Below are 135081 nucleotides of genomic sequence, written 5' to 3' on the forward strand. Positions count from 1 at the left end.
GCCCTCTTGATCGAACCCTCCCTCCTCCCCTTGCTTGGACCTGCCTGATTGTCCCCGGTGAGCCCTGACCCCACATGCCTGCACTCCGAACCTCCTTGATGGCTGCAGCAGTCCCAGCAGTGGCCACTGCTCTCGGTGGTGCAGCTGAGACTGAAAAGCTGCCAGACATCCGATTGGCCAGCCGCTTTTGGAGCAGGGACATCTTGCCTCAGAAGGGCGTAAGCCACGACTGCGGGTAAATAATTGCCCGAGGATTCTAAAATCCAGACATGGCTTCCAGGGCCGGCGGAGGCAGACTTGCCTTTGACTTTCTGGCTGGTGGACAGGATCACCGCTTCCATGTAAAATCCTGGCCCTACACTATTCTCTTTCCTTGTTTATTTTCAAACTATTATCCGTTCTACTGTCTCCACCTGAGCACTCCTCCATTTATTAAAGTCTTTGTGACTGTCCTATTTATGCTTCCCTAGTTAGCCAGTTTGGATTACTTTTTCCATGAAGTTTTTATTCCTTAGGTTAAGAGAATAACGAATGAATAGTGAGTTTTAAAAAATATCCCTTTCCTTCCTAACAGCACTGTGGGTGTACCTACATGAGATGGATTGCAGTGGTTCAAGAAGGCAGCTCACCACTACTTCTGAAGGGCAATTGGGATGATCATTGACTGGCCTAACCAATGATGCTCACATCCCAAGAAAGAATTTTTTAAAAATCTCGATTGCCAGGTATAAAATTACCTTTCCACATCTAACTAAAAATAAGCAGGATTAACAATATGAACTTATTTCAATCCATTCATTTTGAAGTCATCACAAATTAAGCTTTTATAAACAAAGACTCCATGGACTAAACATTTTGGTCCCAACGCGCAAATCTTCCAGTGAATGGGTCTAAATTTGTGCTCGGGGAACAATTCTGCTTCTCCCCTCCTCCATTAGGTGGTTTAGGAAGGCCAGGGGGTGTACAAACAGAAATGAAAATGATGGAGTCACAGCCTCAGTCATTTGCCTGTTTCAGCTCTGAACACATTGCCTGTTAAGCCCAAGGATGCAGCTTTTAAACATCAGCTGAAGGTGTCTTGAGACGGAAGCAGGTGAAATTCTGCAAAAATAAAATACACTTTCAGCAGCTTGGAGCCTGTCTTGTCCTCCCTTCTGAGACCTCCTGCAGTTAGTTTCTGTCCCCAGCACATGTGACTTCCTTAGGAGAGGCTGGGAAGCCACTCCACGGTCAGAAAATTAAGGTTAGGAAAACTGGGATTACCCTTTGCATGGGGAAGGCCTCGCCAGGCCACACATGCTCCAATCAGTGGGAAAGCCCAGGCTAATCTCTTTACTTTAAGGCTTGTGTGAATTAGAGATGGCAAAGTATTGCAGCAATGCAATTTTGTCTTCTAAACTAAATTATGCAGAAGGGCTGATTTCACTGAAAGCTTCATAGCGTCATAGAGGTCTACAGCACAAAAAAAGGCCCTTCAGCCCATCAAGTCTGTGCCGGTCAAACAAGTACCTAACTATTCTAATCCCATTTTACAGCACTAGGCCCATAGCCTTGTATGCCATGGCATCGCAAGTGCACATCCAAATACTTCTTAAATGTTAGGAGGGTTTCTGCCTCTACCACCCTTTCAAGCAGTGAGTTCCAGATTCCCACCACCCTCTGGGTGAAAAAATTCTTCCTCACATCCCCTCTAAACCTCCTGCCCCTTATCTTAAATCTATGCCCCCTGGTGATTGATCCCTCCACCAAGGGGAAAAGTTCCTTCCTGTCTACCCTATCTATGCCCCTCATAATTTTATACACCTCAATCATGTCCCCCCTCAATCTCCTCTGCTCCAGAGAAAATAACCCCAGTATATCCAATCTCTCCTCATAACTAAAACTCTCCAGCCCAGGCAACATCCTGGTAAATCTCCTCTGCACTCTCTCTAGTGCAATCACATCCTTCCTATAATGCGGATTCCAGAACTGCATGCAATACTTTAGCTGTGGCCTAACCAGCGTTTTATACAGTTCCAGCATAACCTCTCTGCTCTTATATTCTATGCCTCAGCTAATACAGGCAAGTATCCCATATGCCTTCTTAACCATCTTATCTACCTGTCCCACTACCTTAAGGGACCGGTGGACATGTACACCAAGGTCCCTCTGATCCTCGGTACTTCCCAGGGTCCTACCATTCATCGTGTATTCCCATGCCTTGTTTGTCCTGCCCAAGTGCATCACCTCACACTTATCCGGATTAAATTTCATTTGTCACTGATCAGCCCATCTGACCTGCCTGTCTATATCCTGCTGTAATCTAAGGCTATCCTCCTCACTATTTTGCACCCCACCAATTTTCGTGTCATTCGCGAACTTACCGATCAACCTTCCTACACTCAAGTCTAAATAATTTTTGACTTAAGGATTCCATTGAGGATAAAGTGGGCCAAATTCCATGAAGAAGTGTTAGGCTAACATATGGTTTTTATGCTTCCAATTAAACAACACAGTGAAGTGTAGTAGGTTTTTGGTTACCTGTCCTATTATCTCTTTATGTGGTGACAAATTTGGTCACAAAAACATGATAGTCTATAATAAACAAATTTAGCCTCTGTTTATCACCTCTATTACAATACAGTACATACACATTGCTAAATCTAAGCCTATATGTACATTTGGATAAGCATGGTGAAATGATCCAAAACTTACCTGAAAGTCATCCTGTATATTGTAAAAGACCATCTCCATAATATCACCTGTCTCCATCCTTTCCTCATCCCATCCGCTGCTGAAGGGCAGAATCATCATAGATTTGCACTAAATGTGGTAGCGGGCGGGATAAAGGACGTTTTACCCGCCAGCCGCAATGGTGGGTTTTCACACCGTATCGTTCCAATCCTGCCTCATCAATTATGCCTTACTGGGAAACATGCCATTTTGCTGGAAGGCGGCCTCCGATTCGCCCACCACGCCGTCACCACGCCGTTTCCTCACGCTGGGCGCCTTATTTAAAGTGCAGCCACGTGCACAACTCTCAGTGCTTCCAGACCAGGAGGACAGTGAAGACATGGCCCCAAAAGCCAAGAAGAATGCAGCCTCCCTGATTCAGTGACGCATCCCTGGGATTCCTTTTGGACACTGTTGGAGTCCGTCACGGTGTCCTCTACCCCAGCTCTGGCCACAGGAGGCCCATCAGTCTCACCACTCTGGCTAGCGAGGTGGTGGCAGAGGTGGTCAGTGCTAATTCTGCATAGAAGAGGTTTGCTATCCAGTGCAGAAAAAGGATGATTGATCTCATCCATGCCACCAGGGTAAGGCAACCATCTCATCACTCTAAACTCAAACTCACAAGCCCAGCACACATCCACTGGCATCTCACTCACTGCCAGCTCAAGGAGCATCACAACACACTCTGTTACACACACCCTCAAGTCTCCATCCGGTCTCATCTCCTCTGGAGACTGCCTCCTCAGCCCTCACCCTCTTGAGGCCACTTGCGCAGATTAACATGTGTCCACACACACCCTGGGATACTGCCCTTCCCCAGTAATGCCATAGCCCTGCAGCCTCTTTCCTTGCCTGAAGCCATTTCTCCTCCCCCAAGCAAGCCATAGCCCTGCAGTCATTGAAAGTCGTTAGTAGAGACCTGCCCATGAGCCCCACTAATATTGATGTGGTGCTGCCTGCGAAGCCTGGTTCTGGTGACCGTGAACCCTGCCCAAAGCAAGGTAGGCAAATAAGCCTCAAAGTCCCAAGTGAAGTACAGCTCGCCAGGTGCATGTCGCGTTGTGAAACACCGCCGGTGTGCTCGGATGATCCAGTGTGGGGGCATGATTCTGGCGAACTGAACTTATAAAGATGTGCAGATGTATTACAAGGAGGTTCCCGATGTCCGATGGCGGGAAACACATCTTGCCATTGACGGGCAGAGCAGACGATTGCAAACTGGTTTCACGACATCCTGAAACCTATTTTTGGCCTTCTTGCCATATTGTTCACTTACGCCATCAAACATACCCGACGCCAGTGAGCGCAGAAAATTCCGCCTGAAGTCTTAATCATGCCCACAACACCTCCAGATACGACACTTGGTCACCAATATCCTGATCACTGATGCTAAACTTGCTTTCTGCCTGCCCACTGAAGACCAGTCCTCATGACAGCCTTAGTCTGAACTTGGGCAAAAGAGCTGAGTTACTGAGGTGAAGCGAGAGTGACTGCCTGTGACATCAAGGCGGCATGGGAATACTCAATAAATGGGAGGATACTGAGAGGGGTTGAGGAAGTGAGAGACCTTGGAATGCATGTCCACAGGTCCCTGAAGGTGGCAGGACAGGTGGATAAGGTGGTAAAAAAAGAATATGGGATGAGGTATTGAATACAAAAGCAGAGATGTAATGCTGGAACTGTATAAAACGTTGGTTAGGCCACAGCTTGAATTTTGTGTACATTTCCGTCACCACATTACAGGAAGGACATCATTGCTCTGGAGAGAGTACAGAGGAGATTTACAAGAATGTTGCCTGGCTTGAGAATTGCAGCCATGAAGAAAGATTGGATAGGCTAGGGTTGATTTCCTTAGAATAGAGGAGGCTGCTAATTGAGGTGTACGAAAGTATGAGGGGCCTAGGTAGAGTAGACAGGAAAGACCTGTTTTCCACAGCAGAAAGGTCAATTACCAGGGGCATAGGTTTAAGGTGATTGGTAGAAGGATTAGAGTGAATATGAGGGAAAACGTTTTCACCCAGAGGGTGGTGGGTGTCTGGAATTCACTGCCTTAATTGGTGGTTGAGGCTGAAACGCTCAACTCATTTAAAAGGTACCTGGATCTGCATCTGAAGTGCTGTAACCTGCAAGGCTACAGATCAGGTGCTGGAAAATGGGATTAAAAATGAGCGGTTAGCTTCTTTTGCTCTTTTCACGGCCAGCACAGATAAGATGGGCTGAATGGCCTCTTTCTGTGCTGTAACCTTTCTGTGGTTCTACTGAACTACACCCAATGCCTTACAACATGGTGGCGGCGAATGTAACAGCTCAAAACCTCACAGAGGTTGCAGCAGAAAATAAAATCCTGAAAAACTGAAGAAAAAGATTTAAAAAGACGTTAAGAAAACCTCAAGATGTGAAGGTGCAGAAGGAAATCGTCAGAAAAAAAGTTCCAAAGTGAAGGCAGAAATTAAATTCCTCACCGCAGCAGGAGACTCAATTGACCCCCGTGGAAGGCCACCTTCAATACCCAGAGTGTGCAGAGTCAGCAGACCTCATAGGGGTGAGCTAAACATTTAAAATTCCTGGACAACATATGTCCTGAATTAAGTTAAATGCTTAGAAATTGTTAGAAATTGCTATTTAAATCGCACTCCAAGAAACCTGATTCCCGAGTCGGCACCTGAACACGTGGTGGCCGAGCTCACTGCAAACACCGAAAAATATAATAATGAATTTAAAATTAATTGGGACTGAGTAGGCAGCTTTAAAAGCCCAGCTAGAGCTGGGATTCGACGCTTCCAAGAACATTGCGCTAAAGCGGGGAAGATTCTAACCAGTCAATCCAGGCAGGCATTGTTGAAAAAAATTTAAATGTTGAGATCATGAATGTCATTACTGCGGGAGCTCACCAAAAATGGTCAAGCACAGGAAAGCCCTGTGTGAAGCAGCATACGATGGTGCCGTTTTGGATTTTTGGAAACCTCTTAACGCTGAATCTACAATGTAAAAATTTTAACCATGGATCAGAAATCCACTCTTCCAGATCAATTTGGACTCACCCAAGGCCCAAATCAATCACAAAATTGGGGACGCTGGAGAAAGAGATTCCTTAGAAACATGATTGCTTCAAGTCTGGATAAAAAGACAGAAGCTGAACAACTGCTTTATTTGGTAGGCCTGATAGCTGGCGATATAATAGCTAAGCAAGGAATCACCTGCAAAATTTGATGAAGTTTTCAAATCATTCAATGCTTATTTTAATCCTCAGAAGTAATCTCAGAAACCTTGAACAGGGTTAATTTAATAAACTTAAATCTTAAGGAGAACCTGTCAACTCCTTCATTAATGACGTGTACAGAAAGACTGAAGGCCTGAAATCTGAGCTAATCAGGGGTGAAAGTAGTTGTAGGAGTAGTGGGCGATGCACTCTCAGGCACGCTTCAAACGAAGGTCGATCTAATCCCATCTAATCCAGGAGCAGAAGCAAACCATGGTACAAAGTAAACCCCACTGTCCAGTTGGTGAAATAGCACAGAAACAGGGACACTCCAGACCATGGGAAGCAATTCCCTAACTAACCAGTAGGGTGACCATGCCAGCGCTGTGCAGCAAAGCGCCCCCACAAGCATGATCAATGTCCAGCAATTTCAGCCCAATGCTTTCAATGTGACTGAATAGAACATTTTGGGAAGCTGTGCAAAGCCAAAACATCAAAACGTATGGAAGACCCCAGGAGGATTCACGAGGTTGAAACAGCACACCAAGAGGACACACAAACATGCTTCTTGGGCGAGGTCAACGATCCTGGATTTTCGTTCAGGAATGCAGACATCTCGGTTAATGGCTATCTCAAAAACTTTAAATTGGACATGGGAGCCAGTGTTACAGTCCTGTTGGACAAAGAACTGTGGCTGAGAGACCTTTGGTTACAAACAACAGGCACACCACTTTATGGGCCCAGAGGAATCCGACTTCCAGCCACAGGCATAATTCTGGAACCATTAAGGTATTGAGGAAAACAAATCTTCAAGCTGATGTTTGTCATCCACAATCAGTCTTTTTCTCTCTTGAGCAGGGATGCCTGTGTAGCACTGAATCTCCTCAAAAAGGCAGAAGATGTCAAGACAACTACTGTCATAAATTATAGAGAACTGCAGGTTCCTGAGAGCTCCAACAAGGGAGATTTTTTTGACTGGGACTTCAGCTCTGAATTGTCTTCTCTCTTTGCAAAGCAGGTTTGTCCACTTTCATTAAAGGTGCCAGAAGCCACTCATTGGTCAGACCAGCCAACCACTCAGATGGATACCATGACACCTCGAGTAGATGACAGGCAAGAGAGGAACCGTCAATGAGAACAGCCTCAAACTCCGGCTCTGCCGCCAGTTAGAGAGATAAGCCCTGAGAGCACAGGGCAGGCACTGCAATTCCCAGCTAGCATGACAGTGCCACAAACATTGCTGGAACTGAGTAGCAGTCATTAATTGACAACAGCCACGCACAAAGGTGAGTTTACTACCAAGTCACACCCTCACAACAGGAAGAGCCATCTTCCATCCTGGCGTGCGTCACGGTGAGCTGCACGAAGGAAGAAGCAAGAAACATGATAGAGACAAGCCCAGAGTTTGTCCACCCTGTAAAGAGCAGGATAAACCAATCACCATCTATCACTACAATTGGGGGAATCGTCAAAGAGCGATTCAAATCCAAAGAATGGAAGAAGAGGATGAAAAGACACCCAAATGCCAGAACAACTGCCAATCTAACAAAGTTTACCTTCAGTGACACAGCCTACCACGCCTCCAACAGTAGTGTGAACAAGGTATGGAAGGGTTTAAAGGCCTCCAGACCACCTGAACCTATGAACTCAGAATCTTGAGTGGGGGAGATGGGGTAGTAGTAATGGTGTAATACATGGGGTAAACCAGGATACTTTGTAAATGCGTTGGATAAAGACTTGGGGGAGGCGTAGTTAAGGTTCTGGGACATAAAGGGTTAATGTAGGACTGAGTACTGTACCGCCCACAGTGATGTAAGAGAACACATGACCTACACTTAGGGGATCAATGTAGTGTTGGACAGCTCTTAGCTTGGACCTTTATTGTGCCTATGTACATAGTTTCTAGTAGTTAACAAATACTTACTGTTGAACTACCTGAGTGTGAATACCTTAATAAGACCTACCGAACTATGCCCAACACTTTACAATAAGTTGCCTTTTTAAACTGCAGCAATCATAACCTGTGTCATGAAGGTACGCCCACAGTGCTGTTAGGGAGGGAGTTCCAGGATTTTGACCCAGTGACAATGTGGAAACAGCAATATATTTCCAAGTCAGGATAATGTGGAACTTGCAGATACTTGCGGCCCTTCTCCTTTCTAGGTGGCAGAGGTCACAAGCTTGAAAAGTGTTGTAGAAGGAGCCTTGGCTAGGCAAGTTGCTGTCTCTTGTAGATGGTACACACTGCAAGCATGGTGCACGGGGAGGGGGGATGTGGTCAATGTTGAAGGTAGTGGATAGGGTGCCAATCAAGTAGGCTGCTTTGCCTTGGATGATGTGGAATTTCTTCAGTGTTGTTGGAATTGCACTCATTCAGGCAAAAGAGTATTCTATCAATACTTTCCTGACTCGTGCCTTGTAGATGGTGGATAGGCTTTGGAGAATCAGGAGGTGAGTTACTCTCCACAGAATTCCCAGCCTCTGACCTGCTCTTGCAGTATTTATTTGGCTGTTCCAGCTCAGTTTCTGGTCAATGGTCACCCCCCAGGATGTTGATGGTGGGAGGGAATTCAGAGATTATTTCTGAAATGATCAGTTCTGACGATAGCTCGTTAACTTCGTTTTCCCTCTGCACACAGGTGCCCATTACAAACAGCCTCTCTCCCTGAGCATCACCCAAGCGACCATACGGCAGGAAGGGGCGGGGTTCATGTGTGGTGCCGGCATTGCCCATGCGCGGTGCCGGCATTGCCCATGCGCAATGCCGCCTTTTCCGTCCTAAACGACAGCCTTGAAAGAATAAAAAAAACATTTATTTGAAAGAAAAAGCACGCAGAATCTCTGTAGGAATACACGGTTCAGCATCGAACAGGGAAAAGGCATTTAAAACGGTTTATGTTTTAATCCCTTCCCCCCCCCTTTCCTCCCAGCAGCCACCGCCGGTTGCTAGGGAGCGGGGCTTGGACTGGGCCCGGGGACAATCTTAAGGCCGAAACTATCTCCTCTATCACTCGCGCCGGTGTCACCATGAGTACTATGTGCGCTGACACTATCCTGATCGTCTTTATCTCGGTCTGCACTGCCCTGTTAGCCGAAGGTGAGTACATTTCCTGCTGGGCCTGGAGCCCCGGAGCTCAGTTACTCACGCTCCCCCCCCCCCGCCCCAAACGCACTCCAGACTCGAGGGATCGGGTTTATAACCCACCCAGAGTTCGGGATGAGCATTATTGGCAAAATAAAGCACCTTACTCAGTACTTTACTTGCCTTGTTCGTCGAGCTGCTCGGGATTTAACGGATTTTTTTTTTTGTAAAGAAAGATTTGCCCTTGTCCAGCATCTTTTCACAACTTTGGGACGTCCCAAAGCCCTTAACAGCCTTGTAAGTGGAGTCAGAGAGTACAAGAACTGTTGTAGGAACGTGGGGGCCAATTTACGGATAGTAGGCTCCTGCAAACAGCAATGTGATAATAAACAGATTTAGTGACCAGAGAATCATACTTTAGTGAATTTGGCTAGCGGGTTCTATATTGGTCAGATCACAGGTCCTGGAATAGTACCACGTCCATCTCGGAGGGCGGACGAGTGTCAGCCTAAAGACACTGGAGTGGGACTTGAACCCATAACCTTCTGATTCAGGTGAGCGGGCTACCCACTGAGATCAGCCTTTTTATAATGCCCTGGTTAGGCACAACTGGAATATTGTGCACAGTTCTGGTCTTCACCTTTTTGGAAAGAGGTGAAGGTCCTTCAGAGGATGCAGAGGAGATTTAGCAGAATCATTCCAGGAATGAGGGAATATAACTGCAAGGTTAGGTTGGAGAGGCTGGGGTTGTTCTCCCCTCCAACGCACCAAAGGAGGTCGGGAAGAGATCTGTTGGAGGTGTACAAAGTTATGGCAGACAAAGAAAAGGTTCCTCCATTAGCTGATGCTACATGGACTAGGAGACACAGATTTAAGGTTTTGGGCAAGTGATGGAGGGGGCTGTGAGGAAGAACTCTTGGCACAGTGAGTGTTAATGGCCTGGAACTCATTGTCTAGGAGGGTGATGGATTTCAAAAGGAAATTGGATGGGCAGTAGAGGGAAATAAACTTGCAGGGCAAGGAGAATAGAATGGGCAAATGGACCTGACTGGATTGCTCTACAGAGAGCCAACGTGGACTCGATGGGATGAATGGCTGCCCCCTGTACTGTCATGCCTCTATGACCTTGGTGTAATTGTTACTGTAAATAGAATGGGACCCTGCTATAATGCATTCCATGGGGTTCTCTGAGACTGTGTTATAATGCAGCCCTTTCAAAAGTGCTAAGTGTTGTTACTTGCCACTGGTGTCTTCTGTAGTAGTACAGGGCTGTCTTGTCACAGTTATAGACTTTTTGGTGCACCCTCCTTCCTGTGAAATCTTTAACTCAGTGGGAATGGTGCTGCAGTTAGCTCATCTGTGGGCTGATGTTCTCTTATATCTTGCAAAATGCTATGCCAGTCTTAAATTTTGTTAACCATTTTTTGTTTTATCCAACCTCTACTGCGGTGTTGGTATTTTCATTGATTTGGTGACACGTGAGTACCTTGTTTTTTGGGCAATAGTTTTAGGTTCTTTTTCATAATCAGTGCACATGATTTTGCATTGATCAATATATGGGTATCAGTGCAAGTTTAACCTGTATTTATACAGAGAAAATGGTGCCTTTAATTATTCATGAGGCTGTCATTTCATCAATAGGTCCTAAATCATTTGTGAATTTATACTTAACAATGCGTTCAAATACATTCTGAAATGATAAATATGGAGTTCGAGACAGCCCTGCATTATACTGAGTTTCACACTATAGCAGGGTCCCAGTGTATGGTCTGGGAAAAGTGCTTTGCTATCTGGTGTTAAGAATTTGTTGACATTCATCACAAGTTTATTTCTTGGATTTAGTTCTTCCTACTGTCACCATAGGAGTAGGCACTTGCCTTTTGAGTAAATATACTTATGGGTTGTTTATATTGTTTGCCTCCATTCTCTGGAATGAGCTTTCAAAATGGACACATGGCCAGAATTTGTATTCTTCTTGTTGTCACCTAAGAAAATCCATGTGACTTCGTGTGAGTCTGCATATGGAACACTTAGTTTTCATAAGGTTTGGTTTCATAGAGGCTGTGTGCGCTGGACCAGAATTTTGTTCAATTATGAGCAAAATTGGACAAGTCTGTGGTCCAGGATATTTCTGAAAACATGGAGCAGTTGGAAACTTTGATAATTTGAATGGAAACCAAATGCCAGTATAAGATGCAGCTACTTAGCTGGGCAGGCAACTGGTGGTAAATGGAGTGGAGAAAATGAAGCTGTATGCTTGACTAAGTGGTGGTTAGTACTGATTTTTTTTTTAAAAATTAATTCACGGCATGTGGGCTTCTCTGGCTGGGCCAGCATTTATTGCCCATCCCTAGTTGCCCTTGAGAAGGTGGTGGTGAGCTGCGTTCTTGAACTGCTGCGGTCTATGTGGTGTAGGTGCACCCACAGTGCTGTTAGGGAGGGAGTTCCAAGATTTTGACCCAGCAACAGTGAAGGAACAGTGATATATTTCCAAGTCAGGATGGTGAGTTGGAGGGGAACTTCCAGGTGGTGGTGTTCCCATGTATCTGCTACCCTTATCCTTCTAGATGGTAGCAGTTGTGGATCTGGAAGGTGTTGTCTAAAGAGCCTTGGTGAGTTCCTGCAGTGCATCTTGTAGATGGTACACACTGCTGCCACTGTGCGTCGGTGTTGGAGGGAGTGGAATGTTTGTGGATGGGGTGCCAATCAAACGGGCTGCTTTGTCCTAGACGGTGTCAAGTTTCTTGAGTGTTGTGGGAGCTGCACTCATGCTGGCAACTGGGGAGTATCCCATCACACTTCTGACTTGTGCCTTATAGATGGTGGACAGGCTATGGCAAGTCAGGAAGTGAGTTACTCATCGCACGATTCCTAGCCTCTGACTTGGTCATGTGGCCACAGTATTTATATGGCTAGTTCAGTTCAGTTTCTGAATGGTAACCCCCAGGATGTTGATGGTGGGGGATTCAGTGATGGTATTGCCATTGAAAATCAAGGAGCAATGGTTATATTCTTTCTTGTTGGAGATGGTCATTGCCTGGCACTTGTGAGGCACAAATGTTACATGCCACTTGTCAGCACAAGCATGCATATTGTCCAGGTCTTACTGCATTTGGACATGGACTGCTTCAGTAACTGAGGAGTGCTGAACATTGTGCAATCATTAGCGAACACCCCCACTTCTGACCTTGTGACGGAAGGAAGATCATTGATGAAGCAGCTGAAGATGATTGGGCCGAAGACACTACCCTGAGGAACCCCTGCAGTGATGTCCTGGAGCTGAGACGACTGACTTCCAACAACCACAACCATCTTCCTTTATGCTAGGTATGACGCCAACCAGTGGAGAGTTTTCCCCCTGATTCCCATTGACTCCAGTTTTGCTAGGGCTCCTTGATACCACACTCGGTCAAATGTAGCCTTGATGTCAAGGGCAGTCACTCTCACATCACCTTGGGAGTTCAACTCTTTTTTGTCCATGCTTGAACCAAAGCTGTAATGAGGCCAGGAGCTGAGTGGCCCTGACAGAACCCAAACTGGGCATCAGTGAACAGGTTATTGCTAAGCAAGTGCCGCTTGATAGCACTGTTGATGAGCCTTTCCATTATTTTACTGATGATGGAGAGTAGACTGATGGGGCAGTAATTGGCCGGGTTGGATTTGTCCTGCTTTTTGTATACAGGACATACCCAGGCAATTTTCCACATAGCCGGGTAGATGCCAGTGTTGTAGCTATACTGGAACAGCTTGGCCAGGGGCGTGGCAAGTTCTGGAGCACAAGTCTTCAGTACTATTGCCAAAATTTTGTCAGGGCCCATAGCCTTTGCACTGATTGGAATACCAGAAGTGAGATCACGAAGATGGTCTGCATTGTTCAATGGTTGAACAGCCTAACACTTGGTGTCAGGCTTGTGCTTGAAGTAAAAACCGACCTGGCAGCACCTGTGGGGAGTTAATGCTTCAGTTTGATGACCTTTTAGCAGAACTGGGAAAAGTTAGAAATCTGATAGATTTTAAGCAAGTGAGAGAGGCACGTGGGAAAAGGAACAAAGTAAAAGGGGCAGACAGAAACTCTTTCGGAGAGAGGAGCAGAACTTCAAGGTGGGCATTGCTGGAATGGAAGTGGCAGTGAATTAAGCACAAATCCAAAAGTGAAAATATTATGGATGCTGGAAATCTGAATTCAAATCAAAATGCTGGAAATACTCAGCAAGTCAGCAGAATCTTTGGAGAGAGAAAGAGAGTTAACATTTCATGTTGTTTTACCAAATGTTAACTCTTTTTCTCTCTCCACAGCTGCTGCCTGACCTGCTGAGTATTCCCAGCATTATATATTTTTATTTCAGATTTCCAGCATCCGCACTGTTTTGTTTTTGCATTAGTGATTGACCCATTGCTTGTTGGTTCAGTTTTCAGAGTAATGTTAGCATATGATTTTTGATATCAGCACCTATGCAAACATGGTGTGCAAACGGTCATATGATGTTAGACTGGAGTATTTTGGAGATTGTGGTGAAGGATTAGCCCTGATATTTCTGTAAAAGTGAAATACTTTAAATGGAGTGAGGACATTATCATTTTTTTTTGTACAAACAGAATAAGAGCTAAATATCCAGGATGTAAAATTCAAAATTAGTATCACTGAATTAAGCTTTATGCCCCTCAGTTGTCAACGAAACCAGCAAAAATAGCCATTTTTTTCAGGTGTTACAATGGGATCTCTGTTTAAAGTATGTGACTGATTTGAGTTTGATTATGCAAGTGGAGTGGATTGCTGCCCAACTGCCATAGGAAAAAAGCCAATGTCTATTGAATTCCTAAGGCTAAACTCCATACTCCACTGTAGATTATGGAGTTTAGCCTTAGAAATTCAATCATGAAGCAAATTGGCTTAAAATAAAATGAGCAGTTAAATTGTGAGCAGTTATACTTGAAGTTAAACTTCTGAGGACCATACCATTGCATGTCGGAGGGACCAAATCACCAAAGCCAATGGTGTAGGGTACCTGTGCCATATTGGAGGTCCTTGATGCTTCATGACCTAGATGTGCAGGAAATGTATTTTGACTGTGGTGCTTAAGATCTAGTTCAGAGGTTTCTGAGCTTATGGAGCAATTGGGGATATTTTGTCACAAAATAGCTGAAAGGGCCCTGGATTGTACATCCCAGTAATTTTCCAGTGGAGGCAGAACAAGTTCCTGAGGACTTTTGAAACAGTGCATAGATCTCCTGAGTGTGGAATTGACAGAAGGACAGCCACAAGCAATGCCATTGCACAGGTGGAAGTTGAATCTATAATTATTTTTTTAAAAGGTAACAAAATAAGTAATTGAAAAATATTTAAAAGGATATCCAAAAATTGGGAATTGAAGCCATTGTGCCCGTGCTGGATTTCTCAAATGCTATTCACTTGAGTCTTCATTTCAGAAAACCAGAATGGACCAATTAGCTGCCTTCAGTGCTGCAAAGTTCAATGATTTTGTATATTATCTTAGACAAAGAGATCATTAAATTTGGAGAGGCAAGAATGCATAACACCAATATAATATTTGGTTGTTTATTGTGTTAAATTGTTTTGGAAGGATTATAGAGGGGAAACATTTTTTTTTGTATTTTCAGGTATCACATGGGTACTGGTGTACAGAACTGACAAGTACAAACGACTGAAGGCAGAAGTAGAGAAACAGAGTAAGAAATGTGAGTATTAAACTGGGAAGTGAATTAATGTGCTCTAGAAATCATCTGGATATGAATGATTTTTTTTTTAAATTGCCTACAAGATCCATTTTTCTTGTAAGTTTTTAAAAGTATATTTGTTCCCAAGCTTCCTGTGATATCCAACATGATGTTGGACATTTTCTGCTGAGACTCTTTATGAAAAATCTCTGCTCTGTACAACCTGTATGGTTGAGGATTTTGCACTTAATACAGATGGAATTTTACAGATGTAAGTAAATCCCGCTCTTGCACTTAGCAACATATAAGATAAAATAAGACTACTCCTTCCTTGTCCCTTTTCTGCACTGTTGCCACAGGTTTGTCTTATTTATGACATTTTACAGACTTGCTGTGTGATACTCAAGCGGCAAAAGTGACCTTTCTTTCTGAAAGGTTATCAGGGTAGGCGGGAGGTTACAGATCAGCCATGATCTCATTGAATGATGGAGCAGGCTTGAAGGGCCGAATGGCCTACTATTGCTCCTAGCTTGTATGTTCTGCAATTCATAATGACTTATTCTTGAGCATCTAACACTCCATTAGTTACTTGAATCTGTAAAGTTGGCAAGAGGATGAGTCACCACTTTGCTTTTAGCTCAGACAGACAGCAATTTAAAAAATATATAATTGTGTCATGTGAACAGCACTGGAAAGGCCACATTCATGGTTTACTCCTAGTTTCTTTGAGAAGGTGACAATGGGCTGCTTTGAACCACTGCTGTCCATATGTTGGGTAGGGAATGCTAGAATGTCAATGAAGGAGTGGTGATGTATGTCTGTCAGGAAGGTTTGTGACTTTAGAGGCACTTGGAGTTGCTGGTATTCCCACACCATTGTTGTTCCAGCCCTTCTCATATGATAGTGTTCATAGGAGGGAGATGCTGTTCAAGCAACCTTGGTGAATTGCTGTGGTGCATATTGTAGAGCATACATAACTGCAGTCACTGTGCTGGTGATGAAGGGCCTAGGTATTGTATTCACTGACAGGGAAACTCATCAAAGCAAACGGCTGTAAATACTGGATGGTGTTGAACTTCTTGGCTAGCGGTGTGGCTGTGCCCCTCCACATGAGTAGTGAGTCTAGCATCTAACTAGAATCATGTAGATGGTGGAGAGGTTTTGAGGGTTGAGGAGGTTAGTCACTTGTCAGAATTTTCAGCCTCTGCACTGCTTTTGTTCAGTTTTTGGTCAGTGGTGACCCCAAAAGTTAATGAGGGAGATGATCATGGAAATAACTAGTTTTCCCTTGGAGGTTGTAATAATCTGGCACTTGTACAATGTGAATATTACCTGTCACTTCTCGACCCTATCTGGGTATCATGCATGTCCTGCTGTAGGGTGTCACGAGCTGCTTCATTATTAGAAGAGTTGTGAATGAAACTGAACAGTGGAATAGTCATTGAATGACTTCACTCCTGACCTACGCCCAAGAGAAGGGCTGATCCTAATGGGGATAGGTGGCTAGTTACTTTAGTGCCCACTTAATTCAGCTTTGACTAATTTTGATTTCTCTTTTTTTCCAACAGTAGAAAAAAAGAAAGAGGCTATAACAGAATCTGCTGGGAGGCAACAAAAGAAGAAAATAGGTAATGATCAGAGTGTAATGTGATGAAATTATTGACTTCAAGAGCATGTTTTTGTTATAGCTTGTGTACAAATAGTGCCTTTCACATGAACCCAAGACCACTTATCAGCTGGGTTTTAATATTGAGCTCTTTATTAGTTAGATATTCAAGTTGTAGTGCCAAATGAACCTTGCAGTTTGAAATGGTGGGGGCGGAGGATTGGCACATGCTGAGCCTTGCTGCTTTGGTCCAGCTTTCATATCCTTTCACTTCTGTAGTCTTTGTTTTCACTGGATATCTGCTTTCACCACCCCCCAATCCTAGCCCATCCTCCTTTCTCCCTTGGTAACAAATCCAGAATTTGACACTGTCACAGTTTTGTGTTTTGGAAATGACCCTGTCAGAATTAATACTGTATCACCTCAAGATAGCCACCATGGCTTTAGTGAGAGAATGGAAAGTTGTACTTTCCCAAGAATTAGTCAAGATGAAGATTTTCTTTGATCCAGGGTGATTGGGGACAGTGAGATTTAAAATGCTGAATTTTGTATTATGCTAAAATAGCATCATAGCAGTTTTCCAGATGGAATTGCTTTTGAAGTGAGTTTCTTGCTCAAATCATTGTTTGATTTTCTGGATTTGTGGCCATGTTTCAGCTCCTTGTTTCACTGTCTTTGTCAATTGTGAGTGGTCTACAGTCTCCTCAAAGCTGGTTAATAAGAAAAATACCGCAAAGAAGATAAAAAGGAAAAGAAATGAAAGTGAAGGTTCCACAGTAGGGAGAGCCCCTGGGAGTCTTAACTATTCAGTAGAAATTCTTTATCAAAGCATTGTGTCGGAATCGGCTAGGGTTGGGGGAGTGGGAGTAGGATATTGAAGCACTGGAGAATATTAATCATTCTGCACTAAGTTAACAATGTTACCTGAATTGAGAGGATGTGGCTATCAGGAAAGATCTGGAAAAGAGAAGACCTGAAAGAGGTCTTTAAAACTATAAAAGAGATTGAGGTGGCTGTGGTGCAACTGTTTCCATTTGGGCTGACTATGGAACAAGGTGACATGAATATTAAAATATCCAAAGTAATTTCTTTGTGCGGTAAAAATTTTGAACTCATTGCTAGATATATGTTGTAGCAGATAGCATTGGTGCATTTAAGGGGAGGCTTAAAGTGTACCTGAGGGAGAAGGAAATAGAGTAATATGGGGGCAGGGCTGAAAGAGGTAAGTGGGAGGAGCCTTGTGCATGGTCTGTTTCTGTGCTTTAGATTGTGATGTGTAATAAAGGGCAAATTAGCAAAATGTGGATCATTTCTAGATTGCTTATGCGGTTATTAGCTGTATAGGTATTTATGTTTCAGTAAAATGCTTAACTGTAAGTAAGCTTGGTGTTTTTAGCCTGTACCAACCTGATCCTGACCATCACCTTTGCTCTTGTGTCCAGAAAACCTTTTGTTCTTTCCCATTTTGGTTGATTTTCCTATTATGGCTCCCATCTTTGCTCCCTGAAGTTCAAGCGGTGCAGGTTTGATTATGTCTGGTACATAGCTGGTATAGCCATCTATTATGAGATCTGGCAGGACTGCAACAAGCACTACTGAGCCTCGCTCTCGTCTGCCAAACTGTCCAGTAATCCTGAATCATCCTGGAGAGCAAAGCTAACCCCAGGCTGCTTTTTATGGACTAGCAACAGTGTCCTTAAACCTCTCACCACCTTCAATAAGAAATATGAGGAGCCAATGGAATTCTTTGTCACTAAGATTAAGACCATATGTTCAACTGTCTTTGTTCTTCTGCCAACTCTGGCTTCTTGTACATTCTTCCCTCACCACCACCACTCACCCCCATCCAACCATTGACAGTTAATATCAAGCTGTTGAATGTGGTATTTTCAGCTTTTGGGAGACCTATTTGGAATCTACACAAGTTCCAGAATGTAGTCTTGCTGCCAGATAGGACAATGATTACCTAGGACTTGCCTTTGTTATGACTTGGACTACTTATCACAAAAGGCAAAGCTTGCTTGTGGGGAATCGGATATAACTTTTAAAGAAAAACTGTGGTTTTAAAAATCTTCAACTCTAGCACTTTTCTCTTACCTCCTGTTCCCAATCTCTTGTTCTAGACAGATGTCTCCTGCTAGTTATGATTTCCTGTGACTAAGTGTATAAGCAGAGGCTGAAGAGAGATTTAGTTTGTCATCTTATTTGAAAGTTTTTTCCAGTATACCAAATGTTGTGCATTTCCACTATTAAAATTCATAATATGCTATTATGGGCTCTTGTGTCAATTCTTATGTTAATACCATTCTTTTTTAACCATACCTTGCACCACAACAACCTAGAGAATATTCTGTTTTTCTTGGTGCAGTGCTCAGAAATGATTCTTATACACTGGAACAATTAAAGTTTCTTTAAAGATGGGCAAAGAATGTAATTCATATTAATAGAAGTCAGCAATTGACAAATTTATTTTTTGATTTTTCAGGCTGTTTGGATAATGATCTCTGTTTGTTGCATCAATGGAATAACCAGTCCAAAGTTGAACTGCAGTATTCATTGACTGTGTTGGTTCCAGAGTCCCATTTTTTTTTAAAGAGAGCTCATTTCAAGCTAAGTGGGGGATTGACTTTTTAAGTTCATGTAGGCATCCAGATGAGCTGTTTGGGATTTATCCCTATACTTCTGCCATGTGTTCCCAGTATAAAGGCAGTTTCCATACACAGGATGAATCTCTATCTGTACACCTGCCTATATGTGTCATGCTAGGACATAGTGTGCTTGGGATTAACAGCTACTCTCTTTTTGTAATGTCAGCAACTAGAGATATTGTGTTGCTTTTCACATACTCTTGTGTTTCCAAAAGTAATAAACCTAATTTTTATCTGACCATCAGACCAGTATTTGTAGGATAAAACTAATATATTAATACACAGAGCTGTAATATTTACAATGAAAATGGAATCTGTCTGCAAAATGTTAAACTATTTTTTTTAGTGCATATTTCTTTAAAATTCCTGGTTAGTGACAGGACTCTTGGATGAAAGTCTTTTGTGGTTCTGCAAGGTCTTAAGTCGTATGTGGATGGTGCAGATGTCAGTGATGCAGATGATCAAGTATGTGTTTGCATACACTGTGTTTGCCCAGGAGCTATTGGTGCTGAGAGAAAGTAAACTAAAGATAAAACCTTTTGTATGGTGACTAATTTTGGATCAAACAAACCGACTTGTTCCCATGTCAATTTACCTCCACTGCTCTATTTTGAAATTGGGAGCAAGATAGATTTGAACTGTTGTTATTTCATGATTGTGTCATTTAAAATATTGTTATCTCCCTGTTCTCACAGTATTATTATAAATATAGGGTATTTTCCAGTAATTTTATGTCCAACCTTTAATGGTTTTAAAAAAAAACTGACCCATAGGGGACACAATTGAATTAATTACTAAGGGTTGTTTATTTGTTATGCTGCCAATTGGGATGCAGTTTGAATGTACTGCTGAGTCTATTCCATTCCATGTGTGCTGTGCCTAAAGGCAGGTTCTTGGCTCATTGTCTGCAAATGCTTCATCGTGCACTATCTTCTTTGTGGTTTTTGTCATTGCTTTCTATACTTGGGGGCAGGGAGGCAGGTCTGAAGTCTACCTTAGCAGGGGCAGGAATCAAACCTGTGCTGTTGGTGATATTTTGAACCACACGTTAGCCATCTAGCCAACTGAACTAACCAGCCGCCATACGGCGGATAAGCTATAATAAATCTATGCTTTCAAGTTACTATTGCACTGAGGTGGGTGCCATCTTTCAGCAACTTGTACTCTATGCACAGTCAATCGCATGGTTCCTATCACATTGCAGCGAGTAGCAGTTATGATAACATTGATATGTTGCAAGGTCTCTTCTAAAATCAACTCTTTAAACATTGATAACTTCACCACATTTTGCCCTGTTTTTATACGTGAGTAGCTCTTGAGTAGCATTTTTTTCCCCTGAAAACTGTCCTCCTGGCAGATGTGGATTTGTGAAGGTGCATGTTCTAAAACAGGATACAAAGTGATGGAATATAAAAAATGTATTTGCTCCATTATGAAGAGGTAAATTTAACTTTATTAATATTATTTTCAGAAAGACAAGAGGAAAAATTGAAAAATAATAATCGGGACCTCTCAATGGTAAGTAAAACTTGTTTCCAAGATCCAGGATTTTATTAATGCTGTTCAACAAAAAATGCAGTGATTTCCTTTGAAGAAAATTAATTCAGTACTTTTTTTACTTGGTTACTTCCACTTTATTGATATTTGCAAATATGGCATGAGTCATTGAGGGAAGCAAATGTCAGTGGAATTGCATTTTGTGGCATCTTCTCTTGAGGTAGTAGCTATATTTAATGTGTAGCATCCCCTGTATAAAATCATCGTATGATTGAGGTATAATGTTCCTATATGGGAGAAACCTCCCTTTTACACTCCTACTCCATTCTTTGACAACATGGAATCTATTTCCAAACTGAGCAATATGAAGTTGTCCATTAGGAATTAATTTGTTAATTTTCATCAATTTCCTTTTTAGGTGCGAATGAAGTCTATGTTTGCTATTGGATTTTGCTTCACAGCTTTGATGGGCATGTTTAATTCCATGTGAGTACACCTGAAACAATATCCTGCTTTTATGGGCTTTTATAATTTGTAATTATGTACAGAATTTTTCTTTAAATCTGTACATGAATATTGGAACTCTGATTGTCATAAGTTATCCCCAATGTGTGACTAGCTATTTTTCACAACTGTTTTCCTGGATTTTGCCTAACAATACCCTATGCAGCATGATTTTTAGCATTCATTCTATAATTTTGATGACCATATAAAGATATATGGTATTTGCAAAAATGTATGTAGATAAAGGAGGCCACTTAATCCAATTAACTTGTTCTTCCATCAAAAGAAACTTGAATTAAACAGATTAATGATGCTTTTGCCTCTTTTAGTAATGTTGCTATTGACATCAGCACTGAGTTAAATGAAACTGTGCTGCTTTTTCTGGCACCATGACACGTCCAGAGTAGCTATCGTTTGCTGCCATTTTTCTCTCCCCCTGACCATAAGATGTACAAGCAGAAGTAGGCCATTCAGCCTACCGAGTCTGCTTCATTCAATGAGATTATGGCTGATCTGATGATCCTCAACTCCTTACTGATTAAAAATCTGTCTTTCTCAGCCTTGAATAAACTTAACAACTCAGCCTCTACAGCCTTATGCAGTAAAGAATTCCACAGATTCACTACCCTCAGAGAAAAAATTCCTCCTCATCTCTGTCTTAAAAAGGCGACCCCTTACTCTGAGATTATGCCTTCTGGTCCTAGCACCTACTCTGTCAAGCCCTTTAAGAATCCTTCATGTTTCAAAATGGTAGCCTCATTCTTCTAATAAACTCCAATGAGTACAGGCCCAACCTACTCAACCTCTCTTCATAAGAAAATCCCTCCATACTTGGGATAAACCTAGTGAACCTTCTCTGGACTGCCTCCAATGCCAGTATATCTTTCCTTAGATAAGGGGACCAAAATTGTTCACAGTATTCTAGGTGTGGTCTAACTAGTGCCTTGTATAGTTTTAGCAAGACTTCCCTATTTTATACTCCATTCCCTTTGAAATAAAGGCCAACATTCCATTTGCCTTCCCTATCACCTGCTGAACTTGTGTGCTAGCTTTTTGGGATTCAAGCATGAGGACCCCCAAATCCCTCTATGCTGCAGCTTTCTTCAGTCTTTCTCCATTTAAATAATATTCAGCTCCTATTATTCCCGCCAAAGTGCATAACCTCTCATTTTCCCACATTATGTTCCATCTGCAAAGTTTTTGCCCACTCACATAACCTATCTATATCCCTCTGTAGACTGTGTCATCCCCACCACTTGCCTTCCCACCTATTTTTGTGTCATCCGCAAACTTGGTGATAGTGCATACACTTCCCTCATCCCCTCATCCAAGTCATTAATATATCGTAAATAATTGTGGCCCCAGCACTGATCCCTGTGGTACTCCCTAGTTACAGGTTGCTATCCTGAAAATGCCCCTCTTATCCCAACTCTCTCTCTCCTATTAGTTAGCCAAACCTCTATCCATGCTAATATACTAGCAGCACCATAGGCCCTTATTAAGTAGCCTTATGTGCGGTACCTTATCGAATTCCTGTTGGAAATCCAAGTATATTACATCTACTGGTTCCCCTTTATCTATCCTGCTTGTTACCACCTCAAATAACTCTAATAAATTTGTCAGGCATGATTTCCCCTTCATTGAGCCATGCTGACTCGGCTTGATTATATCTTGCATTTCTAAATGCTTTGCTACTACATCCTTTATAACATTTTCCCAATAACAGATGTTAAACTAACTGGCTGATAGTTACCTGTTTTTTTTTTGTGTGTCTCTCTCTTTCCCCCTCCCTTTTTGAATAAGGATGTTACTTTGGCAGTTTTCCAATCTTCTGGAACTTCTCCAGAATCTTAAGGATTCTTGGAAGATTACTATCAGTGCATCCATTATCTCTGTAGCTACTTCCTTTAATATCCCTGGCAGCAGGCATCCTGAGTGTACAACCCAGTGATGCCGTTTTTTCCAGCTTTAGGTCCATGTGGATCTTTCCCAACCACATGGTTATGCCTGGCACCCAGAATATAAGTTGCAAATAAGTAACTTCCAAACACTTTCATGACGAATTTGCAAATATGTAATTCAAACAGCTACTGAAGTGGTAAATGCAGTATAATTAATGCATAGAAGCTGTTCAGTCTCTGCTGTTGAGTCAGCCTGAATGGTGTGTTTTCATCTAGTCATTTGCATTGCATTACACAGGAAATTGGAGGGAGGGTAGTTTGGAGTTGATGGTGCTCATCAGTTTCACCATGTCAGCATGGGATGAGCTGGATTGACCATTTGGCATTTTTCTGCCCTTTTTTAATGTTCTGATACCTACCACTCCTGTATCCCAGTGACAGCAGTTTCGAGAAACAAGAAATAATATGCTAGATCTTTGAGAATTGATTCATAGAATCTTGAATTTGACTTGACATAAGCATATTGTGGCTTAATTCCAATGCCACACCATGCCAAACAGTCAAATCTCCTAAAACATGATGCAAGGACATAAAAATAAGTGGTGTCAGCTATGACAAAGCATAAGGAAGTGAGTTTCTCTATGGTCAACCTGCTTGGCTAATTATTATTGCATATGAAGATGTTGCTTTAATTCTCTGTTCTTTGTGGGGGTTTGTGGGTTAGGAAAGCAAAATGTACGTCTTGAGATTTCAGGACGAACTGGTAACCGATAAACCTGGAGTTGATTATTCTATGATTTGGGGCATGGGGCTTCTGAAGAAACCACTATTTATATATTTGTTTTATCAAAAGATCGATATCTTATTCTATATAATGTCTTATGATTAAATTCTGACATTAATAAAGTAGGACATTTGGAGAATAAAGTTTTGTTTCTGATGAAATGGAGATTGCACTTGAACACACAGGTGCTGCAGAACCCTTGTGTTTTGGAAAATATGTTTTTAAGAATTTTGCCATGCAGCTTGGAACCTAACTTTTACTGAACTATACACTGAGCAACTGCGTACTCCCTGTTACAGAGGAAGTATTTTACAATTGGCAAGTATCTGAAAACAAGAAATACCATTTATAGACCTGGAAATTAGTTGGTGAGAAAGTTGTATCAACAACCACTTCCAGTCAAACCTTCTGGCACCATGAACAAGCAGCTGTTGAGCGGGATTACTTGGTAATTGTAATATGCCTTTTTGTGTTCATTAAAGTGCAGTGACCTAAATCTAAAAAGGCAGTGATGTTAATGCACGCATTGATAATGCCAATTGCTATAAAGCTTTTCAAGCTGTTTTTATTTTTCATGCTCAAAAACTGCAGGAACCTGGTACAATGAGCTACATGCTCTTCTTTCCCACTTTTAGTCAGACAACACAGAGGTCATTTGAGCTTGTGCTCATCCATTGATAAAGTTATCCAATTAGTCCCACTATTTCCTCTCCCTGCTCCCCCGCCTTTCCCCATAGCCCTGCAATACAAAAGTTACAGCACGGAAAGAGGCCATTCAGCCCATCATGTCTGTGCTGGCCCCCCCCCAAAAAGAAAATATTTTTAAAAAGCTGCCCATTTTGATCCCACCTTCCAGCACCTGGTCTATAGCCTTGCTGGTTGCAGCACTTTAGGTGCAAATCCTGGTACTTTTTTATATGAATTGAGGGTTTCTGCCTCCACCACCAAACCAGACAGTGAATTCAAAACACCCACCACCCTCTGGGTGAAGAAGTTTTCCCTCATGTCCCCTCTAATCCTTCTACCAATCACCTTAACTCTATGCCCCCTGTTAATTGACATCTCTGCTAAGGGAAACAGGGCATCCCTGTCTACTCTATTGAGGCCCCTCATAATCTTGTACACCTCAATCAGGTCACCCTTTAGCCTCCTCCGTTCCAAGGAAAACAACCCCAGCCTATCCACTCTTCCCTAGTCATAGCTGCAATTTTCAAGCCCTGTCAACATTCTTGTAAATCTCCTCTGTACTCTCTCCAGAGCAATTATGTCCTTCCATGAACAGAACTGTACACAAAATTCCAGCTGTGGCCTAACTAGTGTTTTATACAGTTCTATCATTGTCTCTGCTTTTGTATTCTATACCTCACCCAATAAAGGAAAGCATTCCTTATGCTTTCTTTACCACCCTATCCATCTGTCCTGCCACCTTCAGGGACCTGAGGACATGCACACCAAGGTATCTCACTTCCTGTACCCCTCCCAATATCCTCCCATTTATTGTGTATTCCCTAGCTTTGTTTGCATTACTTCACACTTCTCTGGATTGAATTCCATCTGCCACTTTTCTGCCCACTCAAACAAACCATTGATATCAATCTGAAGATAACAGCTATTTTTTCATTATCGACTACACGGGAAATCTTTGTGTCATCTGCAAATTTCCAGGTTCCCATCCCCTGCCAATCTAGTTTAAACCCTCCCCAAAGACTCTAGCAAATCTACCTGCAAGGACGTTCGTTCTGGTCCTTTTCAGATGTATAGAACCTTACAAAGCTAAGAAGTGATCTGGCAAAAGCGGACTGGTTATAGCTACTTGAAAGGAAATCAGTGACAGTCCAGTGGGAGGCATCCAAAAGTGAGTTTCTACAGGTACAGTGTAGACATGTCCCCACAAAGAAAAAGGGCAGTACTGCCAAATCTAGAGCCCCTTGGTTATCTAGAAGTATACAAGGTAAGATAAAGCAGAAAAAGGAGGCTTATGACAGTCACAAAAAACTTAATACTATAGAAAGCTTAGAGGAGTTTAGAAAGTACAGGGGCGAAGTAAAGGTAATTAGGAAAGCAAAATGAGGATATGATAAAATATTGGCAGGTAAAATCAAAGAAAATCCAAAGATGTTTTACCAGTACATTAAGGGCAAGCGAATAAATAAGGAAAGGGTAGGGCCGATCAGAGATGTATATGGCAACTTGTGCTCTGATGCTGAAGCTGTGGTCAGGGTTCTCAACGAGTACTTTGTCTTAGCTAAGGAGAGAGATTAAGCAGATATTCTAGTTAAAGAGGAGGACTGTGAAATATTAGATACAAAAAAATAGAGAATATGTACTGGAGGGACTGAGATCCTTGAAGATGGATATGTCACCAGAGACAGATGGATTGTATCCCAGGCTGTTAAAGGAAGCCAGGAAGGAAATAGCAGATGCTCTGAGGATCATTTTCCAATCCTCACTAGGTACAGGCAAGGTACCAGAGGTCTACATTATTTTAAAAAGGGTGCGAGAGATAGACCAAATAATTATAGGCCTGTCAGCCTGACTTCTGTGGTGGGAAAATTATTAGGATGATTTCTGAGACGCCAGATAAACTGTCACTTGGAAGGGAACGGATTAATCAGAGATAGTCAGTGTGGTTTTGTTAGGGGAAGGTCGAGTCTTACTAATTTAATCAAACTTTTTGAGGAAGTAACGAGGAGGATTGATGAAGGTCGTGCAGTGGATGTTGGCTACATGGGCTTTAGTAAGGCATTTGACAAGGTCCCACATGGCAGACTGATCAGGTTAATGAGACCTCATGGGATACAGGGGAATGTGGTGAGTTGGATTCAAAATTGGCTCAGTCACAGGAACAAAGGGTAATGGTTGATAGATGCTTTTTTTTCAGGTATTTATCCAGTTCCCTTTTGAAAGTGTCTGTTGCATTACTTCCGCCACCACTCTTTCGACCACTGCATTTCAGATCATAGCAACTCATTGCGTTCACAAAAAAAATCTCATCTTCTCTCTGGTCTTTATCCAATTATCTTAAATCTATGTCCCCTTTAAAACCTATGCAATGCATGCTGACTGCAAACCTAACATTCTGTGCACACACAAACCTGATGAGTCTGTTTGTGCATTCAATGCAGATGACATGAGCAACAGATGGATTCATCTGCTGATGGCTGTACAGCCAATATGTTATAATGTTATGAACATCCAGTTTGGATCAGCACATTTCCAGAACACCAAACACCAGTGGTAGCTGCAAAGGTCATTTTTTCTTTTTTTAAAGAAAAAGTCCTATCGCCTGATGGCCTTGCCAAATCTGATTATTTTTGGTTGCTGCTCACTTCATGAGACCTGCATTGTAGGATCTGGTGGTTTCTGATCAATATAAGTACAACTTAAGTTTCAAATTTACACATGTAGAATATTTGAGTGGTCCACATGACTCCCTCTTAGATATTCTCTCTTTCTCATTGCCACACCTACTAGGCCAGCGAGTTAGAGGATACAAATTTAAGGCAATTGGCAGAAGAGCCAGAGGCAAAGTGAGGAGAATTTTTTTTTTACACAGTGCATTGTGATGTGAATGCACTGCTTGATAGGGTAGTGGAAGCAAATTCAATAGTATCAAAAGGGAATCAGCTAAATACTTGAAAAGGAGGGAAAGGCAGGGCCTTGGGGAAGAGCTGGAATAATGGGCTTGAAAGGCCTCCTGTGTTGTCTGATTCTATGTGTGTGATCAAATTGCAGATGCACTATAGTATCACAGTGACAAAATACATTAAGACCCAAAAGTGCAGTAGTACCAACTCCATTAATCTTAGTAACACTGAATCCCATTAAAATTTAAAAAAGGACATTTGGTCCATTGTACCTCGTCCTTGCTCGTCAGTGCTGCCCACACTTTGATTTGATGGCCAAATGTGCACCTTGAGACTTGGAAACCAGTCCATGAAGCTGGGGCAAATGAGTTCAATTGGTGCTTACCTTCATTTCTGGTCCGTTTGTCGTAGATGAGTTTTGTTGCCTGGGGAAAAGGCCTGCCTGATTACTGTTTCCTCACTGGTATATAAATCCTAAATGATGATACCAAGGTGTATTGGTATCAGTCAACAGAGATGTACACAAATTGTGTGAATGTGAGGTTCCAAATTGGCTCACAAAAGCTGAGGCTTGTGTACTTCGGGCCTACTAAAATCACAGTTAAACCAGAAGTGGAAAATGGTAGAAATTTTAAATGAAATCTTAGTCAGCCCCATAGGGTTTATTAATAATAATAGGCTAGCCTGCTATTGTTATATGCCTGTCCTTATAAATGAGCCACAAATATCCTTCTGGATGTGATTTGAAAATCTCTCTTTTAAGCATGCTTATAGTAGCTGTGCTGCTGTTGTGATGTCCGATTTGTAAAGTTTGAGTTCATATAGCAGAAAGATTAAAATCTTATATTTGCTAGAAACTAATTGTGTAGGAAAGCATTGTGGGAGGTATCCACACAATGGCATTGGCCTGTTAAGGGAAATAGCACTGTATGTGGCAGAAAAAGCCTGTGAAGTATTAAATGCTATTTAATGTCCACATGAGATTTGGTTCCTGTGAAGTTAGAAATTTAGAAAGATTTTGTTTAAGCTTATTCTTTCATGGGATGTTGGTGTCGCTGGTAGGTCCAGCATTTGTTGCACATTTCTAATTGACCTTGAAATGAGTGGCTTGCTAGGCCATTTCAGAGGGCAGTTAAGAGTCAACCACATTGCTGTGGGTCTGGAGTCACATGTAGGCCAGACTAGCTAAGATGGCAGATTTCCTTCCCTAAAGGACATTAGTGAACCAGTTGGGTTTTTACAACAATCTATGATGGTTGTCATGGTTACTATTACTGAGACTAGCATTATATTCCAGATTTAGTAATTGAATTTAAATTCCACCAACTGCTATGGTGGGATTGGAACCCTTTTCCCCAGAACGTTCACCTGGGCCTTTGGATTACAGTGACATTACCACTACGCCACCATCTCCCGCTAAGTGTTGAAAGTTTGAGATGGGATTCGCTTAAAATTACTTGGGTGTCTATTTTAGATATGCAATCTTCACAGAATTTTAGAACCGTAGAACAGTACAGCACAGGAGGAGATCATTTGGCCCATCAAGTCTGTGTTGGCTCTTTCAAGAGCAATCCAGTTTATTTCACTCCTGTTATTTCCCCATATCCCTGTAATTTTTCTCTTTCAAGTATTTTTTTCCAATTCCTTTTTGAAGGTTACTATTGAATCTGTATCTAGATATCTTATTGGGCAGTGCATTTCAAACCCCAGCAGCTTGTTGCATTAATAAAAGCATTCTTTTGCAAATTAGTTTAAATCTGTCCATCATGCTATTGAACCTTCCGTCATTGGAAACGGCTCCTCTCTATTTACTCTATCTAAATTCTCCATGATCCTAAACATCTCTATCAAATGTTCTCGAGGTATTCAGAATTCACCTTCATAGGCATTATGTTATCCCTGTTATAAAATCCTTTTCTTGCTTTCAAAATTGCTGATTTTTGTGCATTTCATGTGCTGCACATGACTGACATTCACTGTTTTTTCCCTTCCCACTGTTTCTACTCCTTCCTTCTCCCACACCTTATTCTGATTTTATAATGGCCAGGGCATAAGAGCAGAAGGCAATAGTGTGTATAAAGAAAGAATCTAAAATTCATAAAGCCTTTCTTTTTTTGTGACGTCAGGAAACCACTTATTTTTCGAAAAAACTTTTGTTTAACATCATCCCTTATCTTGGGCCTGATTCTAGCTGTAGTACAGTATCACTAATATTTATTTTTATCATGGAGGTTCCCACATCTAAACCAGCTGATCCTGCTTAACCACATACATGCAATTTCTCGCAACAGTCGCTGGATAGTCTGGAAACACTGACTCAATTTTCTCCCCACCTGTCACATTTCTGAGCCCAAGGCCACTAAGTGCAAACTGACATCAGTTAACTCGTTATAAACTGGTATCAAGAAAATGCTTAGCTGTACCACTTAGTTACACAACAAGAAGTACCTTTATGAACAGCAGTCAGAAAGCAGTTCAAAGCTTTATTTCGAACCATATAATGTCAGCCTTGCCACGTTGCTTTACTATGTAAGGTTCACTATCTATCACTGTCTGTAGATTTTTCTGCAAGAGTAACTCGGCTAGTCCCACTCCTGCACCTATTCCCCTTAACCCTGCAAATTTTTTTTCTTAGGTATTTACCCAATTCCTTTGGTTCTTTTGCCAATCACCTTAAATCAGTGTCCTCTGGATTTTGACCTTTCCATGGTGGGAAAAGTTTTTCCATCTACTCTGTCTAGACACCTCATGATTTTGAAAACCTCAATCAAATCGCCTATTAACCTTTAAGGAAAACAACCCCAGCTTCTCCAATTTATCCATGTAACTGAAGTTCCTCTTCCCTGGAACCATTTTCGTAAATTCTATTTCCCTCCGCATCCTCAGATGCATCCCATCCATTCCTGGTGATTTATCGACTTTAAATACAGCCAGCCTTTCTAATCAATTTTTAGACCATCCAGTGTCTCACCTACTTCATCTTTCAATATAATTTGGGCAGCATCTTCTTCCTTGATAAAGACAGATGCAAAGTACTGTTTTGGTACCTCAGCCATGCCCTCTGCCATCATGTATAGATCCCACTTTTGGTCTCATCAGCCCCACTCTCCCCTTATTACACTTTTTATATTACATGTCTTTGTTCAGGTATAGCCCTCTGATTTTTTTTTTAATTGCACAACTGAACACTCCTATGAGTTATAGCCTCTAAATGCCAGTACATTGGGAAACAATGGCCACTTGCTTGTGAAAACTGCATTTTTGCCTAGTTTACTCTCAGAATGGTAAATACTTCAGGACACGTGACTCGAGAACTGTTAATTACGACTGCCAATCTTAAGATTTTATTTTATTGCCTGTTTGAGATTTTTAGAATATATTGAGCAACTGTGTATACAGTGGTGCTGTTTTAAAAACTAGAGCACACTTTCTGCCCCCCACCCGCCTTCCCCACAAACACGCCAGTGTTTGAGATATCACCATTATTCAAGTAGTACAACTTTCAAACATTTTTAAATACTTTTTACTTTAAAAAAAACTTCTGAGAACATTTGGCAATTTGTTTTGCTTTGCTCATGGACCTCAATTCACAAATTTTTGTTCAGCAGCCCTAGTATACAATATTTCTCTGTTTTTATGATATCATTATGTTTTGACAAAATCTTTTACCCGGTATCATGGACTGGAGCAGCAAAATAATTCCCTTGTATCTTCGTAAACACGTGTTCTTTTTATTCTCTGGCCATTTTGTTTTTAATGCAACTTGTTTTCATTTTATTAAGTCTGTAATAGATCATGTTCAAGAAGGAATGATGACGAAACTATATTAATCTGAGCTTAAAAGTCCGCAAACCCTTTGCTTTGCTTTCATGGTTCAAGGGGTCATCTGAGCTCCCTTAAAATTCACTTCCTCTCCATAGTTTTGCTTTTTAAAAATGGGCCCTGACCATTGCATTATACAATAGAAGCTTGTGATTTCGTGATCACTCCAGGTGCATTATCTTGCACATTCCTGCCATGAACTGTTTTGTGTAATTTACGGTTGCTTTCTCCTTCTAGATTTGATGGAAGAGTGGTAGCTAAGCTCCCATTTGTGCCTTTGTCGTACATCCAGGGATTGTCCCACCGCAACCTTCTTGGTGAAGATTATACTGACTGTTCTTTCATTTTCTTGTACATTTTATGTACCATGTCCATTCGACAGGTAAGCACATATCTCTCTACTTAAGAAATTGTTGTGTACAGACATGAAGAGTAGAGAGGAGGAGGAATGGAAAGAAATGTAGATATTAAACACAATATTCAGACAGAACATCGGACTGCCAGCAGAGGCTTGGTGTGCAAATAAAATCAAACTCGCTATTAATCTCTAAATTTTATAAGTTTAAAGGGCAAAAACTAATCTTTCTTCAGCTGACTTCAAGTTTGAGAGCCTCTACTAACAATAATTAACCTCAGCTGATAATCTATGTGGAAAAAAAGTAATGGCAAGCAATAGTACATTGTGATATGGATCAAGGCCAATGTCATCCAGTTCAAATCAACACATTGAATTTTGTATTGCTATTGCTCAGTACATTCCTGTGTAAACTATTTCATGCGTGGTATCTGATAATACCTGTTTTAAACTAACTGCAAATGTCTTAGAAGTTATTTCCCTTCATAATGCATCTTCCTGATTTACCTATGCATTCTCAACCTGAACAGTTTCACTCGAGTGTAGTTGGTGCTGGATTTCGTACTGTGGTAAATTTTCTGTATTTTCAAATTCAAACTGAAAATAATTAACACCCCAGAGTACAATAGATTTTTTAAGCTTGCCTTCTATTCATTTTCGGCTCCGTGATTTTGAGTAGAAATTGTTTGTGTGTGCTTGATTGTGAGTCTGATTAGATTTACTGAGTTTTATTTTACTTTTAAAATCTTGAGGTCACAGGAGTGCTCTTTACTCACCACCATGGAAAGGAAGGAAGAATTTTAAAATATTACTTCATATTTCCTGTGTTTAGGGGTGTGTGGGTGTATCTGCAAGTGCACATTTTTGTTTTAGGTCTACAGCATAGAAAAAGGCCCTTTGGCCTATCGAGTCTGCGCCGGTCAAACAAGTACCTAACTATTCTAATCCCATTTTACAGCACTAGGCCCATAGCCTTGTATGCCATGGCATTCGCAAGTGCACATCCAAATACTTCTTAAATGTTAGGAAGGTTTCTGCCTCTACCACCCTTTCAGGCAGTGAGTTCCAGATTCCCACCACCCTCTGGGTGAAAAAATTCTTCCTCACATCCCCTCTAAACCTCCTGCCCCTGACTTTAAATCTATTTACCTAGTTATTGATCCCTCCACCAAGGGGAAAAGTTCCTTCCTATCTATGCCCCTCATAACTTTATACACCTCAACCTCCTCTGCTCCAGGGAAAATAACCCCAGTCTATCCAATCTCTCTTCATAACTAAAATTCTCCAGCCCAGGCAACATCCTGGTAAATCTCTCCTGCACTCTCTCTAGTGCAATCACATCCTTCCTATAATGCGGATTCCAGAACTGCACACAATAATCTAGCTTAGGCCTAACCAGCGTTTTATACAGTTCCAGCATAACCTCCCTGCTCTTATATTCCATGCCTCGGCTAATAAAGGCAAGTATCCCATATGCCTTCTTAGCCACCTTATCTGCCTGTCCCGCTACCTTAAGGGACCAGTGGACATGCACACCAAGGTCCCTCTGATCCTCGGTGCTTCCTAGGGTCCTACCATTCATCGTGTATTCCTGTGCCTTGTTTGTCCTGCCCAAGTGCATCACCTCACGTTTATATGCAAGCAAGCATGCTTGTGACTTGTTTCTTGGTGTAGAAATCTTTGTCATCCATTTTGAATAATGTGAAATGAAGCTTTCCACATTTTGATATTCAGTGATTCAAATCAGACTTTCTTGATGCTTACATTAAGAAAAAGATGACCCTTGTTTGCAGTCCATATTGAATTTAGTAATTATTTAACTGAAAAACATTTTTTTAACTGAATACTAGTTAATTTACAGATATTTGCAGGAACTTCTGTTATGCCCCATAAGCACAGCACAATGTTAAAAAAAAAATTCTACATCTAACAGAATATTGTGAAGCCAATAGTACTGGAAGTACACTCAAATATTTTTGTTGCATTTATATTAAAGTTAATGCTGCCTGACATTATTGATTTCATTATTCAAATTTGTGTGATCTTATTACTGAACTTGATATCAATCAATATTTTTTTTAAAATTCTCTTTCTTGTTCATATAGAATATTCAGAAACTACTGGGTCTGGCTCCTTCACGTGCAGCTACCAAACAGGCTGGAGGATTCCTGGGACCTCCACCTCAAGCAAGCAAATTCTCATGATGTGACAGTTGTGTAGTATTGCACATCAAATATCTGCCTATTCTATGTGGCAGTATAATTTGTACTTTTCACAGCTAAAAAGACAATTTGAACTTTCTTTGTATCTAGCAATGATTGAAATGTTGAAATATTTACATGATATTAAACTGCCATTTTTGGGATATAACATCAGATGCCAGGTAAATAATTTGTTGCCTGGTTGTGGTTTGTGTCATAATTTATTATTGAATAAATAATGTCATTAGGCTTAAGATGGTGAAATATTAAAACAAGTCCTGAATAGCAGAAGTTACTTATTTATGGTTATATTGGGTTTGATTAAATGTTCAATTTCAACATGACCATGTACGCTCTGAAGCAGTTTTTTGTTTTGAAGTGTTGGCCCACAAAAAGGAAGATTAATTTGTGTAATGCAGCTGATATCTGAAAAGAATAAAAACTTTAATCTTTCAAGATCCAAATCTGATATTTTGAATGCAGCAAAAGATAAATATGAATTTGATTCCACTTCATAATTCACAGTTGAAGCAAATTCATGTCCTGCGTTACTTCAGTCTTTTTTAAAATGTGTCTGTTTAGTCTCTCCTGTAGATAGATGCTTTGAGGACCTGAAAATGGGAGAAGGAAACTACACTGGGTAATAGCTAGATACAAGTATTTTGCCAGGAATATTGGTGCTTACAAAGGTGATGGACATTTGTTCTAATGAAAAGAATACTTTCCCTCTTTCTACAACCAATACTTCTGCATGAATTTTTGAGGTTAGGTGTATCATAGGTCACAGGTGAAGCTCCTTTTGCTCTTCCTCAACAATATGACAGGAGTCAGATGTCCAGAAGAGATCAAGCAGAGCATGTACTTTTCAATTTGATAGAGATGGAGTACTGTACTGTTAGAAGTGCCATCATTTGGATATGATGTTAAGCTGAGATCATGTTTTTGTGTGCTGTGGGAGTAAACCATCTTGAGGCACCATTCGATGGAAAAGAGGGAGTTTTAATTTTCGATAATAAATAAAAACAAAATGCTGGAAACACTCAGCAAGTCTGTCAGTGCCTGTGGAGAGAGAAAAAGTTGATATTTCAGGTATGTCACTTCTGGCTCTAATTTTCAGATGAGCCGTTCAGTAAGATCATGGCTGATCTGAATGTGGCCTTAACTCCACGTTCCTACCTGTCCGCCTAACTTTTTCAATGAAAAATCTATCTAACTCAGCCTTGTACATAATTAGTGACCTAACCTCCTCTGCTCTATGTGGAAGAGAATTCCAAAGACTAATGACCCATCTTAAGTAGGAGACCCCTTATTTTTAAACTAATTCTACATTTCCCCCATAAGAGGAAACATCCTCTCAGCATCTACCCTTTAAAAGCCCCTCAGAATCTCATTTTCCAATGAGATCACCTCTCATTCTTTTAAACTCCAATAAACATAGGCATCCTTTCCTAATACAACAACCCTTTCATCCTCAGAATCAGCCTAGTGAACATTCTCTAAACAACTTCCAAATCAAATATATTGAAAGGAAGACCAAAAACTTGCTGTACCTGCAAGCTAACTTTTTTGATGCATGTATGAGGACTCCCAGATCGCTCTGTACTGCAGCATTCTGCAGTGTGTCTCCATTTTAAATGATATTCTGCTTTTCTGTTCTTCCTGCCAAAGCGGACAACCTCACATTTTCCCATGGAATTTCAAGGCCAATCAGAATCTGATTGCCTCTCCGCTCCTAGTTTCTTACCTTAAAATATAGCCGCTCCTTTTTTTGTCCAACCTTCTGACTCAGGCTGGGCGAGAACTGTCTAATGCAGTGGGTTCCTGCGGCCTCATCTTGAGGGCAGCAGAATCGAAGGTAAGGAAGTCACGCCTTTTTTTTAACAGCACTAGCTGCCGTAAAGCAGGTAAGTTTGAAGGTTCAGCCACTTTGAGAAACCAGGGAGAAGGTAAGTTTTAAGTTAGGGGTGGGGGGGGTGGGATTTGGGTCAGTACTACAGTTGCCCAGGAATTACAAATGGTTTTAATTCTAACTTTTTCTGGGTAACTATTTTGGTAAGACAGTCAGAATCATTCAGTTTGCAATTTATATCGTACTTTTGGATGGTTCTGATTTATAGGGCAATTGCCCAACAGAAGTTTGAACTTTTCAGGCAATTGTCATTCAATCCTTACCCCAGGGCGGGGCGGGGGGTGTAGTTTCCCGACGTATCTTTTGGGCACCTCTCAGTTACGCCGCCCTGGAGCTTGGAAGTTACGGGTCGTTATATTCCTGCCAAATTTTTGCCCACTTGCTTGACCTATCTATATCCCTTTGCAGACTATCCTCCTCACAACTTGCTTTCCTACCTATCTGTATCAAAAACATATTTGGTTACAACACAGTCAGTCTCTTCATCTAAGTCATTAAAGTAGATTGTAAATAGTTGAGGCCCAGCACTGATTCCTGCAGCACTCCATTAATTATAGTTTGCCAACCTGAAAATAACCCTTTAATCCTGCCTCCTGTTAGCGAATCCTCCATCCATGCAAATGTATCACCCCCAACACCATGAGCTTTTATCTTCTGCCGTAATGTTTTACATGGCACCTCATTGAATGCCTTTTGAAAATTCAATACACTACATCTACTGGTTCCCCTATTCTGAAATACATGAGAATATTTCAGGCCTTGCTTTTGTCTGGTGTAACCACATGTGCAAAAGCAGAAGCTTGTTTTGCTTTATGGATACTGTGTGGTCTTTTTCTAACAAGAAATTTACAGCTCTGATCGCACGAGTGCCTAGTACTTATTAATCTGCAAACATTAAGGTATAGTTTGTAATGCAACTACTAGGGAAGCAGTAGGGATTTATGCTACCAGGATCCTGTTTTTATATATAAGAAACAGCCTTATTGGTACCTCCATCTCTTGTCTTACTAATTTATTTCAATGATCCCTTTGAATTTGAAAGAGTTACTAAGACTAGTTGTTAGAGAGCCACATCAATTCAGAAATCTGTTGAAACTGGCTTGATTCAGCAACTACTGTGCATATGTTGGTCTTCCTTACAATGTCGTGCTCAATAATGCTTCCTAATCTGTTGGTGTGATTAGCATTTGATGGTCAGACAAAAGAATTCAAATTGAGTAGGCGCACTGAACAGAAGAGAAAGATATTAATTCTTTGACAGTCGTGAAAGGTAATGAATAAATGATGATCATTCCTTTTCAAAAAAAAAATGCAGATGGTGCTGATGGAAATGATGTTACGATGTGTAACAATGCTAGCATGCTCCAGCCATTAAAGTTCTAAAAATCTGGAAGGATTTTGTTTTTCAGTATAAAACTAGTTGAATTTTCATGTACTAAAACAAAAGCAAAATACTATGGATGCTGGAAATCTGAAATAAACAGAAAAAGCCGGAAGTACTCCGCAGGTCTGGTAGCATCTGTGGAGAGGAAAACAGAACTTTTTCTCTCTTTGCACAGATGCTGCTGACCTGAGTATTTTCAGTGTTTTTTTTTATTTTGGATTTTTATGTATTTGTATTTTACAACTAGCTTGCCAGGAGAAATGTGGTAACACTTTCCAAGTCTCGGTACAGGTGTAGGTCCCAGAATAATTGACTCATTGTTATGACCGATGCAGTTGGTACAGCTGAGTTATTTAAAAATCCCAGAGGGAAACTTTAAACAACACTTAAAATTATAGATTATGACAGTTATGTTTGAGATGCGACTCTAAATTCAGGAATCAGACCACCAGTTCTCTAGGTTTTACATGAAACTAAATGAAACATTTTATTAATTTACACAGGTTAAAATATATATACACATGGCTACAAAGTACTACTATCATAACTTTTAATAAATTCATAAACTAATCTCCAATAAGCCAACAACAACCCATAGACTTAACCAGACACCAGGCAAAGCATTTTCACCTTATGAATTCAAAATGAGGATCTTTTCACTTTGGTTCCTGTGGAGACAGTTGGAGGCTTGCAGCTGCTCTTGATCTCACATTGCCTCTGCTCTACACACAACACTGCTGAAGTTATACCTAGCACCGCTCATTGAATGTAAATTCTCATTGTATCACCAACCTCTGAACTAAATCTCTCTAACAATAAAACCCCTTTCATAGTACCAATTTTATCAGTAATATAAACATATTGCTTGGTATCTGCTAGATAGGTGTCAGTTTTCACCCCACTTCTTGAATGCTCTATTCAAAAAATGCAAATGCACGCTACCTCTTACATCTCAAAATTAGTACACATCAAAGCAATTGATTTAATCCAATTAAGACACACCCACAGACTAAACCTCTATTTTAAAGGAAAAATATTTTCCAATAATATTACATTTAATAGCTTCATGGCACACATGCAGCAGGAAGAGAAGAAATGTGGAGAAGTCCAGTAATGTTTCTTTTACAGTATCTAACATAAATAAGATCTCAATGTAAATTTAAATGCTCAAACTACTTGGAAAGCACTATTGAAATAAAAGTCTCTCCCAACTTTGTGTTGTGCTTTTCTCTTTCAGCAAATCATTTCTCTTTTTAAAATAAAATTTTTGATAGACAGCAATCCAATCATAATACACTAACCTTAGAATGCTGAGAAAATAAATTTCTTAAGCATGGATAACTTCCTGACTTTGTTTTCTCCTGAAATTGTATAAACTATAGCATATTTCAGTACTTCCTTGGTTGGAAAACTCTGGGATATCCTGAGGTCATGAAAGCATTATTTAAATGCAAGTTTGTTCTTTTATTGTGGCCCATGCTTCTGTTCTTATGGTTATCTGTTCAACTTGGAGACTCTCCTCACAAGCTTTTACCATTCAAAATAGGCAAACATTTTAAAGTATTGCATATCATTTTATCTTGTTACTTTCACAGAATCTTTATTTGGCAGGCTCCCTCCTCCTCCACCCCTGTACTAAATAATGATGCCCTCTTTAGTGTGTGCTAGCTGAATCAGTTACTGTTGAGTCATGGGACTCATTTGTAAGTATGATGGATTTGAAATGGCGTTGTTGCTGTCAACCTTCTACATGTGCAGCTTTCTTACATACGACTTGATGTGGGACTTGAACCCTCAGCACCAACAGAAAACTAGTGATGGCAACTTGCGCTGTTAATTTGAATAAAAGTTGAAGTTTCCACAGTGATATATTTTGACAGGTTCACCTTTTGAAAATGGCTTTGTAGATTTGCAATCCATGCTACACACTTCTGAATTGTACATGACATGTTTCCTAACTGATTTTAAAAGCTGAAAGATAACCTGGCCAACTGAACACTACTTCCCCTGGTGTGACATGTGAATTGATGCTTAATGAAATGGGTTTTTCTTGCAATTAAACAGTGTCATTAACAAAAAAAAAGTCTAAACCTTCTGAGAGCTGCATCTAAGCCTGAATTACACAGGGTTACACTAACTGCTATAAATAGGATTTGAACCCAAGCCATTTGTGATGGGAGACTTAATCAACACCTTTGATTTTTCACCAAATATATTTAATCCAGATATATATGCATCTGAAAACATTTTCATAATCTTTACTGGATAAATATTTAGCTTTATTTAGAAAGATGTCACACCTGGATTAAATGAGTTAAACTAGAACCACACACTAAGGTGTCAGTGTTTTTCTTTGCAACATTTGTAGTTGTTGGTTGGTTTCTCAGTGTTTTTCTTTGCAACATTTGTAGTTGTTGGTTGGTTTCTCTCTGAGTACGGAGTTAACAAACATCTATCTTTGCATTAATTGCCTGTTAGGGCCACCCATGCAGCAAGGTCAGAGTGAGGTGCCAAACAAAATGTGGCCCAAAAGGGAGAACAGGGAAGGAAGACAGTGTGTCTCACCAGCTGCGAAGGCCGAAGAAAGCTGCAGCAGCAAGGAGATCCTAGTCATTGTGGTTCAACCCGCCACTGAAATCGGAACACCAACCCATCAAGTTTGTGTGGACAATGACGGTGCCCAAGCATCCCTACGTTAAAGTCATGCACAAACTTCTGCCAGAGTCCATGCCAAGTCCTGTGGAGACAGGGTTGTGAACCTGAGAGTCCCTAGTCAAGAATCTGCACACATGACAGATGTGTGAAGGTCATTGGATGACTGTGTTGGAACAGAAGTCTTTGGGCAGCAGCATTTGTGACTGAGCAGTCCATTTCAGGATACTCCATTCACGAGATGTGGGCATTGCTGGCTAGGCTCGTATTTACTGCCCATCCCTAATTGCCCTTGAGAAGGTAATGGTGAGCCGCCTTCTTGAACCACTGCAGTCCATGTGGCATAGGCACATCAACAGTGCTTGCAGGATTTTGACCCAGCAACAATAAAGGAACAACAATAAAGTTCCAAGTCAGGATGATGTGTAGCTTGGAGGGGAACTTGTTGGTGGTGGTGTTCCCATGGATCTGCTGCCCTTGTCCTTCTAGGTGGTAGCGGCCGTAGGTTTGGAAGGTGCTGTTGAAAGAGCCCTGGTGAGTTCCTGCAGTGCATCTTGTAGTTAATTTAAAAAAATATATTTCATGCAGTGTTGGCGTTTCTGGCTAGGCCAGCATTTATTGCCCATCCCTAATTGCCCTTGAGAAGGTGGTAGTGAGCTGCCTTCTTGAACTGCTGCAGGCCATTTGATGTAGGTACATCCACAGTGCCGTTAGGGAGATGATATATTTCCAAGTCAGGATGGTGTGTGACTTAAAAGGGAACTTCCTCCACCCTCCAATTTCAGGAATGTGACAATTGTAACTATCATCAAGAAGGGAGATGGATTTCACTGTGGAAACTATCGAGGTATTTCCTGTTGTCCATAACAGGGAAATTCCTGATATGTATTCTCCTGAATCACCACCTTCCTGTGGCTGAGGAAATCCTCCCAGAGACACAGTGTGGCTCTAGACCTTCCAGAGGAACCTCTGACATGGTCTTTGTTGCCAGAAAAGTCCAAGAAAAATGTCAAGGACATCACCAGGAACTCTTCATTGTATTCATCAATATGACCAAAGATTCTGACTCAGTAAATCTTGAGGCTCTGTGGACTGTGCTCCAAAGATTTGGATGTCCAAAGAATGTCATCACCATCCTGGAATTGCTTCATGATGATATGATTGCAACTGTCTTGAATGGGAGATCTGAAACAGACACCTTCAAAATCTGGACAAGGGTCAAACAAGGCTGTGTGATAACCCCCATACTATTTACAATCTACCTGACAGTGGCTATTCATCTCGTCAAAGATCAACTTCCCTCTGGTGTCAGTATATTAAATACTGTCTAGACGGAAAACTCTAACCTCAGTGGCCTTCAGGCCACATGATCTACAGTTTGTGGATGACTGCAGTGTCATTGCCCACTCTGCACCAGATTTGCAAGCCACTCTCGATCTCCTCAATTCTGCACACCAAGAAACTCGACCTGTCCTCAAATGTTGCCAGAATGGTCAGCCAAATATTCAACCACCCACATATGCCGAAGGAGAGATTCTGGAATATGTTGAGCACTTCCCATAGCTTGGCAGTCATTTCTCTCAAAAGGCCATAATTGATGAGGAGATCCAACACTGGATTGGCTGCTCCAACTCAGCCTTCTACAAACTACAGCAGCAAGTGTTTGACAACTCAAGTCAACTAAAGTCCTTGTGTACAGAGCTGATGTCGTTACACTCCTGTACTGCAGTAGATCTGGAGAAATTCCATTGGCAATCCCTCTGCCACATCCTCCAGATTCAATGGGAGGACCATCGAACAAACGCTAGTGTCCTCTTTGAAGCCAACTCTACAAGTATTCAAGCAAAACCCCTGCAATGGGCTGGTCTCTGTGTCCAGATGGCCAAAAAGTATCTCCTCCGCCAGATCCTGTTTTCTCAACTCTCAAATGACCAACGTTGCAGGGGAGAACAAAGAATAAAAGGAAAATACATTCTGAAGCTGTCCTTGAAGCAAGGCAGCATTGACATTAATGACTGGGAGGAGATTGCTACCAATTGTTCAAAATGGTGTCACCTTGCGCATCAAGCTGCTTCACAATTTGAGTCACAATGTCTTAACGATGAGACAGAGTGGTGCAAGAGAAGGAAAGTAAAGGAAGCAATCCTGAACTCTGGATCCTACTACCTCGTGGAACGTCCTGCCCCTTGCGCCCAAAGATATGCGGTTTGAGAATCGGCCTGTTCAGCCACATGAAGACTCATGGCTGAAACTCATGACCCTGAGTAATCGTCATCCTTGAATCAAGGGACAACCGCCACCAACAATATGCTTGTGAAAAGGCTTTTTCATTTCCACACATTGATATTACCCCTGAAGGACTTCAGCTCAACGAGTTGCTTATGGTAAGTCAGAAGATATACTGTTTTATAAGGACAGAAGTATTGCATGATGTATTTTTTTTGTTACTAAGCTGAAACTGGTGGATCCCTTCAAGGTTACAAAACCTATTTGATGCATAGATGCTCCACCCTTTCTTAATAGAAAGGATTTTTGAGGGGAGGTGGAAAGAGTTGCTTTTAAATGTGTGAACAAAGTGTGCTTTAAAACCAAGTATTTTTTTTTTAAAAAGCACTGCTACAATAGGTGATTTAAACACTAATAAACTAAGCTTTGATCTTGATTTCCCCTCAACTACATAATCAATTTGTAGCCTTCCTTGCGTTGGGTCGTCTTTGGTCTCCTCAGGTTGATCTAAATGATCCTGATCTTAACTGTTGCTTTGTAAGTTCAATTTCTGTGAAGAGGAACATCATAACCATTCACATCTGGCTTTGTTTCTTCAAGTTTTCCTTTGCCTGTCTTGGAAAAGATTGAAGCACATGTATAAAGGACATGAATATCCAGTTCAGACTGCAAGGTGATACCATCATTGTACCCCTGGTTTACGCTAATTAGATATGGGACAGTACAGACACATAAGGTGCGTAGAAGTGATTAACGCTGCTGTACTCAAGAATCTCTAAGGCAAGACCTTAATATTTATAACAGACATGTTGTGAGATCATATGTCAACTGCTAATATATATTTTTCTATGGGCATAATGAAATAACAACTTTTCTGACAAGTTCTTGAATGTTCATTCCTCCTTGTCATGTTGGAAATGGGAAGAATGCTTCTTTCTTCAAGAATGACTTTTCGGAAATTTGATGTATTCTGGCCTTCAGAATAATTAATATGATACCAACATCCTTGTGGGCAGTTGGGAGAACAGAATTGGTACTTATGGCTTGGAAATGATTTTTCATAAGCTCCCAGCAAGTTAGCGGTGTGTAGTGAGCCCATGTACATGAATCCCATAACGCATTTAAGGGAAAGCTAGATAAACATGAGGGAGAATGGAATAGAAGGTAAATGCTGATAGAATTAGAGGAGGAGGAGGAGGCTTGTGTGGAAACACTAGAAAGAATCAGTTGGGCTGAATAGCCTGTTTCCGTGCTATAAATTCTATATGTAATCAGTTCAGCTACATCTTAGCATAAACAGAAGAACAAGGAAACTTAAAATATGAAAATGGACAATGCAGTCTGTCCAGAAATGATGCTGCATATTTGCTCCAATAGTTTGCATGCTACCATTGAACCTTCTTCAGACAATACTGGATCTATTCTGTTATAGAGTTATTGCTTACAGTTCAATAGAAAGTTTTGAGTAACTTTGTCCGAGCCAAATATTAAAACTTACAATAGTCTCACCAGTGCTCAAAAAGGATGGAGACCATGATTTACCACTTGGCCAGACATTAGAGATGACATAAGATCACAAAAAGTGAAGAGGAAGTTGTTAAGATCAGGGATTCAACTTGAACATTGTTGACAAACATGGCAAAGTAGGACATAGGAACATAGGAGCAGGAGTAGGCCATTTGGCCCATCAAGTCTGCTCCGACATTCAAGCCGATCATTTATCTCTTATGTCATTTTTTCCCGCACTATCCCATGTCCTTTGATGTCATTAGTAGCCAGAAATCCATTAATTTCTATCTTGAACATGCTCAATGGCTGAGCTTCCACAGCCCCCTGGGGTAGAGAATTCCAAAGATTCACCATCCTCTGAGTGAAGAAATTCCTCCTCATCTCAGTCCTAAATGGCCTACCTCTTATTCTGAGTCTATGTCCCCTGGTTTTAGACTCACCAGTCATGGGAAACATCCTATCCATTTTTGTCACAACCTGTAAGAATTTAGTAAGTTTAAATGACATCACCTCTCATTCTTTGAAATTCTAGAACATACGGGCCCAGTTTCCTTAATCTCCTCTTAAACAATCCTGCCATCCAGGGATCAATCTGGTGAATCTCCATTGCACTCCCTCTATGACAAGTATGCTTTTCCTTAGATTGTTATAAATACATATTTCTAAGAACTACATATTTTTAAAATTGGAAGGACATTGAATTATTTGGACATTTTCTTGGGAACTGAACTGTTTTTTTTGAAGGTTATAAGTTCACTTTGGACTGTGAGCAAACGGCCTTTTCTAAGAAGTCACATGACCAGCAAGGCACTTGAGGGAGAAGAGAACTATTTGCTTACTTGAACTTTAATTGCTGGAGAAAAATGAACTACTGTTTTCAGGCTGTGAGGCCCTGGTGATTTTCTGAAAACCGCCTGACTGAGATGAGTTTTTGTTTTGAACTTGTTTTTTGGACTCAGTTTTGGGAATAAACCAAAAGGGGAAGATTGCCCAAATCACTCTCCCCCTGCCATGACTGAAATTCTGTGTAGTTATTAGTATCTTGCTAGAAATCCTCATCTCAGTATGACTTGCCTGTATTTGGAAACCTGAGAAATTGAGACGAGTGACTGATCCCAAGGACTTGATTCCGCTCTGTCCTCCTCTACTCTGAAGCTCCTTTGGAAAGAACCTCCAGACAACTTCTGTGACCAGTGATCCGTCTTCACATGCAAGAGCACAAGATTGACAGTGTTAAAACCCTTCAAACGTTATCCTTTTTCATTGATTTTCACATTGGCGAGAAGGTTTCTCCCCCTCAAATGCCACCCTCTGCAGAGACTCTGTTTGTTTTGTCCTTTGTGTGTTTGTGTGTGTTGGGATTTAAAGGGGTATATAGTTACACTTCCGGATTACAAATTGTATGTTAACCAGTTTTGCAACTTGTTTTTTTAAAAAAAGAAGTTTCATTGTATAATAAATCAATCATTCTGAGTTTATTGAAAGAAGCCTGGTTAAAGTCTCTTTTATTCTCTGTCTAACAATAGCGAAAGTAAACAAGTGGCCATTTTGATGGGTGAATTAAACATTTACACTTATGGTGCAACCTGTGGAATAGTCGGGGTAGAGAAACCATGCACTCCTCCCGCCCCGGTCGTAACAAGGTAAGGAGACCAAGACTAAATATTTTGAGAATGTATTTTAATTGAGAAACAATGATAAAGGGCCATGCTCTGTAGTGCGGGGCCATACTTAGCTTTATGTCACAGCAGCAATAGAAGACAGGCTCTGCCGGCTCCCATCTCCTGTAACAAAAGAGAAATGCTGTACTGTATTGGGTTTTCACTCTGATGTAATTACAGCTGGATACATTGAGTGCCTATATGTACATCATGTTCATTTAATCATTTACTCTGCTTTGGGTGCAAGGCAATTTGTAATCCGGAAGTATAACTATATACCCCTTTAAATCCCAACACACACATACACACAAAGGACAAACAGTTTTTACAAGGTACTGTAAAGGTAATGCCTGGAATCTCATGGTATTTGACTTTTTGAACACGCTTCTGTCCAGCCTCCCAACCTCTATATAAATATCAGCGCATCCACAATACTCTGCCCATTTCCCATGCTGTAGTGATTGTAAGTAAAACCTTTCATACTGTTTTGGGGATCATGTGACTGTACAGACAAATCAGCTCTAAGCACGGGTAATCTTAGGGGCGGAGTTTTCTAGTCGTGGATCAGGTTCAAGTATGTAGCTTCATCAGGAGCTCTGTAAATAAAGTTTACTGTTTCTAACAAGAAATCTGTCCAGTACACCAAGCTCATTACAATTGGCGATGAGGATAAATAGCTCCGACGCTATACTTCGCCTCCTGAATGTAAGTATATTGATTTTTAAGGGAAGAAAAGTATACTCACCAGTCATGCCACTCTTTGGCAGAATCTACCTGTGTGACTCGTCCATGGGTGGAGTTGGTGCATAGAGCGCCTAGGTTTCTACTTTGTGGTGAATTAAATAACAGCGGAGGAGAAGCAGAAATCAATTCTTCTAAGTGTTTGCGGAAGCAAGACATATAACCTCATCGGTAGTCTGACAGCCACGACCACGCCCAATTCCAAGTCTTTTAATGAGCTAGTAGACCTCGTGAAGAAACATTTTTAGCCTAAGGCATTGGTGATTATGCAAAGATTCAAATTCAGCTCTGGAGTAAGGGCCCCAGGTGAGTCAATCACAACGTATATCAGTAAATTAAACAGTTGACTGAGCACTGCAACTTCAAATATTCTCTCAATGACATGTTGTGAGATCGTTTGGTTTACGGCGTACATGACGATGCCATTCAGCGCCGTTTACTTGCAGTAGTTAATATTGATCTGAAGCGCACCATGGAAATAGCGCCAGTAATGGAGAGTGCTGAGAGGTACTTGCAGGCTTTGCAAAGTGTGCAACATGGATTCGTTCTTCAGTGGGGGCAGGAACTTACTGCCGGGCATGGCGCAAAACCCAGGGAGACAACCATGAAGCTGGAAACAGTCTCTACCGCCCAAAATACAATAAGGAATACTGGAAGCATCTTGCCAGTGATGTGGGGGCAACCATGTACTGGAAACCTGCAGATTTAAAGAGGCAGAATGCCACTACTGTCACAAAAAAGGGCAGGTTATAAAGCAATACAGGGTGAAATCAAGACAGCCAATCAGACAGCATGCCAAGGTGATTGAAGTGCACAATAGAAATGAACCAAAAGCTGCTGATACTGATATCTATTCCCTATACAGCCTCAAGGCAGTGAAGACTGAACCAATCACCGTCACCCTTCAAGTAAATGGAAAGCCTCTAGTCATGGAGGTAGACAGAGGAGCATCGACCACAGCGGTGGGAGAACACATCTTTAAGTACCTAAGTGAAGGTACCCAGCTACTGAATCTGGAAGAAACCGTGGCTCAGCTGAAGACGTACACTGGAGAGGCAATACAGGTGAAAGGCATTGGCACTGTACCTGTATCCTACAGAAAACAGACAGCTCAGCTGCCAGTGATTGTTGTAACAGGTGAAGGACCCTGCCTTCTGGGTTGCGATTGGTTGAAAGAAATTAAGCTCAGCTGATCAGAAATTTTTCAGGTTAGAATAGGGGGAATTCCCGAGCTGTTAAAAAAGTATGACAGCGAATTCTGTGATGAATTGGGAAAGATAAAAGGCCTACAAGCAAAAATATATGTAGATTCGGAGGTTCTTTAAGGCCAGTGCCTTATGCCCTAAAGGAGAAGGTGAATGCAGAATTGTGATGCTCAGAGAAGCTAGGCATCGTCCAGCCAGTTCAATTTTCGGAATAGGCAGCGCCCATTGTCCCTGTGATGAAACCAGATCAAACTATTCACATTTGCGGAGACTACAAATGAACTGTGAACAAGGCTGATAAATTAGACAAATATCCAATTCCAAGGATTGAAGATTTGTACTCTAAGCTAGCTGTAGGAAAATCCTAGACCAAACTGGACATGAGCCATGCACACCAACAGCTAGAGCTAGACAGCACATCCAAATGGTATGTAACCATCAACACGCACAAGAGCCTGTACTAATATACACGCCTACCCTCTGGTGTATCATCTGCTTGTGCGATTTTCCAAAAAACCATGGAAAGCCTATTAAAAGGACTTCCTCGAGCTGTAGTGTACCTGGATCACAGGATCAACGTAAGTCAAACATTTGGCCAACCTAGAAGAGGTTTTAAGGAGATTTTTGGAGGCTGGTGTATGATTGAAAAAAAGAGGTGTATTTTCCAAGTGACTGAAGTCATTTTTTTGGGTCATCAGGTGGATGCCCAAGGGTTACATCCAGTAGAGGAGAAAGTCAGGGAGGCACCCTCTCCTACCAGTGTCACTGAACTCAAGTCTTTTTTGGGCATGATAAATTTGTCTACAGTGTTAACCTCTTTACATTTATTATTTAAGAAGAACCACCGCTGGTCTGGAAGGCACAATAAGAAGAAGCCTTCATTAAAGTCAAGAAGCTTTTACACTCATCATGTCTGCTAGTGCATTATGACCCATCAAAACAATTAATATTAACCCATGATGCACCTCTCTATGGAGCGGGAGTAGTGTTGTCACACCAGATGGGAGACAGTTCCAAAAGGCCAACAGGATATGTCTCCAGAACCCTCTCTGCAGCCAAGAAGATGTTACTCACAACTTGAAAAAGAAGGCTTATCTGTCATATTTAATATAAAGCAATTCCATCAATATTTGCATGGTCGACATTTCACCATCGTGTCAGATAACAAGCCACTAATGAGTTTATTTAGTGAAGATAAAGCAATTCTGCCGATAGCCTCTGCTAGAATTCAAAGATAGGCTTTGATTTTGGCGGCATATGAGTACACCTTTAAGCACTGTCCAGATGTGCATATAGCAAATGCAGACATCCTCAGTCGTCTTCCTTTGCCAGATAGAATTACACATGCTCCAGTGCCTCCAGAGGTTGTACTTGTGTTGAATTTCCTGGACTCCTCGCCAGTCTGTGCAAAGCAGATAAAGAATTGGACAAACCGGGATCCAAGTTTATCAAGAGTCCGAGAACAGGTATTGCAAGGATGGTCGAATGCACAAGTCTCCGAAGAATTAAAACCATTCTATGCTCGTAAAACTGAATTAAGTTGTCAAGGTGGAATCTTGTTGTGAGGAGCAAGAGTCGTCAATCCGTCACAAGGAAGAGAACCACTCTTGACAGTGCTTTACAGTGCACATTCAGGCATTTCGAAAATGAAGATGCTTGCGTAAAGCTATATCTGGTGGCCAGGTATAGACAGTGATATAGAAAAAAATGGTTAAACACTGTCTCCAGTTTCAGCAACAACAGAAGTTGCCCTGCAACTCCACTGCATCCATGAGAGTGGCTTGGTCGACACTGGGTTAGACTACATATAGATTATGCAGGTCTATTTTTAGGTACCGTGTTTTTAGTGATCACTGACATGCATTCTAAGTGGATGGATGTGTATGAAGTTAGATCACCTACATCGTGTGCAACTATTGAAAAGCTGTGCCAATGTTTTAGCCTACATGGCCTGCCAGAAGTCATTGTTTCAGATAATGGTGCTGCTTTCACTAGATGTAATTCCAGAGATTCATGCGGCAGAATTTTGCCTTTGGTTGGGGAGCGGGCCCCACCGGCTCGGCGGCAGACGGGCAGCTGAACTCCGCCACCGAAACGGGGCCCGCCGCCATTTTGAGTGGGCGGGCCAATTAAGGCCCGCTCAGCGGCCTGCCCAACAGTAAGCGCTATGCGCTTCCTGTGCGGGGGCAAGGGAGGGATTCCCCAGCTGTCAAAGTGCACTCTTTCACGCGACTGCTCCCTGAGACTAAGTGCTGTCTCAGGGAGATTACTGACATTCTAAAAAACTTTAAAAATAGAAAAATATAAAAATTATTAACATATTCCCCTCATGTGACAATGTCACACGAGATGGGACATCTTAATAAGAAGCACATAAACTTTATTAAAGTTTTTAAAAACGGACATGAAACCTCATCCCACCAGTGGATGAGGTTTTATGTATTATCAGAAGCCCACTGGGGCTCCTGGCTTTCCCTCCAGCCTTAAGGCTGGACAGGCAGGGCATTTAACTACTTGAATTATCCTGTCAATGGCCTTAATTGGCCATTGACAGGTCGGCGGGCAGACAGCTGATTTCGCTGTCCGCCTGCTTTCCTCAATATCTAAATGGACCGGGATGACGTCGGGGGTTCCTCCCGACATCATCCCGCGTCATTTTCCCGTTGGCGAGCGGGCCCCGCCCCCAAATCGCCAACGGGAAAATTCAGGCCATGAACTTAAATGGGATTAAACGTATTAAAACAGCGCCGCATCATCCCTCATCCAATGGGTTAGTAGAAAGAGCAGTACAAACTTTTAAAACAGGAATGAAGAAATTATCCGAAGGAACATTAAAAACACAAATTTCATGATTTCTTCTAAACTATCGCATGGCTCCTCATGCAACTACGGGTTCAACACTGCCCAAATTACTGATGAAACACCGCCGTTGTACATGGTCGCGTCTGGTGTTCCCTAACTTAGAGGGGAAGGTAGGGAAGAACCAGGGTAGTCAGAAAGTGAATCACAATATTCACAGTAAAGATGGAAAATTTACTGTGGGAGAGATAGTCTTCATGTGAAATTTTGGATCTAGATGGGTTCCTGGTATAATTGTCTCTGAATCAGGACCTTTATCATACCAAGTGGAAGTGGAAAACCAGATTGTTCTGAAAGTAGAGAGACATTCCACCAACCAGTTACTCCACCTGCAGTTGAAGGCGAACCTTTGGTCCCTGAGGTACTAGACTGACATAGAATAAACATACCTGATATCTCTGTTGAAGTGAATAATTCTGAACTGCCATTGTCTAAGGATGTCCCTGATGCTGCAGTTCCTGATCAAGTTGATCCAGTGGTAGAATCTCAAATCTTAGAACTGCGTTGCTCTAACCGAATCAGAAAATCACCTCAGAGACTTAATCCATAATTGCATGAACTGTATATATTTGTATATGTTATGGATTAAGATATTCTTGTAAATAACGGAGGTAAAACAAAATTAAAGGGGGAGGTCTGTAGTGGTTGTAAGTCGAACCTTTCATACTGGGGATCATGTGACTGTATAGTTGGATCAGCCCTAAGTGCTGGTAGTCTTAGGGGCGGAGCTTTCTAGTTGTGGACCTGGTTCAAGCATGTAGCTTCATCAGGAGCTCTGTAAATAAAGTTTACTGTTTCAAACAAGAAACCTGTCCAGTACACCAAGTTTATTACACATGCCCTCATCAAGTCCTGCTCACCCCAACACCCTTGTCATAAGGACATAAAATATCGGAGCACCAGTAGGCTATTTGGTCCCTTGAGCCTGCTCTGCCATCCAATAACAGCATGGCTGATCTGATGGCGGCCTTAAATCCACTTTCCTGCCTGGCCCCCAAAAACCCCCTAGACTTCCTTCTTCCTGGTGATATCCTGTCCCCCACATACCTCCAATTTAAAATTTCCATCCTCATGTTTAAATTGCCACATGGCTTTGCCCCTCCATGTCTGGTTACGTGTCTCCTGCACCACAAATGCTAAGAACTGTTATGCCTTCTCCCCTCCCTGCATGCCACCTTGTCTGGGCTCACTCTGCACAATTCCCTCCCTGGACCTGGACACCCTTTGGTAACTCCACCTCCATCTACCCCGCCTCTCCCGTAGCTCAGCGTCCCTTCGTCATCTCGCCTCCGTGCAACTGCTGACAGGGGTGGTTTTTGACACAGGGGGAGTGATGCAAATAGTAATAGATATTTTTAAGTAGAGGTCCCCTTCAGAAGCAAGGAAAAAAAAAGATCATTTTGTGCAGCAAAATGTTGTCAAACATTTAAAACCAATTCTTTTTCCCAATAGTGCAAAGTAATAAAAGAGAATTTAACAAAATGCCGAAGTGCATTGCATGCAAGATAAAAAACCCCTCTCTCCAATCACAGAGAGGGGGAGGTCCGGCTGGAGAGGAAAGACAAAGTCCATCCCATGGTTACAGTGCAGGCAGCTTCATTCAGAGTTTGCAGTTTGAATGGTTTGCACAGCCCAATGTTTGGAAATGTTTGCAGAAGTTGTTGTGACTGCAGAGGTTTTGTTTGAGTTGTAACCCCTCTCTCTCTCTCTCTCTCCCTCTCCCTCCCAGTGTTAACCAGGCCTGCCCTCCACTCTCTATGGAGATCCTTCGCACTCGGCTGATTTCCACCTCCGTGCTCCGCGCCGCCTCCACCGGCGCTTTCCAGCTCAAGGAGCCGCTGAACTACCGGCACGGGGGCCGGGTACAGCCGGCCAGAGGGGATGGGGACAGCAGGATTGAGAAGGTGCATGAACCTGCCTCAGGTAACGCGTCTGCGGAGGGCATGTTTGCTCTCTTACTGATAGTTCCACCCCCAGTGTTACAATGAATGCACCCTGTGAAATAATTTGAAAACATATGGTCTTTTTTTTTTGCAAAGAGTTCAAAATGTTGGTCTGAGCACATAACCAAACTGCATTTAACAAGAACATTGATGCTGTGCACCTGCAGTGGTGTGAATATAACAACAATCAGTACAAGTATCTCCCACTCCTTGGTATCTGGAAGCACTTTGCCATAGGGCACTGGTACTGCCTGGTGGGGGTGGCTTCATCTGCATTATAATCCCAGGCAAATGGGCATGAGTTTTTGGATCTTTGGCTAAAGGCCTCAGACTGGCTCAAGGTTTCTTTGCACCGTTTTGGCTTTTATGCCATGGTAGAATTGCAATTGGCACAACGTCAAAAGGGGTTCTAAGTGCTCAGCTTTATCACCTTTGTGTTTCCGATAGTGGCACGTCAAGTTAGCTATTGCTAATATGCTTCCAACCTTTTATTCATATCATCACTAAGACGGCCTATTTCCATCTCCGTAACATTGCCTGACTGCTCCTGTCTCAGCTCATTTACCGGAACCTTCATTCATGCTTTTGCTACCTTTAAACTTGATTATTCCCCATGGTCTCCCACTTTCTACCCTCTGTAAACTTGAGCTCATCCAAAACCCTGCCTGTGCCTTAACTGAGCAAGTTCCATTCCCCTATCACCACGGTGCCCATTGATCTGCATTGGCTCCCAATCAAACAACAACTTGATTTTAAAATTCTCATCCTTGTTTTCAAATTCCTCCATGGCCTCACCTCTCCCTCTCTCTCTCTCTCTAATCTCATCCAGCCCCACAATCCTTCACGATATCTGTGTTCATCTACTTCTGGCTTCTTGTGCAACACTGATTTTAATTGCCCCGTCATTGGTGGCTTTCAGTTTGCCTAGGCCAGGGTTCGGTAATCTTAATAACAAGAAGAGCCATTTTAAAAATTTAGTCAAAAATGCAATATCTTAAGAGCCGCAAAACTGTTATTGGAATGTCAGTAATGCTGAAAAACAAGATGGAGACATTCTTGCAACGTTTTAAGGGCTTTTACAAAAAAGTTGTTATTTGAATGCTACTTTCTGTAAGTGCAATGTTAATAAACATTTTAAAAAATGAAACAAGCCATTTAATAACCATGCAAACGAGTTTGGACGATTAAAGTCAGGAGCCACATGAGTCCATAATGAGCCACAGGCCCTAAGCTCTGGAATTCCCTCCCTGCACCTCTTCCCCTCTCTACCTTCTTTAAGATATTCCTTAAAACGTACCTCTTTGAGCAAGCTTTTGGCCATTTGACCTAGTGGCTCCTTATGTGGCTCTTTCTTTGTTTTATAATGCTCCTGTGACATGCCTTTTATATTATAAATATAAGCACGCTGTTCTGTGATTGTGTTTTAAGCATTTGTTTTAAATCTCTGTCTGTGCAGCTGTGGGATTCCCCTGCCTACAGCACAGTGACACTGGTATAACCAGATGCTTCTAACTTGCTCTGATAACGGGTATTGCTTCTAACAGTATCTGACATATAACTGTGACATTAAATAAGTCACGCTGCCTTTGGTGTGGAGTTTCTGAGCAGATCTAGTTCCTGCAAGAACAAAAACAAAAAATGCTGGAAAAACTCAGCAGGTCTGACAGCATCTGTGGAGAGAAAGACAGAGTTAATGTTTCGAGTCCATATGACTCTTTAAAGCTAAAGGGAAGTAGAAATGTGGTGAAATATATAGTGTTTAAGGGGGTTGGAATCGGTGAAGCTGGATAGAAGGTCAGCGATAGGTGGAGGCAAAGGAGAGATTGCAAAAGATGTCATTAACAAAAGGTCAAAGGGTTGTTAATAGAGGTGGTACTGGCTAAAGGAGGCGTTAATGGTGACATTAAGAGTGGAAAGCAGAATGTGATAATGGCTGGACCAGGGTAAGCGCTCTGGAAAGTGACAGGTGGCCCTAGTGGAGGTGAGGTGGGGTGGGGTGGGAGGGTGGTGGGGAAAAAAAGATCAAAAATAGGCTAAAAGCTGGGGATAAAGCAATGAATAAAAATGGAAAGAAATTTAAATAATAATGAAAATAAGTGGGGGAAAAAAATAACAATGAATATAGAAAAAAGGGGGATCGAAAAGGGGTGGGGATGGAGGAGAGAGTTCATGGTCTGAAGTTGAACTCAATGTTAAGTCCAGAAGGCTGTAAAGTGCCCAATCGGAAGATGAGGTGCTGTGCCTCTAGTTTGCTTTCCTAGTTCCTGCAGGAGTTGGTGCAGAAAACTGTTGCACCCGCACTTATAGTTGTGAAAATTCTGTTACTGAACCACTGAATCAAAAGTCTGAGACCCCCACCATTACACTGGGGGTGAAGTGGCAGAACAGATTAACGTTGCCTCCAGTATAACACATGTTTCAAAATGCGATAGCAAAACATTGTGTGGATAGTCTCACAACTGGAGCTAACTGACTTGAGGCTAACCACAGTAGCATGCTTTAATGTGTCATAACAGTACACTGTATTGTAACAAAACACCAGGAGGGTACCTTGAAACAGCCCCACACCTGGGGCCAATGGATGCAAGCCTGGGCAGTTGAGACTTGTGAACATAGAAAAATGAGATACCTTGTGCATCAGATCAAGAGACTATCCCCTAGATGCCAGGTAGTGGCCTGGGAGAGATAAAAAAAACAGATCAAAAAGCCAAGGTCAAATTATGGGGGAGAGAATTGTCTGGAAAGCTCCTCTCCGATTCCTCAAGGGGATCAAACCAAGTCCAGGAGATCCCATTGACTGTGTCTTATATTAATTAATGCCTACCTTTTGTAGAGTATAAACGGTTCCAGGAACAGGTCCAGCTCCTGCTTGGAGGTGCACAGTGCATCCTTCTCACCCAAGGGCATAGCCCCTGACTGTCTAACCAGCCGCCAAAAGAGAGGACAAGGTGCTCGCCAAGCACGTGTACCATCTTGTTAAAATCCACCTGGCCCAATGCAGCCCAGTCTATTTTAAGGTTTTAATTCTAATTAAGATGATAACCATTTACTTTAACAGTTACAATTTGACTAAAGACTGGTGCAAAGTAATCCATTCATACCTCTGTCTGAGAGTCCATTTGGATCTCTCCCTGGGATCTTTTCATTTGACACATACGGCCTTTAACACAACCTCTAAATTCTAATGTAGCTTAAAATGATTTTGCCATTCCTGCTGCAACTGTTTACTATATTCTTCTCCAGTGACCTTTTAGCTGCTTAAATAGCAGCTTTTGTTTCCTTTAATTTTAGATGATATACATTTTTGTTTTCTGGAAAATTACATTCTTCTAATCTACGAAAATATTTTTTGCTTTATTCTCATTTGCCTTCGTACATGACCAATTGGATATCTTGGCTTTGCCTTGCCATGCGCTCCAATTTTGACTTTAGGGATATGCTTGTCTGCTTTGTACTTTAACAAACTCTTAAAGATTTGCTGTTTATCTCAAGTATTGGTAACATCCCCAGTGAATTGAGTTAAGCAGCTGACTCCATTTAAGTAAAATTAACACTGAGCCAGAGGTGGAGACAATGGTTGCAGCGATTAATAGCTTGGTCCAAGAAGCAGATTTTAAGGACCATCATAAAGGAGGAGAGGGTCAGAATGGTTTAGGAATGGAATTCTGGAACTTAGGTCCTAGAAGCCTGAAGACATGGCTGCATATGCTGAAGCAAAGAGAATGAGGAATGCATAAGAGGCCAGCGTTGGAAGAAGACAGTTTTTGGGGGTTGTAGTGCTAAAGGAAGTTACAGAGAGAGGGTTGGGCAAGGCAAAGGGAGAATTGATACATAAGGATGAGTTTTAAATTTGAGGCATTGGTGGACCAGGTGCCAGGGTAGGTCAGCAGGCACAGGGATGAATGGGACTTGGCAGACATTAGGGTATAGGCAACAGCGTTTTGCCTGAGCTGAAGTTTGTGGAAGATAGGAGGCCAACAAGAAGAGATTTTGAATAATTGCGTCTGAAAGTAAGAAATGCATGGTTGAGCATTTCAGCAGCAGATAGTGTTGTGAAAATCAAGTTCTTGGTTTATATCTTTTAGAATATGACTTTTAGTTTTAGGGATATCATTTTTAGGTTAGGAATTAAAATGTTAAATGTAAGTTAAGTAGAAAATCTTGATTGAGAAACTGGCAATAGCCCTGAAGTGAATGCAATTCAAACAACCTGGGAATTAATTACAGCTAAAAGCTACCTTATGTTTATCTTTAAGGTCAGGGCTAAAAGTATGAACAAATGAATGACCCATTTCTGGACCTTTTGGTAGAGCGATGGTGTCTATCGTTATCTCCAAAGAGGTTAAAAACTAGTAATTCTGGGAAAGAGGGCAATTACATCCATTAGAAATATAAATTAATCATTTGGGTTTACATTTCTGTTTGAGAATATTGCAAAGCATGCCACATTGTCATAGAGGTGGGTAATGGGAGTAGTAAGTTATTTTGTTTAATTTGGCTGGGTGTTTGCTGAGAAAGCAGGCAGTTGCAGTTTTGCTTTGGTGTAGACCACATCTCGCTGGATTGAGAGAGCCAATGGGAGATGATTGATGGTCAGGACTGCACTTAAAGCAGAGAAAATACTAACTTCATCGTTCACCACATGGAATGTAAGTGGGGCCCAATCTCAGTTTGGATTTTGTGAGGGGAAAAAGCAGCTGGATGATTTGTTGCAGCTTGCAGCTAGTGGAAGAAACCTACAGTGATCCTCACAGAGCCATGGGGTAGAAAGCAGTCAGCAGAGTTAGCTTGGAAAGCTGTCAGAAGGCAGTTGGGTATCTGCTGGCAACCCGAACAAGGAGTTGAGGCATCCACAGTTGTGAGGCCTGTTTTAAAAAAAAAGGTGGTGTCGCGTAGCCAAAAAAGCCAGTGTCAGGATCCCATAAGAGATTTACCTCGGAGAATAGCTGGAACACTGAGGGGAATTAAAATGAATTCTGGAGGGCTATGGCATAGCTTTTGGGTTGGTCCCTACAAAAGTGAATATACCTTCAAGACTGTAGTATTGTATAAGGGAATTCTTGGAGGGGGTCGTGGAAGTAAAAAGTAGAATTGAGTTCATAACATAAGTAATTAAAAATGATAGTGTTAAGTTAATAGCACTTTGTATATAAGAAGAATTAAACAATAACTTTTTTTGTTTAAGAATGTAAAATCTTGTGGCATAGTTCTGTCAGTTAATTGGATTTCTCTTTAAACACTAATGGTCCCTAACGATGTAACAGTAGGCCGAGGCTAGGGCGGAGGCAGGCGATTTCAGAGGTGGAAGTCTGATCTTGGCAATGGACAGAATATGAGGTTGGAAACTCAGTGCAGGTAGGATGATGAGGTTGCAAACATACGGGTTCAATCTGAGACAGTGGCCAGTGAGATGGAAGAAATTGATACCAAGGGAATGAATTTTTTGGCGAGGAGACAGACAATAGATTTAAATGTTTCTAGGGTTTAACTGGAGGAAATTGTGGCTCATCCAAGACTGATTGCTAGGCAAACATCCTGATAACACACTGAGTGGAAGGGTCGAGCAAGGTCATCATGAGGTTGAACTGGCTGAGGTGGAACCTGATAAAAGTTGTTAGTGCATGTCATTTGTAACTTTGATTACGACTATTTCAGTACTATGTCAGGAGTGGAAAACCTGATTGGACAGGTTCAAAGGTATAGTTTCAGGAAAGATGGACATGAATTTGGGAGGCAACTGTTCAAGGATGTTGGAGATGTAACAGCGCAGAGGGCTAGGGTTGAGTTAATGAAGTGGGGGAGGGGTGGTGATTACAGAGGAACTGAAAAGAAGGGAGACAGCATCTGAAGAGAGGGAACTGTTTATAATATTAGCTGGCATAGGGGCCAGGAAGTGAAGTTCCCAAATGTAGTTTCATTTCATTTTGTTTCATTCACACTGCAGTTAGATCATTTTAATGTAAAATTTTTAGTTTATGGAAGTTGGAATGGCACAAGAAGAGTAGAGTAAGCACTAATGAACTCACCACAGCAGTTTAATAGATCTCCTTATATTTGCACTGCAACATACGAACATAGGAATTAAGAGCAGGAGTAGGCCATTCGGCCCTTTGAGCCTGCTTCACCATTCGATAAGATCATGGCTGATCTTTGTGGCCTCAAAGCCACTATCCTGCCTAGTCCTGATACCTTTTGATTCCCTTGTTAGTCAAGAATCCATCTGCCTCTGCCTTAAAAATAATCAATGACCCTGTTTCTACCACTCTGGCGAAGAGAATTCCACAGACTCGTAACCCTCTGACAGAAAAAAAATTATCTCCATCTTAAACGGGAGACTTTTTATTTTTAAACTGTGTTTACTTGTTCTGGTCTCTCCCACCAGGGGAAACATCCTTTCAGTATCCACTCTGTCAAGTCCCCTCAGGATTTTGTATGTTTCAATAAGATCACCTTTCATTCTTCTAAACTCGAATGGATACAGGCCCAACCTGTCTAACCTTTCCTCCTAAGATAACACCCCACCATCCCAGGAATCAGTTGTGAACTTTTGCTGAACTGCTTCTAATGTAATTATGTCCTTTCTTAAATAAGGAGACCTAAACTATATATAGTACTCCAGATATGGTCTTGTCAATGCCCTGTACAGCTGTAACAAAACATCCCTACTTTTATATTTGAGCTCCCTTGCAATAAACACCAACATTCCACTTGCCTTCCTAATCACTTGTTGTACCTGCATACTAACTTTTTGTGATTCATGTACCAGGGCACCCAGGTTCCTCTGTACCTCAGAGTTCTGCGTCTTTTTATTTAGATTATATTGCTGGTTCCTTATTCTTCCTGCCAAAGTGGACAAGTTCACATTTTCCCACGTTATGCTCCATCTGCCAAATTTTTGCTCACTCACTTCACCTATCCATATCCCTTTGCACACCCCTGATGTCCTCTTCACAACTTTACTTCCCTGCTTACATGTGTGTCATCAACAAATTTACCAATGATACATTCGGTCCCTTCGTTCAATTCATTGATATAAATTATAAATGGTTGAGGCCCCAGCACTGATCCCTGTGGCACTCCACTCATCACATCTTGCCAACCTGAAAATGACCCGTTTATGCCTCAAACAATAAGGATTGATAGCTAACCAATCCTCTATACATGCCAACATGTTATCTCCTACACCATGAGTTCTTATTTTGTGCAGTAACCTTTGATGTGGCACCTTGTTAAATGCCTCCTGGAAAGGCATTCATAGATTCCCCTTTGTCCATGTTGTTAGATACTTCCTCAAAGAACTCTAATTTAGGCAGACTTGATTTCCCTTTCACAAAACCATGTTTACTCTGCCTGATTGCATTGAGATTTTCTAGGTGCCCCACTGCAACCTCATTAATAACAGAATCCAGCATTTTCCCTATGACAGATGTTAAACTAACTGGCCTGTAGTTTCCTGCTTTCTGTCTCCTTTCTTGAATAGAGAAGTTATATTTGCTATTTTCCAATCTGACGTGACCTTTCTAGAATCTTGGAAAATTAAAACCAATGCATCTACTATCTCAGCAGCCACTTCTTTTAAGACCGTGGGATGAAGTTCATCAGAACCTGGGGACTTGTCAGCACGAACACCTTGCTGGTAGATCCAATCATGATGGCTATGGGAGAAAGTGGATATTGCAAGGAACAGATTGAGAAAGTGACAGTGACTGGAGCAGTTTGGGAAGGAGAGCAACAGCAAGATAGCTGCCTGTAGTAATTGTAACTGTTCCACAGGAAGACTGTTGGGGAAGAGGGTGCAGGTCCCATATGTGAGGTAAATGTGGATGGAAGAGAAGTTTTGCATTGTGCGTGGCGCAATGTAAGTCACATAATTTCTCACATTCCATCAGTTGACTGCACTTCAAAAAGCACTTAATTGACTGTAAAGTGCTTTGGAGTGTCCTGAGGTTGTGTAAGGCACTGTATAAATAGGAGTTCTTCATTCCTTTCAGGCTGCCTGTTTATATTTTTGTTTCCCTCAACAGTATCCCTTTCTCTTATGAAAGGACTGACTGCCATATGCCAGGATATAGGTAATACAATTTGGGCACAGTTAGTCACAGGAAAGTCTAAGGTCAAAAGAATCTAGGATAGCTGGTGGCAGGTGAAGCAAGAGCCCCTTTTATTGATGAGGCGCATACTGGAAATAATATGAATTGGCACCTTAAGCTCCTTATGTCCTGACTGTCAGACTAATAACACTGACATGTCATATATTTCAGTCTACAAATCAATTCACTAAGAAATTAAATGAGCAAAAGTAAGAGTCAAACAACAACAGATAGATAAATTACAGTGTTACAGAAGTCCAAAACTAGGTCATGTTATAAGATAGTCAATAATAAATCCATTAAGGAATTCAGGAGAATCTTCTTCAGTGGTTAGAATATGGAACTTACTACCACATGGTGTGGTTCAGGCAAGTAGCATAGCTGCATTTAAATTGAAGTGAGATAAACATGAGAGAGAGAGGAGTAGAAGGGCATGGATCAGAGGAAACAGGGTGGGAGCACGCGTGTGTGAAGCATAAACACTGGCATAGATCAGTTTGTCCTCGCTCCTCCCTTTTTCCCTCCCATATCAGTGGGCTGGCCAGCACCATTAATGTTGATTATTTGAAATTACAACAATGCATGATCTTCCTGTAATAGAGGTACTGTCCTTCCAGGGAGTAAAGGAGTTATTTTCAACTATACTGCCAAGCTATGAATTTTCCACAAGATAATATCGGAATGACAGTCTTTTATGATTTGTAACAGGACTTGCTTCTGATTCAACAAAATGATTCAAGTAAATGGGAGTACGATAACCCAGTGTGGTTCAGAGTTAATGTTTCAGGTCGATGATCTTTCATCAAAATCTGTTTGAATATAAAGTCATCAACCTGAGACATTGACTCTGTTTCCAGCTCTATATTACAACAGTGACTAAAGTTCAAAAAGCAGTCCATTGGCTGTAAAGTGCTTTGGAATGTCCTGAGGTTGTGAAAGGCACTAGATAAATTCAAGTCTGCCTGTCTTTCCACAGATGCTGCCTGACCTGCTGAGTGTTTTTCAACATTTTCTGTTTTTATTTTCGATTTCTAGCATCTGCAGTATTTTTGGTTTGGTTGCCAAAATAATTTAGTTTTGTGGACCGTGTAGTGCCCTAATTAGATCAGTTAATAGTATGTGAGAATTTCCTAGACCTCAGTTCCACACTACCCGAAGTATTTTGATAAAGCAAATTCTAAAAATGGAACTATTTCACTGTGCCCATTTGACGGCTCTCTTCCTGTGCTTTAGGACTTAACCTTTTCCTTTTTTTTCATAGGTCGTGTGATATGTGACTTCGTTTGTTCAGGCCAACAGGAAGTAGAGCTTGCTGTGCAGAATGCTAAGACAGCATATAGCACCTGGAGTCAACTGTCTGGGCTGGAAAGAAGCCGCATCTTACTTGAGGCTGCAAGACTCATTAGAGTAAGAGGGATATATCTAGATTTATAACTGCCTGCTGAAATAACAACTTAACATTTACACATATCCGTTAACATAGTAAAATGTCACAGGATATTTTATCAGATGAGGTTTGACACCAAGCCACATAGTGAGATATTAGGACAGGTGACTAAAAGCTTGATCAAAGAGCTAGGTTTTAAGGAGTGTCTTCAAGGTGAGAGAGCAGTATATGTGCAGAAAGGTTTAAAGTGGGAATGCCAGAGTTTATGAGCTAGATAGATAATGTTATGGCCTCCAATGGAGGGGTGAATGAACTTGGGCATGCACTAGAGTTCAAACTTGAAGGAAACGCAAAGTTGTCAGAAGGTTGTAGAGCTGGAGGAGTTTGGATGGAGAGGGGTGAGCCCTTGGAAGGATTTGAATATCAGGGTAAAATTAGTATTTTAAATTTGATACATTGCCGGGTCAGGAGCCAATGTAGGTCAGCAAACACTGGGGCAATGGGTGAACAGGAGTTAGGGTGCTTTAGAATACGGATAACAGCATTTTGGATGAGCTAAAGTTTACAAAGGGAGGAAGATGGGAGGTCAGGCAGGAGAGCATTGGAATAGCCAAGTCTGAAGGTAACAAAAGAATGGATAAGGGAAGATAACTTAACTGATAAGACTGCGAATAGATAACATAAGTGTTGGAAAGATATTTTTCAAATCGTAATTCTAATTAGTACTTCTTATGTAAAACTATATGTAAAAGGGTTTGCGCTTTTGCTTGGAATTTCTAGTTGGAAATCAAGCACATTAGAAAGAATGAGTGCTGTTTACATTACATGAAAGTTATCACATAAATTAGATGCAGGAGCCCAGCTGAATGTCAAGCATGAGCATGGATATATGTTTTCAAAAAGCAAAGTACAGGTTAAGCTGCTGCGCAATGTTAGCAGTAGGAAGATTGGAATTGGCATGAGAAATGGATGTTTAGCTGTTGGCATGTTTAGGTGTTTTTTTTTGGCTGTTAGTTAACTTTCACTTTGGTTCCCTTAACTTATTGCCACTTCATGAAGGTGCTGACGCTTGGCTAAAGTTCCATTAATAACCTGCAGCTTGATACCATCGTCATCGGCTGTCCTTCGATTCAAGGATGATGTCCACTCAGGGTCGCGAGTTTCAGCCACGGCTCTTCATGCGACTGAACAGGCCGATTTTCGACCCACAGATCCTTGGTCACATGGGTCAGGATGTCCCATGCAGCAGTGGGATCCGGAGTTCAGGATTGCTTCCTTTTCTTTCCTTCTCTGTCACTGCTCTGCCTCATCATCAAAGCATTGTGACTCAAAACACGATGCAGCTTGATGGACAGGTTGTCGCCATTCTGAACAACTGGTAGCAAGCTCCTCCCAGTCATTAATGTCAATGGGGCCGTACATCCCGGAGAGCTTCAGAGTGTTTTTGAAGCATTTTCTTTGCCCTCTCCTGGCATGTTGGCCATTTGAGAGTTGAGAGAACAGGACCTGGCTGGGGAGATGCTTTTTGACTATCTGGGCACAGTGTCCAGTCCATTGAAGTTGCTTTTGCTGGATTGTTGACTGAACGCTTGTGGAGCTGCCTTCAAGCTGTGTTTGTTCAATGGTGCTCCCATTGAATCCGGAGGATGTAGCAGAGGCATTGCTGATGGAATTTCTCTAGCGTTCTCATGTGTCACTGATACACAGTCCAGGTCTCACTGCAGTACAGGAGTGTGGTGATGACAGCTGCTCTGTACTCTAAGACTTCTGTTGACTTGGGGAGGTCTTTGTTGTCAAACACTTGTTATCGTAGTTTGCAGAAGGCTGAGCTGGTGTTGGATCTCCTTGTCAGTGTGGCCTTTTGAGAGAGGTGACTGCCAAGGTATGGGATGTGCTCAACATGCTCCAGGGTCTCCCCTTCAACATATTTGGGAAGTGGAATATCTGGCTGACCAGGTCTGGGTCGATATGAGTTTTATTTTGGCAATGTTCAAGAACAGGCTGGTTTCTTATCTGCAGAATTGAGGACATTGAGAATGACTTTCAAATGTGGTGCAGAGTGGGCAAAGATCCTGCAGCCGCCCACAATCTATAGATCATGTATGTCTATTGTGGTCAATTTAGTTCTGGCACGGAGACATCTGGGGTTAAAGGGTTTTCCCTCTAGGTGGTATTTAATACTCACACCAGCGGGCAGTTTATCTTCGAGGTGAATAACCACATTCAGGTAGATTGTAATAGTTTGGGGGTAATCACACAGCCTTGCCTGACCCTGGTCTGGATTTGAAAGGCGTCTGTTTTGGATCTCCCACTCATGATAGTTGCAGTCGTATCATCATGAGGCAGTTGCAGGATTGTGATGAAGTTTCTTGGACATACAAATCTTCGGAGCACAATCCACAGGGCCTTATGATTTGCTGAGTCATATGCCTCGGTCAGGTTGATGAATGCAATGAAGAGTTTCTCAGCATTTATCATCCTTCTCGACAGTTACAATCATCACATTGTTGAAATTGGGGATGGGGGAGTTTTTCCTTCCGGATGTGTAGGATGAGTGCATAGAGCCTTGAGGTGAGGAACAGGCCTCCAGCTTTGAAGACCTTACCTGAAATACCATGGGGGCCACAGGCTTTGTTGCTTTTTATATGTTTGATTGCTTGTTGCATCTCTCACATTGATGGTGGTTCACCCATGGATTTTACCATAGCGCACTGGGGGAGAGCCTGGAGAGAATCAGTTGCCACTGTGGATTCACGGTTGAGGAGTTATTGAAAATGTTCTTTCCAGCATTGGCGGCTGGCACTGTCATTTTTAAGACTGCTTGGCTACAAATACATTTAAGGAGAAGCCTGTTAAATACAGGAGCGGACAAAAGGACTAGAAGGAAATGCTGATGAGGTGAAGATGAAGTAGGGTCTGAGGAGGCTTGTGTGGGGTGTAAACCCCCACTATTAACATCCTGGAGGTTACCATTGACCAGAAACTGAACTGGATTAGCCATATAAATACTGTGGCTATAACAGCAGGTCAGAGACTAGGAATCCTGCAGTGAGTAACTCACCACCTGACTCCCCAAAGCCTGTCCACCATCTACAAGGCACAAGTCAAGAGTGTGATGGAATACTCTCCACTTGCCTGGATGAGTACAGCTCCAACAACACTCAAGGAGCTTGGCACCATCGAGGACAAAGCAGCCCGCTTGATTGGCACCCCATCCACAAAAATTCACTCCCTCCAACACTGACGTATAGTGGCAGCAGTGTGTACCATCTACAAGATGCACTGCAGAAACTCACCAAGACTCCTTAGGCAACACCTTCCAAACCCACAACTGCTACCATCTAGAAGGACAAGGGCAGCAGATTGAGGGGAACACCGTAACCTGAAAGTTCCCCTCCAAGCCACTCACCATCCTGACTTGGAAATATATCGACATTCCTTCACTGTTGCAGGGTCAAAATCCTGGAATCCCCTCCCTAACAGCAGTGAGGGTGCACCTACACCACATGGACTGCAGAGGTTCAGAAGGCAGCTCACCGCCACCTTTTCAAAGGGAAATTAGGGATGGGCAATAAGTGCTGGCCCAGCCAGTAACATCCACATCCCCTGAATGAATAAAAAAAGTTAACATGTTTCAGTTGGGCCGAATGGCCTACTTTTGTGCTGTATAATTCTATATAATACTGAGCTGCTGCATATTGTAGATTAATGTAATTCTATCATTCTAGCTGTGCATATGCAATTTCCAGCAGCCAGGAGTGGTAACACTGGTGGGTTTTACTTTTCTTAATGTAGAGCAGTTATAGTCTGCCTATTTGTGCCCACACTAGGATTACCCAGCTCAGTGTAAATCCTCAGGCCTCCATATCACATTGGGCAGTGTACCTGTGCACAGAGCCACTAGGTGGCGCTTTCATTTATTTCCCTTTCAGCAACAACAGCTTTCATTTACATAGCACCTTTAATGTAGTAAAACACCTGAAGGTTCTTCACAGTAGCTTTATCGAACAAATTTTGACACCAAGACACATCAGGGCAGCTAACCAAAAGATTGGTCCAAGAGGTAGATTTTAAGGAGCGTCATAAAGGGGTAGAGAAGTGTGGGGAGGAAATTCCAGAGCTTCAAGCCTTACTGAGTGAAAGGTGCTATATAAATGCAAATTGTTGACGAATGGGCAATTAATGCCAGCCTTCATTGCTTAGAATCAACTGAAGTGCCCCCTGGTGGCACAGTTGAAGGCACAGCTGCCAATGGTTGCTGGGCGGGGGGGAGGAATCAAAATCAGGGTGTACAAGAGGCTGGAATCAGAGGAGCACAGATATCCCAGCTGGGTTGGAGGGGGGTGGTGGTTGGGGTGGGGGGTGCTGGAGGAGATTACATAGATATGGGGGAGTCTGGTGGTGCAGTCATTTGAAAATGAGGATGAGAATTTTAAAATTGAGGTGTTGCTTAGGCAGGAGCCAATGTAGGTTAGCGACCACAGGGATAATGTTCCAGTTTCTTCGTGAAGCTGGGGCTGATCTACATGAACCACGGGTAGCATAGAACATTTTTGGAGTTCAGCTAAGAACATAGGCTGGAGTTGCATATAGGCCAGACTATGTTAGGATGGCAGGTTTCCTTCCCGAAGGTAATTGTGACCTTGTTTTTGTTTTTACACAAATGGTTATTTTTACTGATACCATCATTTTAATTTCCCGATTAATTTTACACTGAGGTTAAATTCTCAAACAGCCGTGGTTGGATTTGAACTCTCGCGCTCTGGATTAATGGTCCAGGCCTCTGGATTACTAGCCCAGTAACATAACCACTACACTACAGAATTCATGTCTCACTGCAGCCCTGGCTAAAATCAGCGGACTCAGAGCAGAAAGAGAGATGGCCCCATGACCATATTCTAATGTATGGCTCAGTGTCACGCTACACAGTGTCTTTTCCCACTGAGCCATTCATACAAATCCTGCTTGTTAGAGTTGCTACAGTGCATTTGATGCTGCTGAGTTATGATTAAACTTTGATTCCAGATTGCTTTACTTGCAATTCAGTATCTGTCCACTTTATTTATGAAAAATCGGCACTTTACATGCAAAAATAGTTAAACCAAGTCCCTTCTCCCTGCCTGTGAGGGAAGGGTAGGGACAGGATTAAGGGGATGGAAAGTAAATAAAACCAACCTAATCCTCAGAATAAAACTCTATAGAATCAGAATATTATCACTAAATTATATGTTGTAAATAGCTGAGAAGGAACAGGGGAGCGGAGAGCTGAATTTTTGCCAGATTTATTGCTCTATTCTACTGACTAATCTGCTCACCCCAGGCTTTGTCTCCTTTCCGGGCTCCAAGAATTGTGGTCATCTAGCCCTCAGTGAGATGCCAGGTGTTGTAAGATATTTTGCCATCAAGGGCACTGCAGCTGAACTCCATTCTGGTATTGACCAACATCCACACACCGAGATTTCCCAGCTGAAGTCTGGCTTGAACTCTCCCTGTCCCGGCAATGACTGAGTTGATTAAGCCCGTTGGTTTCCCCCACAGCCTGCGATCAGCTGGTGCATGTGGTAATCAAACCTTGAAGCCTGCAGCTTACGCATTTAGATCCTGAGCAATCAGAGGAAACTGAACTGGCTTCATATTGGATGGTTGGGGAGCAGAGGACCTAGCACAGGGCTGTGGAGTTACAGCTGTGTGATTTTCTGACTAGTTGCACTGTCCGACAGGCACCAGCTGCTGGTTGCGAAATATAAACTTTGGACCAGCTGCTGTGTTTTGGTCTAGCTCTGGGGCCAGGCTCTGGCGACCTTGCTGTCGCTGCCTAGGAGCCAGCCATTTTATCAGTCCTCTTTAGCCGGGAGAGCGCTATGTGAATACTTGAGGGAGGGAAGGGTATTAATTTTTTAGGCAGGGGAATAAAGTTGAAAACGAATACAAATTACTTCATCTAACAGCTTGTGAGCTTGTTTTTTCTGGCCGTACTCATGTGTTAGACATGGGCTTGGGTTTGGACTGATATGGAAATAACCCTTTTGGTACACATCATTCACTTCCAAGCAAGGCAACCATGGTTACAGAAATGTTTTGCGAATAATTAACTCTTCTTAAATCTAGTTCTCTTCTATCAGATTTATGCTGTTTTGTGGAATCACTGATATATTCCTGTAGTTGTACTCCTGTGCTATTTGAATTTCTTAACCCCACAGCCGCATAAGTATCGCGACTGCACTCTTGGGTGTAGTTGATTTGTAAAATTACTACGTTTCCACTATTTAATTGTTGAACTGCGCCATATCAGATGCTATTTGCTATCATTTGTTTAAAATCAAAATTCCATCCACCCTACACTCCTTGCCCAGAGGGCAGAACAGTTTAGCAAAGGTTATCGTGTAGACAAATGTCTGTCAGAACTGGACAAGATCGGCTCAACATGGTTACTTCCTGTAACTAAAACAAAACCAAGCTGGAAGTAAACAGCAGAACTATCATTGGCAGAGAGAAGGAACAGGTTGATGTCTCTGGCCCCTCCCCGAAACGTTGACTGACTGTCTTCCCTGTGGGTGTTGTTTGACCTGCTGTGTGTTTCCAGCTTTTCCCCTTTATACCACGGGTATCTTACATTTTCAGTATTTTTGCTTTTTATGGGGATACTCCCTGTGGTTGACATCTTCTGATATTGCAGACAATATTAGGGACTTAACAGCATGGAGGAACGTTTGTACGAGCTCCTTTACTGTGACTCGATGACGTAACATAATTACTTTAAATAATCGTGTACCATTTTAATAATAAACCGGGCATTTTCTTCCTGCTGTCCTGGTCAATACTTATCCGTCAAACAACATTGCTAATTATCCAGTCATTATTTTGTCACTGTTTATGGACTCTTCCTGCGTTCAATTTGTCTGTTGCATTTTCCTACATCACAACTGTTACTGAACTTCAAAGAAAGTACTTCCTTGGCTGGGAAGTGCTTTGGGCATCCTGAGGCCATGAAAGGTGCTATGAAATGCATGTCTCTCTCTCTTTTATGATGTTATCTTGTTGGGGAATATTTTTGAAGGCTTGAATGAAACTCTGTCATGGGCATTTATCGGGTATGAAAGCATTGTGGTTATGTTACTGGTCTGTATGAATAATCCAGAGACATGAGTTCAGATCTCCCCACGAGAGCTAGGGGAGTTGAATTTAGGTAAGCTAAAATCTGGAGTGAAAAGCTCGTGTCAGTGATGGTGACTATAAAACCACTGATTGTTGTGAAAACCCATCTGGTTCACTAAAGTCCTTCAGGGAGGGAAATCTGCCGTCCTTACCTGGTCTGGTCTACATGTGACACCAGACGCACGGCAATGTAATTCAATCTTATTAAAAGCTGCCCTCTGCAATGGCCTAAGGAGCTACTCGGTTGCACCAAATAGTTACAAGAGCAACTTTTCAGGGGTAGTTAAAGACGGGCAATAAACGCTGGCCTTGCCAGCACTGTCCACAGCCCGTGAATGAATTGAAAACGAGTAAGTCATTGGGGCACGTTTGGAGTTTGCGCAGGTTAGGGATGTGAGTCATGCTCACCACGTGGAGGTGTGCCGCAAAGAGCTCGCCTAATCTGTGCTTGGTCTCCCCAAGGTAGAAGGGGCTGCATCGTGAGCACTGAGTACAGTATGCTAACTTGAAAAAAGTATAAGTATATCACTGTTTCATCTAGAAGGAGAGTTTGTGGCCTTGGACAGTGAGAACTGAGGAGATAAAAGGACAGGCGTTACATTCTCTGCACTTGCGTAGAGAAGTGCATAGGAAGGGGAGGGGTGTTGGGGATGACTGAGGAGTGGACCAGGGTATCACGGAGGGAGCGGTCCCTTAGGAATGTTGATAGGGGAGGGGAGGGGAAGAAATGTTTGATGGTGGCTTCACAATGGTGGTGGAGGAAATGATAGAGGAATTGTGTAGCGAGGCTGGTGTTGTGGATGGTGAGGATAAGGGATATTGTGGTTTTGGAAGGGAGGGGAAGGTTGAGAACAGGAGTGCAGGAAATGGAACAGACATGGCTAAGGGCCCTTTCAACCATGTTGAGGGGAATCCTCGGTTGAGGGAAAAGGAAGACTGGGTACTATCTAAGGTACTGGGCATTGTTGGTCAAGGCCGGATGGCAGCTTAATATAAGTTGAAGGGAAGGGAGAGAAATATCAGTACATGTAGTGAAAGAAAAGTTGTCTTGTCCTGTCATTAGTTGAACAAATAATTAAACTGTTTGTCTTTTACAAAACAGGAACAGAGAGAAGACATTGCAGTTGTAGAATCCATTAATACTGGAAAGCCTATCACTGAGTCAAGAGTTGATGTGGATACAGCATGGCAGGCTGTGGAATACTACGCTGGCATTGCTGGAACTCTGGCTGGTAAGAACAAGCTTGCAAAACGGAACAGAAATAATCCTGAACAGTGTGCTGATTAGTAAAAATTAAGGAAACTTCACATAAAGCCTTGTAGGAGCTTAGCTGAATTCCTGATTTTCGTCGCTCCAACATTAACAGCCAACCTTTCAACTGCCAAGGCCCTAACCTCTGGAATTATCTCCCTAACCCTGTCTGAGTCTCCCACCTCATTAAAGACATTCATTAAAACATACCTCTGTATGGCTTGGTATTAAATTCTGTTTCTTCATGAACCTGTGAACCATTGGGAGGCTTTACTAAAGGTGCTATATAAATACAAGTTGTTGTCAATCTCTTTGATTCTGCTCATTAATGACTTTTCTTGAGGAATTTTCCCCTGGTGTCGATACAGCATCTGACCACAACGTGGCACCAAACTAATAATTCCTCTGACACACCTGAAAATTCGTTCAGAAATTCCCCTTTAGACGTGGCTGAAACTGGCAGGTGTTTCTGCAAACTTCATTCTAATAAACTGAGTGCCGTTTCCGTTTTAATTCTTGTTGCTGACCCGAAATGTTTAAGCTCCAGTTCTCTCCCTGGGAGAATTAATGTTTTCTTTGTAAATTATTGAGAAATAATATACCAAAGCCAGGATACAGTTCCACAGACGCAACAGCTGCTCCCTGGCACTTTGCCTGAAACTTAAACTTTGCAAGTGACTGACGACTTTGAGTTTGAACCAACCAGTTTGGAAGTGTGAGCTTTCAAGGCCAAACTAATTTTCGACTAGCTTTACTGGTTAGCAACCTGAGAGTAAAACTTAAAATGATTCTCGTTTTTTTCACTTCATCCAAGAGACATACTATACCGATATTTCCCCACTGCCATCTCATGTGGTGCATATCTCAAGTGGGACATTTATGCTGATCTTGTGTTTTAGAGAATCAACATTCAACACTGGAGATTTTTTCAGCCAATTTTTGCTATTATGATTTTCCCACCAGCAACCTGCCAGTTAAGGTGATATATGAATGGACAATGGGCTGTTTTTGTTGAGCTAAGGTGTTAAGACATGTGGAACATAGGAAGATGACTGGGCTATTTAGCTCCTTGAGCCTGTTCTGTCAACTGATGAGATCGTGGCAGACCTGCTACCTAAGTCCATATTACCTCCCTTTACCCCATATCCCTTAATACTTTTGGCTAACAAAGATCCATCAATCTCTGTTCTAAGGCGAGTGAAGAGGACATTCCATAGAGCGCATATCTCCATCACCTTATGATAACTGAACGTTATTGCAATTACACAGTTCTTCCTTGAGGCTTTCCCTTGGCTGGTTGATGCCCTGTAACTACAAAGCTGGAAAAAGAAATCTTTTTATTAAGAGCTTCCATCTCACTGAGTTGGCTTCTGACCAATCCGCATCCAACAACCTGCTCTGAAAACTCAGCTCACATTTTGACAGCTGTGACAAATGCCACCATAGCAGCCAAGACAATCACAACATTCTAAAACAATCAACAACATTCTAAATCAAACAACTCACAACATTCTAAAAGGAAAAGTCAATTTGCCCTGTCTCCCAATATCAATGGATACTTTTTTAAAAAAAAATTCCAGGATCCGGATCCACATCTTTGCTAAAAATTAATCAGTTCTTCTTTGAGCCATATCCTATCTGTGTAGCAACTTTTATTGAAATCCATCCATTAATTTTTGAGGTATATTGTTTACAAGCGACAGGGGTGAAAACATTACCTCCACCCACCTTCCGTAATAAAGAATTGACCTAACATCAATTGCCATTTGCAGAAGAGAGTTCAAAACTTCTACCACCCTTTCTGTGTGAAAATGTTTCCTAATTTCACTCAAAGGTCTGGATTTAATTTTTTGACTATGCCTCAACATCCTAGACTTCCCAACCAGCGGAAATCCTTTCTATCTATCTACCCTTTCTGTTCCCGACGGTAGATGGAGTTCAGATGTAGATCAGCCATGATCTAACTGAATGGCAACGGATCAAGCTCGAGAGGATGAATAGCCTACTCCTGTTTCTATGTTGCTGTGTCCTGGCTCCATCCACAGACGTGCAAGCACTTGTGAATTTATCACGAGAGACCTAATTTCTCATTTAAAAATTAAGTCGTTCTTGCGAAAGGCGCTCTGAAGTCTCAGGATTTTGCTGCGGCGGCCAGAGGCCTAAGCACCAATTGGTGATTGTCTCTCTCAGCGAGTGATGCCCAAGGCATTGTTGGCCCAGGGAACACATTGAAGCTGTTTACTATTTGCTAAATCCTTGTTCTGTTTGGCTGATTACAGTGCAATCTCTGCACCTTTACACAGAGTTAGAATTGAAAGGAAAACAAGCTGGGAGCTGCTTACTCTGCGTTTCCAGTGTTTTCCTTTTCTATCGATGTTCCAGAAGCCCAGTCGGAACCAGGTTGTTGTCTCTCTATCTACTGATCGCAGACTTGGGCACAGAGAGAAGCTCTGCAAGGCTCTGAAGCTGTCACTGGCTCTATGCACTGAGCCCCGCCTGCTTCTACAAAGCGGCACTCATCACTTTTAATGGGAAGTATCCTGCTACTGTTAAAGACACGGAAAATACTGATTGTATAAACAATTAAAGCATTACTGAATAGTTTCGAAATCTTCCAATACTCAACTTCTGCGTAAAATATGAGTCACATGACAGCACATTACATTCACATTAAGTAAAAGGGCATATAATGATCGATTCATGATGAAGTTCATTTAATTTCACTTCTGCAATTAAGAATCATTAAATACCGACTGCTTTTGCTGCCAGAAGTAAACGTCTAAATGCAAGAAAAATAATTATTTTAGTGTCCAGATGATTAGCTGATGAAGCATGCTTAAGCCGTTGCTGTTTTTCTCTGCTTATATGGACTTTTGTTATTAGGATTTTTAAAAAGTTTATTCGTTCATGGGATTTGGGTGTCTTTGGCAGGGGCAGCATTTGTTGCCCATCCCTAATTGCCCTTGAGCTGAGTGGCTTGCTAGGCAGTTAAAAATCAACTACATCGCTGTGCGTCTGAGTCACATGTAGGCCAGATTTCCTTCCCTAAAGGACATTAGTGAACCAGATGGGTTTTTACGACTATCAACAACGGTTTCATGATCACTATTGCTGACACTAGCTTTTAGTTCCATATTTCATTAATTGAACTTAAATTCCACCAAGCTGCTGTGGTGGAATTTGAATCCACATCCCCAGAGCATTTGCCTAGGCCTCTGGATTACTAGTCCAGTGACAATACCACTACGCCACTGTCTCCCCCTGGATGGTTTATATTGATGAGAAGGAAGTAATATTGATGGTATTTTCATATTAAGTGACTCATAGTCTGGAGACCCGATAACACTGGAGACCGACTGAATCTTTTATATTTGGTGCGTTTGTAGTTTTTGTGATGGGAGAGTGACACCTCTATCTTGGCTGCCTGTGTTTACATTGTGTAATCTACTGCTGTATCCCATCAATAGAATCTTGGCCCATGTACGAATGAGCTGACAGGATGGGGGAGAGAATTTTTGCAATGTTAATCAGTCTTACTTTGGAATGGAAGTAGGAAGAAAACTAAGTGGGGAGAGGGCTGGATGGAGATCAAGGATCTTAGAGAGCACCACACTCTGGGTCTGCTTCTATTACCACAGATAAATTACAGGACTAAGTGTAGCGTCATATGGCTGTTGGAGATTAAATAAGCCTTTAATGTGGATTATAAACCAACTATCAATCTATATTGGCTTATGTCTGAAAAAAGCAACTCATTATTTTTATACTGAACTTCCTTGATTTTTCAGAGTTTGTCTCCTGATTTGAGATAGTGAGGTTGGCATTACTGAATTCCCCCTCATGTTGAGTTCAAGAACTCCATTATGTTGCCATAACGAGGGGCCAAGCAATCAGAAGTTATTTCTGAAGGTTTTTTTGCATAAAGGAAGAGATCTTGAGCATTACAGAGCAAAGAGCAGGCAAGGAAGAGTCATATGGACTCGAAACGTTAACTCTGTCTCTCTCTCTCTCTTCACAGATGCTGCCTGACTTGCTGAGTTTTTCCAGCATTTTCTGCTTTTGTTTCAGATTTCCAGCATCCGCAGTATTTTGGGGAAAGGGGAAATCTGGGGCTTCGTGGTCCCAGCGCCACATTTCAAGAGACATGTTGCCTTGACCTCCCTTTAGGGTAGAGGTTATATGTGACCCAAGGGAAAAAAATGGAGCAATTATTTTTTGACACATCTCGCATGACCCGTCCATTTTTCCTTGTCACACAAATATTGTGTCCAATCTAGAAAAAAGTGAAAACTAAGAGCACGTTTATTATATCATTAGAGGGGAACATACTGAAATTCTGTTTCATGCCATACTATTCCAACAAATGGACTTAATATAATAATGTAATCATGAGTTTTATATTATTAGGTTGGTTCTGTTTGCAAGATTAATAACCCTACAGAGTAGGACTTGAACATTTTTTTTCTCTTCATAACCTCAATGAACTGTTCAAAATTAATAAAAAAGCAATTAAACTGGAGGAACCTCCAAAGTGGGGTTAAAGTAGCAGTAATCAATACCTCCCAGACCATCTAACCAGTTGAAGACAAGTTGAATGCTTAACTCTAGGGATGATTGTCCATCTAGTCCATTGGCAGAGCTATGCACACATTTATTGATAATCACCGATCTCGTTCTTACAAGCTGATACTCAGCGCTGAAGGACTGACTGGATTGTCACCCTGGGGAGTTCCTGACCTGAATGGCATTGTTATGTCATTTCTTCAGTCTTTGTTGTTTGATTTTCCTTTGGTGGATCAATTGCACATTTTCCGAATCCCATGTTTAAGAGTCTTCCCTTTATTTCTGTGCACAGGCCAACATATTCAACTCTCTGGAGGATCCTTTGCTTATACAAGGAGGGAGCCCCTTGGCGTGTGTGTGGGGATTGGAGCCTGGAACTACCCGTTCCAGATAGCCTGCTGGAAGTCTGCCCCAGCCCTGGCTTGTGGTGAGAGCGCGTATTGTCTTTTCATCCCGCGTCGGAACTATATGTTTTTAAACGTCATTTTGATTAGCAAACCTGCACGTAGCCCACGTGATCGCTCGGACTGTTCCCGATCACCTTGAGGAGGTTGGAGAGGAATTTTCCAGATCCGTTTCCCCTTACTGGCATTGCATTTGTCTGCTTTATTGCCTCATGCAGGAGATTACATCCTGTTGGGTAGTGCTGGGGGGCTGGTCGAGCAGGTGGGTATGTAAACAATGTCTAGACTTGATGCTGCAGGCATCATGAGTGTGGGATCAGCTTGATGGTCTTTCCTGCCTGTTATTTCACATATTCATATGATTGCTTACTCCCTGGCACAACCCTTGGCCAAAATAGCTTTGCTACTGATTGTGGAAAACTAATCAAGCAGTTAACATGTAATTTAATTTCCAGCTGTTTCCGGGAAAAAACCTTTTTGGTTGACAGGCGACCCAAGCTTTATTGCTAGGAGGCAAAATTCTTCAGGCCAAACTTTATTTCTCACTGAATCTGTCTTCTTTACAGCGTGCTGCGGGGCGAGAAAGAAAATGGATGTTTGCGCTTGGTGGAAAACCCGTTTCAGGTTGTGGACTGACTTGTGCACTGCAGCACAGTGTACAGAGCAATCCCTTTAGCTGAGGGTTGTGCCTGTGTGCAGTCCGCCGATACCATCCGACCACGGCTTTGCCACATGCAGCTGTGGTAGTTTCAAAGCTCTGCACTGCAGAGAAACTGCTGTTTCTTTAACCCAAGCAAAGCACATGTGTAAAATAATTGTCAGAACTCAACCACGTGGCTGAATGGAATGAAGTGTGAATTTCAATGGAGCTTTTGTAGTGGTGACCATATTAAGTGGAAGGAAGCTTTGCTTTATTAGGATTATAAATATATTAATATTAATTATTATAATCACATTATGTTAATTATTTTATGTAACAAGCTTTCTATCGGTCTGAATTTTGCAGGGGGAGCAGGGTGTTGGGGAGGGACTTGATGGTGAACTGTCAGCGTTCACTGTTAACCCTCCGAAACTGCCTGCAGTTTTAGGATGTTGGCGTTTGCAGGTTAGTGTGAAAATTCTGATTTTGCGGTATGTCACACAGGACTCCAACATCCCGGAGCCGGTAAGCACTGAAATCAGTGAGAATTTCAACCTACCCATTCCCACATCACTGTTAGAAAACCCCTTTTAAAAAAAAAACTACATCTTTTTCAGTCAGGAGTAACTGGCTTTATAATGACGAGGCGATTAATAAAATTTGATGAACAATGGAACCCGGCTCTGAAAAAAATCAACCCCACTACCCCCTGCAAAATTCAACCCAATATATGGCTTGTTATACGATACAGTGCACCCCAACCTTATAAAGTGAAGTTTCATTCTACTTTTCATGGACATCACGACAAAATATTCCACTGAGACTACTTTTTAAGTTCACCCCATTCCTTTCAGCAATATGTTTGATTTTTGACCATTTATTTTACACAGCGCTGTTTAAATGATTAATTAGGAATATTTTTAAAGCAAAATCTGAGCCATTATCCTGACAAGGTGCGACTACCATTTCAGTGGCCTTTCCCTTTAAGGCCACCAAATCGAGCGTTCCAAGTAAATGCAATCTCTGGTCAAGCCGAGGTTAATTGTTGCCTGGTCAGGGAGCTCTGTGGGTTGGAATGCGCCTACCAGTATAAAATAATGCTTGTGCTGTAATGGTTCTGAATTTTGCGTCTTTTTCTGCTGAGGGTGCTGTTCATGTCTTTGTAACTTATAATTTAGTTGCATTCCCTTCACAGTTAACCAATCTTGTGCTGTAATATCACACTGTAGCAGATGAGTGTATCCTATTTGGTTCAAGTGTGATTGAGCATCCCAGCTGATGCTGACAAGTGAGGATTTTTCACCATGTTAGCACCTTGTGCCTTGGTTTTATCTCTGGGTGTTACGAACCAAGAGGGAGTAATGTCAGTCTTTATCTTCAGAGAAGGAAAGATATCTTAAAGTATTCTGAAAATCCTATCTCCTCTCCCAAACAGGCAATGCGATGATTTTCAAGCCTTCACCTCTGACCCCTCTGACTGCGGTGATGCTCGCCGAGATCTACACACAAGCCGGGGCACCAGATGGGTTGTTCAATGTGGTTCAAGGGGCAGTAGAGACAGGGAATCTTCTCTGTCGACACACGGGTGTGGCAAAGGTTTCTTTCACTGGTAGCGTACCTACTGGAATCAAGGTAAATGCTGGTTGGACCTACCAGTGCAAATCGTTTTGAAATATTAAAGCTGTGGAGAAGAAGCTATGGAGCTGCTTTTAATTTAAACGAACTATCACTCAGACTAGGATTAAGTTTGTGTCGTCTGGGGCCATGTGTTGAGATGGTGAGGCACAACGTCATTGAATGATGGGATGCAAGGCTTGTGCCAATGATTTTCTTCATACTGATGTCCTAATTCCAAGTGTGCAGTGGTGGGGAGGTATTTAACAGATGTCAACTACTTACCTAAAGAGAGGAAGAGGTGCACTGGCTGTTCTAGGTGCAGCTTTTAGTGATCAGCTCAAGAGCGGCATTGATAATTAATTAGCCTGCGAGGTGGGGTGTTGGTGGTTAGGATTGACTCCATGAAATTCCAAATTCCTTTTCTCCTTTGGGAACCTTCCTACGCATTCAGTGCCTGAGGGGACAGGCTGGACGCCTTGTCACCAACTTTGCTGCTAGATATTGGGAAGTAATGGAATCTAATCCCGACTGGGAATCTGACATTCTCAATATCCACCCTTCCCCCACATGGCGCAGTGGTAATGTCACTGGACCAGTAAATCCAGAGGCTCGGGCTAATGCTCTGGGGACTACAGCAGCTGATGGAATTTAAATTCAATTAATAAAATTCGGAATTGTAAACTAATCTGAGGTTCATGGTCACGGTTACTATCATTGTAAAAACCCATCTGGTTCTCTAATGTCCTTTAGAGAAGGAAATCTGCCAACCTTACCCGGTCTGGCCTACATGTGACTCCAGACCCATAGCAATGTGGGTTGACTCTTAACTACACTCTGAAATGGCTCAGAAAGCAAGCCACTCAGTTCAAGGGCAATTAGAGATGGGCAACAAATGCTGAACTTTCCAGTGATGCTCACATCCCATGAAAGCTTCAGCACACGCAGTGGAATTGAAGTGATTTGTATTTTTATTTCTATTCATGTTAGAAATGGTCTAATGTATTTTTAAAAATATTCACTGTCCTTTTCCCTCTCAAAGGCACTTGCGTGTGCTGGGGTACTTCACACAGATGTGGTTACCTGTTTTGATTTGCCATTTTTGCCAGTGAGAGTCTAGATGTTTGTCGTCCACATGGTTCTCAACCATGGAGGGAGTATCATAACTGACTTCGAACTTCTCCTCTGCCTGATGTCCACATTCTTCTTTTGTGTACCTTGCCATCCAATATCACAAAATAATAACTGAGAGTTGATTTTTAATAAAGTATTCTTATTCCACCCCGCCCACCCAATCCCACAACTCAGTGACATTGGGCGGTATTTAAGGGAGGCGACAGGGGTCACACCACCAGTGGAAGCCCCTGTGTTGCCTCTGTCCAGGAAGATCCATCCTACTAAGTACCGCTCAGGCACTTAACTGGACAGCTGGGGGCGGAAGTCCTGCCCACCGAGAACTGCTGGAGCTCTTGGCCATTCAGAGGCCAGCAGCTCTGTTGAGCAGCAGTGTTGCTGGGGAGAGAGTGACCGCTGCCAACGCGACACGCATCCAAGGCCTAGTATCATCTCTGGATCCCAGGCCACGGGTGAGTGGTGGCGGGAGGGGATCGTAGGTTGTGGTCAAGCAGGCAGTGGGGGAGGCAGCAAGGGCAGAGGGGACTCACGGTGGGCTCTCCCCTCCTTCCTGAACGAGGTCACACAACCTGTGTTTGGTCTCCTCATATGACCTGGCCATTTTATGTTTCTTTGTGGGATCCTGCTTGGAGCCGTTTCATTTGCCTAATTAAACACAGTGACTATATTTCAAAGCAATTCATTGCGCATCATTACTTTGAAACATTCCTTAGAGATACGATAAGCCACCATATAAATACAGGTGGTTCTCTTCAATTATTTAACACAAAAGTAACATTAGTGGAGTTAGCTGTTACTCTTGGTTTAATAGATGTCCCATTCAGAATTCCTGAAAGCCCCAGTTCTGAAAGTACACGGTATTGAATATTCTGTCTCTGCTCTAACTCGCTAGATCATGGAAGCAGCAGCAAAAAGTGTCAAACATGTCACCCTGGAACTAGGAGGGAAATCTCCACTTGTTATTTTCTCCGACTGTCATTTGGAAAATGCTGTGAAAGGTGCAATGCTGGCGAACTTCCTGAGTCAGGGAGAGGTTTGTAATCAAAGTCGCTTTGTGATCTTGGATTAACCAATCGGTATTTTTATAACATTTTTAACCATGTAATGCATCCAAACCACCTGCGCTGTTGGCAGGATGATCAGCAAACCCTCCAGTGAGTTGCTTAGTTGGACTCCAAGTAAAACACCTCACCTTTTGTTTCCAGCGTACTTCTAGAAAATTCTGTGCTCCTATATGTGATCTTCTAATTTGATTATAGTATTTTGTTTCAGACATCGAACGCCAAGGCCTGGATTTATGTCTTTGGAAATTTCCTGACTCTCCAGACCTGCCTTGGTAGAAAATGTCCCATCAGACCCAGTTTTTTACCTCAGAGGGAGCACATTTGGAAGCTGTTGGAACATAATTTGCTGCTGTTAGTGAGGACTCCATATCTCACTCATGACTGTTCTGGGCTTCAGACTGGCCTGTCCAGAATGCGGAACAGACAGAGGCTGACTTCTGACCCCCCCCCCCTCCTTCAGCTCTCTGTGTCAAGCATCGGCTTGTCAACAGCTAATTACACCATGACCTTCTGTGAGAGACCCTTTCCCTTGGTGTAGGAGCTATGGCAACTTCATTGTTTGACGCCCCTGCTGAGTACAATGAATGAAAGCCATTCTTATGTTAGTGGTGCAAGTAGCCCTGGATTATGTTCAGTGACCCCCTACCCCTCAGTTGTCACAAAATTGATGTGGAAGTCATTCAAGATTGGCAATTAAAGCACAGCTTTGGTTTAAGATCTCCTCCGAAAGATGGAACTTGTGACTATTCAGAACTCCCCCAGTATTGTATTGAAGTGTCAAGCTAGATTATAGAATCATAGAATGGTTACAGCACAGAAGGAGTCCTACTTCCAAGCCTTTTCCCCGTAGCCCTGCAAAATGCTACCTTCAGGTAATTATCCAATTATCCAGCCCTTCATGATTTTGAACACCCCTATCAAATCTTCTCTTGGCTTTCTCTAAAGGGAACAGCCCCAGCTTTGCCAATCTGTCCTTGTAACTGGTCTCTTATCCCTGGAGCCATTCTCAGAAATCTTTACTGCACCCTCTCCAATGCCTTCACGCCCTTCCTAAAGTGTACTGCCTGGAATTGGACACAATTCTCCAGTTGAAGCTGAACAAGTGTTTTACAAAGGTTCACCCCTGTTTATCAAGCCCAGAATGCCTTATTAACCACTTTCCCAATCCTTCATGCCACCTTCAATAATTTGTACATATTTACTGCCAAGTCTCTGCTTCTGCAGTTCCTTTAGAATTTTACCGTTTTTAATATTGCCTTTCCTTATTTTTCCTACCAATGTATCACTTCATACTTCTCTATTAAATTTCATCTGCCACATGTCTGCCCATTCCATCAGCCTACGACATCCTCTTGAAGTCTATCACTATTCTCCTCACAGTTCACAATATTTCCAAGTTTTAAGTCATCTGCAAATTTTAAAATTGTGCCCTACAGACTCAATCCTAGGTCAATAATGTGGATCCAGGAAAGCAGCGGTCCTAATTCCGACCCCTGGGGAACCCCATTGTGTAAATCTTCCAGTCTGATAAACATCCGTTCACCATTTCTCTGTTTCCTGTCACTCAGCTAACTTCATTTCCATATTGCTGTTGTCCCATTTATTCCATGGGTTTCAACTTTGCTGATGAGCCTGTAATGTGGCCCTTTATCAAATGTCTTTTAGAAGTTCATGTACAACACATCAACTGCATTACACTAAACCAACCCTCTCTGTTACCTCACCAAAAGACTCAGTCAAGTTAGTTAAACACAATTTGCCTTTAACAAATCCATGCTGGCTTTCCTTAATTAATCCACATTTGTCCAAGTGACTTTTATTTTCTGCCAGATTATCATCTTTAAAAGCTTTCCCACCACCAAGGTTAAACTGACTGGCCTGTCGTTGCTGAGTATCCTTCTTTGAATAAGGGTGTAACATTCGCAATTGTCCAGTCCTCTGGCACTAACCCTGTATCTAAGGAGAATTGAAAGAGTAGGGCCACTGACTCCACAATTTCCAACTTTCCTTAGTACCCTCAGATGTATTTCATCTAGTCTTGGTGGCTTACCAACTTCTAAGTACAGCCAGCCTAGCCAATGCCTCTTAATTAATTTTTAGCCCAATCAGTGTCTCAACTACCTCAATTTCACAACAACTTTGGCAGCATCTTCCTCAGCAAAGACTGGTGCAAAGTATTCATTTAGTATTACAGTCATGCCCTCTGCCTTTATGCATAGATTCCCTTTTTGGTCCCCATTTGGCCCTATGCCTCCTTTTTTCACCCTTTTACTATCCGTATGCCTGTAGAAGACTTGTGGATTCACTTTTATGTTAGCTGCCAGTCTCTACTTACACTCTCTCTTTGCTTCTCTTATTTATTTTCTCACTCTTATTCTCACCCCCACCCACCCCGCTTCAGCCCATCTGAAGTTTCTATGTTCAACCTGGTTCTCACTTGCATGAACTCAATTTCTGCAATGAGATTTGGACTCATGACCTTCCGCCTCAGAGACAAGAATGCTACCACTGAACCAAGGCTGACGCTTGATTATAGATAAGATTCTGTTTGCTATTTAATTATTTGGGGTAGATATATATGTTAATGTACCATTCTTTTTTCATTTCAGGTGTGCAGCAATGGCACCAGAGTGTTTATACAGAAAGACATAATGTCGAAGTTTGTGGAAAGAGTGGTGGCAAAGACAAAAGCAATAAAAGTTGGAGACCCACTACTTGAAGATACTCAAATGGGAGGACTCATCAATCGCCCACACCTGGATCGAGTGCTGTCCTATGTAAAGCAGGCCAAGGAACAGGTACCCAAACATTTTGGTTGCTCTAAATTTGCTTCACTAATTATTCTCATTAACCATATACGCTGGTTTGTAACACAGGCAGTGGAGTAATCTGAAGCAGTAAAACTACCTGAAAGGGAAGGCTTTGCACTGTTTTAGTTTGAGCACTGCATTTGAAGTCTGTAGAGTTTCCTGGCACATCATAGGTTAATTTAAATGTTTAAGCAGCTTGGGCAGCGGTGCCTATAAATATTTATATTTCAACTGTTGGGAGAGGAAGCCTACGCATGCTTCCATTCATACATGTGCAGAACCGTGGCCTGAGCCGGTGAACTGGAATTACCTGGTTAGTCGAACCTGATTTACTTGGTAGCTCATTTGAATCTACCAATGATCTTTGCACACTGGGGCTGATTTTATTAGCCAGAATGGAAAATATTCATGTTATAATAGGGACAAAAATCATGCAAAACTTGCATCTAGTGTTAAGTGTCAAAAGGCTAGTGGCTGATGATGAAGGAAATGTCACAACTTGTGAAAAAAACATGCCTGGAAATTGAAAATCATGAAGTGTCAGTTTACTGTCGGCAAAACTGAGCCCACCCTCTCCAAGATTGCCCTCAACTGAGGCAGAATTTTGCATGTCCTGCTTGACTATGAGTTCAGCTCTCTCTCCCCACATCTATTCTGCTCACAAGCCACTTTCTCCCTTCTCTACACTGTTGCCTATCTGAGTCTCAGACTCCCCAACAAAACCCCAGTCCTTCTGTTGTGTCAAGGCTCAACTTCTGCATTGCTCTTCCAGCTGTCTTCTGCACCGAGCTACAACTCATTACTTTGCCACAGTCCATTTGCTCTCTTACCCTCTGTTCAACATTCCCATGATCCTGCCTAGTCTGAGCCTTGCTGACTTGCCTGCCAATTTCATGAATCTGGTGCCTGTTTTCAAATTCCTACAAGTCTTCACTCCAATTTACCTTGGGGATCTCCTCTGCTTTACATTGCTTTTCACGCCCTCTGTTCACCAAACACTGGACCTCGTCACACCCTTGATTCACCCCTTGGCAAATGCTCTTTCACAATTACTATCCTGCCATCTGGAATTTACTTCTTGATTCCTTTCAACTTGCCATCTTTAAAAACCCTCCTTTGACTGCGTCTTTGGCTCCCCACGCTAGTCCTTTCCTATGTTCAGTACACAGTTTATCCTTTTTCACATTAGTGTAAACACACTGCGACATCTTCCTGCACGTGAGTGGGGCTGTGTAAGTACAAGTTGTTGCTGTTGCATTTGAATGGTATTACAAGATTGATGTGATTGTGATCCTTTTTTACAGGGTGCCAATGTTCTCTGTGGTGGAGATCAGTTTGTTCCTGATGATCCAAAACTGAAAGATGGATATTTCATGAAGCCCTGTATTCTAGGTATTGTTGTCCAATGGCACAATTAAGATCAGAGTAATTAGAATAGAGCTGATACCGGAAGACAATTTCTTCTAAAATATTTGATCTTGATTGGTGTAAAGTGATGTTTTGTGATCACTGACATCTTCCCACTGCACCATAAATAAATGTGAAGTAATTGTTCAGCCATTGAATGTAAATGAAATAACTTGCCTTCCAAGGCTATGATATATTTAGAATATTAGAGTTGCAATTGGCCTGTTCCCCAACAATCTTTACTTGTGCTGACTACAAAACCAGCTTCCATCAGTAGGCCATTGTCTCCAACTTTGCGGTGTGGGATGTAGAATACCTCAGGCTAAACAAACTACTGTTTTCTCAGAGTCATCAGGATGTAATGCATAATACCAATTCCTGATATCTCAGGTAGAAAATGCCACACTGCCAAAACATGCATTTCAGTATCAGTCACAACTTTTGTTTGACATTACAATAAATAAATCTACACAAACTGATTCATTCAGTTGAAACAGCAATACATTGCTTGATTCTCTGTTGCTTTTGACCATTTTCTGAGACAGTACCAACAGAGTTTCTAAATGAGCCCTTTTAATCGGAATCCTTAGCCGTTTTACATAAATTCTCACCTTGACAATCTCACCATAATGACCTGGAAATAGTTTGAATTATAGGTGTTGCTATTAAGGTCATGGTTATTGCCCATACCCAGTTGCCCTTGTGAAGGGGATGTTGAGCCTATCTTGAGGCATTTGTGCTAAAAGAAATTTCATGCCACAGGTGCTAACTTTAAGACAACAGTGTGTTTCCTAGCAGGATGCCCCAGAAGAGTCAGCCACTACCGATTAATGGGTGTGCTTTGTTCTTGCATATATTGTCTGGGGAATAAATTATATCAATTCACTTCAGGAGGTCTTAATTATATAAATAATTAATATGCAGACTGGTTGTCAGTTGAAGTAAGCACCTACTCTCCCATTATGAACGTTTACTGTTCAAGTTTCACTGCAGGGACTTGAGCAGAAAATCTAGTCCAATAAATCCAGTGCAGTACTGAGGGAGTGCTGCGCTATCTGAGGTGCCGTTTTTAGCTGAGACTATCGGCACTATTTTGAAAAGTTGCAGGGGAGTACCTCCTGATATCTGGCCAACATTTAGCCCTCCACTAGTATCACTTTAAAAAAAGAGATTAATCTGGGCATTATCACATGGCGGTTTGTGGAATCTTGCTGTGCACAGAATAACTGCTGTGTCTCCTACATGACAACAGTGAGTACATTTCAAAACAACTTTATTGACTGTAAAGTGCTTAGGGATGCCCTGAGGTCACAAAAGGTGCTATAGAAGTGCAAGTCTGTCTTTCTTTTCTGCAAATCTGTTAACAGAAATTAGTGATGAAGACCTCCAAACAAAATTGTACTTTCAAACCAAAGGACAAAAAAAATTAAATGGCTTTGTTTATAAAAAAAAATCTCTCAAGCCACAATTTCACTACATCTTCAGTAAAAGGGGGCAAAGTAGAAATGTTCTAATGTGAAATTGAATTGATCCCCGTTTCTGTCTGGTGGAGTGACACTATGAATTAACTTTGCGCTGATTCTCACACCGTTAGGTGACGAGTGCCTGACCTCAGACCAGCCCCTCAGGGAGCATAGTTAGGTGTAAGGGACATTTCAGTGAACATTCCCCATGAGATTGTGCCCGTACGTGACCTGGTGTTTAGGCAGAGGGCATCTGGCCTTGCTCTGAGTCAGAAAATTTGTACCCGATGCTGAGGGTTAATGTTTGAACTGTGGCAGAGTTAAATGCTTCTTTTGATGTTACGTGCTGACTGTGAATCTATGGCGTCCACAAGTAATGATGTGTGTGTGTGTGCAGGGAATTGCAAGGATGAAATGACCTGTGTTAAGGAGGAGATATTTGGACCTGTTATGTCGCTGCTGGCTTTCGATACTGAGGAGGAGGTCATAGAGAGAGCAAATAACACCAACCTTGGTTTGGCAGCTGGAGTGTTCACCAGGTACTATGCACCTCACATTTCTCTTCCGCTAGGTTGTTCATTTAAAAAAATACTGGCAATAGCTCGTGTTCTTTCTGTAGTATGGGCCTAGTTAGATGCGCTTAACAGGAATGTGTTACAGACCCATGTCCCTGTGTGAGGAAGGGGAAAATTGGCTGGAATTTCCAATCTTCACCACCACATGATGCTGACTGATGAGGAGGTCAGACCAGACTCTTACGCAGTTGTAATAGAATAACCTTCTGACACTCACATCTCGAATTGCATACAGACCATTCATACAGATTACCAGAGCTGACTGGGGCATGTGCAGCTTTATCCTAGTGAAGAAGTGATGCCTTGAGAGGGGTCCAGAAAATTAATACTGCTGCTTATTATGCATCATTATTTCTGGCAAAATAACATGGTGTGGTTCTGTTCCTGTTTGATGGAGGCACAGTTATCATACTCTGTGCTCTCTACTTGTGGAAATTTTAATTCTTAACACCACTTTACATGCAGCTTTCTGTTCAGCTTTGTTTGGCTGAGTACAATATTTTTAATTTCTAAATAGTTAGACCCTCCAATATGTAAGTGTGTTGTGTATTAAACTCTTAGTTACAGCATTTTGTCACATAAATGAACTTTATCGTTGCATACCATGTTATTTTCATGAAATGTAGAAATGGAATCCGTCGATTTGATCAGTTTACGGATTTGGACTGTCTGCTTAATGCCATGGGCAATCATGCATGGTTTTTTTTTTCTGTATAATCGTTTAGTTGATGTACAGTAGGTAGATTGGATTCAAGTGAACATTTGATTCCTGCTGTGGCCGTGAGAGGGAGGAACAGTGTTGAACATATGGGTAAGTGAGCAGACACTCACTGGCTGGCAGGAGGATTGGAAGCAGCAGACGCACAATGACCAGAAGGGAGAATTCTACACATATTGAAACAGGAAGAAATGCTAATGAAGCATCGGGCAGCAAGAGAGTAGGAGTAATTCTGCGATTAGGTGAAATATAGTTCATCTAGTCCATTTCGAATGACTGAGGTAGCTGTTTTATATTTGTGATCAAAAAAATCTCACTTCATGTGTACACTTGGTGCTGTGCCTGCATGCACTGTTTGATTTATGCATCTGTGAATGAGGGTGCGTAAAATCTGAGCCTGACTTGTACCCTTATTAGTAGTGTTTTAAAAATAGATTTCACTTTAAGCCACCCTGGTTTCAAAAGCACTCCACTTTTGATCTTTGACATCTGAACTCTATCATCATGTTTAAGTGTCGCCAAACCAAGTTTACTTAGAGCACTGGCAAACATTCCACTGTTTACCAATCCTACTGCTTGGGGGTTTTAGCTGACAGGAGGCAGCCCCCTTTTCTGCAAAGTTTGGGATACTCCAAGGCATAGTCCAGGCAATTATTTACCTTTCAAGCGATGAACAGTTGTAAAAAGCTTACTTGAGAAATGTTACTTTTGTACTTATTCCAGAACTGCTGCCTAATAATTTTTATAAGAGAATAGTGGAGGGTGAGGTTTGCTTGTGCTTATTTCGCAGTCTTTTTTTAAAGCAGTGGGTAATATGTTTTTTTCAGGGACCTTACTCGAGCTCATCGGATGGCAGCTGCTCTCGAGGCAGGGACGTGTTTTATTAACAACTACAATGTCTCCCCAGTTGAGATACCGTTTGGAGGGTATAAAATGTCAGGTAGATATCAATTTTGTTTTTCTAGAGAAAGTGATTTTTTTTTTAAAAAAAAAGCATTTCATTTAACTGAAAAGTAATCCCAACTCAATTGTTACAGGATTTGGAAAAGAGAATGGAATAGCAACAATTGAATATTACACACAGCTAAAAAGCGTTTATGTGGAAATGGGAGATCCACAATGTTCTTTCTAAACTGCAACAATCTTGTCTGTTTGTGCCTGAATTCAATCTGTTGTTTCAGGTTAGTTTGTAGCAGCTTATTACCACTAAGAATGAAAGCTATTTTGCCTTAAACTTTCCAAACTGTATTTGTAGAGATGCTAATATTCTGCATTTAGTGAAGGCTTAGGGTCAGCATTCAAACTATATTGTTTGCCAGCATTTGGAAACACTGTAAAATGATTTTTGCTATCCATGTTACACTGCATTTGCTATGAGAAATTTCAAATGGATTGTGTTTTTTTTAAAAATAAAATTATAAACCCACCTTTAGTGCTTTTTAAGCAGTAATTTATTCTCAAATGCATTGGCAGGTCAGACTGAAGCACAGAGTCCTTTGATAAATTTGTGAAAAATAAAACTTTTTTGGATCCGTTTATGTGGAAATGGAAGTTCTAACCTCAACTGGTGAACTTCCTTGTGGCTTCAGTCTGCTTGTTTTCCTCTTGCTCAAGAGCGGGTGGGGGTAGAGAAAGAAAATGTAGCATCTATAAAGAAGTTAATATTTGATTTTCATTCCATAATTTAGTGCAAGGTATAGTTTGATTCCTAGTTCTTAGTAAGTGCAGGATTAACCATCTTCAGGTGGTGCTTTTTAAACTAGGTGTCTGAAGTTTTTCTCATTATGAAATGTGAAAATATAGTTCATTATCATGAACATTTCTATGTAACATGGTTACCTTTCCAATTTCCAACAACTGTATTTTCTTTTCAACTTAACATCGTGGAATTGCACGTCAGTTTTCAAAGTGAGCTTGTAGAAGTAACCTGTGTAACTTGGTTGTTTAATAACCTCAAATCTTAGTGTAGTTTTCTTTAACTGGCCCTTATCAGTCTGTTATGGTGCTGTTAGTTGAGGGAACTCATTTCTTTGCAGATGATGCCACTGAATCTTATGTCTACTTAAACATGCAGATAGGGTTTCAGTACATGTCATCCTCTATGTGCTTAATTCTGTGTGGGGCTTAAACTCCGAATGCTACAAAAATGATGTTTACTTTATTTTCCCATCCTCGATCTTTGCCCCCTTGAACTAATTGAGGAGAAACTTATTCAGAGTGAGTATCAGCAATGAATACATATGACAGACTGCAGAAAAGGCTAAAATTCAATCACCCAAATGAGTACTGGGTGATTTTCCAGCAGTGAGATGGTCAGTTTAAAGGGGCTTTGGTAAAAATAACATTTCCAAAAATGTAATGCATAGGATACGGTTGGGGCACAAGCACAAAGCAATTAGACAATGGTCATATGCAAGAACTTTATTCTCATTTTATAAAAAGGTTCAGTGTACAAACTTCAGAAGCAGGTGACTGCTATTAGAGATAAAGTTGATGCTCTAGTTCTGCTAATCAAGTGTACATTCGTCAAAGTTATAAATTAAGCTTAGCAGCAAGACTTGTACCATCCCAGTTGGTGAAATCCACATGACGCTGCAGTCCCCATGAGTCCCAGGAGAGCCAGTGAACCAAATCCACCATATATTCTGTTACTAGGATCTAAGAAACACAAAAGGTTAAAAAGGAAATGTTAAACTAAGACCCATTTGAGATAAAAGTAATTAACCTTTCCTCAATGTTCATCCAACACAACTTCACTCGATGTTAAAGTAGTAGTTCACTACCAAACACATACTAAAAACTACAGCTTTTCTTCAAAGTAGTAAGGCTTCAAGTTGTCAAAACTAAAAATAGGTGGAGCGCAGCAACTCGAGTTATTTATACAGAGCCTTTAACAACGTCAAGATGCATCACATCAGAGGAGGAGTGCAGTCAAAACTCAGCTACATTAAATATTGGAAAAGCTTGATCCAAGTAATAGATTGAGGGAGCCTCTTAAGGCAAGGGTGCAATCTTTGAATAAGTGTAAAATATCTCATGGGAGCACTCTAGTAAATATTTTAAAATGTAACTGAGGTTCAACACTTGAATCCTTCAACATATTCTTGCTGGTATGTCTGATTCAGGGTGCAAGCAGTCTGCTAATGCTTGAAGAGCCCTTCCACGGTACACTTCCCATGCAGGAAGATATCATTAAGCACCCAAGGTGGATCTTAGTGTTGGGAGATTGAGCTCATGACTGGCAGATGATGTTTAATTTGGATAAGTGTAGGGTGGGGCAGCACAGTAGTTAGTGCTGCTGCCTCACAGCTCCAGGGACCTGGGTTCAGTTCTGGTCTCTGGTGTCTGTGGAGTTTGCATGTTCTCCCTGTGTCTGCGTGGGTTTCTGCTGGGTGCTTAGGTTTCCTCCCACCGTCCAAAGACGTGCTGGTTAGGTGGATTGGCTATAGTTAAAATTGCACCTTAGTGTGCGCCCTATGATGGACTGGTGTCCCACCATGGGTGTAACCCACCTAGCACTCACTGCCTGTCAGAATGGGCTCCAACTCTCTACGATCCTGAATTGGATAAAGCAGATCTGGAAAAATGAGTGAAAGTGCAGGGAAAATACTCAACATTCACACAGCCCTTTAAGGAAAAGACATTACAGAAACATGAAGAATGAACAATCTGGGCATAAATCTCAAAGATACATGAACAATGCTAAGAAATGATAGAGAGAATAGGATGTTGGGAGGTGCATTCATACAATTGAATGAAAGACCTTAAATCAGGCCCAATTTGAATGAGTGTGACCAGTTTTAGACTCCTCGATGATGATAGGTGCTAGAGGCTTTGGAAATTATGCAGATGAGGAATAATTTCCAGTGTAAAGCATCTTTGTTATCAAGATAGGCTTAGAGTTGGAGCTCTACATTTTATAGAGAAGCATAAACTTAGGAGTGATCTGATTGAGATTTAAGATGAAGGGAATAGATTGTGTTCCAGTCGAATTTGTTCCAATTAAATAGGTTAGGGAAGACCAGAATTTCAAGTTATGCAAGGCCAGGTCCATGATAGATGCTTAGACTGACAGCAGACACAATGGTTCAGAGATTGACAGGCAGGAGAGTTTCAGACATGGAAACCCTGAAGCACATATCTTTCCCCATCCAGAAGTTAGTCCGATTAATCACCTCATCTCCCAGTTGGGCCGAGTATACTCCAAGGCATACTGCAAGTACAAGTAAGGAGCCTGCTGGTGCTATTGGGTTCCTGGTGGGCACAGGGGAAAGATGCAATCTCAAATCCCAGGAGTCTTTGTATGGGTAAAGTGGGTAGCACCTATGGTCCTCCTGGCCCACAGACAGTACAGAGGTGATACTTCCCTTCTCCCCAAAACCACCCTTGCCCTCCCTTCAGCTGCCAAGTTTCTCAAGGTCTGGGAAAAGACATAATTAAACTTGCAAAGCAGGTTAAATTAGAGGCTGCCAGCCTCATTGACATTTAAATTGCCAACCTGCCTCCATTAAATCCAGAAGTGAGTTTAGATTGGAGTCAGGATTGAAATTTTAAATATCTGACCTGACCAACCATCTTTAAGCAAATACCTTAAAATGACAGATACAATCCAAGAGTGTAACATCATTAGGAATGCCCTTTCATTAAGTGTATCTCCAAAGTATGTTGAATGTGCCTGGCATTATGCTTGTGGATGGTCACTTCAGCTAGCAAAAAGACTGAGCTTGATCAGTGACTGTGGGGTAGTGTTTGTGTGAGAAAGAGTGAGCAACTGTTGCAAGGAACAATTTTATGTTATGCTGAGGTAATGCAGCAGGAGCATTTTTGATAAAGAATTGTGAAGTGTTATAAATACTGAAAATAAACTTAAACACTATAGACAGTGTGAAATAAATTAGTTTTTTCCTTGAAGATGGAATCAGCTGACTGCATGTATTCCAGTATGTCAATACTTAGATAGAAACACACTTTGGCCCCTAGATCAAGTAAACGCATGTTTGTAAGTATACACTGATACTCTTCAGATCATGAAATTCTTCAGCCTTATGATTTCCATAGAGACAAAATATTGAACTTTAAGCAATTGTGACCCTCTTTAAGTTAACAACTGCTTCGTCAGTCGTTTTGGCTATGTGATACTGAATGTTAAGCAGAATTCAGTAGTGTTAACTATTTTTAAAACCACTGTGCTAAGCTACTAATTGGTGGTCATTAAGTTGCACTATTTGGGTTCAACATATTAAAAAAACGCAAGTGGTCATCTTGCCTTACCAAGGATCTGATATAAAATTTTACATTGAAATGATAGACAATATATTTTTTTTAAAAACAAGCTTGATTTAGGTTAAAGCATTTACCTCCAGTGTAATAACCATGTGCGTAAACAATTCTTCCAATTATCCAAATTCCTCCGAGTGTAGTCACCAGTCGCTTTAAAAAAAACACAGCAATGGTTAAGGTCCAGTCAGCTTGGCACATTTGACAGGACTCTTGTCTGTAGCTCAAACTCAACAAGAGGACGCATTTAAGGCTACCATTTAGTAGAGTACAAAACGCTGTGCTGCATTGCCTGAAGTGTTCATTTGAGCTACTGGACTTAAGAGGTGGATGGAGACCATCCCTTGGCAGGTAGTTCTGGTGTCTTCACCAACATTCCTTGCTCAGCCAAAACCGCTCCATACACTTGCTTTTTGTGGAATCTTGCTTTGTTGGTTGTACTTTTAAGTGTGTTGGGCTATCTGGACAACATGGACAGTGACGTATAAACACTAAAAACTATAGGTTGTCCAAGTCTGTGGCTCAGCAATCACTGCATCCCAGTAAACCATGACCTCATTTGGGCTTGAGATCCCTCAAAGTCCTCAAATACTTCTTTTCCTTAGAAGGCCAAGCTGGCACATTGGAGGTGAAGAAGAATGTTGTCATTCATGTCTGCATCTGTCAAGAGGAGGCTCCCAAGATATGGAAATAGGTCCACAAGCAGCAATAGTAATTAATTTGATTTAGAAACTTTACAAACTGGTGGACTTCAGACAATATCACACCAAGGAATCGCTCGGGTACGCCAAAGGAAGTGGGCCAACAGTGGCAGACGGAATTCAATATGAACAAATAAAAATGGGTGACTCGAATAGTCTATGAATGGTGTCAAAAGAATTAAAATTTAGCTGAAAACAAGCGGGTATGGGTAGTTCTATTTTCAGACTGCAGAATGGCATGCAACAAAAAAACTAACCAAAATACTACCAACTTTGTAATGCCCTAGTCAAGTCAGTTTGTCACCAGAGACACGACAAGTACTGGAAGCTATTCAGAAAAGAGCCAGGAAATTGATAGGTAGCATCAAGACGATCGAATAGAGGGAAGACCAGAAAAATCCTGGGATTTCCAGCCCTAAAGCGGACATCTTTCTCAATGGATAGCTAAGATGTATCAAACGATCACCTTTATCTGCATGTATCTTGCAATATTTTGAAAGAGTTAAGTTCCTTGAATCTATAGTCATTTGGTAGTACAGAATTGGAGTATTGCTGAAAAAAAAGACTTTTTGTTGAATCTGTTCACCCCGCACTCATCAGTACAATTTCGCAAAAAGTGGTGCATGTGTGTGTACTGGAAGCTACATGTTAATACACAGGGCCCTGTTCTTTGCAGAAAAAGAACATGTACACACATTGCTGTTCATTCCCCAGGGCAATGTCTTGACCAATTAGAATCCAGCTGCCTGGTTTAAATGTCAAACAATGCTTGGAAGGTAACTGTCAGTCACCATCAACCAGTGCATTCCACATAGCAACACTTCTACCAGCGTCCACTCACTAACAATCTACACTCTTCTTATACAGTATAAATATATATCCTCCGACATCGATATTCTTGCAAATTATCCCGATGAGTGCAAGGTGAAGAGCTTTGACAAAAATCTCTTTCAGCAATACTTCCTTCAATTTATTGACAAAGTTCCATATTATGGATTGCCATTCCTAGCTAGGTTTGGTAGTGTGCATCAAAGTCTGGATTTTTTTTTAAAAATGCATGGATTTTGATCAATATTATGCTCATTAAGGCGAGGGGCTATGTTATTGAAAATGAAATGTTCTTCCACTTGGCACCCTAGTCTCAGCATCAGGCCCCAAGTCAGTCTGAAACAAACTCTACCTTGACGGACAATACACTTTGATGTTGGGCTCAAAAAGGTCCCCCTCTTGTACCGTGAAGGAACTTGCTCCTTTTCAGAACAGCAATTCTTGTGGAATTTGATGGAGATTGCCAGTTTCATGTCGGCCATAGGCAGAAGGGAAGGAGGAAAATATTTTCATGGCACCAGTTTGCTTTGGAATTGAAAGTGCATCTTCACGTGAAATGACGGGAATACAAATGATCAGCCCAAGCTGAAATTTGTATCCATGAAATACCAGTAGCATAGCTGGTAGCTGAAACACTTCAACCAGAGGAGATATTTTGTCTCTGGGACCAAATCAGCAGTGATGGAATGCAAGTTACAGTGGCTGTAACTGGACCAGTCTAGTTCTTAGACAGTGCTGAATTAGGAGTGATTTTTGTTACAACTGGGAAATCACACCCCGATTACAAACTAGATATTAAAAAAAACCACACTGGTCTATTTCTTTTTTTTTCAAAGGACAATTTGATTTTATTTACAAAAATGGAGCATCACAAGTTTGCTTCTTCCAGGTGAAGACAGTAGAAAGTTGTCTATGGGGAACCCTTCACTAGTTGGGGTTCAAAAACTTCAAGGCAATAGTGGATGGAGCTTTATTGAGCTGCCTCTTATTTGATGGCAACAGTGGGTGCCAAGAACAAAAGAAAGCTATTCAGCATCCTTTATTCAAACAGCATAATTGTGAAGGTTACCTAATAGTAGGGCGTTTTCCAAAATCTGGGAAAACAGTCAAAAGATTGAATAATGAAATTCTGAACATTACTTACTGGGCGCCAGATTCCACCCACTGCCAGAAAGAAGAGGAATGGTGGATATGCTTCCAGTCTAAAACATGTAACAAGAAAGGAGAAAAAGGTCATTAATTTCTAGATCTGGAGGATATAAAGTTAAGCATATTGTGTTTGAGAAAGATGTCTGATCACTACAGCTTATAGTAACAAAAGGGCAGAAGCTAGATGGAGACAAACTAAATGGCTGACCAGAGTAGCTGCTAAATCAACTTCAATAGTCATCTGTGCAATCCAACGTTAGGGGCTACGTACAAGGGTAGCAGTTGCTTTAAAAAGCAAAAGATGGTGAATAAAGACAAGAAAGTAAAACAAAAAGTGTAAGTGGAGTTCAAGGATAGTGGGCTAGTTGCTGGAATTGAAATCCTCCCAAACAAGTCACCAAATAAAAAGTAACAATTTGTCTGTCATTCTCCAGCTCAATCTAGATGGTTTGTAAAACTCAGTTCCACAATTCCACACAAGCTAAAGAATAATTGGGTAGATAGTTGACCCCCACTTAAAATAAACGGTGCAATATGTTTGCTACAATTGTATGCAGGAATGTCATGGGTTAAGCATTCATCCACTCCTATCATTTAAGGGTAACTCATTTCAATGGATTTGTAATCGGTCTTGCTGTTTTTGATCATTTGCGCCATGAGGTTAATCACCTGTTTCCTGCATTCCCTTTCAATCCCAATTATCAGAATAATACAGCAAGAATCTAGAACCACAGTTTAAAAATAAGCAGTCTCCCACTTAGAAGAAATTCCTCCTTGTGTCTATCTTTGAGGGTTGTTAGTCTTTGGAATTCTCTTCCTCAGAGAGCAGTGGAGGCCGGGTTAGACAGATTTTTGATTGACAAGGGAGCCAAGGGATATGGGGGTAGGCAGGAAAGTGGAGTTAAAGCCACAATCAGCCACGGTCTGATGGAATGGCAGAGTGGACTCGATGGGCTGAATGGCCTACTCCAGCTCCTATTTCTGATCATTCAGCCATCGATGCTCATTAGAACAGAGGATGAGATTTACTGGATTGGTCTCCGCCCCCCACCCCACCCCAGGCTGAGATTTCTATCCAATGTGGTCAATCACTAAGACTATAGTCTTCTTCTGCCTCCAAACACCCTGCTAGCCAACTGGATCCTCACCAATGCCTTGATCACTGAAGGTAAAAGTTCCATCGCTTGTAACTTCATACTCTAGAAGACTTCAGTTAATCCAAGACAATGCCCTCCGATCTTTTCACGTGGACTGCTATTTTGCATTGCTAATACTAATATTGCATTGTCACCAGTTGAAGATAAATAGAACTTAATCAGAAGTAGAAGCTGTAGTCTGCAAGAATTTTGCTTGTCTAATAGTATCAATTTAAAACAATTAAATCACATGGTCATTTTTTTTCAAATAAAGGATTACAAGTCAAATTTCAAAATGGAAGAAAGCTAATTAAGCAATTGCTTGCCAAGGTTTTACCTTCAACTGGAATTAGAAAGTTTCTTTTTAACTGCCCTTTTGAGATATGAAAGATCACACTGCAAAATTATGAAAATTATTACTGAGTACATGTAACTTGGTGCATAGTCAGTGACACTTACGTATTTTGATGAGCACGCTGGATACAGTTGAACAAGTGTCCTGTGTCAGGATCATCACTGTACATAATAGGATACTTTATAAAAAGAGATTGTTAGAACATTGTTAGAAACACAGGATCATGTTACGTTGGTACTGGACCAGATGCACACAAATCCAAATTTCAGCTAGCATGACCTACAGTGAATGCATTGAGTAGATTTCAAGTTGGGATTTTATTGGAATTATTGTCATATTCAGTGCAGGTTTGGTTACAGCTCAAACAAGAAGGATGGCTATTTACATACACAAAAATCTGGGCTCCGATTATCGGCACAAAAATCATTACTACAAATAAAAGCATATGTACTAAAATAAGGATGATGGGATCAAATGGATGAAAGCCCCTGGCCTTTATATTTAAGAGCTAACTTTTAGGTGAAGAGGAACAGCCGGCTGAAATTTCAGCAGATGGTCCTAAACTCAGTTTACATTCTGTGACAGCCTTATGCCCTCTGTCCTCTTCCAGGTGAAGCACCCCACACTTTGCCTGTCTTTCACAACATACAAAATCCTACCTTAAAAGCTTCACTTCCCAGTTCACATTATCAGCAACCCACTGGTGCCTATTTCATAATGTGACAACAGAACAGGAAATATTTCTCCTCTCCCAAATCACATTCATTCTCAAACCCAACAGAAATAAAACTGCACAAAATTTTTGAATTTATTTGGAAAATAAGTTATCTGAGGAAATGCTCCATTCCAATACCTTCCCCATAGTTTCTAAACTGATAGGAAGGGTCCCTCGTTTATCATTCTAGATTTAGTATTCAAGTATAAACTCTCAAATTTTATTTTCCAGTCAAATTCAAAGACAAATTCTTCCTAGTCAAACATGTGCCAGCTGATGCAAAACTACAGTAGTCACCACTCAACTGCAGCTAAGAGTTATTTGACTAAAATTAAGTTGACAAACCTGTCCTTCTGTCCATTTGATGGTGACATACAACTCTCATTTTTTTTGTAAAAAATTAATTATTCCCTGGAACCTAAGCGTGTGGAAAGCTGTAGCTACAGTCTCCTCTTAAAGCACGACCTGCTTTATATGGATGACAATTGTTAGCGTTCTAATTGAACAGAAGGTGAAAAAATTCCAGCGTTCTGAGCTAGAGACACTCAAACGTGCCACGTGAGATGGGCATCTAGTGGCTAACTACTGGAAAGTGCATTGATTAGACTGGCAGGCAAGGATGGCAACAGCTAGGCGATAATGCTCTTCAACCAGCATGAAGGACAATCACTTTGTTGAGATACTGGAGGTTGCCTGCAGCTTCTGGGGACAATTCCAATACAAGTGGCAGGCCTCACGAGAGAATGGGAAAGACAAGATTCTGGTTATTCCTGTCCTTATAGATGTGCCATCCTGTTTTGTTAGCAATCAGTAACTGAGTCAACATCTTATTTCTTTCTGTTAAGCCTCATGAGCTGCAAGTCAAGTAAAGCAGAGACAGGTTTGAAATACTCTGATGAGGGACCAATTATATTACACAGCTTGCAATTACGCATTGCAGTTTCTACTTCACACGCGTGTTGTAAAACCATCACTGTCCAAATATAAAAATTGTAACCAGTGTTGAGAACTGTTGCGATGGAAATAAATAATTGAAAAGCCTTGTGACATTATAGATCACACACAAAGTCAACAGGTCAAATATGAAATGGCATAATTCATGTGCAAATTGACAAACATAATTAAGTCTACTGCATTCGCTGCTCCCAATGCGATTTCCTCTACACTGGAGAGACCAAACGCAGACTGGGTGACCGCTTTGCGGAACACCTTCGGTCTGTCCACAAGCATGACCCAGACCTCCCTGTCGCTTGCCATTTCAACACTCCACCCTGCTCTCATGCCCACATGTCCGTCCTTGGCCTGCTGCATTGTTCCAGTGAAGCTCAATGCAAACTGGAGGAACAGCACCTCATCTTCCGACTAGGCACTTTACAGCCTTCCAGACTGAAAGTTCAACAATTTTAGATCATGAACTCTCTCCTCCATCCGCACCCCCTTTCCGATCCCCCTTTTTTCCAATAATTTATATAGATTTTTCTTTTCCCACCTATTTCCATTATTTTTAAATGTATTTCCATCCATTGTTTTATCTCTACCTTTTAGCCTATTTTGATTCTTTCCCCCACCCCACCCCTACTAGGGCTATCTGTACCTTGCTCATCCTGCTTTCTACCCTTAATGTCACCTATTAGTAGATTCCTTAGATAATATCACCACCTTCAATACCTCTTTGTCCTTTTGTCTATGACATCTTTTGGCTATCTCCACCTTTCACTGGCCCTCTATCCAGCTCTACCTGTCCCACCCCGCCTTAAACCAGCTTATATTTCACCTCTTCTATTTTTCCTTAGTTCTGTTGAAGAACTCGAAACATTAACTGTGTTCCTCTCCGCAGATGCTGTCAGACCTGCTGAGTTTTTCCAGGTATTTTTATTTTGGATTTCCAGCATCCGCAGTTTTTTGCTTTTATCTTTTATAATTAAGCAAAGCTTGCCAAGTGTTGTAAATCTCCATATCATAATGCTTATTCATACTGGTGACCTATACTTGAACAAGCAACTCAGACATTAGCTACTACAATTCAGGAAGCAGCTGGGAGATATTGCGTATACAAGAATAAAATGACAATTTGTTTTGTGCATTAAACAGGATAGCCTTCCACCCATTTCATCTTTGCCTAATCACAAAGTACGTATACCACTGCACCTACACTGGAGACCTGAAAGGCTTTCAAACTGCCACTACTTCACCCACACCCATCTTAAGACATATCTAAAAAAAAAGACAGAATGGATAGTGAATCCAGCATGAACTAATTCAGCAACTCCAGCTTATCATGCTTCTTGGTATAAACTCACCTCCACTTTGTACTTCTTGCGTGCTGCTCCAACTTTATAAGCAAGGTAACAGACCATGACAAAACTGGCTGTGCCAGTCAGCACCACAGCCCCATACTCTTTTGAAAGTACCCCCACCATCTTTCGAATCCTAAAAAGCAAACAAAAAAAAAGTGATTTTGTTTGGGTGATAAAATGATTTACCAGGGCAGTTTCCTGATTACTAACTGGCAAACTAATATCCAATAGTTAGTTTACTCTCCTGCCAATTTCCACACCCCATTCCTCCAGCCTTTCTCACAGAGCATAAAATCTCACTTTTATCAGTATCTCTAAATGGGAACTGGGCCAAGGTACAACACCCTCTCAGAAACCAGCATTTCATCACTTTGCGATATTATGCCTCAAAACAACAACTTAATAATTTGTTATAAAATTGTTCCTGTTTCAGTTAATTATCCGGTTATTATTTCACTGTTGTCTGCGGTACCTTGCTGTATTCAAATAAATTGCCACATTCCCAACCTTAATGACTACTACAAAAAGCACTTCACTGGCTGTAAAGCACTTGGTGTCCTGCAGTTGTGAAAGATACTATACAAATACAAATTGCTTTCCTCCTTCCATAATATCAACACGATATGCTTGAAATAATGTGACAAGTCAACTTTTTATTGGGTTGGGGTGTGGTACAAATAGAAAGGCTTGGGCAGGCAAGGTGATAATTCACATACAAGAGAATTACTGATGTAATATAAGGAAAGGAATGTAGAAAGCACAATTGTGATAGATCAACACATGACCAAATAATACATACATGCATACAAATTTGGAGCAATAGGCCACTCGGCCCCTTGAGCCTGCTCTGCCATTCAATAGGATCATGGCTGACCTGATTGTAACCTCAACTCCACATTCCCACCTACCCCCAATAACCTTTCACCCCCTGAAGCTTTGAAGACTAGTGTCATACAGACTTGAAACGTTAACTCTGTTTTTCTCTCCACAGATGCTGTTAGACCTGAGCTTTCCAGCATTTTCTGTTTTTGTTTCACCCCCTTACTCATCAAGAATCCATCTACCTCGGTCTTAAAAAGGCTCTCTTCCTCAAAAAGGCGGTGGAAGCAGAGTTCCAAAGACTCATGAACCGGACAGCAAAAATTTCCTCTCATGTGTCTTAAATGAGTGATCCCTTATTTTTAAACTGTGACCCCTAGTTCTAGATTCTCCAACAAGAGGAAACATCCTCTCTACATCTACCCTGTCAAGACCCCTCAGGATCGTATATGTTTCAGTCAAGTCACCTCTTACTCTTCTAAACTCCAGCGGATACAAGCCTAGTCTGTCCATCCTTTTCTCATAAGACAAACTGCCCATTTCTAGTTGTTAGTCAAGTACACCTCTGAACTGTTTCCAATGCATTTATATTCTTCCTTAAATAAGACCACCAATACTCTACACAGTACTCCAGATGTGGTCTCATCAACACCCTGTACAACTGAAGCATAACCTCCCTATTTCTGTATTCAATTCTCCTCACAATAAACAATAACATTCTATTAGCTTTCCCAATTACTTGCTGTACCTGCATACTAAACTTTTGTGATTCGTGCACTAGGACACCCAGATCCCTCTACATCTGAGCTCTGCAATCTCACATCATTTAGACAATGTTTCTTTCTTCCCACCAAAATGGACAATTTTACATTTTCCCTACTTTGTACTCCATGTGCCAGATCTTTGCCCACTCACTTAACCTTTCTATATGCTTTTGTAGCCTACTTATGTCCTCTTCACAACTTACTTTCATACCCATCTTTGTCTCATCAGCAAATGTAGCAACCACACCTTTGGTCCCTTCATCCAAGTCACTTATATAAATTGTAAAAGCTAGAGGCCCTAGCACTGATCCCTGTGGCACACCACTCGTTACACCTTGCCAATCAGAAAATAACCCATTTATGCCTTCTGTTAGCCAGCCAATCTTCTATCCATGCCAGTGTTACTCCCTACACCATGAGCTTTTATTTTCTACAATAACCTTTGATGTGGCACCTTACTAAATGCCTTCTGGAAACCTAATTACAGTACATCCACCAGTTCCCTTTTATCCACAGCACATATTACTTCTTCAAAGAACTCCAATAAATTAGTCAAACATTATTTCCCTCTCCCAAAAACATGTTGACTCTGCTTGATAACTGCCCTGCTAATACATCTTTAATAATAGCTAACATTTTCCCTATGACAGATGTTAAGCTAACTGGCCCGTAGCTTCGCACTTGCTGTCTCCTTTTTTGAATAGAGTTATATTCACTATTTTCCAATCTAATGGAAACTTTATCTGAATCTAGGGAATTTTAATGTCAAGAGCTGGGTGAATGCATCAAAACGAGCATAAAACTTGGAAGTAAATTTGACAGAAAAAACAATGCAATGACATATGCCATTGAAAAAGCATAGGATCTAAGTGTAAATACCACAGAGCACAATCGATCAGGAAGCCTCCTACTAATAAGATCAAAAATACAGCACTGACATGTACGAAAAGGACAAAATCTCAGCCCTGGAGAACTGAATCTTCCAATGAATGTGCCACTTTCCTCATTAAAATGTTACTGAAGTTAGCCTAATTCTACAAAATACTGCAAATTGCTTCATACACCCATTTCTAATAATGGAGTGGCCTCATACTTTCAAAAGGAGGGGCAAGGAGGAAAACAAATTGCTTTGACAAGATTAGTAAACAGGATAAATAGTTAACTATTAATTCAAGATATTACAGTTGGAATAACTCTGACAAATCTCACACTAGCAAAGACATCAAAGATGCAAACTGGATTAAAACAGTTGTGGATGGAAGATATGATGACCAAATAATTAATATTCTGAATGATATTTCTTCCATCTATTGACAAGGGAAGACAAGAGTAATAGGCCCCCTTGGGAAGTTCCCAATAAAAGCAATGATTGTTGTGATTGAGATGGAAATCAAAGTGACAAATTATGTTCCAAACATGAATTGCCATGATTCATTGACAGCCTATTCCTCGATTCCCTTAGTGTCCAAAAATCTATCAATCTCAGTCCCGAATATACTCAACAATGGAGCATCCACATCTCTCCAGGGTACAAAATTCCAAAGATTCCCAACTCTTTGAGTGAAAAAAATTTCTCCTCAGCTCAGTCTGAAATGGCCAATCTGTAACCCTGAGACTATGACCCCTAGTTCTAGGCTCTCCAGCCAGGAGAGCAAAAAAAACAGCCTTTCAACATCTTCCGTGACAAGCCCCCTCAGAATTTTGTTATGAGATTATCTCTCATTCTTCTAATCGCCTGAGAATATAGCTCATGTTACTCTCTCAACATAAGACAGCCCTCAGAAAACCAATCCAGTGAACCTTTGTTGCACTCTGTCCAAGGTACATATAGCCTTCCTCATCTCAGAGCTCAAATCTGCACACTGTAATCCAAGTGTGGTCTCACCAAAGCCTCTATATAATTGCAGCAAGACTTTTTTTAAAAAACTCAGGTACTCCACTCCCACTACAATAAAGGCTAACATATACATTTGCCTTCACAATTGCTTGCTGTATATGCATGCTGACTTGTTTATTCCGACTGCGTTTTGTCCATTAGCCAATCCGCAATCTTTGCTAATAAATTACCCCCATCTCACAAACCCTAATCTTGTGCGCCACCTTATTGAAGACCATCTAGAAATACACTCCACCACCCCAGCCACCCTCAAACACAATTCTAAAAGATTGATCAATTACAAAAGGTTATGCCGACAGGGTTAAATGAAATAGCTTTGGGAGGAGGCGGTAGACGCGATGTGACTCCGCATTACAACAGAACCACGGCATCAGCTGCTTGCGAATAAGGCAAGACCCCGATTGAAGCCTTATTCCGGATTTTTATTTTGGGTGAGATATTTCCCAACATTATCCTCAACAAAAACAAACTGAAACCCATCTACCATTAAAAAGGCCATTGGTGAAGGCGGGTTATCTGCAGACCCGGACTCATGTAGACCAGGAAGCTGGTTTCACGCAGTTTGACCCCTTTGCCTTCTCTTTTTTAAAAAAAAAACATTTCAATCTGTATCAATGAAGCTTATTCTTTAGCTGCTGCGATCTGCTCCTCCGCCGAGAATAGAATAAATGCATTTTCCGAGCACTGTAGACATTCCCTACCCTCCTTTTCCTCTTTGTCCTTGCACTTCACACTCGCATTGATCAGTGCAGAGGACGTTACAAACCTGGGCGTTTATAGCTACACTGGGAAGGAGTGGTTTGGAAAAAGCGGATTGCAGACCGAGGAAAAGTGGATCAGAGTCTGCAAGGGCACATTTGTTCAAACGTCCCGGTGTCTCGCCAATTTGCTCACAATAGCTCAAATGTCCCTCTTTACATTTATTCAAGAGCGGTGTCAGCTGTGGCTCAGTTCATAGCACCCTCGCCTTTGAATCAGAAGGTTGTGGGTTCATGTCCCACTCCAGGAAACCAAGAACTGTGATTGTACTCGAAAGAGTTGCAATCTGTGACTGTTGATAACTCGAAAGAGTTACATTTATTCATGGGATGTGGGCATCAGAGGCTGGGCCAGCATTTATTGCCCATCCCTAATTGCCCTTGAGAACTGAAGGCTTGCTAGGCCATTTCAGAGTCAACCACACAGCTGTGGCCCTGGAGTCACATGCAGGCCAGACCAGGTAAGGATGGCAGATTTCTTGCCTTAAAGGGCATTGTGAACCAGATGGGCTTTTATATGACGATTGGAATGGTTTCATGGTAATCATTCGACTTTTAATTCCAAATTTTTTTATTGAATTCAAATTTCACCATCCGCCATGGTAGAATTTGAACCCAGCTCCCCAGAGCATTACCCTAGATATCTGGAGTACAATATACCACCTCCCCCTGTTAATGCTTCACCTTTTCACACAGCATCAGCCTCACTTCTCTTCACTTTCCCTCCACCCCCTTTACCTCACATTCCATTTATTCTTGGCAAACTCCAAAGTAACCCCCTCTTAAGCTGCACCCTGGGATCAGAATGCTGCCTACTCACTGCCCCAGGACGCTCCTGCATGTGCAGAAGTCCCTCTCCCTAGCATTCAGAGCTGGCGCCGGGGGCAATTCCCACCCTCCCCCTCAAAATGGACTCGTTCTCAATTGGACAGCTTTTTGCTGCTCTGGATGGTTCCGACTCGCAGCACCCTGATTGACCAATCGGAGCAATCTGACGGTATGGCCAATCAGGGATTCCATAGAGGAGGCCAGCGGGTGAAAGCAGGAGATGAGAGGGGCGGAGTCAGGCACAGATTTATAAGGAGGCGCTGAGGGCATCAACCTCCATGACTTCCTATAAATTAACCCCATGACCACCTGGGAGCCAGGAGTCAGCCTCTGGGTGACAACAGGAGATTGACAGCAGCGTCTGCCAACTACTGTAACTCTTTCAAGTACATTCACAGTTCTTGACCTTTTTTTTTTGTTCAAAGTCCTGGAGTGGGACATGAACCCACAACCTTCTGACTCAAAGGTGAGGGTGCTATGAACTGAGCCACAGCTGACACCTCCCTGCCAACTACTGTAAGTCACACTTGAAGTGGTAGTCTAATGGTGCCCATCAGTAAACCACCAATCAGCGCCGAGGAAGGCGACAGGCAAATTCAGTTGAGCCAGGGAACGTTCAGCCAAACTTCTCATTGAAAGATTGCAAACTCTGCTGCTTGCGGCTCTGGGTGCAAACAAAATCTACCACACTTGAAGTATGCACGCTGGTTTAAAATCCAGCTTCTGACGGAAAATGTCAACTGTTAGAACCCAGTGTGCAAATGAAAATAAACAAGGCTTTTAAATGGAGATTGGTCTGATCATCGTGCATCCCATAAAGTTAGCGCCGAATAGAGGATTCCGATTCGGGTCTTGTGACAAACGAAGTCTCGGTTCAGTTTTTTTTAAGAGAATAAGGCAGAAATGTCGTTGAAACAAAAATCTGTAGTTTGTAACTGCTGTCTTCAATAATTGGGTTACCAACTCAGGCTGAATATATTCCTGGAAATGTCATCACATGACCTCCTACCTTCAACTGTCCCTCCCCAAATCCTTGCCATTGGTCTCTCAATGTGTTAACCATCACAGACCCCTGCCTTGCCAAGACTTTTCGATGTATCCTGGCCTTGACTTTTGAAAATCTGAGAAAAGGTCATCCACCCAAAATGAGCTTGCTTGGAAGATTGTGACTTGCTGATTGTATTTTCAGCAGCTTTAATTAATATTTATACTTAAGGCATCCAACTCCCGTTGAATCATCAGTGTTGGGAGCATCCAATCCAGCCAAGAATTCAGTCCAGGAATTAGTTAGTATTGGAGAGCCCCAGTTGAATTGTGCACTGCTACTTTAGAACAGATCTCAATTTATGTTGTTTTGTTTTTTTAATGCTTGGATTTAGTTGGATTTAATGATGAAATGAGAAAAGCTAAGGAGCGTTTCAGTTAATTTGCATAGCTTCATTTCAGTTTGCAGTGTCATACATGGGACACACACTATATACCAGATAACATCACATTAATAGTGCCACAAACACCTACATGGCACATTAATCAACGATAATAACTTACATTTATACAGAAGCTTTAATATAGTAAAATGTCCCAAGGCGCTTCACGGGAATGTAATCAGACAAAACTTGACACAGAGCCAAAGATGGGGTTATTAGGTCACGTGACCAAATGCTTGGTCAATGAGGTAGGTTTTAAACAAAATCTTAAAAAGAGGAAAGAGAGGTGGAGAGACAAAGAGGTTTAGGGAGGGAATTCCAGATCTTAGGGCCTAGATAGCTGGAGTCATGGCTCCTCATGGTGGAGCGGCGGGTGTGAGAGTTACGCAAGAGGCCAGAGATGTAGAACGTCATAGGGGTGGAGGAGGTAACAGAGATAAGGAGGGTGAGGCCATGGAGAGGTTTAACCAAGTAATCCTTCGTCACTCTCAATAGGAATATGTTCATTCCAATAATTTAATATATCCCCTAATTGCAATTTGTTGCTTACTGGCAGTCGGGGAAATTCAACATTGGTTGAGCTGCAATATAGAGCCTAAAGAGATGCTGACACTGATGGAAAGAAACCGCCAGACCAATGAACAAAGAACTTCCTCTGTTAAATTCTGAGGGCACTTTCTTCATGCCAGTGCATTATGTCAACTTCTGGTTTAAAATTCCTTAATATTAGATGGGATGGCAGGCACAGGATGCTAACGAGAGCAAGTATTCTTGGCTTTTTTGGAAAGAATATAGTGGTTTTGAAATAGATGTTCCCTTTTTAATTTTAAAGATTTAATTTTAAATTCTTTTTTCCAATACTTTTTCTTCAACTTGTTTCTAAAAATTCACCTTTAACCACTCCTAAATTTATTTTAAGCCCCATCTTCAAGTTATGAATTCCTTACATTAATCCATTGTTACCTTATTGAACAGCTTAGCGAGATATGCCTGAATGCAATGGTTTCTTTCACTTCACCCCATCATGATCCCATGCTCCTGACTCCAGTCTTTACCCCTCTCCTTCCCAAATTCCGCACCCCCTTCCCCCCACTCTCCTTCCCACTCCCCTTTCCCCTTCCCCTTTCCTGTCCTCCCTCCTTATCCACTCCTAACAATGACAGTAACAATAACTTGCATTTATATGTTGTTTTTAAGATTAAATAAAGGTCAAAGGCACTTCACAAGAGCAAAAAAAAGATAGATTAGGAGGAGTGATCAAAACCTAAAAATGGAGCAGGAGGTGAAGAGCTACCAGAGTTTAGGAGGAGAATGCTAAAGCACGGTTGAAAGTGTGTCACAGAGGATAGGATGAGTGATGTTATAGCCATATTGTTACGATCATGAACTTACGTGGAAGATGGATACTGTACTTTTGAAAAGCAGAATGAAAAAGCGCAATTTACCTGGGCACAAATGGGAGATTAGCGGCTGCTATTCTTATTTTGTGTTTTCTGTACAGACCCAGGGACTGATCCATGTCTGGGCATGTCTCTGGGAAGTCACTTAAAATGTGAGTGATCTTCCCAGGTGCTGATGACTACTCTTCTCCAACTCAATTAAAGAGACTGAGAGTAACAATAACTGATAGACTTGCAAGCCTCATGAAGATGGAAATACAAATGAAGATAAAAACAGAATTACCTGGAAAAACTCAGCAGGTCTGGCAGCATCGGCGGAGAAGAAATCAGTTAACGTTTCGAGCCTTCATGGCCCTTCGGCAGAACTGAAGCATAGTTAGGAGAAGGGAGAAATATAAACAGTTTATATTTCTCCCTTCTCCTAACTATGCTTCAGTTCTGCCGAAGGGCCATGAAGGCTCGAAACGTTAACTGATTTCTTCTCCGCCGATGCTGCCAGACCTGCTGAGTTTTTCCAGGTAATTCTGTTTTTGTTTTGGATTTCCAGCATCCGCAGTAGCTTTTAGCTTTTTGTTTATACAAATGAAGGTATTCTGAGGCTATTCATGCCTGGAATGTTGATGGGCATATCAAAATTCTCCATTGTGTGACAGTTGCTTAGCCAATTAAACTATTTGCATACACAATGGGAACACTGATATTGTGGCCACATGACAGAGATTGGCTTGTGATAGGAAACACCATATTAATTCACAAGGTTAGCCCGGGGCTGTCAGCCTGGGATGTAAACCACAGTGGGAAGAGATCTCGCCCAGAAAAAGTAAAACCCTGAAACAAAAACAAAAATAGCTGGAAAAACTCAACAGGTCTGACAGCATCTGCGGAGAGGAACACAGTTAACGTTTCGAGTCCGTATGACTCTTCATCTGGACTAAGGAAATATAGAAATGAGGTGAAATATAAGCTGGTTGAGGGGGGTGGGACAGGTAGAGCTGGACAGGAAGAAACGTTAACTGTGTTCCTCTCCGCAGATGCTGTCAGACCTGCTGAGTTTTTCCAGGTATTTTTATTTTTGTTTTGGATTTCCAGCATCCGCAGTTTTTTGCTTTTATCTGGATAGGAAGAACCCTGCTGGAAGTTCACACAAGGCAGAGAAGTGGGGTATTCTTTTAGCTGCAGATTATATCCTTACTACAGGGGCTTGGCTGCAAATTCGACTGGAGCAAAGCGAGAAAACCTACTGTTGCCAGAAGTAAAACACTGTGACTTCATCATCTGAAACTTCCAACCTCCATTATCTTCAGTGAATCAAAAGAGAATCTTCAGGCTTGTAATTTTTCCAGCTATCATCTTGAAACTAAAGCCAGGATTTTCTGGCCCTACCATGGTAGGACCCGCCCTAGGTTATGTGGCAGCTCAGCCAAAAGTTCATTGAGTTTCAGTGGGACTGGACAATCCCGTTGGCGGGTGGGGCTGGAAATCCCGCCCTAAGAGTAATCGTGACTTTTGGACTCTTTAGCAAATCTAAGTGCATCCTACCTCTTTTGTAGACCTCCCTTGTGTGTGTGTGTGTGTGTGTGTGTGTCTTGTGTGAATGTGTGCTGTTCTGATTACATTTCAGATGTTGAGAAAATAAACGTTTATTCTTCCTTTTAAATTAAACTTACGAGAAAGCCTGTCTTGTGTCTGTTCTTGAAAGCCACAGCACCCAAGGAGCTTCTTTAAAACACATTTTATTGCGGTTTGTCGAGAGGTGGAGATAAGGGGGAAACATCCTACCATATCTCCTCTCTGCAGCGGGGTGGGTATACAAGAGGAATGGAAAGTTCAGGGGACTGGTTTGGCAGAGCCAACAGAGCTAAGGAGGGAGGTGGCCTTGGAGAGATTTAAATAAAATGATAAGAATTTTAATTCAGAGGTATTGGACGATCGTGTAGCAATATAATCAGTAAGGAAAGGAGTGATTAAGGGATGGGTCCTGGTGTGGGTAGGATATAGGAGAATTTTGGATCTTCCTTGCCACCCTCCCTCTGACAAACCCTTCCTCCCATCTTACCTTTTCCCTTTTCCCACTTTATTTCAGTTACATCATTGCCCTTTAACCCATGCTTGATCCAAACATTCTGCTTGGTCTTGACTCCCTATGTGTAATACCATGGAAGATCAACCTGTTATAACTAGTACCTGCTACTCTAATGAATTTTTCTGTTTTGCACAGCCTATGCTGACTAGTGCAAAGGTAAATATTCTGATTGAAACAAATTCCTGGTATACAGATTATAATCGCTGTGATGCTTAAACTGATGTTGGGAAATATGTTGGCACAAGCTCTTGTTCTGATAGGTGGTGCTCATTATATCTTGGTAGATTGGCCTTTGGTTTGACAATCTCATTGGTCAAAGAATTTTCCAGCATATTATTGCCCGAAGTGAATCACATAAGTTTATTAATGATTAAAGTATTTTGTTAATATTTAATTTTTATAAAGTTTTAAAATTGTTAAAAAGATAATTAGTAATGTAATAAAATTACAAGTAAATTAATGGTTAGAATTAATAAACCATTAGCTCTAAGCTAGAATTTTGATTGAAATAGAAATTTTGATTGATTTGAAAATAAAGTTGCCAACAAATTTCAGTGCTTCTGAATGAAGCTTGGGTTTCTCCAGATATATTCTTGAGGAAATCAGACCCCAAGTTGGGCAGTGAGTGAAAATGTTCTAGTTGTGTTTATACATTTTAACTACCTTACTCTTATAACTTGCACATAAGAGGCTGGAAATTATACCAAATTGGGGATGAGGTCATGGACAGTCAATGGGAGACAGAACCACTGTTTTTGAAGCCATTATATAACTGCCGATGAACTGGATCCAACAAAGTAAGCTGCCCATTCAAAACATGGATGGCTGGCAAGAATGCCAAAATATCATGTTTATATACGTCACAAAAACATTGTGAAAGAAAGTTAAAGTGAATGAACTGGCTTTTGCTAATACAAGGCATCTCGCAGCCTGCCCCAATGATTAGATTTGTTTGTGCACGTTTAGGTTTTAAAAGATTTTGCTCACAAGGTTGCTAATAGAGTGTGTTGATAGCAGAATAGTGAGAGAACCAGGATAGGAGAGACGGTGGTGGTATTGTGATAATGTCACTGGACTAGTAATCCAGAAGCCTTGGCTAATGCTCTGGGGTCCATGAGTTCAAATCCCACCATGGCAGCTGGTGGAGTTTAAATTCAATTAATTAATAGTGACCACAAAACCATTGTCAATTGTCATAAAAAAGACATATCTGGCTCACTAATGCCCTTTAGGGAATGTAATCTGCTATCCTGGTTTTGGCTCTAGACCAACAACAATGTGGTTGACTCTTAAATGGCCTAGCAAGCCAGTTATGAAGCCTAAAGGGACTGAAACTGACAGACCGCCTGACATCGACCTAGGCACTGGAAGTGACAATGGCATGCCCAGCGCTGTCGACCTTGCAGAGTCCTTTTATTAAAATCTGGGGGCTTGTGCCAAAATTTGGAGAGCTGTCCCAGAGATTAGTCAAGCAACATAGTCATACTCACGGGATCACACATTACAGATGATGTCCCATACACCACCATCACTATTCCTGGGTATGCCCTGTCCCACTGACAGGACAGACCCATCAGAAGTGGCAGCATAGTTGGGAGGAAGTTGCCCTGGGAATCTTCGATGTTGACACTGGATCCCATGAAGTCTCATGGCATCAGGTCAAATATGGACAAGAAAACCTCCTGCTAGTTACCACGTACTATCCCTCTTCAGCTAATCATTCAGTACTCCTCCATGTTGAACAACAACAGGAAGAAGCACTGAGGATGGCAAGGGCACAGAATGTACACTGGGTGGGGGACTTCAATGTCAATCACCAAGTGTGGCTCAGTAGCACCACTACTGACCGAGCTGGCCGAGTGCTAAAGAACATAGCTGCTAGACTGGGTCTGCGGCAAGTGGTGAGGGAACCAACAAGAGGGAAACACCTACTTGACCTCATCCTCACCAACCTGCCTGCCACAGATGCATCTGTCCATGACAGTACTGGTAGGACTGACCATTGCACAGTCCTTGTGGAGACAAAGTCCTGTCTTCACATTGAGGATACCCTCCATCATGTTATGGCACTACTAAATGGTAGACTTTGAACAGATCTAGTAACTCAAAACCGAGGCGCTGTGGGCCATCAGCAGCAGCAGAATTGTATACAACCACAATCTGTAACCTCATGGCCCAGCGTATCTCCCACTCTACCATTACCATCAAGCCAGGGGATCAACCCTGGTCCAATGAAGAGTGCAGGAGGGCATGCTAGGAGCAGCACCTGGCATACCTAAAAATGAGGTGTCAACCCCGTGAAGCTATAACACAGGATTACTCGTGTGCCAAAAAGCATAAGCAGCAAGCGATGGCCAAAGCTAAGCGATTTCATAACCGATGATCAAATCTAAGCTCTGCAGTTCTCCACACACAGTCATGAATAGCGGTGGGCCGTTAAACAACTCACCGGAGGTGGAGGCTCCACAAGTATCCCCATACTCAATGTTGGAGGAGCCCAGCACCTCAGTGTAAAAGACCAAGCTGAAGTATTTGCAGCCATCTTCAGCCAGAAGTGCCAAATGGACGATTCACCTCGGCCTCCTCCTGAGGTCTCCAGCATTACAGTTAGCAGTCTTCAGCCAATTCAATTCATTCCATGTGATATCAAAAAATGGCTGAAGGCACTGGATACTGCAAAGGCTATGGGCCCTAACAACATTCCAGCAATGTACTGATAACTTCTGCTCCAGAACTTGCCGTGCCCCTAGTCAAGCTGTTCCAGTACAGCTACAAACAACACTGGCAGTGAGAAAATTGCCCAGGTTTGTCCTCTCCTCAAAAAGCAGGACAAATCCAACCTGGCTTATTACTGCCCCATCAGCCTATCTTGATCATCAACTAAGTGATGGAAGGCGTTGTCGACAACGCTATCAAGTGGCACTTACTCATCAATAGTTTTCTCACTGACACTCAGTTTGGGTTTCATCAGAGCCACTCAGCTCCTGACCTCATTACAGCCTTGGTTCAAATATGGACAAAAGAGCTGAACTCCCGAGGTGAGCTGAGAGTGACTGCCCTTAACATCAAAGCAGCATTTGACCGAGTGTGGCATCAAGAAGCCCTAGCAAAACTGGAATCAATGGGAATCAGGGGAAAACCCTCCACTGGTTAGACTTTCACCTAGCACAAAGGAAGGTGGTTGTGGTTGTTGGAGGTCAATTATCTCAGTCCCAGGATATCGCTGCAGGAATTCCTCAGGGTAGTGTCCTAGGCCCAGCTATCTTCAACTGTTTCATTAGTGTCTTCCCTCAGAATTGGGGATGTTTGCGGATGATTTCGCAATGTTCAGCACCATTAATGACTTCTTGGATACTGAAGCAGTCTGTGTCCATATGCAGCAAGACCTGGACAATATTCAGCTTTGGGCTGATAGGTGGCAAGTAACATTTGCACCACACAAGTGCCAGGCAATGACCATCTCCAACAAGAGAAAATCTAACCATCACCCCTTGACATTCAATGGCATTACCATCGTTGAATCCACTACTATTGACTTCCTGTGGGTTATCATTTACCAGAAACTGAACTGGTCCAGCTATATAAATACTGTGGCTATAAGAGCAGGTCAGAAGATGGGAATTCTGCGCAGATTAACTCACCTCCTGACTCTCCAAAGACTCTCCACTATCGACAAGGCACAAGTCAGGAGTGTGATGGAATACTCTCCTCTTGCCTGGATGAGTGCAGCTCTAAAAACACCTCAGAAACTCGACACCATCTAGGACAAAGTAGCCAGCTTGATTGGCACCCCATGTACCACCTTAAACATTCACCCCTGCCACCACCGATAAATAGTGTCAGCAGTGTGTAGCATCTACTACACACATTGCAGCAACTCACCAAGGCTCCCTCGCCAGCACCTTCCAAACCTGCAACCTCTACAATCAAGAAGGACAAGGCAGATTCTTGAGAATGCCACCGCCTGCAAGTTGCCCTCCAAGTCACATTCCATCCTGACTTGGAACTATGTCACCACTGGGTCAAAATCCTGGAACTCCCTCCCTAACTGCTCTGTGGATATTTCTATAACACATGGGCTGCAGCAGCTCAAGAAGGCAGCTCACCACCACCTTCTCAAGGACAAATGGGATGAGCAATAAATGCCGGCCCAGTCAGCAATGCCCATGTCCCATGAACGAATGAAAAACACATTTCAGTCCTCAGTGAATAGCAGGATAAATACAGCATTTCCTCAACCAATGAGATTTAAGGATTGAGAAGATAACAGAGGAAGGACTGAGAAGACGGTTGAATCAGAGTGGGTGAATTCAATTTCAAATTAGATACAGAAAGAGCGGGAAAGAATATTGGATTGAGAGAGAGAGAGAGAGAGACGGAGAAAAGGGAGACAGAAAGGAAAAGTACAAATTTCAACTTATTTTTAAATTTGACATTTTTAAAAATCTCCAACAATGCACTACCTGAAAGAATGAGACTCCACACTTTTAATTGATCACTCTCTGGGCTAGAGAGGTTGATTGGTAACCATGACCAATTATTATGCAGTTAAAAGGGTACTTTATTAATTACTAGACTTAACTTTCTGTGGTGAGTTTAATGAACAATTAATCTGCAGATACAGCAACTTCATGAAACGCTCTGGAGATTAAGGGCAAAATGCCACATTTGCAAAGCAAATGGAGGCTTGTCTCAAATCATCCAACAACTTGTGCCATTTTGCAAGTTACCAGGTGTTGCATCCTTGCTACAAGTTTCTGGCTGATTTGTACACGAATGACATTTTTTTTCAGAAAATTTTGGGTCAATAATGGAGCAAAGCACAAGGCCAGAATGGGTAAAAGAGGGCAGGCCTATGATTGGAGCAGGAGACCCTGTGAAAAAAATAGAGTAACAGAGTACAGCAGTGAATACGGATCAGAATTTACATATCAGGATTCCTAAAGTTGTGGGGAACAGAGTCAGAGAATGAAAGAGGGAGAAGTGGAATTGTACATAGTGTTGAGATTTTCTGACAAATACTGAAGTGCATTTTGCAGCACAGCTCTGAGGGCAGTGCTGTCCTCCAAATGAGATGTTAAACTGAGGACCCTTAGGAGGATGTTGAAGATCCCATAGCATTGTTGGAATAACAGGAGTTCTCTTGGTATCCTGGCCAATATTAATCCCCTAACCAGCATCTGAAGCAGGTGACCTGGGACAGAATTTTGCCCTTGGCGTGCGGGCTCGGCTGGGGCAGGTGGGCGGGCAGCCAGGAAGCCGCCTGCTGCCTGCGATCGGGCCCGGGAGGCAATTTCACACTAGTGGGCCAGTTAAGGCCTGCCCAGCATGAAACTCGAGCGGCAGTGCTAAGCGCTGCCTGTGTGGGTTGGGGGCGGGGAGGACTAGCACAACCTTCATGCATACGCGCTACATAATGTGCCTGAGGCAGAGAGCTGCCTCAGGGAGATGAAGAGAGATAAAAAAAAATGTTTTTAAAAATGTAATAAAGCTTCCCCTCATGTGACTCTGTCACATGAGCAGGGACATATTATTAATGAAAAATTAAAGTTTTTATTTAATTTTTATTTGCTTTTGGAAACCTCATCCCGCCTGTGGATGAGGTTTCCAAAAAAGTGCAAAGGCCGCTTGGCGATTTCGCCTGCCTGCCAACCATAAGGTTGGGCGGGCAGTAAAAAATTAATTTTAATTAATATTTCAATGGCCTTAATAGACCTTTTAATTGTTGGCAGGTGTACTGCTGACCGAAATATCGCGTGAGTGCGCGATGACGTTGGGATACTTGCCCGCCATTGTGCGTTATTTTACGCTTGGTCGGGTCGGGCGCGTGCCCGCCCGCCGAGCGAAAATTTTTACCCCTGGTCTTTTATCCTATTATTGATTAGAAGAGCATGCTGTGCCCAAACTGACTGTTCCATTTCCTAAATTACAACAGTGACTATATTTCAAAAGGACTTATTTGGTTATGAAATGCTTTGGGATACACTGAGGTCATGAAAAAGTGCTTTTTAATTCAAGTTTTCCTGTCTTTCATTGTATGTACTTGAATGTTTAAGGGCGTATTCACATACCATTTTTAGCGTTGCTTAGCGATACCAAATATATTGCTGAAATAAGGATTGAAGGCAGATTGTTTCAATCTCCTATGACAGCTCTGGAATCACAAGTACTTGGTTGTTTCAGACACAAATATCTGAGACCAGAATTTAAACTTAGTCTTCATCAGTTCAGCACCAAAAGGCAAAAGGAGGGGCATTTTTTAATCATACCACAAGTCATTCCATAATAGGCTGGTTCTTCTGGAATAATTGGAAAGAAAATTTAATGAAAGCAAAATTATTCACACTGTTTTGTGATATCAAGACATGACTACATAACCATCATTTCTAAATCAACCCTGTGCAAGCTGCACTTCCCATGCTTTGGGGTTTTCAACTGCAATAAAAGTGGCTCAACATTGAATATACCTGCTGCTCAAGTTATGGCAAGCCCATAAAATTAGATGAAATAGGAGCAGGATTAGACCATATGGCCCCTCGAGCCTTCTCCACCATTCAGTACGATCATGGTTGATCTTTTGCCTCAATTCTACTTTCCAGACCACTCCCCATATCTCTTGGTTTCCTGAAAGATCAAAAGTCCATCTATCCCAGCTTTGAATATATTCAATAATAGAGCATCCACAACCCTCTGGGGTAGAGTGAAGAAATTTCTCCTCATCTCAGTCTTAAATGATTGACCCCTTATGCTGAGGCTGTGCCCCTGTGTTCTAGGTTCCCCAGCCAGGGGAAACAACCTCTTAGTGTCTATCCTGTTAATACCCTTCAGAACCTGGTATGTTTCAAAGAGATCACCTCTTATTCCTCTGAAATCCAGAGTATAGAACCAATTTACTCAGCCTTTCATCAATAGGACATCCCTCTCATCTCAGGGACCAATTTAGTGAACCTTCGCTGTACCATCTCCAAGGCAAGTATATTCTTCCTTAGATGTGGAGACCAAAACTGCACACAGTATTCCAGGGTCAGGATTTTACATTCGGTATGCAGGGATGGGCCCAACACGTTGAAATGTAAAATGACGTGTGATGGCGTTGGGCATGTCATTGCGCTGTCTCGCGATATTTCGTTTGGCGTGCACACGCCGGAGTCGGCTGCGCACCTGCCGATAATTGGAAGGCCTTTTAAGACCATTAACAAAGTAATTAATTTCAAGTTTACACTGCCCGCCCAACCTTACGGTTGGCGGGCGGGCGAAAGGCCAAGCGGCCTTTACGTTTTTTAGGAAACCTCATCCACGAGCAGGATGAGGTTTCCTAAAGCTTTTACGAATTAAATAACAACTTTTTCTGAAAAACTAAAACATGTCCCATCTCACGTGACACAGTCACATGACATGGGACATGTTTCATTAAATTTTTATTGCATTTACTTATTTTTTTCAAAAGCGCTTCAATCTCCCTAAGGCAGCTCCGTGTCTCAGGGAGACTGAAGCGCTTTTTTGCGCGCATGTGTGAACTGTGCGCTAGACCCAACTCTCCCTTCTCCCCCTGCCCACACAGGTAATGCTCAGCGCTACCGCCCACGTATTACGCTGGGCGGGCCTTAATTGGTCCACCCGCATAAAATGGCGGTGTGGAGCCGATTGTGGGTGGCGATCCGCTCCGCGACGCCCCCGCCCGACGCAGGAAAAATTCAGGCCCAGGTGTGGTCTCACCAAAGCCCTATACAATTGTGGCAAGACGTCCCTGTTCTTATACTCCATTCTCCATGCAATAAAATACAACATGCCGTTTGCCTTCCCAATTGCCTGCTGTACCTACGTGCTAACTTTCTGTGTTCCTTGTATGAGTACAGCCAAGTATCTCTGAACATCAACATTTGAAAGTTTCAAGCCTTTTAAAAAATATTCCGCTTTCCTATTCCTATTGCCAAAATGAATAACTTCACGCTTCCCCACAATATACTCCATCTGCCACCTCACTTAATCTGTCTATTTCTCTTTGCAGCCTTTTTTTGTCCTTCTCACAGCTTACTTTCACAACTAGCTTTGTGTTGTAAGTAAACTTGGATACATTACTCCCTGTCACTTTGTTAAGCCCAGCATTGATTCTGTCGACACTCCACAGCTAGACAAAGTGAAAATGTCCCATTTATCCCCACTCTCTGTTTCCTGAGTGTTAACCAATCCTCCATCCATGCTAATATATTACCTGCAACACCATGAGCCCATATATTGTGTATTAACCTTTTGTGTGACAACATATCAAATGCCTTTTGGAAATCTACATTTGCTGCCTCCCCTTTACCTATCCGACTATTACATCCTCAAAAATCTCTAATAAATTTGTCAACCATAGTTTTCCTTTCATAAAGCCATGTTGACGTTGTCTGATCGTACTCTGATTTTCTAAGTGGATAGTGGAGACTTCCTTAATAATATATTCCAGCATTTTCTGGATGACCAATGGGAGGCTAACTGACTGTTTCCTCTCTCCTTTTTTGAATAGCAGTGTTACATTTGCTAAATTACAACCTGTTCTAGAATCTAGGGAGTTTTGGGAAATCATAACCAGTGCATCCACTATCTCTGTAGCTACAGCTTTTAGACCCCTAGGATGTAGGCCATCAGATCAAGGGGATTTGTTGGATTTTAGCCCCTTAAGTTCTCTAATACTTTTTCTCTGCTGATATTAATTACTTTCAATTCCCTTCTCGGATTAGCTCCTTGGTTGCTTTCTAGTTTTGATATATAATTTCTGTCTTCTGCTATGAAGACAGATGCAAAATATTTGTTCAATGTCTCTGCCATTTCCCCATTCCCCATGATAATTTCTCCTGTTTCCACCTTGAAGGGACCAACATTTGCTTTAGCTACTCGCCTCCTTTTCATACACTTCATAAAAGCTCTTACAATTTGTTTTTATATTTCTGGCTAGTTTATTTCATATTATATTTTTTCCCTTTATACCAAATTTTTAGTTTCCCTATGCTGCTTTCTAAAACTCTCCCAATCCTCAAGTCTACTATTATTCTTCACAACATTATAAGCCTCTTCTTTTATAATAATACTATCCTTAACTTCCCTAGGTAGTTATGACTGGGGGTTTTGTTGAGTTCTTTTTTAATGGAACATATTTTTGTTGAACATTTTGAAATGTTTCTTCAAATGTTTCATACTGTTTATTCCCTACAATGCCTTTTAGTCTAACATTCACTTGGTAGTACAGAACTTGAATACTGCTGAAAAGGGAAACAAGTTGCTGAAGCTTTTTGTCACGCACTCATCAGGACAAAAGCAAGAATGCCAAATTTCAAATGATCATAATTTATACTACAGGGGAAAAGAGGGCTGATTTATTGGCAAGTCGACTCTGATTGGCTGATCATTATGGCTGAACAATGATGGAAAAAGCAACAGGGAAATGTAGGCTCCCCAAGCTCCCAGGTAATTCAAAAAGGTCCAAAGTTTGAGCATAGTTCTTCTGTTTGCAGAGAATGGGTCCCAGTGTATGAATGTACGTCACTTCTAACAAGTGTAAATGAGCTATGTTACGAGCTTGACTGATTATCATAAATTGACTGTTAGTGTAACTACTAGTGCACTCAGGATTGTTCAACAAGTGCTGCCCAGTCAAGGAATTTCATCTAACAGTAGATGTTTTGTTTTGGGTTTTTCAAGTGGGAGCTGGTTGAATATCAAACAACCATGTGGTCTATACACTGCTTATTACGAACAATCAAAGAAACACATTGTTTGATTCAATCAGGCAATTGCAGGGACATATGTACTTGGCATCACACCAGCACTAAAATTCATACATGATGTTGCTCAATTGTGTGGTAGACAAAACTGATGGCAGCATCTTGTTAGTGGAAATTACCACTTGTGTAGCCATTGCAATGTAGCAGAAAGAACTGACTGAACCTTTTAATCTATTTACCCAATCAACCATAGCCATCTCTCCCCTCATACCTATGTAATTGGCTTTATTTAATTTTAGGATTCTTGGTCTAAATTTTCCAATCCTGCCCACCTCAAGAATCCTCACAGGTCCCACAGCGGGCAGAACTGCAAAATCCCGCCCTTTGTTTCAGACTTGAGTATGCCACTCTCAAAGTTAATATGGGGCAGAATTTTCCCCCCGTTGGGGGGGAAGTTCAGGAGCGGGCGTGTGGAGGTGCACCTCCGATCGGTGCCCCCAATTGGGGGTGCGCCGCCACTTTACATGGGCAGGCCAATTAAGGCCCGCCCAGCGTGACGTCTGCAATGAAATGCTATGCGCTCCCTCTGCGGGCGGGGAGGAATTCCCTGAGCTGAGAGTGTGCTCCTTCGTGCATGTGCATGAAAGGGCGTACTCATCTCCCTGAGGCTAAGTGCTGCCTCAGGGAGATTGGCTCCACATTAAAAAATTTTAAAAACAGAGAGCAGTTCAGACATTCAAATCTGGTATGAAGAAATTATCTGGAGATTTGATAGCGACTTATTTAGCACATTTTCTTTTCCATTATAGAACCATCCCTCATTCAACAACAGGTGTCACACCTGGGGAATTGTTGACGAAGAGCCGTCTCCGGTTGAGACCGAGCATAATTATGCCAAACTTGGGGGGCAAGGTAGAAAGAAGGCAGGGAAGTCAGAAAATGGGACATGATTGTCGCAGTCGGTACAGAACACTTAATGTAGGAGAGAGGGTATTTGTGAAAAATTTTAGAGAAGGAGCAGCATGGTTGTTCGGTGAAATAAGTGCTGTAACAGGACCTCTTTCCTACTAGTTGGAGATCGAAGAATAAGGAGACATGTGGATCAGGTACAAAGTGGAGAAACCAAATATCCAGAAATGATTCCACCAGTGTTCGAGGCTGAATCAACATTTCCTGTTGGAAGAACTCAACCAAGTACAAATGTATTTGAAAGGCCAACTGTACCTGAAAGAATCAAAGAAATAAATTCACAGGTACCTGCCATAGAACCTGATGCTCAGCTGACTACAGTAAGGGAGACTCCAAAGCAAACTTCAGGAGCTGTAGAGCTGAGATGTTCTACACACATAAGGGAACCTCCCCCAGAGAGACTGACTTTGTAAATAGTTGGTTTGTGTAAATTCGATGGGAAAGCACTGCTCCCATTCTATAAGGTGATACATCACACGTTAATGTCAACTCTTCCTTTGGGTCAAAATGTACAAGATGTGTAGATGACTGTATCGGCTGTTTCACTTTTGTGAAAGCTTCTTCTTGTGGTGTTGCCATGACCATCTCTGGTTTTTCTTGAGCAAGCAATACAGTGGTGTCAGTTCTGTTGACAAATTAGGCAAGAAATGCCCGTAGTAATTGATCATCCCCAAGAATGATTTCAGTTCGGATGTATTCTTTGGCTCTGGGGCTTCTTTAATGGCTTCCACTTTTTCTTCAACTGGATGTAGGCCTTGTGAATCTACCTTGTGACCTAGGTAAGTTATCCCTTCTGCCTGGAATGTGCTCTTTTCCTTTTCCAGTCTCACTCCCACCTGCGAAAAACATTTCAGAACTTCTTCCAAGTTCATCCAATGTTCCTTTTCAGTGAGTCCAGTCACAAGAATGTCATCCAAGTAAACTACAACGTGGGGCAATACCTGTAGCAAACTTTCCATGGTTCTTTGGATTATGGCACAAGCAGAAGATATGCCAAATGGTAAACCAGTGTATTGGTGCAATCCCTTATGTGTGTTCATGGTGACAAACGTCTGAGATGCCTTCTCTAATTCTAAATGCTGGTCGGCGTGACTCATACCTAATTTCATGTAGGCCTTTCCCGCTGCCAGTCCAGCATATAAATATTCTATTTTAGGTATGGGTGTCTATCTAATTTTGCCACTAACTGAGAGTTCCCACATATTCTAATACTTTGGGAAGGTTTGAGAACAGGTACAATTGGTGCTGCCCACTATGAAAATTGCACTGGTTGTATCATTCCCAGTTTTTCTACTCTGACCAGTTCAGTGCCTATATTATTTTGCATTACATAAGGTGCTGGTCTTGCCTTCATGAACCTTGGTGTTGCCTCTGGATCTACATGAATTTTTGCTTATAGCCCCCTAGCTCTTCCTTGAAAATGGAGGTATATTTTTTGTAATAGCTGTGATAGCCCAGTAGTTTTCAGTTGGAAGATTTCAGTCCATTCCAATTTAATTTCTTTCAGCCAGTTTCGTCTGAGGAGAGTAGGTCCCTCTCCTGCTACTACCATCATGGGTAATTTCACTGTTTGACCTCCTTAATGTACTGTGACTTTACATACGCCTTTGTCCTGTATGTCTTATCCTGTGTAAGTTTTTAATTTTACATCAGTTTCTTCTAAATTCAGTTTACATTCTCCATGATTCAGGTATTTAAACACATGCTCACCAATCACCAATTTGGCTGCTCCAGTATCCACTTCCATTCTGAGAAGCTTCACATTCACTCTCATGGTTACATAGATAGGCTCCACCCTTCCTACATTTAAATGATACAGTGAATAGATATCAGCATCTATTACTTCAGGCTTTTCAACACTGTTTATCTCACTGAGTTTTCGTTTTTGTCTGAAAGTTTGCCTGATTCCATCTTTACAATGTCTCATGAGGTGTCCATTTTAATAGCAGAAGAAACATACAATCTTTTTAAGCTGGGATTTCAGTACAGGGATATCTGTTTACGCCTCTGTCATTATTATGCCATGTTTTTGCTGCTAAGTTTTCCCTTTTAATTTGTCTGCTAGCGGTGGCTGCTTCCCGCTTCGGAACAAGGCTTTGCACTTTCGCGTTCTTTTTGTTGAGGCTCCTGCCCAACATGAGAACGGTGCCAATTTGCGCTCCTCGAATGGCTTCGGAGTCTCGCACTGCACCTTCCATTGCCAGAGCGATTTCCAATGCCTTCTGAAAATCTAGATTTGTTTCAGCGAACAATCTCTTCTGAACCGCGTTTTTGTTTATGCCGCATATCAAACGATCTCTAAGCATATCATTGGTAGATGTTCCAAACTTGCAAAATTCAGTTAATTGCTTCAGACTTGCCACATAACGAGCGACTGTCGCCCCCGCAGCTCTATTTCTTGAGTTAAATTTAAACCGTTGCATCGTCACCAACGGCTTGGGCTGGTAATGATTCTTTACGAGGTTCATCAAATCATCAAAACTTTTTGAGTCTGGGACACTGGACGCCAGCAGATTCCAAATTAGTCCGTATGTCTTACTCCCACACGTGGACAGAAGGATCGTGTCCCTCTTCTCCTCCCCTGCAATGCTGCTCACCTGGGAGAAGAACGCGAGGCGTTCAACATAGGGAGCCCAGTGGTCCGAGGTTGGGTTGAAAGGCTCCACTCTTCCATAGTGCAGCAGGCTCTGAGGGGATTACTTCGACAATCAGAAGGAAATTTTCTTTTACTCACAAGGTAAGGCCCAATTTTGGTTCTTCTGGATTCCTTCGTTTTTCTTCGTTTTTCACCTTGTTTTTTTTTCCATGATTTTTTTTTTCCGAAAAATATACTTTATTTATAAAATATCTGGAAGAACATTACAAAACATTTCTAAATCGCTATCACAAAAAGTGCAATCAGATTCAACTTTTACGATCACGAGGTGCTTCAATACAATCAATGAATATTACAATCATTTCAATTTCAATATGGTCATTACAGGCAGTCAGACAGTGCAATGGTATTGGAGTTATCAACATACATCATGTTGCACTCTGAGGTGCTTCAATACAATTATAATACAATTAGTATTCAATGCATACATTCATTGTGAGCCGTACAGCTTGTTTTTTTTCATGATTTTTTTATGTTTTTACTCTTGTCGCCAGCTTGTTGGATCCAGTGCCCTTGGTTTGTTGGGGCTAAAGGATCACATTTGTTTCGGGGTGATCGAGTTGGTACAGAGACAGAGAACATCCAGAGATCATTGTAAGAATAAACACATGTTGTTTATTTACAAACTAAACTCTGCAGCTACACTTGTGCGCTCACAACATAAAACTCTGTCTTCACTTATCAGTGTCTAACCAAGACACCAAGACTCTCTCACATAGAGGTAGCCTGTGCTACTCTGCTATTGGATATTAAGATCATGTGACCTTACATTACAATGCTTGGATTAAAGGTATATTACATATTAGATTACTACAACCTTCCTTGGCCATCAAGTCATGGAGTGATACTTGAACCCAAAGCTTCTGGCTCAGAGCAGGGCGCTACTCAATGCGTCACAAGACCTCCATCATTATAGAACACTAGATATAAAATAACTTTGTCCCTAGTTAGTTCCACAATGTATTATTCTAAGAAGTTGACATGAAAACTCATCTTCCAGACTACCTTTGACAATTTGATTTGTTAAATCTATAGGAAAATTACAGTCTCCCTTGATTATTGCATTACCTTTGTTACAAGCTTCTATTATTTATTGCTTAATGCTCTGTCCCAAAATGGTATAACTTGTTAGGGGGCATATAAACTACTCCCACCAGCATTTTCTGACACTTATTATTCCTAATTTCCACCCACACTGATTCAACTTGCTGATCTTCTGAGCCAAGCTCCTTTTTTTTTAATGACAGTCCTTATGTCATCCTTTATTATCATGGTTACCTCTCCTTCTTTTCATTCTGCCTGACCTTTCAAATGTTTTGTGCCCTGGAATATTTATTTCCTAACCTTGGTCACCTTGTAATCAAGGGCGGAATTTTACGCTGTGGGATTTTATAGTCTCGCCCAAGTCAAAGGGCTTTTGACCAGCTTGGGGCAGCGTCAGCTTTACTTCAGGAATCGTTGGTCAAATTTTATTAGTTTTCCAGGTTGGCCTTAATGTGACACAATATTGATGGTATGTTGTTGGGATCCACCTTCTCCCTGTAATGCTTCACACAGTATTTCAGGCGCTATATAAATGTACGGTCTTTCTTTTCTCATCCTTGAGCAAACAGATTGTGGATTTAAATCCCACTTTAGGAGCCAAACACGTACTCTAAATCAACACAAAAAACCTGGCATTTATATGGTGTTTTCATGACCACTGGATGTCTCATAGCACTTTACAGCCAGTGAAGTATTTTCTAAAGTGTAGTCACTGTTGCAATGTGGGAAACACAGCAGCCAATTTGCATACAGCAAGCTCCCACAAGCAGCAATGTGATAATGAACAGATAATCTCTTTTTTTTATGATGATGATGATTGAAGGACAAATATTGACCAGGGAACTGGGGACAACTCCTTTACTCTTCCTCAAAATAATTCATGTCATCGCCCATGCCAGAGGGCCTTGGTTTAACATCTCATCCAAAAGACGCCACCTCCAACGGTGCAGCACTCACTCAGCACTGCACTGGAATGTCAGCCTTAATTGTTGTGCTCAAGTCTTGGAATGGGACTTGAACCCACAACATTCTGACTCAGAGGTGAGAGTGCTTCCCATGGCTGACACATCAGTGCAATCATGAAGGGTTGCCAAGTTGTGAGGAGCACTGTCGTTCAGACGAGATGTCAAACCAAGGTCCTGTTTGCCTGCTCAGATTGAATCCCACCAAAGAAAGGCAGGTAGTTCCCCTGTATTCAATATTCAACCCCAAACCTAAACGGATTAACTAGACACTGATTTCGGTGCTGTTTTTCTGATCTTGCATGTCACACCGTGTGTAACAACAGCGCTGCGTTCCAGAAGTAATTTGTTACAAAGCACCATGAGACATTTCTCCGAGACATGATTAAACAATTAAACAATCTTTAGCTGATTGTTTCTAATAGTTCTTCTTTTTGATTTTTCCAGGATTATTCATTTCTTTTCTTGTCAATACTTAGTTTTGAACTGAGCTCCAGGATTATTTCTGTGGTTTCATTTGTTCCCCAGTGTACTTTAATTGTGTGGTAATAATGGAAATTGTTCAAATCGTCTATGATTTTTCTTCTCGTGATTTTATGCAACTTTCTCTTTTTTTAAGCTCCTCAGACTCTATTTTTTTGTTTTGTGTGTGTTTTTCATTTGCATATTTTCCAGTCACAGACCTGGCAAAATAAACCAGTGAAATTTGTCTCACTTCAAACTGTCATTTGTTGCCGTATGTAAGTTTAACAGCAGGATATCTGTACTATCTAATCTTTACCACTTGATGGCCCCAAATTCCATAAAACATAAGGCTTTCTCCTGTATAAGGACCAGGGAGATTTTATTTCCTGATTTTTAAAAAACTTCATTCTCAGGATACTTTTTAAAAATGTATTCATTGGATGTGGGGCATCACTGACTAGGCCAGCATTTATTGCCCCTCCCTAATTGCCCTGTTCAGGGGGTATTTTAAGAGTCAACCATATCGCTGTGGGTTTGGAGTCACATGTAGGCCAGGCCAAGTATGGACAGCAGATTTCCTTCCCTAAAAGATATTAGTGAACCAGATGGGTTTTTATCAGATTTTTAATTCCAGATTTTTTTTTTAATTGAATTCAAATTCCACCATCTGCTGTGGTGGGATTTAAACTCAGGTACCCCAGAGCATTAACCTGGGTCTACTAGATTATCAGTCCAATGACAATACCACTACGCCACCACCACGCCCAGAATATGGATGCTACTGGCAATTATTGTAGCTATTGCCCATCCCTATTTGCCCTGAGATGGTGCTCAGCCTTTTCCTACTGCTGTTTGATACAACTGAGTGTCTGGCAAGGAGCAGTTGAGGTAGGAGACTTCAAGCTGGTGCGGAGACACATTTAGTCAGTGTGGGTAAGAATGGCAGGTTTCCCCTCTCTCAGGCACATTAGAGAACGAGTTGGGTTCTTACAACAATCCAATAGCTTCATTTTTTTCCAGATCTTTTAAACTGGGTGGGATTGGAACTTGCGTTCTAACTGGATTATTAACCCTGTCACATGACCACCACACTACCCTAGCCTTGAGTGAAGTGCTTCCTCCAAAGCAGTAACAGCTAACACTCATTGAGATAACTGCTCAAGGAGAAATACAAAGATTGATTGCCGTGGGCAATAGTATTCTCTGGGCTGGAATGCTCCGTGTTGCCTCCCAAACCAGTTTGAAGTTCCAGTTTAGAGTACAGTTATTTCTGCAGGATGAACTGGTCTCCATTGTGCCAGCAAGTTCCATTTGTACTGGGTGGGTGGTCGGGGCGGGGGAGGTTATGGGTGGATGGAGTAGTTTTTTTGGTGGGGGGGAGGGGGTGCAGATTTAGCCAGATCCATGGTACAGGTGGAAGATTTTGTGTACACAATTGCTTTCAAGTCAAAAGCACAAGGCCTGCATGCCAGCAATATGCTAATTGGACTCTGAGAGCTCAGCAGGTAGGAGATGGTGGCTGCTGGTGGAAGCTATTTGCTGGTGGAGGTGCTTTGCTCCTCCCAGAATGAAACCATTCCCCAGAGTTGTGTTCCCATCTCATTTACATTACGGAAGCATGCTGCAGTGTAAATGGCAGATAAGATCTCGCTGTCCACAAAACACAAGCCTTTATGGAAACCACATTGTTTTGCTCCAAGTTAATGCGACCAACATAATTTTAATGAATGCTGAGATGACTCAGAGCATGGTGTGATTGAGCCTCAGTCTGATTGCACTGAATTACAACCTGTGTCTTTGCTTTTATGTACTTGTTTTCAGACCGCTCTTGAAAATGGGGTCAGGTAGGTACGGCCCAGGTTGGGCTAAAGACTAAGGGCCCCTGCTGTTCATTGGACAGATCTTTCAAAATCCTCTCCACCACCCCATCTGCAATGAGGTTCGGCAGTGTTTGGTACAGATCAATGACTTGCACTTGGGGATACAGGGCACAATCTTGAAATTTGCAGATGACATGCAACTTGGAAGTGCAGTGTCATGGGCAGATGTATTTACTTTCTAACTGCTTGTAATCATTATTTTTTGTATGGAAAGAGGTATGTCTTTTCTTACCCTTGGAGTGTGTAATAATTCAGCAGTAAGCTTTCGTAAGTTTAAAATAAAGATGGTTATTTTTAAAGTTGAAGTGAGGGTCTTGTAAAGCGAAGGGTTCACAGCAGGTTGTGAGGTTTCTTGTAGTCAAATATCTAGCAGATGGGTTCTCAGGTGAACTTTGAAAACAGGAACAGGTTAAGTACTTTGGCTGCTTGATGTCTTGCAGCTAGTTGCCGAGTCTGCTTCACAGACTGGCTGAACTGATGGCTCTGCAGGAATTGATCGACAAACTGGTCTTAGTTAATCTTTTAAACAGACAAAGGAAACATGGCTATCTCACCATGTGACTTTTCACAAGTTCAAGCTCTTTTCCAAATAAGGTGCGGTGTTCATTTTGATTCCCCATCATGCGTTGTGGGCTAACACTTCTGAGGCACACCCAGTCTAGTTTGGATGGGAGAGGCTATTGTGATACAATGGGAAATTGATAGTGACCATTCACTTCCATCTGCCACAAACTGAGTTTCAATCTTCCCTTTTGTACCGTATGAAACATGGAGATAGGCAGTATGGAAAGATCATAGTCTTTTGTGTGGCCCATCCTTAAATAAATGAAGTGAATTCTACGGATGGATATGAGGTACCCTCACCTATGTCCACATTTAATTAGGTATTCACTGGAGACTTGATACTGTCTGCAGCCCAAATGTTAAATGCCAAATGTGATTTGTGGCAGCCATCTCAACGGGTTGTTTGTATCCAAATTTTAAAAGTATTGTCTGAAATTTCACACTGGACAATACAGTGATAAACAGTGTGGGAGATATGAAGGCTGGTGGAATGGTGGGCAATGACAGATGAAATTCATTGCAGAAAAGTGCTTGATGATACATTTTGGTAGTAAGAATGAGGAGAGACAATACTAGCTAAACCATGCAACATTACAGGGGGTGCACAGAGAGAGAAACCTGGGGTGTTTGAAGGTGGCATGACAGGTGAACAAAGTAGTTACTAAAGCATATGGGATTGTGGGCTTTATAAATAGAAGTATAGAGTACAAAATCCAGGTAGTTGTGTTAAACCAATAGAAAACACTTTTTCTGCCTAGGCTGCAGTATTGGGTACAATTCTGGGCATCATTGTTTAAGAAGGCGGTGAAGGCTTTAGCCATGCTTCCTTTGTCTGTTTAAAAGATTAACTAAGACCAGTTTGTTGATCAATTCCTGCAGAGCCATCAGTTCAGCCAGTCTGTGAAGCAGAATCGGAAACTAGCTGCAAGACATCAAGCAGCCAAAGTACTTAACCTGTTCCTGTTTTCAAAGTTCACCTGAGAACCCATCTGCTAGATATTTGACTACAAGAAACCTCACAACCTGCTGTGAACTCTTCACTTTACAAGACCCTCACTTCAACTTTAAAAATAACCATCTTTATTTTAAACTTATGAAAGCTTACTGCTGAATTGTTACACACTCCAAGGGTAAGAAAAGACATACCTCTTTCCATACAAAGGGAGAGGGGATGGAAGAGATTTATTAGGATGGTTCCAGGGAAGAGGGATTACAGTAATATGGTTGGACTGGAGAAAATGGGGTTGTTTTCCTTAAGATCCGATTTTAAAAAGAGGAGATTTGATGGAGGTGTTTAAAATCATGAACGGTTTAGATAGAGTAAATGGCTGAAGAGTTGATAGTGAGAGGGAATAGATTTAAAGCAATTGGCAAAAGAACCAGAGGTGGCATGAGGAAAAACTTTTTTATGCAACGAGTGGCTATGTTTTGGACAGCACTGCCTGATAGGTGGATACAGACTTAATAGTGACCTTCAAAAGGGAATTGGATAAATACTCGAAGGAGAAAAAAAATTGCATGGATCTGGGGAAAAACGAGGAAGTGGGACGAACAGATTGCTTCCCAAAAGAGCTGGCACAAACTCGATGGGACGAATGGCTTCCTTCTGTGTCCTATTATTCAGTGATTCTAATGCTGCCCACTATTCCATTCATAATTGTGCCTGTACTGGCTATCAGTAATTTATTGTCCCGGGCAGTGAGTTTTGCTGGTGTCCTGGATTCAGTCTTCTATTTGCACTTATTTGATGTTAAAACAACCCCCCAAAATGTTATATTTTGTTCCAGTTTAAGTTCTGTAGCTGATTCAGTTATTTTGTAACCTTCATGTTATTTAATCTCCATTTTATTGTATTTGCAGTGCTGTGTTACTGGTGTGTTAGGGTGAGCCTTCATCAATGCCTTTGGAACATTGTTACTGCACAGGTCTTGAAACCCCATGTGCAAACATGACTACAATATATTATGTGCACATTGTATACATGCATATACATTGATGTGTACATCTGTAGAATACACATACAGTCATATATAAATGAACACCAACATTGAAATATATATATATAAAATACACACACACACAGACATGTATCTATAGCCTTTATATAAACATATATCTGTTACTATTGGTAACAGATTTTCTAAACAATCTGTGGACTCAATAGGCTGAATTTTCTGGCTGGCGGGGGTGGGGTGGTGAAGTGGGAGCGGGCGCAGACTCGATCGCCGCCTGTGATTGGGTCCGCACCACCATTTTACGCGGGCGAGCCAATTAAGGCCTGCCCAGCGTGAATCGCGGCTCCCAAGGACAGTGGGAGTGGGCGATGGGACTGCAATGACCACCGGGTCCAATGGCGACCCGATGGCCTGTTTTAAGAAGTTGCTGCAGCCTTTCAAAGGCTGTGAATCATGGTCAGTGGAAGGGCTCCCCAGAGCGCTGCTGGTGAGCAGGCCAGGCAGGAGGGGAGGGCAGGGGGGCACTGTGCCCCTTGTTTTTCTGATGATTGCCTTGCTGCCCTCCTCGAGTAGGTGGCAGCACAGTGGGAGGTGCTGGTACCCCAGGGTGGGAGGAGGAGGCCCCCCCACATGACTGAACGTGGCTGGGAGGAGGTGGCGGAGGTGGTGAGCTCCTGTGATGTGGTGCGGCGCACCTGGATCCAGTGCCACAAGTGTTTCCTCAATCTGTTGCGCTCAGGAAGGTTGAGAACAATGTTGGCATTGGTCACTTAACCCATCAGGTAGGCTTTCCCCCCTGGTGCCCCCCACCCCAAGTCTGAGCGTAGCGACTGCATTGAATCATTGACAACAAGTGTCCTTCGCTGGGTGGGCCAACAGATATTGCCCATGCTGAGCTCACCCTGAGAGGGTGGTGAAGAGATGGGTTCTGCCCCCGCAGCATGTGGTACACTGAGACCCACATTACTGTTTTGGGGGCAACCTGGAGGAGCTGCACCCAGGCGCAGTGCTGGAACTCCAGGACATGTCCAAGTCAGGGTGATGCCAGGCTGGGAGGGGAGCTTCAAGGTGGCGGGGGCACCGATCGATCTGCTGTCCTCTGCACTCCACGTGCTTGCGCCTCCTTGCTATGGAATTTAGACCATGTGGTGCCTAATGTGATGTTGGCAGCATTTGGTCAAGGGGGTGGGGGGTTGGGGGACAGGGACAGGCCTGGCATCTTTGTGTGAGTGTTCGGCAGCAGCGGGGTGAGGAAGCACTGGAGCCCTGCAATGTCCCACTCTGGTTGGGATGGGCCGTCCGTGAAGAGAGTCCAGGTACAAGTAGCACTAATCAATGCTCTTCTCTCCTTCACATAATGCCGCCGAGCGGGTGAGGACTGGTGGAGGGCTGGCACACTCGGCGATTCTCAGCTGTTTCGAGCAGGATGCCCTAGATTTGGAGAGGTGCCATGAGCCCAGCTCCACCGGTGTCGGTGAGGCTGGGGTGCCACGGGCAGGTACGTTTGCCCAGCAGTGAGGTCACCATTGTTCTCCCAACAGCCATGGCAGTGCTGAATGTTCAGTGATTGAAGTTTGCAACATGGCTTGACCATTACTTATGGGAGGATGAGCACATAATGATCCGGGGGACAGGGATACACTTTGTCATTGTCTCCATGTTAACTGATCCAATGTCCTTGTTCTTCCTTTCAGCATCAGCAGAGCAGGGCCAGGAGGAGGAATAGCAGGGTCCCCTCTCACACCTGAGGGCCCTGAAGTCTCACACCATCTCTGCCAGGCAGGCACCAGCGCAGATACTAGCACCTCAGTGGGATTTAGAACATTGGCTAGTGTCCTGGGGCACAGCGGTGAGGGCACTTCACAGTTACTGGAGGAGCTGGCGGAGACAGAGAGTGCCCATGGTGCCAGCAGTCAGAGGACTGCAGGGGACCAGGCACATGCTCAGTCGCTGCCTGATGATGTGCCTCTGGAGTCGTCCGCGATGCAGCAAGGGCAGGAAATGCGGCCGGGTGTGCGGGAACCTCTGGTGGAGATACATGAGGCTATGCTTGGCTTGGTGTCCGTGGTGGAGGAGTCTACGCAGACTATTGCTGAAGCAATGAGCCTCATGTCCGAGCGCCATGTGGCTCCATGGAGAGAGTGGCAACTCTCGTGGAGAGGCTCCTCCAGGAGAACAATCAGGGCTTCCTGGGGATGCACTCAGACCAGCAAGCCCTCACATCGGCATTGACCTCAGCTGGTCAGAGACAGTGTGGGAGATGGTCTGGGCACCAAGTTTCCCAGCACAGTGCCCGTCCATCCATGGTGAGCAGGGAGGTCCGAAGCGACCTCACGTTGGCACAGCAGCTGCCTGTTGTCTCTGCGGGCTCCTCTCAGGGCGCTCCGGATGAGGGCGGCAGCTCCTCCACCCCTCTGCCAGTGACCATTGCATCCAGTGAGGCTGCGATGACTGGGGAGATGCCAGCTGTGGAACTGGCAGCTCCCTCCCAGGCGGGGCCAGCACAGGCTCCATGGGCCAGAGGACGACCGCCAACAGGGCAGCAGAGTGAGCAGGCTGTCTCAGATGCCAGTCCCAGCGAGGGGGCAGCACCAAGACGTAGCACCCGAAAGCATAAACATAAGGCACCTTCAGCACACCACGGGTTTACCACTGGTACTTTTGTGTTGGCCCGCAATGAGGTTTTTATGAGTTGGTGTGATTTTTATCAACTTTTTCATTTTGTTTCATTAAGTTTCTTTGGTTGCGAAATTAAATTCAGACATGTCACCATGGCTGAGGGTGCCTCTTTTCTTCTGCAGGTGGATGGTTTCCAATAATGTAATGAGTGCTTTGTGGGACATTCAGCTTTATTAACAAGGACCTTAGTTAATGTTCCTCTCCAGGCAGATTTTGCACATAGGTCTTGAATATGGAGCATACAGCCCAGGCTTGTCCTGCAGGTCCATATGTGGTGTGCTAGTCGAAGGTTCATTGGATTAAAGCCTCCCAGGTGTCCCTGCCTCCCTGGTGTATGCCCAGGTCAGCGTTTACCCCCTCAGCATTTCCCTGTGCGTGCTCATCCTCAGACTCATTGCTGGACTCATCATGTGCAGTCACAGTCAATGCGTCTATGTCTTCATCATCCACAGTGTCCCCCCTTTCCAGCACCAGATTGTGGAGAGCGCAGCATGCAACCACTATCACCGAGATACGATCTAGGGGTTACTGGTCCAGGCGTCGGAGCACATCTTGAGAAGACCGATGGCTCTCCATCACAGCCCTTGTGGAGGTGTGGCTCCTATTGTACCGCTGCTCAGCTTCTGTTATTGGATGGTGGAGAGGCGTCATGAGCCACCTTCTGAGGGGATAGCCCTTGTCACCCAGCAGCCATCCATCCAGCCGGGCTGGAGCACTGAAGAGCCTCTGCACCTGGGATTGTCTGAGGATGTAGGCATCGTGGGAGCTGCCTGGGTACCTTACACAGACTTGTAGAATCAACATCCTGTGGTCACACACTATCTGCACATTCATGGAGTGGAAACCCTTCCCTTTGACGAAGGCACCGGGCTCACCTGCTGGCGCCTTGATGGCCACATGTGTACAGTCTATTGCACCCTGGACACGGGGGAAGCCAGCAATGGCCGCGAAGCCTCTGGCTCGCTGTGTCTGGCTGGCCTGGTCCCACCGGTAGTGGATGATGTCAATGCACGCCTGAACAGAGCGTCTGCAACCTGCTTGACACAAGTGTGGACAGCTGATTGGGAGACACCGCAAAGGTCACTACCGAGCCCTGGAAGAAGCCAGACATAGAAGTTGAGGACAGCTGTGACCTTCAGAGCCACTGGCATGGGGTGCTCACCCACAGAGTTAGCGGAGATCTCAGGCCCAATCATCTGACAGAGTTGACTGTCTCCCTTGAGAGATGGAGCCTCCTTCAGCACTGCACCTCAGACACATTGAGACAGCTGCTTCGCTGCCTGTATACCCTGGCAGCAGGATAGTGGCGTCTTCTGCGGCCCCTTCTGCCTTGGACTACCTCTTGGTCTTGCATCCCTTGTGTCTGCGCCTGTCCTCGCGAAGGTGGCTCCCCTGGAGGCTGAATGTGCACTTCTGGCCTCCTCCCCCTTCTAACCCTCCCTTCCTCCTCAGCGGAGGTGCCTCCAGTGGAGAGTTCAGCTCCCATTCCCAGGCTAGGGGAAGGCTTCCTGAAACCTGCAGGCCCAAAAATGATTCCTCACTGCAGAGTGCTGACCTGAAGGTTGTGAGTCCAGACCAAGCAGCTGGTATGCATTTTGAAGTATTGCAGATCACATCGGCAAGCATCAGTAACTTTGAAACATCGATATTTGACAGAGCACACTCGCGACCCCACTGATCCCCTCTTATCCCACCTGTGGATGAGGTTTATACAAATGTGTCCTACCCACCTGCCCGTTGTGCCCGTGCGCTGACCCAAAGATTGCACGGGCGCCAAAAAATCGCTGTCGATTGGTGCCTCAAGAGCCTTAAGTGGCCGATTAATTAATGGCGGGCGCGCATCAGAGAGCATTGCGCACCCGCCCAACGAACTATCACGATGGCGCGCGGTGACATTGGGACGCCCGCCTGACATCATCGAGTGCCATTTTACACGTGTGCGTGTGGGGCCCGCCCCCACTCAGCAACAAGAAAATCCTGTCTAATGTTACAACTGGCGGTGTTTGTCGAGCCTTGGACTTTTGGGCCTGGTTTATAGAGAGAGAGAGAGATATTGAACAAAAAAGTAAACAATTGCAACATATCCACAAGGATATGGCCAGCTTTGCAGTGGAAAATAGGAACGCATTGTTCCCATGTGGCACTGGCATGAGTTGAAAGGTCAGGAGCAGGTGTAAAAGGTGAAGTAAAAATTAAAAGTGATTTGGTATATTACAGTCAAATTGTGATTTATAGAAATGCTCTTGATATCAAAACATTTCAAAATTGCATGTATCATAAATCATATAAATGGGGGTTGACTGAACTGGTTTGGCTTGTTATTTGGCAAGTAAATGGAAAGCAGAGTGACGAGCAACTGTGGTGGTGGGGTGCAGGGGAGTGCAGGGGGGTGCGGGGGGGTGCAGGGGGATGCGGGGGCGTGCAGGGGGTTGTGGGGGGGTGCATTGGGGTGCGGGGGGGGGTGCGGGGGTGCGGGGGTGCGTGTTGCCAGCTGGAGGGTATGTTAAAGCTTGTGAGACATTATTAAATAAAACAACTGCATTCAAGCACCAATAAGGGACAGTCTAAAAGAAATCTGTTCATGTTGCCACAGATGGAAACCTGCACTGTCCCTCAGCTGGTCCGGCAATAATGAACAAAGGATGCAGGTCGATTAATGCAGCATAATTTGTGCACTAATTCTGTAACATTATGTGTATCTGGAAAGATATTTTCAATGAAGTCCCACGGGAAAACTGCTGCTCTGTGTTGTCACTCCATTTTCGATCAATGTGGAGCAAAATAACTTCATCCAATATAAACTGAACAACAGCTGTGGACTCTTTTCCAGGATATCAAGTTTCATGTTGAAAATGAGATTGTTGGCAGTGGTTATGATGTCCTTGTAGCTTGTCAAGTTTCGGCCCATGTAGTGGCCTGTTCATTTCAAGGCCCATTATACTCCATTCTGTCCTTTGCTGTATTTCTGCTGGTGGGGTGGTGGTGGGAATGCTCTTTGTACCTGCTCGTTTTTAAACTGTTGTCAGTGGTAGCTGAGAGGTCGAACTGATACAGGATTTGATTATACAAAAGCACTATGGGTTGATGGGGTTATTGGGGTGTGAGAGAGGTGATTAGGGGGAGGGGATTCTTGTGGGGAGGGTGTTGTTGGGGTGAGGGGGCTGTTGGGGTGAGGGGGCTGTTGGGGTGAGGGGGGCTGTTGGGGTGAGCGGAGTTTTTTAGGGTAGCAGGCTGTTGGGAGGAGATGTTGGGCAGAGGAGGTTGTTGGGGTGAGGGGATCATTGGTGTGAGGGGATCATTGGTATGAGGGGGTGATTGGTGTGAGGGGGTGATTGGTGTGAGGGGGTGATTAGGGTGACAGGGTTATTGGGGTGAGGGGGTTATTGGGGTGAGGGGGTGAATGGGGTAGGGGAGCTATTGGAGTAATGGGGTTATTGGGGTGCGGAGGTGATTGAAGTGAGGGGGTTATTGGGGTGAGGAGGTGATTGGGGTGAGGGGGTGATTGGGGTAAGGGGGTTGTTGGGGTGAGGGGTTTGGTGGGGTGAGTGGGCTGTTGGGGTGAGTATTTTTTGGGTAGTGGGCTGTTGGGAGGAGCTGTTGGGCTGAGGGGTTGTTGGGATGAGGGGATTATTGCTGTGAGGGGATCATTGGTGCGAGGGGATGATTGGGTGAGGGGGTTATTGGGGTGAGGGGGTGAATGGAGTAGGGGAGCTATTGGGGTGATGGGGTTGTTGGTGTGTGGAGGCGATTGAGATGAGGGGTGATTGGGATGAAGGTGGATTGGGGTAAAGGGGTTTTGGGGTGAGGAGGTTACTTGGATGAGGAGGTGA

The 135081-nt window shown here is 42.3% G+C and overlaps 3 protein-coding genes across 3 annotated transcripts; 2 read left to right on the plus strand and 1 right to left on the minus strand.

Annotated features, from left to right (window-relative positions):
- The first annotated feature begins 8729 nt into the window (after positions 1-8729).
- Positions 8730-34092, plus strand: tmco1 (transmembrane and coiled-coil domains 1). Its single transcript, XM_078561596.1, has 7 exons — positions 8730-9008; positions 14613-14690; positions 16238-16297; positions 20395-20441; positions 20839-20906; positions 31256-31400; positions 33479-34092. Exons 1-7 carry the CDS (start codon positions 8939-8941, stop codon positions 33575-33577), a joined length of 567 nt encoding a protein of 188 aa, XP_078417722.1. The 5' UTR covers positions 8730-8938; the 3' UTR covers positions 33578-34092.
- A 17156-nt stretch (positions 34093-51248) lies between these two features.
- aldh9a1a.1 (aldehyde dehydrogenase 9 family, member A1a, tandem duplicate 1) lies at positions 51249-87341 on the plus strand. Its single transcript, XM_078561600.1, has 12 exons — positions 51249-51367; positions 51450-51643; positions 61015-61160; positions 69398-69527; positions 74403-74537; positions 76590-76786; positions 78795-78935; positions 81576-81764; positions 83081-83168; positions 85044-85185; positions 86767-86879; positions 86977-87341. The coding sequence occupies exons 1-12, from the start codon at positions 51339-51341 to the stop codon at positions 87069-87071; spliced, it is 1599 nt and encodes a 532-aa protein (XP_078417726.1). The 5' UTR covers positions 51249-51338; the 3' UTR covers positions 87072-87341.
- Positions 87342-88345: 1004 nt separating this feature from the next.
- Positions 88346-102643, minus strand: mgst3a (microsomal glutathione S-transferase 3a). The gene is made up of 6 exons (XM_078561601.1): positions 102579-102643; positions 98401-98530; positions 95490-95563; positions 93890-93947; positions 91297-91369; positions 88346-88597 (listed from the first exon to the last, which is right to left on the minus strand). The coding sequence occupies exons 2-6, from the start codon at positions 98518-98520 to the stop codon at positions 88485-88487; spliced, it is 438 nt and encodes a 145-aa protein (XP_078417727.1). The 5' UTR covers positions 98521-98530; positions 102579-102643; the 3' UTR covers positions 88346-88484.
- Between the last annotated feature and the right edge of the window lie 32438 nt (positions 102644-135081).

The sequence above is a fragment of the Cetorhinus maximus genome, chromosome 17 (assembly GCF_964194155.1).
Source record: "Cetorhinus maximus chromosome 17, sCetMax3.hap1.1, whole genome shotgun sequence".
Taxonomy (NCBI): domain Eukaryota; kingdom Metazoa; phylum Chordata; class Chondrichthyes; order Lamniformes; family Cetorhinidae; genus Cetorhinus; species Cetorhinus maximus.

Coding starts and splice junctions, on each gene's coding strand:
- mgst3a (XM_078561601.1), bottom strand. CDS start 98,520: ATGGTGGGGGTACTTTCAAAAGAGTATGGGGCTGTGGTGCTGACTGGC. Junction 95,564..98,400: donor GCAAGAAGTACAAAGTGGAG/GTGAGTTTATAC, acceptor CTTTTTATAAAG/TATCCTATTATGTACAGTGA. Junction 91,370..93,889: donor TGGGTGGAATCTGGCGCCCA/GTAAGTAATGTT, acceptor TTTTTTTTAAAG/CGACTGGTGACTACACTCGG.
- aldh9a1a.1 (XM_078561600.1), top strand. CDS start 51,339: ATGGTTTGCACAGCCCAATGTTTGGAAAT. Junction 61,161..69,397: donor AGGCTGCAAGACTCATTAGA/GTAAGAGGGATA, acceptor TTTACAAAACAG/GAACAGAGAGAAGACATTGC. Junction 69,528..74,402: donor CATTGCTGGAACTCTGGCTG/GTAAGAACAAGC, acceptor TTCTGTGCACAG/GCCAACATATTCAACTCTCT.
- tmco1 (XM_078561596.1), top strand. CDS start 8,939: ATGAGTACTATGTGCGCTGACACTATCCTGATCGTCTTTATCTCGGTC. Junction 16,298..20,394: donor GCAACAAAAGAAGAAAATAG/GTAATGATCAGA, acceptor TATTATTTTCAG/AAAGACAAGAGGAAAAATTG. Junction 20,442..20,838: donor ATAATCGGGACCTCTCAATG/GTAAGTAAAACT, acceptor TTTCCTTTTTAG/GTGCGAATGAAGTCTATGTT.